At 45.6% G+C, this 128,134-nt stretch overlaps 2 protein-coding genes across 3 annotated transcripts; one reads left to right on the top strand and one right to left on the bottom strand.

Annotated features, from left to right (window-relative positions):
• Nucleotides 1-27,717: 27,717 nt before the first annotated feature.
• EIF4E3 (eukaryotic translation initiation factor 4E family member 3) lies at nucleotides 27,718-72,755 on the bottom strand. 2 transcript variants are annotated; one of them, XM_053299610.1, is made up of 7 exons: nucleotides 72,738-72,755; nucleotides 46,863-46,935; nucleotides 43,332-43,426; nucleotides 39,128-39,188; nucleotides 35,883-35,949; nucleotides 29,571-29,726; nucleotides 27,718-29,475 (listed from the first exon to the last, which is right to left on the bottom strand). In XM_053299610.1, exons 3-7 carry the CDS (start codon nucleotides 43,355-43,357, stop codon nucleotides 29,429-29,431), a joined length of 357 nt encoding a protein of 118 aa, XP_053155585.1. In that variant the 5' UTR covers nucleotides 43,358-43,426; nucleotides 46,863-46,935; nucleotides 72,738-72,755; the 3' UTR covers nucleotides 27,718-29,428. The 2 variants fall into 2 exon arrangements, with proteins under 2 accessions (XP_053155585.1, XP_053155584.1); XM_053299609.1 differs by lacking the exon at nucleotides 72,738-72,755 and adding an exon at nucleotides 67,434-67,798.
• A 19,485-nt stretch (nucleotides 72,756-92,240) lies between these two features.
• On the top strand, nucleotides 92,241-95,182 carry GPR27 (G protein-coupled receptor 27). The gene has a single exon (XM_053288086.1). The coding sequence runs from the start codon at nucleotides 93,144-93,146 to the stop codon at nucleotides 94,296-94,298; it is 1,155 nt and encodes a 384-aa protein (XP_053144061.1). The 5' UTR covers nucleotides 92,241-93,143; the 3' UTR covers nucleotides 94,299-95,182.
• The last annotated feature ends 32,952 nt before the right edge of the window (nucleotides 95,183-128,134 follow it).

Consider the following 128,134-nt stretch of genomic DNA (forward strand, 5'->3'; position numbering starts at 1 on the left):
AAAAATAGTAAGACACTGCATAGAAGTGTCTTACTGTTCTCCTGCTCTTCATTGTTTGCAAATCTCATTGTAGTGGCATTGATTACAATGGGAGAGTCTCCCTTTGGAATGAATCTCAGCGGCTGCTTCACATATGACAACATGCCCACATTTCCATGCAAGTATTAGCATTTAATCAACATGAGCAATCCTCACACAATAAGATCTACATAAATAGTGGATACATGTGCAAGTAAGGTATAATTAGTGATCAATACGTTTCATACTATATGCACATTAGCGGTCAGCACGCATGACAATGATACACAAGTTCCGTGCTATCATGTGGAAGTTCTTTCCAAACAGGGTTTTTTGTAATCATTGAAGTGGCCCTGAATCCAGAAGAAATGTGTTCTTGAATAATATTCTTAATAAGAAATGTACGTTTTGGGTGGTATAGAAATGTGATAGATAGATAGATAGATAGATAGATAGATAGATAGATAGATAGATGGAATGAATTAATTGCTACTGTGTACCAGATTCCCAATGTAGGGAGTTCGGTGATTCTGCATGGGCTTTTTAAAAAAAAAATGTCTGTGGTCCATCAACGTGTTTAATTTATTTCAAAGGAAGAGCACATGCTCGAGAGGATCTCCTAATCATTATGGTATAACTAATCTATATTAAGTGACCCTGAGCAGGAATTCTTGCTTAAGAACTGAAGTGCCTTGCTGGATTAGTCCAAGGCCGACATAAACATTCAAGCACTCTTCAAAGAATCCAAGCAACAGGGAGGCACCAAACGTTTACCAGAGGTCACTGGTCACCCTTCTGTCCACCCCTGCCCTAAAAATATAAGTCACAATTTTGTATATAGGTATATCAAATACGTTTAGTTATCAAATAGTTTTTCATGGATATACAAAAGAGATATATGGATATACAAAAGAATATATTAATGGCCCTGATATTTAATGAGTGTTCAAGGGAATAAATGCAAATGAAAATTATGTGGGTAGACCAGAATGAGCAACTGCACGAAGCAACTAGAAAAAGTATTCTCTCGTGCGGAGGCATTTCAGCTACTTTGTTTTCCTCCCGAAAGCCCATAACTGGCATTCTCTTATCTGGGGACTGGAAATGCAGGGGTTGCCCCTTTCATTAGCAAGGATGTGGCAGTTGCCTCAGTTTGCAGAATACCGAGGCACCAGCAGGACAGCAAAATGTGCCTCCCCCCCATCATCATCACCCTGCATGCACTTTCAAAGCTTGCAGCAGTTGGTTTTGAAAGGGGGCTGGCATGGGGCAAGGCAGCATTTGGCACCTCACCTTAAGTGTCACAATACCTTGGGCTGCCCCTGTGCATATGAGGTGCACAGATGTTAATTGTAGCCCCCATCTTTGATATTTGGTACAGGGAGGTGCACAGAGTAGAGGAGAGAGAGACATAGAAGCTTCTGTACATATACATTATCTCGCCAGCATGGACATTTCTTTTAGAAGGAACCACCTAAGTTTGATCTCCACAGACTATAATAATATTTTTAGTCCTCTAGCCAGTTGAAAGTACTAGGACAACCCCCTCCTGGTAGCAAAATATATGGGCCGGTACATAATATATGAGACTGCAGCTTATATGGAGCATAAGTACAATTTCTACACTTTTTAGAGAATGAGTAAAAATTGAAAGCATCTTAACTCTCACCTGAAGATTTTTGGATGACTGAATTTAATACAGACTCCAAATTTAAATAGCTTTCATATTCATCCTGCAAAAGATCGAGCTGGCTTGTAACAGAATCAATTGTTAGATTGGCTTCAAGTCTAGCAACTTCTGGAATAGTCTAGCTTTCTGGGAAAGTCGGTAATAATCCAAGTACAGTAGAAACTCTGTTCTTCAAAGAATGGGACCATGATCCAAAACAGCTACAAATGATTGTGGCTGGGAATTATGGGAGCTGTAGTTCAGTAACATCTGGAGTTACCACAGGTTGGGGACCCTGCTATAGGCCACTGATTTTAATGGACTAAAGTGTGCCCAATTAATATGAATTAAACTCTGCTCCATTTTGTCTGAACTTGTTTTAGATGTTTACTGGCCCAATCAAGACTGCACTCTCTATGATGTGGGTTTTTATCTTCTCTATACACCTTTTCCAAGAAATGCTTCTATATTGTTAAACATTAAAGTTAAAAATCACATTAACACTGTGATTGTGTCTGAATGTGGGAAGGATAAATACATATAAACAGGCTATTCTCTAACCTGGATAATGCAGCACCAGTCTTCAAAGGATCTCTGTACGTCTGCTAATACATGCAAATGTATTCCTGCCATATATATGTGTATATATATATATATATATATATAGAGAGAGAGAGAGAGAGAGAGAGAGAGAGAGACAGGTATCTTGCTGGCACAATTCTAGTCCATTTAGTTGTGGCATGGAATCCCCCACCCCCACCCCTGCACACACAGAGACCAAATTTAGAACAAAGGGGAATTAAACAGCAGCATTTACTGAAACCTCTGTATCAAATACCAACTTCCTTGGCAAGCAAACACAGACTCTCCACCAAGAACCCTGCTGAGACAGTGTGGCATCTCTCCACCCCCAATAAATGGACAGCAATTAATTAAAGAAAAGAAACCAATGCCAAGAACCTAGGTTTTGCTAGCATCGCGTAAATTAAAACTGAATCCAGTTTTATACAGCAGCTATGCGAGAACTATTAATAAATAAGTGATTGTGTTTTTAGACTTTTCAGGAACAAAATGGCTGCCATGAAAAGGTCATTTGAGTTTCGACTGTCACCCTACGTCATTTTGCAGTTGACTTGATTGCACAAAAAGCATAGTTTCATGACAAAAAGCATAGTTCTGTCAGTGAACATCCTCCCTATAAACATCCTCCCTACTTGTCAGGATATTAGATTCCCTAAATCTCTAGATAGCTCTCTGACCATTTGAATCAAGAGTTTGTTTGGTACTTGTCTATAAGGATCACAAATATGTGCCTGAAGGGTAATCACACACTAGGTTGAAATTGGAAAGTTGAACTTTCCATTTAAAAGGTTGATTCAAAAGTAACTGTTTTCCAAGTAAAGGTAAAGTGTGCCATCGAGTTGATGTTGACTCCTGGTGATCACAGAGCCCTCTGGTTGTCTTTGGTAGAATACAGGAGGGGTTTACCAAGTACTGTATTACAGTTTCCATTATCAATGACAATACTGCCAGAGGCATATCTAGGGAAAATAGCACCTAGGGCAAGCACTGAAATTGTGCCCCCTGTCCAAACATCTGACACCCATCTTTCAGATAACTTTACCATAATATCAGCTCAAAAATACAAGTCAAGCTTGTTAATCTTTTAATATTTCAAAAATTATTTAGCAATGGACGTAGCCAGACCAAAAAACGCTGCAAAACTACAAATTTCAATATGCTGGGGCTCATGAAATACTCAAATACTATGTGGAGGCGTACTTGGAAAACTAAACAGAAGTGCCTGTAATTCTCTACTATGCATTGTAGCATCACTGTTATATAAATTTTAAAAATAAATGGAGAATTTGACTTTTCCCAGATACTCTGAAAATAATTAAAGGATATGCAGAGTAAACTGTGTCACTGCTTGGAATATATTCTAGTATTTCAGAAAGACCGTTAAAATGAGAGAAAGATAGAAAGTAACTCTCAGTAGGCCTTAATACTAAGGATTTCACACTGATTCAAACTCACCATTAACAGCCATATTATTAAAACATCACATTTAACTCACTTATCACAAGAAGCAAAGTAAGAGCAAATGAATACAATCCTATAATAATAATAATAAAATACCCGTAGCCCCTGCGGGGGGGGGACTTCCTAAAGGCCATGGGGGGGGAGTCTGCAAAGGTTCCCCTTCCCCCGCCAGCCTCTTAATTCAGTGCCGCAGCCCTTCCCATGCTGATTTTCGGGCCTGTTCGGGTCTGCAAAGATTGGCATGGTGGCCATTTTGGAGGCTGCCACACATGCTCAAATACCCTCTGCGAGGTCTGGCAAGGCCTGGGGCCTCACAGGGACCATTTGAGCATGTGTGGTGGCCATTTCAATTTTTTTTTTAATGGCCACTGAAAACAAAATGGTCACTGTGCATGCTCAAATGGCCTCTGCAAGGCCTGGCATGGCCTAGGGCCTCACAGAGGCCATCTGAGCATGCATGGTGGCCATTTTGTTTTTGGCAGCCATTTAAAAACATTTTTCATTTTAAAAATGGCGCCCCCTTCAAGTGGCGCCCGGGGCACATGCCCTGCCTGCCCCACCCTAGATATGCCCCCGAATACTGCTATTACAGAAAGAAGTTTAATAAACTTCCCCAATAATTTGGTGAAAGATTTGTGAAATTAGAACTGTCTCCAAACACTGTATACATTGCGAGTGCATCCCATGTTGTAGGTAAGACTACATTCATAGATTGAGAAATCAAATGATGAGCTCAAAAATCAAGGCTAGCCACTTTCATAGAGAATGGATTTTATTTGTTTTTCTACTTTTTGATCTCCTATTTCATTGAAAGAGCCACTATGGTACAGTAGCTAGAGAGTCATAGATCTCAATGTGTGAACCTTTGACTCTCCCTTGACATTCTCAAGGGATTTCAGGGCAGGCATTTGCTAAGGACAGGGCTGATGTCAGGGGTGAGCATTGTTAGCATCTCTGGCCATGGCAGAGCCCTCCGAAGGACTCAGTGTTGATCCCCAAGGCCACCTCTGTGTCCACATCTTTCATGTGGCTATGGCAGAGTCACCCTTTTGGGGATCAAACCTAGAGTGAGCCCTGGCTAAGAGATACAGGAATTTCTCAGTCCTGTATTTCTTAGGGCTGCTGACTTGATGACTGAAGCATCAGCTGATTATTTGCATAGGTGAATGAGCCATGACAGCTCAAACACCACACACAGAATTTATCCATCCTCAGTCACAATGCTTTTGAATGAAGCACTCACCTCATACATTCAGTTACTAGCACAGAGTGATCATCAAGCACAGAGTGATCAATTATTTTTTTTAAAAAAATTGGATGTACATGCACACCTTTAATATACAGTACTTTTAAAGTTATGAACAGAAACAAGCTAATGGGGTGGGGGTGGGGGAGGTTGTGCAAAAGAATTGTGCATCGTCTCCGTGAAATTGTTTAACCAAGTTCAGAGGTGCACCTAGGTAATTTTGGAAGCTGGACCTAAAGGTCTTTGGAAACCTGCCCCCCACCCAAGTGAAGCATCACTTTTTAAACGTATAGGTACTTGAAGGCACAAACCATACCACCCAGGTCAGACTAAAGGGGATTTGGGGGCACCCAGGGGTTGTGGAGGCTCTAGACTTCAGCCCCAAAGTCCAGTGGTAAGAGCACCTCTGACCAAGTTTATTGGAAAAAAGAAGCCTAGTTATCACTGAAGTGACAAAACTGCATCTGAGATTTGGCACTATAGATTCCCATGACTAAATGATCCTCTATAGAAAAATAAATCCTTTCACACATAAAACTAGATTCGGGGGAAAGGTTCTAGCCTAGCCTTTCCCCTGCTGTTATTGCTTTCTCGCTATAGGGCTTTTAAAAAAAATTTATTTAAATGAATGAGCAGCATTCACATTTGCCCTCACCTGCAGTTTGAAATGGTTCAGCCCAGCCCAGCCACATTTACCACCTCAGTGAAAAAAGTGGGTTATACAGTATTCTCTGTTAACTTCTCTGAGAAATCACAAAACTCCCTAGCGCTGTTGCAGTACATGAGATTGCCGAGACTGCTGCTTAGGCAAATCATAAGTCCACATCTGCATTCCAGCTTAACGAGAACTGAGTACTCACAAACATGCCACATACATTATAGATGCCTCTGCCTTGTAACTTTCTTTTCATTCTGCTTTGTTGAAACACATCTTTATTTTAAGCCTGTGCTTGTTCAGCCGGAAGCCATTCAAACCCTGCTATTTTCAAAATGTGCAGGCTAGAATAATTTCAACCATCCTCAAATGACTTATTGGCATTGGCTTAAACTGTATTACTTGCAAGTAGTTTTGGTCAGAGGTGGTTGCAAAGTAAACAGACTTCAGCTGTGGGTTGTATTCATCAGGGCCAGCAAGTGAGATGAGTCCCTTTTTGAAACTGGGAGGGGGCAGCAAAAGACAGAGAACGTGTCTGCCTTTGAATTTCTGTCATTTCTGGATACATGTTCTTCCAAATAGTTGGAGCAATTCAAACCAACATCACACCTTGGGTTGTATGGGCACTGCAGCTTTTGCTGGGATTTCTATAGGTCTTCTTTAGGACAGATGTATCTTTTGGGGGTTGGATGGATGGAATTAATGCATTCATTCCCAGTGCTTCAACTCCATATGGCTCTATCCTGAACAACCTCTCTCACATCATGATCTGAAAAGAGAGCTCAGAGTACATCCCAGACAAGCTAAAACACAGGTTTATGATGATGTTTATAAATGTTCCTTCTCTTGACTCAGAAGGAACAAAATTGACTTAGCTCCAAGTACAGCATTGTCTGTTGAGAATAAACTCCCAATACTATGTATTTTCCGTGTATATTCATATCCAGCACAGCCTGGATTTTGCTGTAGAGCAAAAGAGGTTTACTACAAAATACAAGAATTGAAGTCTAGGCCTTCTGTAGCCTGATGAAATATCTTCTAGTGCCAGGGGCTCTCTGGGGCTGGCTACGATGCATTTCACTTAGAAAGATCAGTCCTCACAGACTGTTCATAACCAGGGCCATGCCCAAATTCCTAACAGGCCGACTCTCTCTGGGGTTGCCTGTAGAGCTGTGCCGGAAGGATACTATTTGATTTGGCTCATTCACCCTTTCCCCCTCAGGAGAGCAGCACAGGGGCATCACGTCAGAGAATGTGTGGGAACAAATTTAGTTTAGTTGATGTCTGCTGATATGGGCTTTGAAAATGATGCTATTTCTATGGCTGTTTGTTTTATTTTGAGTTTTCATTTGTTGTGATATGTATTTTTACTGTAAGCTGCGTCAAGTATGAGTTATCATAGAATGCTGGGGCATAAATAGTGAAAAACAAATGTTTCACTGCTCAAGGGAACCAATGAGTGCTCATGAATACTTTTAGGATGTCACAGTATCAAGATAAAATTAGCTCTTCCACCACTGAACACAGCATTACTTCAGGCCAAATCTGGAATTCCACCTTGTGACACCCACAATATTCCAGAGTGTCCTTTCTTCTCTCTTCCCCAACTCCAAGCCCGGGCTACCCTATAGTATGATAGCCAGAGGGAAGGTTTGCCATTCATTACACTACAGCTCTCTTAAGGGTCTGCCCGATGGCTGCTTGGCTCAGGATGAAGACATACCATACATAAAGAGAGCACACTGCACTGGGAACCCAATGTGAGCTTTATCCAGCCTACTAACATGAAAATTATATAACTTGCTCTGTCATGCTCACTTGCTTTTGCTGCCACCACCATTTCCTCTTCCTCATCCTTCTGTTGGGGAACAAAGGACCTCCCTGCTGGATGTCTTAGATGGGAGAACCCTGTGCTGCTTTTAAGTAAGTAAGTAAAACTTTATTTCGATCATAGACCAGCAATACAACAATATAAAACAGATAAGAAAATAATAATAATATAAAATCAGACTATGTTTATACACATTTGGCATATTATATAACAATATTTGGCCACAATATGAATAACATCCAAATTAGGATTAGTGAGCAAATAATTTAAATAAAAATCATCTCAACGAAGGAAAATTAATCAAAAGTGGGGCAATTAGTTGGCGTCTTATGTCTCTGTAATAATCACAATACAGAAGAACATGAGCAGTTGTTTCAACGTTACCAGAACCACATGTGCTGCTTTCATTGCTGGCATTTTATTTCCCAGCCAAAGGAGAAGGAGGACGCATCATCCATGGACAGGTAAGGAAGCAGGGAGGAGCAAGACTGGCATTTCATTGTTTGATTCACAGGTATGTCAGTTGCAGATGTTACCATAAAAACAAAGCTCACATTGCATTCATAACATTGTGAACTCTCTCTTTAATGATGTGTGTTTTCAGCCTTAAAGAGCCGGGACCCAATCAGAGGCCACTTTTCTGGTAGTTACTTAGGCTGGGTTCCTATGTAATGCCAAACTGGAGTTAAATGGGGCAGAGGTTGGAACTGCAGTACGTCCAAACGTGGGAAACACGTTTTCAGGCCAAAAATGCCCTCCGGTTTGCCTAGCCAAACTCCAATTTGAACCTTCAAGAACCTTCGAGATCTGAAGTTTGGCTGCCAAGGCGTTACATCTGACTCCGGATGCTGCCATAACTGTAGTTTTGTGCCTATGTCCAAACTGCAACCACAGAGGTGGTGGTGCAGACCCGTGCAAGGACATGGTTGCTCCATGCCTTTGGCGCTTCTTGCTGGCCGCCTCTCAGCCCTGCCACTCCTGCCAGCTATGCAGTTATGGAATTGCCAGGCAGCAGGAATGCCGGATGCCCCATTGCCGCCTTGACATCCTCTGTACCAACTCTATCCCTTGCTCCTGGCAGCTGGCAGGCAGGAGGGAAAGGGGACAGGATGACAGGATGGACACTAAGTTCTTTGCTCCCTGAAAAGGAAGTGACAGCGATGTACACATGCAAGCACAAGCATTCCAGGTGGCAACATAAGCAGGGCACCCCATCACAATGCTGGGAGGAGAGCATAGGGTGGGGGGGATGCCTGGGACGGCTCCAAAAGGTGGCAGCAGACAGAGATTCTTGAGCAGCTAAGTTCTACTCTTTTTACAGAAGGTTGGTGAAGAGGGGCCCAGCCCCTTCCCCAGGGGGATGTTTGATCCTTAGGCTTACTCATGAGCAAGACCTGGCAGCAGGATCAGCATTGCTCCAGTGAAAGGAGAGATTTCTCCTATGTGATGAGGACATAGGATGCCGACACAGGGTGGACCGTACTCACTCAAGAGAGTGCCGGGCTATGGGGACACACCCATACAACTTATTAGAAGAACCATCACAGGGGAGGGGAAAGAATTTCCGAGAAAAACCTCTAATCATGTGTGATGACAAAACATCCCCTTCTCCCCTGGACAACTCCCACACAAAGGTGTCAGGCTATTGGGGCTCTATGTAAAGCCAGGTTGCTGTGGGGAGGGGTACCCTGGAGACTGCTTTTCTTGTCTTGGAAACTGCCACCAAGCATCTGTGAAAGCCTGCCCCCTGCCAGCCCGTCCACCCACGTGGACATGTGCACCCCTGCCTGGGTCCTGAAGGGTGACCCAGCTGTCCGGGGGCAGCTAGAAACTAGGGCTCCCCTCTCCCATGAATCCACGCACCTGCAGATCTGCATACAGCACTATGCTGGACTGAACCTGGGGATGTTGAAGGGGCTTAAAGGTCCATCCCTGAACCTGGTGTCTCCCCCATCAGTGCAACTACTTGGGCGGGGTGTGTGCTCATGGTCGGGTGCAAAAGATGACCCCCGGCATACCTGATCATCAAAGTTCTATTTTTCACACTGAAAGGTTGGGGAAGGGGGCCCCAGCTCCTTCCTCTTTGGGGGTTTGTGCTCCCCAGGCTTGTGCTCCCCAGCTCCTTCCCCTTTGGGGGTTTGTGCTCCCCAGGCTTACTCATGAGCAGAGCCAGTTGCCAGGGTTAGTAGTGCTCCAATATGTGGAAAGTGCGCTCCTGCTGAGACGATATGGCCACCTAACCAGGGGAGCACTGCTTAAATATGAGAATGAAAGGACACCCCCTTTCAGCTCATAAGAAGAAGCATCAGAGGGAAGGAGAGAGAATTGCTGAGCAGCTTCAGTCATGATGCCTGACGGCAAAACATCTCCTTCTCCCACCAATCACTCCTTCATGGAAGTGACGGGGCTCTGTGTCAAGCAAGGTTGCAGTGTGGAGGAAAGCCCTGGTGAAGGGTACCCCAGAGACTGCTTTTCATGTCTTGGGGGCTGCTGCTGAGTATACCCCCTGCCAGCCCTTCCACCTATGTAGATATGTGAACCCTTGCCCGTGCCCCGAAATGGCTTTAAAATGGGGGTCCTCCTCTCCTGCAATTCTCTGCACTGATAGATCAGCATATGACACGATGCCAGACCAGGAACTCAAATTCCAATGGGTGTAAAGGCCTGTCCCAGTGTCTCTCCCTCCGCCCCATGCATACACGTGACCGGGGCATGACACATGGAGCATCTAGATGTCCTTTGAGTGCATGAAAGTCTTCACAGGGGATGAGTGTGGGGACATTTAGGGGCATCTGTTCTTACTTATACCAATAAGAGTTGGGGATCCCACACAAATGGGGCACCATTGGGTGTGTGGGTGGGTGAGTGAGTGAGCTGGCTCAACTCATGAGCTCACAGTCTGTGGCTGGGGCAGCACCTTTACAAGGGCATAGCCTCCCTCAGAAGACTGGAATTCTCATGAGAGGACAAGCCTGCACAAGCTGCCAGACAACAGGATTGCGGTTGTGTATACATGGACTGCTTTGCTGGGATTACTTCTCACGACATCTTCCCAGGTTATGGTAAGACAGACTCCCCAGCATCCTCTCCCCTCCCTCATCTACATAGGACATTCCCATGTCCCCCTCCCCTCCTTTAGTAATAGCAGACTTTGGAGACCTCCCACTGCTGAAGGCCCCCCTCCCACTGCAAGTTAAGCGTCATCCCCCAACATACAGACACACAGACACACACACACACATCCTATGACAAACACAGTATTTTTAACACATGGAGTATATTTATGCAACCCCTGAAAACTTGGCAAAGAGGCACCTTTTAACGGGGTGATTCTCTTTATTTAGCAGGGGGAGAGTAACTGGTCCTATCTACTCCCAGCACAGTACCTTCAGTGACTGTTGTTGGTGTCTATCTTATGTTTCTTTTTAGATTGTGAGCCCTTTGTGGACAGAGATCTATCTTATTTATTTGTTATTTCTCTGTGTAAACTGCCCAGAGCCATTTTAGAAAGGGCGGCATAGAAATTGAATGAATGAATGAATGAATGAGTGAGTGAGTGAAATATTCAGTAGCAGAAACATTTCAACACACAATATAGCATATTCCCATCCCTCAATTTTCTTTTTCCACTCCCCCCTCTGTCTCTAAAGCACCCAGCTCAAGTCACAATCACACTTGGCCACATGGCACAGTGGAGGCCAGCATTGACCACACCACCCGGGACAGTCTAAAGAGGATCCCCCCCCCCCCGCCAGGGTGTGTGGAGGCCCTGGACTTTGGCCCTGAAGTTCAGAGGTAAGAGTACCACTGTCCTCCCACCATGTTTCCCATGAAATGCTGCCTCTGTGTCACCACCTCAGCCTGTATTTTTTAATCAGTCATATATAGAGAGACCCATCAATGCTTTACAGAGCAACATAAACAATGAAAAAGCAGACACTCTCAAACTGATGAGCCACACTCACCAAATACACTTCAACAGTGCAGGAGATGACAAACAGAAGGAAGGGAAGAAAGAAAAAGGTAGCAAGGAATAAAACTAAGAAAATGGCGGCTATGTGTGCTGGTACTTAGGCTTTGTTTCAGCTGGAGGCACTAAGGCTACTAGGGCCATGATGGTCATAGTTATGCACCTCTGTTGTAAACCCCTCTGTTGGGTTTATCACACAAAATCAGAGCACTACACGTCCATTAGTCTCATTCTAAATTACCATCAAGCTTGAGTTTTCCTCTGTTAAAACAGGTTCTGTACTCCTTGAGATGTGATGGATGATTCATGGACTGGTCTTTGCCTTCAGCCTGCCTTGGCGTGCTGATTTATGGAGCTTTATTGACAGCAGCTCTAGCGGAAACCATTTCTCCTAGCCCTCTCCATCAAAAATAATGTGTCATAGACACTTATATTAAAAGCAGACAGTTTGGAGGGGTTGATAGAGGAAATTAGGCATCAGTAAACCATGAAATACCACTGACTGGCTTGTCTGTGGCATAACAGCTTAGGAGGGGCTCTGGTGTCATTCTACGAGAAGAATACAGATCACTGCTCACTTGAAAGACGTACACACATTTTCTGCTCTTTGTGGTGTTCTAACCCATTCCTACATCCAGGCCAGCTTTTGAATGGTGCTTCAGTTACTTGTATTCCAGTCCTGTAATAGAGGTGGGGTTAACAAACAGCCACCAGCAAGAGCATTGAAAAGCAGACTGCTCTTGCCTCTTTGTAAATAATATTTGTCTCATTAAACTGTTAATATTCCTCAACTCCACTGTTTTGTCCTTGCATACCACATCTGGATTCTACACTTATAGCTACCATTCTTGGAGGATTGTCAGCCATGAGTGGCACGTGCAAGTGACTGGGCCCTATGCTCAAGATGCACAATCCACATGGAGAAAAGAGCCATGAGGGCATGCCAAACTGAGACAATACCATAAAGTATGTTTTCCATAGAGGTCATCAAAGTGGGGCAGAAGATGAAACTCCTGTGTGCACACAACTTCCAGAGAACTGGTCCTGTCATTTGTTTCAGCAAGAGTGTGTTCAGTGAACACTGAAGAGTGTTGTGGCACCTTAAAAACAGTGTTCACTTTAAGAGGGATTCCCATATGTTGGTGACTGCAACTCCCATCATTCCCAGCCAAAGGCCACTGCAGGGGGGATGCTGGGAAGTATAGTTAACAACATCTGAGAATCCCTGTTACAGGGAACATTGCTTAAAAACATACAGTTTTGTGGACTAGAGCCCACTTCATCAGAGAAAACATTAGCTTCATTTGGCAGGTGTTGGCAAAATTGATGCTTCAGGCGCAAATTGCTGCTTGGTGGGGTAATTACATAGTGTGGCTTACATCCTCCACTGGGCTATGGAAATGGAAGTAGCCTTGCCAAGATGCAAAAAGACTGGAGTTGTACTGTACTCCAGTCTTCCTCCCCAACCCCAATGGAGGTGTGAAGGGGCATGATTTTTAGCTCCCCGCCCCGATTGAGTTTTCATTTGCAGGGGGTCTGTCCCAGAGGGCCACACACCCTAGTTGAGACCAATGATGATCTAGCTCCTCCCCAACAAGAGCTGTGCCTATCTGCAGCCAGTCAGCCACCTTCTATCAGAGATGATGATGGAGATTTTAATGTTTGCATTATTAGATGCTTTGAGAACTCAGGTTGAAAAGGAGAATGAAAATATTTTTACAAGTGGTTTCTAATGCAATTGTCCACTTTCTAATTTATGTTTCTTCCAACATGGCATCTACATACAAGTCTTCTTCAATGCAGTCTCTATATTCACCCACTGTATCTCATTAGCGTCCATGTTTTCTCTCTTACACGTGTTGCTTGAACTTGTCAAAGTTGCCTTATAACCTTTGCCCATCAAGCTCAGTATTGTCCTCTCTGACTGGCAGTGGCCTGCCAGGGCTTCCAGTGAAGTCTTGCCCATTACCTTCTACCAGATCCATTTAACTGGAGATAAGCAGGATTGAACCTGGGATATTCTGCATGCAAAGCATGTGCTCTGTTGGGGGCACCCGTACCCCAACATTAGACCCAGAGGTACCAATCCAGAAGTATATGGAATTCAGGCCTGTGTCTGATTCCATTTTTATTAAGGAATCGATTAATGCCTGAATTCAGATGACCTAACCAGTACATGACACCCAGATCTCATGACTGCCTGGTAAATGATTTGTGAAGGCAGGGGCAATCTAGCATTGTTTATCAGTGTTTGTCAAACTCACAAGAGACACAATGGGTCTTGCTTGATTACCAGTCTCACACTGTTGAAATTAACTTGCTCTCCAGTAATCCCCTTACCTCACTGACAGGATGCTTCTGCCTCAGTCAAATATATTGATTAACTCACCTCACACATGTACCCCTTTTGATGTTACTTTAAATATTCTTTTGTTATAATTACACACTAGATAGATGTACACAAGAAGTAATTTAATTGCTGTCTCACACAAATAGAGCTAATTCTTTCACTAACTCCTGACTTTTAATACCTTCTGGGAGCAGGCACCAGGAATCTGGGGACAAGAGAAGATGCTCTTATGTAGCCAGAGGTGCAGATTTGCTTTGGGCAAAATAGAACATCTCCTCCCTTAAATAGCAGCTAACAGAAGATGGGATTCAGATCACCCTGGACTGAGCTAATATCCTGAATAATTAAAAGACAATATCCAGAAGTTAACAGCAAATTGCCACCTTTTTGGGGACCCAGGAAGGATGAGGACATTTTGTACGGCCTCTATGGAGATCAAAGGGAGAAGCAACTACAAAAAGGGAGCAAGCCAAACAGAGAGCTAGCAATCTTGCCTAACAAGCATACGTGCTCAAGAGCCATCCCAGAGTTTGCTCCTAAGCCATGGGGCAACAAGCAGGAGCTCTGTCCATGGACAGGAACTGTCTGTGACTTCTGCTGCACAGTGAGAAGTCAAGACTTCCCCAGCCATGGTGCTCTCACTCTCAGCCTCGCTCTGAGCAAACTGCCTGCTTGACCATCATTCCCAAGCTCCTGTCTCCAGCTACAGCCTCTCTCCTTCAGCTGAAAGCCCCACCGCTCTCAAGCTTCTGACCCTGGTAATATGCTGCTCTACAAGCCTTGGATCCCTCCATCCTTGCCCCTTCTTCTCCTTTCCCCTCTTCCCTCTACTAATTCCTGATCTCCCCAAACCATGCCAGTCCTTAATCTTCCTTACCCCGCTCTTTTCCATTTATATCTGAATTATATTAGGCTCTAGGAAGATTTAACACACACATATATGTAATTAGGAACACTGGGTGAATGTTGTTGATGGCTATGGTTGAAATATTGTTAGTAACACTGATAGATTGTTCTGTTTTCTGCTCAGTTAAGATTGATGTTGTTATTCTTTTATACTCAATAAAGCCCACTGAATCATTTAGGATTGCTTTGATCTCCTTTCTCTCTTGCGCCCAGACTATACATGGTCACCGTATAAAAGAACTTGTGACACTGGTGAAGCCAGCCTAATTTAATATGCTAGCTCCTGAGCATATCTAGTATACAAATCAGGCCTGGTTCACAACAGCTCTAGCACTGAGCTATCGTCCCTCCCCTAAGTCTTCTGATTGCAGATTCTAGAAAGAGGATGGCGCTTTTTGCACAAACAGTATTTGTTCAGTGCAAGAAATTGGGGGGCTTTGTGAACACAGCCACCCCTTGTGCATCCAGTGGTGGCACCAGATAAAATTGCAGTGGGGGGCACAGAAGGGACAAAGTTCATTCCTGGGTGGGTGAGCTGTACCCAACATGTTAGATTTCTGAAACAGAAATGGCGGGGGCAGGTGGGGGCAACTACTTTTCTGAAGGGGTACTTGGTGTCCCTTTGGAGTCACCCCATCTTGTTCCACTTCCTAGATAATTTTGTAATTGTCTGTCTGTAGACGTCCTTGGTTTCTTAGCTTGCTGGCCTTTCTGCATTCTGCTCATTGTTTGAAGTAACAACTTGTGAGCCTCACTATATTTTTTTGTCACCTTCTGGCAGTGCCAAGCAGCTGAGATAAATTGCACCAGTTGGAAGATATAGTGAGGCTTTAAAAGCAAAACCTAGGTCTTTATCTAAAATCAAAATCTAGGTTCTGACAGCTTTAACTACAATCAAAATCTAGATCATCTAAACATCCTTAAAAAAACAAAAATCTCTTGATCTTTGGTGCCAATCATAATTTGATCTTTTAGGATGGAGCGCCTGAACTGCCCATAATTGCAGCCCTGGCTCATCAGCTCCTAGTCTCATAAACATACTTTAAATATCTTGCCTTCTCTCTGAGTCATCTTGTAGCACATCTGTCACAATTCCCCCCCTTCAATTTTTGGAATACAAAATTCTTGAAACTTCTGCATCCTGGTCTAGTTGTATGCTATTAAAGACATCATAGTCCCAAATTCAGGATAATAGCTTCTTCGTGCTAATGTTCTTTCTCAGAATGACCTATCCTCAAGTATACATCATCAGTTTGAATCTTTTTTCAATACCCTGGAGCTCTTTACCTGAGGCCTTCTGTTCTGTTGGTGTTTTTGGGTGCTCCATCTCTGCAGCTCCCTCTGTTTATATGTAGTCGATGTTTCTTTGAGCCAATTCCCCGCCACTTATTGGCACCTCATTTCTGCTACCATGTTCTATTGTTCTACAAAACTCTGTTTCAAATGATTTTATTATAAGAACTATCTGTTGTAAACCAGACTAAACTTCTCCTTGCTCTGCTGGCTATGACCAGATGAAACAGTTCTGTGGTGTAAACCAGGGCTTCTCAGACTTGAGTCCCCAGATGTTATTGGAGGACAACTCCCATAGTCTCAGCCATTGTGGCAGGGTATGATGGGAGTTGTAGTATAACAACATGGGGGGGGGGTTGAGAAGCCCTGTAATAAATTGTTATTATAGCAATAGCTAATTTCCCCAACAAATGGCTCTCTTACATTAACCCTAGCCAGACAGGCTTTTTAGCATATACTTTACTACAACATGAAAGAGGAGAGGAATAAACTGGTTGCTGCTGAGTGGCACCAAGAAAGAGGGCAGGTGGAAGGCAACAGACCTTTTGTGGACTTTAAAGGGAAGTGATGTGTTTTGTCTGCGAAAGAATGCCATTGGCATCCAGGGCTCCCATTCAGTTATCATGTTACACTACAGTGAAAAACAAAGGCTGACATCCTGACTATCAAAGTGATTGCATAATGAGCAAGGTTGTGCTAGTGTAGGAAAATTACATCGTTGTATTAAAAACAAATGGGGTTTGCGCACAAGTGCTATTGCACTGCTGTGCAAAAGTTCCTTTTAAAACAAATGAGGCATGCCGCGACAGGTGCACAAGTACAGGTATGCTTGTGGTAGTGCAACATGAGTCTGGAATGCCAGCATGGTTCCCCAAACATGGTGGCAAAGAGTCCTATAAAGCTTTGAGGCTGAGCCTACCCAAACATAAAATAATCAATCATCTACTAGAAACCAACAACCAGGAATCACAAAAATATATTCTGTCATTGTATTTCCCGATTCCAGTTGCATCTGCAACGTGGTCTGAACAACTAGAACACCACCATGCGCTCATGAGGCTGACGAAACCCAGCCTCTGTTGGGAGATTCCATACAGTCTGGCACGCACAGGGAAAAGGTGGAGGGAGGGCTACTTTAGCTTTACATGATCTGTGTGAGTGAGGCTAGCCTCTGTCAGGTGAAACCCCAATGGTGAGAGACGAGAGTCTCTCCATCACTTCCATTCCTGCTTGCAGCTGTGGGGTTGTTGGTTCAAGAGTACTACATTTTCTTCTTGCCTTACGTTTTCATGTATTCACGCTTAATACCTTGAGTCTGTGCAAGTTGAGTGACTGATACCTTCTCAAACAAAAAGAATCGCTGAATCGATCTCATTTTCAAGTAAGTTTAAGGTAAGTTAACTCCCCCCCCATTTGTTTTCCTTAAATAATTTTAATTTTCAGCCTCCCCAGTTCTGCCTGATTAGCTTCGTCACTGCACAACACAGTCGCCTTGCTGAAGCTAAATAGGTGTGGTCAGTGCCTGGATGGGAGACCCATGTATGCCACCCCTGAGGATGGGGCTTTGATAACTGCAGTGGAAGAGCATCTGCTTTGCATGCAGAAGGTCCCAGGTTCAAACCCTGGCATCTCCAGGTAGGGTTGGGGAATATTTCTGCCTGGAACCTTGGAGAGTCTCTGCCAGTCAGAGTAAACGATACTGAACTAGATGGACCAATGGATCTGACTTGGTGTGAGACAGTTTCCTATATCCCTAAGCTCCAGACTTAGCACAAGTAGCTGGCACAACATCCTTCTGCAAGCAGTTTGCTGGAGGTCATTCACCATATTTTAGGGTTGTAATTTTTTAACCCTGGTAAGGATAAATAAGAGGCAGACAGTGTGTTAGGTATCATTGTTCACACACATTTATTCCAATCCCTGCCACGTACTCCTATTGGCATGCTGCATATTTTTAATCAGTTTGAAGTAATATGGGATTTCTGACAGAATTTCATTCTTCATCCACTTGTCAAATGAAGAAAACCTGTCAGATTTAAGTGTAGTTAAGATTGATTAATTTTTAAAAATCAAAATTTGGGAAATCCCTCATCTAATTCTTTTATCTAATTTCCCTTATCTCCCACCTAGCCTGCACATCCTAAGAGAAATAATTAAAAGGAGACTCACCCACTCAAATCTGTTCGTTATAGTTTTTATTCAAGGGGGGAAACAGAATAAATTTGACATTTAGGTACATGTGAAAATGTTTATACAAGTAATTCACTATGTCAGTTATTGTGTTTCTTTCTTGCATTCAGAGTCAATTGCATTATAAGAAGACTGCTCTCCCTCCCACCTCCCATACCCCCACACTCTTCAAGTTGATCCCATGGCAGAAGGAACTCACACAAGAAGTTCTCCTCTGTACGTCTTCCAGTTGGCAGAAATGGTACGTTGACACGGCCCTTAGGGAGCTGTCATTCCTTTGTACCCACCATGTCTGAGGACAACATTTAATTAATTGGCACTGATAGAAATGTGTGATCTCTTTGGAGCTTTCCTTTGAAGAATATGTAAGACATGGAATTCAGGAGATGAGTGAAGGCGAATTCAGGCATTGTAACTGATACAAGCCCTTGATGTACTGTTTCTCAAATAGCTGGTTCCTCTCTTCTGATTTGCCTTCCATGTTTGCTTCCATCCCTTTTAACAGCTAAATCCTCTTATGCAAGGCAGTGATGCTTCAGAACCAAAGGGCTAGCCCCAGCCCTACTGCAATGGGATGGCTCATTACTCTGGAACACTCAGGAACTCTTCGGCAAAATGTTTAATAGGGTAATGTGAAAATGTACAACATAATCTATTGTTTACTTTGCCTCATTTGAACAGTACAGTGGGCTTTAGAAATAAAGGATTCTTCAAAATGTAGAATAATTTTTTTAAAAAACCTAGGTTCTCAAAATTTACATTTTGGGAAAAATGGGAAAGTTACTGGTACGTCAATCAGCCTTTTTGTTACATTAAAAAATGAACTAAAAAAGAAGACATTATCTAGACATGTCATTATGCAGACAGAAAATAAACTCCTTGTTGAGAACTATGTGGCACATTGTATAATCACTTCCTTGCATTTTTTCTAAAAGTACATGTAAGCTTTTTAAAAAGCAAAAATGTCTTTTTAAAAATTTCCTTTTAGAGAGTTTCACAGATAGGATAATCATATAGTATATACAACCAAAAATTTAAATATGGCAATTTAATTCAAGCAGAACCACTCAAGCAGTAGTGAGGATTGTTCTGCCCTCTGCACATGGAAACAGCATGTAGCACTCATGAACGGGGAGAAGAAGAGAACCTGGTGTTGGAGGGAAATGAAGAGACTCCAATAAGCCATCTCTGTGTGTGTTTAGCAGCCAATGTGGCAAGGCAACACTGAGGTTGGTGCTGCTTGAGGGGATACTGGCCTATCCATCACTTTCCTCCATCACTCATGCCCTCCCGGTCAGTGTATCAACATACATTTCAGATGCAAGCAGTATGTATACAAGGACCCCAGGACAGCATCCGTTTTGCTGCTGACATTCTAGCAGGGAGAATGTGGATTTCCTACAGGCACGCATCCGTAGCCCCTTGTAAAACCATTACAGCAGCAGAGTTGATATAAATACGAGTGTGCAGGATGGCTTGAAAAGAGGCTGGCGGAGTAAGTAGAGTAGCTGCAGCTCAATGACTGAGCACAAACTTTGCGTGGAAAAGGGCCCAGAGTCACAAAACATTCCTCCATTAGATGGAGTCTAGTTTAAGCCAGGGCCCCACAATATAGTGGAGGTCCCTTTTGCAAAGCCCTGTGCTGCCCCTCCCCCCAGGGTACAGTGGCCCCATCCCCATGGCATGTGTTGACCTCCTCCACCCCCACCCCAATCATGTCACGTTAACATTTCCACCATCAGGTCCTATTGAGGAAAAGGTGGGAACCAGTGGCCACACCCACAAGTTCCCCACTCCCCTGCATGCCCCCAGCATCAGAAAGCCTAACCAGGCAGCGGAAGTTCTCCCTCAGCATCATCACACTGGCAGCAGCACTGAAGGATGTCAGCCACCTGATAAGCTTTCCTGGCACTAGACATCATTGGGAGTGAGACCAGAGGATGAGTGTTCCTCCACTCCCTCTGATGGCCCCCAGAATGAGGAAACCTAACCAATTAGTGGATATAGTCCTCCTACCACCACCTCCAACAGCCCACAGGATTCATTTGCCAGAGCACAAAGCTCAAATGAGTGACATACATGGACATCCTTCAGTACCAACACTCTAGTGGAGGCACTGAAGAAGGATGTGTCCCACCCCATTAGCTTTCATTGCAATAGGTACCATCAGGTGAGAGTAAGGAATAAGCAGACATGCACAGTCCATGATCTGGTCCCCCACTCCCGATGCAGCCCAGTGCCAGGAAGATTAGTGCTGCTGTTATGAGCAGAATGTTTTATCCCCTGGTGGGACCTTTGAGCATGATTATATAAAACAGGCAGTTTCCAAAGAAAGTTACAACTATGGGTTTAAAAATCCAAACAGCAGTATATTTTGTTGAGTACAAAGAGGTTTGATTACTGTTAATAAGGGGATTCCCACATTATGCAGACACACAAGATGTACACTTGTCTGAGTTTTGTTACCAAGATAACCTGTTTGGGGGCTTCCAGGAGCACCCCTACACCTTGGAGCCACAGACTTGTAGTTTCCATTTTGTCTCTCTGAACTCACAGGATCGTGGGCTCACCATTTGCTTGCATGAAGCTAACTCATGTGGGTATGTCACTTGGCTGATAGCATGGGGAAAGGTAACTCCAGGTCAAGTGTGACTCATGACTGAAAGAGGACTATTCATCTGCTCGCCTCTCTGATTTCAGTACAGATTAGGTAGCTGAAGTAGACATGAGTTAATTAAATGCTATTCTTCTAAAGAAATAGCCAAATGCTCCTCTCTATGTTGGACATTGGATCAGCTCAAGCTTATCACCTTTGCAGGGAGGAATAAGGTTAAGAGGTAATAGGCTCATATCTCTAACAAGAAGTGTTAATGGTGGACTCAAGGACTGGGAGGACCACTTGTTAAAACATTCCAAGGCACTCCCAAGGTCTCTCCTGACTAAATGAGAAACTCTAATGTGCCTATTCTGCTCCATCCTGCACAGGTTTCTCAACCTATTCACCTCTTTGTGGTGGTAGAGAACACCCAACAAAGTCTGAACTGGACACATGTGTTGTTTTGTCTATCATGCATGTCACTCTTTTCAGCAGAAAGGTGTGGTCAGCACTTGCCCTCAGGGCAAGATATGGCCTATTCAACCCTCAAGACTGCCAAGCAGTATGTCTCTTCTCTGGATTCACCCACTGTGTATTTGTGTGTCTTGGCACTAGCTATACCACCTTGCTGTGCCTGGACTCATGTGCCCGTCCCACTTTCCACCTCCAGATCAGATCTTTTCCCAAGACTGATCTGTGCAGAACACTTGGATGCAGTGAGATATTCGTCTCCCAAGATCAGACCTCCTTTGGGCTTTTTCTGGTGTTCTGACCCTCAAGTGGAATTCGGGTCCCTGCTCCTGTCTTCTGCTTTCCTGCTTGTCTCAGAGGAAAGAGGTCTCTTGGCATCAGTTGAGCAACAAGAGTCCGCACACTCCACTGGAAGGAACATGGTAAACTAATCTCTGCTCTGAAACCTATTGCTCCTCTCTTTTCCTTCTCTCTCAAAAGTCCAAAGCTGTTATCTAAGACCGTTTCTCTGGTCAGCCTTGAGTGGATTTAATTTGGATCTCAAACCAAAATGCCACTTTGTGAGTTTCAACTTCGTATTCTTGATACGATTAGCCTGGCTAGTTTTACTAGAAATTATTTTGTTGCTTACTAATCAGGATTTCTTTCCTGTACCCTGAAACCCTAAAATAAACCTGATTCTATTTTTGAACTTCAACTCCCTGTCGATCATTTCCAAGACTGAAGCTTTTGCACAAGTATGTTATGTAACAGGCTGCTCCCTTTAAGCTTGATGGTTCCCCACACAAGTCCAAAAGTTAGTCAGGCGTGTTTGCCAGTTTCCCCCAGAAGCAGTATCATTAACAGATAGAAGCTTTACCTCTGCTATGACGGATAGATATGAGTTTCTTATGGAGGGGGAAGGGGAAGGGAAGCTGTGCTGGGTGGTCTGGTTAGCAGAAGAATCCAATAAATAGACCCAGGGAGAAGTGGGAAGAGTGAGAGACAGAGACCAGTTGAAGAACCAGAAGGGAGGCTGAAGACAAATGGGGAAAGAGTCCAAAAGAGCTCAGGTAGAAAAGAAAGAAAGAGCTGGTCAGGAGAACCAGCTGGAGATTGAGAATGACAAGGAGAAATACTTGAGTGAGTATGGGGTGGGGAGGAGGAGCCAGTCAGAACCTGGCAAAAAAGCTAAGAGGGGGAAAGAAAGAAACCCAACAGATATGGGTGAGGAAAGGCAAAGTCAGTCAGAGAACTGGAGACCAAAGGAAAAGGGGATAAGAATCTGAAAGGGCTCAGGTAGAAAAGGAAGAAAGGGATGGTCCGGAGAAGTGGAAAAGGACCAAGGGAAACAAGGAAAAGAACCCGCAGAAGTTCAGACAAAGAACAAAGGAGGAGCTGGGGCTTGGCAGGAACAGGGAGAAATGGCTTCTTTACTATGGAAGTAGAGCCAGCAGCAAGCCCTCCAGTGAGGGGGCAGATCTAAGGGTGGAACTATGTACATGTCAGAAAGCATGGGCCCTCTGATCCATATGCAACATGGCTAACCCCAATGCTGGCTTTGTAAGGCCTGTTCAAGAAATGCTTCAGTAGCATGATTCAGTAGCATAATTCTATGACAGAATTAGATGAAGTGATATAGAAGAATTAAGTACATAAGAACAACCCTGCTGGATCAGGCCAAAGGCCTATCTAGTCCAGCATCCTGTTACACACAGTGGCCCATCAGATGTTCTGAGAAGCCCACAGGCAAGAGCTGCTGTTGCTCATCTGCAACTGGTATTAGAGGCATCGTGCCTCTGAGAGTGGTGGCCTCCAATTCTGGTATTTGATTTCTTCAAGAAGCATCAGGCTCCAAGTTACCCAGATTGGTTTTTAAAGAAAGTTTTGTTTGTCCTCACCTGTTGAAAACAGAGAGGCTACTTTGGAAGTGTCCTCTCCTCACAAATAAATTGAAACACTCTTTTTATTATCCCACATTTTTCTTTCCCCACTCCCTCACCCCATCTCTAAAATACCCGGCACAAGTAATAATCACACTCTGCTGCCCAGTGCAGTGTGGGCCAGCAGTGACACCACCCAGGACTGAGGATTTGGGAGCCCCCAGGGGGTGTAGAGGCCCTGGACTTGGCCCCAAAGTCCAGGGGTAAGAGTGCCACTGTCCCCATCTCCACCAGCCTATTCTGCAGCTGTGGCTAAGCACACAGCTTTTCCAGCTCTTTACCACTTGCAGTGCTTTTCCATGATCCATCCCCATCATCACCCCCACAACTTCTTCCCATGCAATCCCAAAGAGCTACAGCCCCTTGAATGCCGTCTGTTTGCCTCATGCAATTTGATTAGCAATTTCAGCTTTCACACACCAATTGTAAGTTGCTTAACTTTTGGATGTACTTGCGTTTCCTCCTTTCAAACCAATTTGTTTTGGAAACGGATTGTGATAAAAACAGCCCTGATGGATCAGGCCCAGGATGCATCTAGTCCAACATCCTGTTTCATACACTGGCCCACCAGATGTACCTGATAAGCCCACAGGTGAAGACATGCCCTGCTGTTGCTCCCCTACACCTGGTATTTAGAGGCATCTTGCCTCTGAGGCTGGAGGTGGCCTATAGCCATCAGATTAGTAGCCATTGATAGACCTGTCCTCCATGAAATTGTCTAAGCCCTTTTTAAAACCATCCAAGCTAGTGGTCACCACCACATCCCATGGCAGAGAATTCCATAGATGAATGATGCACTGTGTGAAAAAGGACTTCCTTTTGTTGATCCTAAATATCCCAGCTTTCAGTTTCATGGGATGACCCCTGGTTTTAGTGTTGTGGGAAAGGGACAATTCATGCATAATTCTATACACTTTTATCATGTCCTCACATAATAACCTCACATAATAACCTCTTTTCCAAACTAAAAAGTCCCATATGCTGTAGCCTTGCCTCTTAGAGAAGGTGCTCTAGGCCTGATCATCTTGGTTGCTTTCTTCTGCACCTTTTCCAGTTCTACAATGTCCTCCTTAAGATACAGTGACCAGAACTGCACACAGTATTCCAAATGTTGCCACATCATAGATTTGTATAAGGGCATTACAATATTAGCATTTTTATTTTCATTCCCCTTCCTAATGATCTCTAGCATGGAACTTGCCCTTTTCACAGCTGCTGTGCACTGAGTCGACACTTTCAACGAATTGTCCACCATGACTCCAAGATCTCTCAGCTGGTCAGTCATTGACAGCTCAGAGTCCATATGAAGTTGGGGTTTTACCACATTTGCCATTTTGTCACCCACTCCCCCAGTTTGGAGAGATCCTTTTGCAGAGCCTCACAATCTGCTTTGGATTTCACTACCCTAAATAGTTTAGTGCCATCTGAAGATTTGGCCATTTCACTGGTTATCCCAACTTCTAGATCATTTATGAACAAGTTAAAGAGCACTGGTCCAAATATAGATTCTTGCCGTCTCCTGTAATTGGAATGCATGTGCACATGCATGTGCATATTGGGAGAAAATATGAAACCATTAAACCAAGAGGATTTGTGTTTGCTAAAGATCAAGGGCAGTCCATGTCTTTCTCATCTGGATGGGGTCCTGACAATATCTTTGTAAGCAGTTTGCTATTGGTAATGTACTCTACATCGTAAATATAGAAGCTGCTGGGTCAGGACCAACCCCAGTCCACTCACTCTTTGCCTTATTCTGATGGGCAAGAGGGGAAACATTTGCAACCATTTTCTTTGCAATGGTGTATGGCCATTTGTGTAGGTGGCCATTATTTATTTTATTCATTCATTCAATTTCTATACCGCCCTTCCAAAAATGGCACAGGGCCATTTGGGTTTACACAGAGAAATAATAAATAAGTAAGATGGATCCCTATTCCCAAAGGGCTCACAATCTAAAAAGAAACATGGATTCCAGCAACAGTCACTGGAGGTACAGTGCTAGGAGTGGATAGGGCCAGTTACTCTCCCCCTGCTAAATAAAGAGAATCACCACATTAAAAAGGTGCCTCTTTGCCCAATGAGCATTACTCAAGTGAAAAAATTATTTAGCTGTACCCTAAAAAAGGGTATCTATCCTGGGCTCTCAGCAATCATAAGGCTTAACTTAATGTAAATAGAAGGGCTGTTTTCCTATGTACACTTACTTTTAAGAAAGTTGCACTCAACTCAGGGAAAATATACATAGAATCAGGCAGCAACTTGATTTTTGTTTTCCTCCCTCCCACCCCAACCCATTAGAGTAGCCACCCAGTGAGATCATTTTCCAGACTGTACTCTGCATACATGAGGTCTGGAAACAGTGTGTGTGTTTATGCCTACCCCATCTTTTCTTATCACTTTTACCATAGATATCTGTGAAGTGGGTCAGCATTTTTCTCCTTTTGTGAGTGCAGAACTTTAACTGTGGCCTTATGTTTAATACTTGCAATTTAAAAAACGACTGGTCAGTTTCCTTCCATAAGAGCAGATCAATTTAGTTATAGCTCCACCTGACACACAGCAATATAACATTATTGGCATAGCATGGTTGATAATCAAAGCTCTGATCTGGCAAAAATCAGTTGCCAAACTTTAACCAGTCAAATAGTACCATTAGCTAGCTGCCCTGCCCACTCCCCCACAAGCTCCAGGGACCATCCGTTGCTACTGCTGCAGGTGACGAATATTTATATACCACTTTTCAACAGAAGTTCCCAAAGTGGTTTACATAGATATAAATAAATATAATAACATGGGCTCTGTAGCATGCCACTCAATACTTCCGTCCAGGCTGACACCGAGTCATTAATGAGCACCCCTTGGGCACAATCGTTCAACCTGTTATGAATAACTGAGCTCACATTTTGCCATCTTTTCAACAAGGGTATCACAGGAGACTGCCAAATGCTTTGTTGAAATCAAGATGCATTATATCCACAGCATTCCCAGGATCTATTGGTCTGATAACTCTATCAAGCCTGTCATTTGCATTGATGCTACTACTTGAGAACCTTTTCTTCGGAGGTAAAATGGCAAGAAGTCAGGAGGATCAATTCACAGTCAAGATGTATACCAGACTCACATGCTGGAAAACATGAGACAAGGTCAATACTCTGAGAAAAGACAGCTATTAAAAATGACAGTCCAATATTCAATTTCAGGAATGGACAAAGTAAGAGAATTAATTTCAGGTCAGGAAGAAAAAGATGTTCTCAAAACCTATGTAAATAAAATGGAACAGTAGTGTACTGGAGGGACAAGGTGTATTTTAATTAAAACAAATAAGGTAAATAAAATGGAACATACTAGTCACCTTTGGAAGAAACTACAGCTATGAGAAATGAGGCCTTTCCCTACCTTAAAATCCTGACATCTTCAAATATTTCTTCAGATGAACTGTGTGGAACAAAACTCTATGCAGTTATACTGTAGTCTCTTAATTAAGATACCCCAGTGAACAGCCTCTCATCCTTATTAAGAGGAACCTACAATTAAAAGACATTGCATTAACTAATGAACGCTCTGGGGAGCTGTAGAATCCTCTTTGTTACCAAACAGGCCCATCTCATTGGGAAGAAGCACTAACAGGGGCAAAGCTCTCTTTATACCTGTGTCAAGGGCAGCAGCTATGGGTATAATATACAGTAAACGTGAAAGCTGAAGGATTAAAAAAAGAATTGAGCACACCAAAGTCACAAAGCTAGGCATATTATTATTTTTTAAAATTACAAATCGCTTTTACTTAGAAGGAAATTGTATTATTAGAAGCGAAGTCCTAATTTCAATAGGACTGACTTTGAATCTGCATCCGGCAGCAAGTAGTACCACTACTTCTTCTCAAGATGGCAGAGAGAGAAACATGGGGGAGGGGGGAACACGCCCCTGCAGTATTACTGAGCAAGTACAAAAGAGGAACTTGCACTTTCCCAGGCAACTGTTCACAATTAATTTTGTCATTTAACTCCCCAGCCCTATCATACTTGCAAAAACACATTTTAAGATATACCAATGGCGGTCAAAACTTTCACTTTTCCTCCCACACCAAGGGCACCTCGTGCAGTGTGAGAGGGTCAAAGGGTTGAGTTGTGCCTGGTAAGAGTTCAAGTAGATCCATTGCACCCTATGCTATATCCACAGTGCCAAATGATGCAGCTCAATGCTACTTGTGTGGATGTGCACAGGGGCATTACACAGCAGTAGAGGACTTTATTCTATACAGCTTCCTAATAAAGGTAGACTAGAGAAGGATAGCAATATGTTCCTCTGAGCTTCATGGCTGAGCTGCCTCTTGCACATCCAAGCCTACCGCATTATCCACTGCTTTCCCAGTGGGACAAGGACACTTATAGTCCTTGCTACAGTGTTACTGAGGACTCTGTCAACCATGGTACCATAAACATGCTGCATTAAAATACTGACGGGGGGGAGCATGGATTTGTGGTAAGATGTTTACTGTTCTAAAAACGATCTCACATTTCGAAGTGGACCTAATAAAAGGAATTACTGAATACATGCATATGAGTTTATAAAACTTTTTATTTAATAATGCTTGTTAAATGCACAAATTCATAAATACAGATGAACTAGTACAAAAATTAAAAAGGGGAAATTGATTTTAATAAATGCATTAATTCCAATGGCCACCTCATGTCAAATTAAATGGGTCAATATCAGTGCAGTCATAACAAATTTCCAAACACTAATTCTAATCCAGTAATGCTGCCTTAGAGGGATGAGTGTTCCCTGCTACTCGAACAAAATAAATCTTTGGTACTGTAATAAAAATATAATGAAGCCTCCAATAATTAGAATGGGGAGAAATCCAGACACAAACTAATGTCGAAAATGTTCACATTCATGCTTCAAAAGTTTAGCTGACTTCTCTACATAAAAAAAAAAGTGCCACTTACTTAAGGCGTTGTCATAGCTTGCAACTAGATACAGTCGAATTGGTTATGTTTACAATAAAATTATGATGCATGTGATGCTAACCTTAATGGATGCAGGACACTTCTGATATGATCACAGTGAAGTGGTAGGGTTGGAAGGGAAGATCTGTTTTTATAAAGTGTGCTTAAATGGACATGTGAAGCTTCCTATTTTGAGTGAGAACACAAGTGTTTTGGGGGTTTTGTTTTTTGGGTTTTGTTTTTTTAAAGAGAGCTTACACAAAACAAAATTGATCAAAATTAGCCACCTCTAGCATAAAAGGCTTATGGTTTCCTATTGAAATACTACTCATTTTTCTAAGTCGGTGTTCCTGTCAAACAGCTAACATTGAAAACAATGATTAACAATGGGCCACTCCACACTTGAAGGTGGCCTTCACACTACAATTAACACGAATGCAGCTGCTTGAAAAAAGTGCTGCTATGATCACAGAAATTAGAGCAGATACATAACCACAGAAACCATGCTTCCACCTAAGTCTGCTCGGCTTTGATCCTGTCAATGACCCAACCACCCACCTACCCCAACAGGGACCACCATCAAGTGTGAACCAGCTCAGTGTTTAAGAGGCTAGAATCCCCAGGATTTGAAGTTAGCCACAACAGAAGAGTATTCTCCATTTACAGGCGCTCGGCTCAGTGATTATTAGAACTTGTTTTACAGCAAGGATATTATCAGTGCATAGGCAGATGACACTGGAAGCAATCCATTCAGCACAGCTGCTGTGCAGACGCCATTCATTTCAATGGAGCCTGAACAGGATTCCCATTATTGGATTTCTCCCATTGTACATTAGAACACAGTGCAAATTTCAATCTCTCTCGGGACAAATCTGTGAGTAGATCTTAACATGATAGGAATGTCTCAAAGCAAATATTACAAACAATATGGTTTGCAAAGCTATTATTTCCTCTAAGTACAGCAAATCTAGAAAAAGCAGCATGTCATGCCTGTGCATATTTGCATTTAAACTAGGTACAGTAACTACTTAAACACAATTGTAAAGTCTTCTACTTTTTCAAAAAAACAAAAAACCCACCAAACCAAAAACAAAAACCCCTAAAATAGTTTAAAGAAAAACAGTGACATGTGTCAAAGTCAAAAGGGGGGGGGGGGGATCAGCAACTGAGGCAACAATTCTCCTCGCTTTTGAGTACCAGCAGATCAACAGGAATAGAAAGATCTAAAATACCAGGGCTTGTGATGCTTTTGCAAGTGTTTTGTCCATCTTCCCATTTTAATGTCAAAAATACAAACACAAAACATGAGTTCTTTATCGTTAATGTCTTCCACGTCCGCCTTCAAAAGCATGATGTTCTTTGTGAGCTGAAAAAAAAAAATCACCATATGAGCGTTACTACACATTTCAGTGATACTATGGAGAGCACATGCCATTCATACTTCATGCAATTACTACTTACGTTTATAAAAAACTGCTTTAAAAGATGTTTCTGGCAGAAGTTCATAGATCTTTTCTAAAACTGTAGCTTCACTTGCTAATGATGCATTTACATTCCAAACTTGTACGACATCTTCTCGGTCACGAACACTGACACTAACCCCTATTACTTCATCACCTGTCAAGAGGAACAAAATGCCATTTTTTTAAAAAAGCTGTATATTTAATTTCATTGGCCAACATCCTGATTAACCAAGGGCGCATTTCTAGGCGCTGCAGGGGTGCATCTCACTCTGCAAGCACAGTTGCACAAGAGCCTTTAGACTCTGGCATGCAGGGAGTGCTCTGGAGTTGAAAGGCACAACTGTGCTCACATGCAGGAACAGGGGGAATCGCAGCCCTGCAGCTCCTTGATGTCCAAGTGATTTGCTAATCAGGATCTCAGAAGAATACTAAACTCTTACACTCCCCAAAAATACAAATTCCAAAATATAACAGCGGCAACTCAGATCTGAAAGAGTGTGCTGAAGAGTCAACTTGTGTGTACCATATTCAACTTCTGCTATAAACAATTCTACTGTGAAGTTCCATCTTATCAATATGTTGTTTTTTTACAGCAACATTAATGCAGAAATCTTAGAAATATACGTCCCCACCCCCGTTTGTGCTTTTGACTATACGTTGCTCAGTTCAGATGTCACTCAGAACTATGGTTTAACCTTAGTTTTGTACAACATTCATCTACCTCGTGCTCATGTGTTCCCTTTTTTGTGTGTGTGGGGGGGAAGCTTCCTACATCCGTTCTTTGTTTAGAGAACGCCAGAATTTGCAATGACATCAAAGCTCAGCAAATCCTGTACTGTTCTAACCAGAGTTTCTGGGATGACATTGCAAGTCCCTGTTTGTTCTAAACAGAGTACAAAAGCAGAAAGATTTCTCCCTGCTGCATGCAAGCCTCGGGCTTATGAATATTGTGAAGAACTAGGACTAAATCAATGGTTCTGCATATCTGAATGGGACCACTGACTTGTATGTAGAGTTCATCTGAAGCATGGAGATGAGATTCTCCAGAATCACTGAGCTTTCCTGACCAGCAGAATGCTAAGTTACTTTAGCATTCAAGTGAGAGTTTTATGGCCACCAGAACTTTATTCACCACTGCCAAAACTCTGCAATAAATTTTTTTTTTACACAAAGGTGTTAAGGTCAAATATTTACAATTGATTCAAGGTGGGTTGATTCAAAAATAAAAGAGCAGACAAACTTAGATTGCACAGGAATAATTTACAAGAATATCTATCCTGTGCTTTCTGATGCTAGCCAATAGCCTCATCTTTTCTTCCAGGAAGGTCAGTCCCAGGAGATACTGCTTGGGGAATGCTGCTAGCCACTTAGACCTATGGTGTCCTACAGGATTCACTCTTGCATTCCATGTTATGCCATATCTATATGAAACTGCTGGGGAAAGGTCTAGAGATCTGGAATGAAATGTCATCAGTATCCCAATGACACCCAGCTCTCCCTCTCTTTCCCCCTGTAATCCAGGAAAGTGGTGGTATTTCTGGCACTAACTGACGATGAGGGTGAACAGATTAACACTTAATCCAGAATCCAGACAAGATAAAGGGGCTATTCCCTAGCCCGATTTTGCCTGAACATGGGAGCCACTGGGCTTGCAGGTGAGCCCAGTGGCTTCCTGGCGGTTAACTTGCCAAACAACCCCTCCCCTTAAACTGGGTTTGCGGAGTGAGTGCTCTGCAAACCCGGTTTTTAAAATCGTGAGCAGACCCCCAGCCGGGAGGCTTAAAAGCAGCCTCCCGGCTCGGGAGTCTCTCCGGTATGCCCTGCGCGCTCGTGCAGGGCATAGTGGAGCTTTTGGGGGCCACGCAGCCCCCAAACTCCCCAGTCCTGGCCGGATCCATGATGGAGCCAGCAGTTGTGTGGGCGGCTGCTGCGGCCGCCCAGAACAGACTGGCTGTTCGTCTGCGGGGAGAGCGCGCTAAGCCCGCTCTCCCTGCAAACTCCCTAGAGGCTCTTCACACAAATCGTGTGAAGAGCCTTATATTCTGGGTCAGTAGAATTGCCAACCACGAAATTACAGTTCAGCCTGTGTTGGATGGGGTAGCCCTCTTGAAGGTGAAGGTGTGAGGATGCTCCTGGATCCAGCTTGGACCTTGGAGGTACGCTATCCTGGCCAGGACCACCTTTTCCCAACTGAGGTGGATGTGCGAACTGCATGATTAACATGCATAACTGGATGATTCAGATCTGGCCAGGATATGCTTCAATTGGATTTCTGTGATTTACTCTATTGTGGGACTGCCTTTGTAGACTGTTCAGAAACTTCAGCTGGTTCAGAATGCTGCAGCATGGTTATTAACCAAAACCCAATATTGAAGGCGTGTGACTCCCTTATTGAAATAGCTTCAGTGGCTTCTGGTCTGTTTCCAGGCACAGTTCAAAATGCTAGTGATGACCTTTAAAAGCCTGAAATGGCTTGGCATTGGGAAATCTTGAGGGCTCAGTGCGAGAAGCCCCTTCCCATGTCTCACTAGCATTCAGTTTTTGTCCGGCTGGGATGTAGAAGGCAGCTTTTTCTGTGGCTGCAACCAGACTCTGGAACTCCCTTTGTAGAGAGGCCCATTTATCCCATCCCTGGTTGCTATTTGCTGCTGCACAAAGAGTTCTTTTTCATTAAGTTTTTAATTCATAATGTTGGTTTGTGGTCTAACACTGGTTCATAGTTCTCGTTTTGCCAGTTTTCCTTTCTTGTGATTTACAGGCTGTTTGAGCTCCTATGTTTAGAGTGGCTTTATTTATTGCATGACTGTTGTGTTGACCTGATGTTTTTATATATTTTATTTTATATGGTTAGCTGCCCTAGGCATTGTTTAATGGAAAGGCATATGTGCCAAAAATAAATCCTACGATTAGCTGCACTAAGAAACAATGTGACATGACTGAAAGATCAAGTGTTGACCAGCAGGAGGTCACAAAGCATGCTATGGGCAGATACACATGTGACAGCCGCAAGTCAGTACAGAACTGCCGTCAGTTCCCACCAAGCGTGGGCTCCCTCTCCTGCTGCTGTTCCCATGTCATGCAAATATCAGGTGGAGAGTGTCAGCAACCACTTCAGCCCAAATTTCACCCAACATTTGAAACCAATGCTTGAAGTTGCTTTGACAGTGCTGGGATGAAGCTGGTTGCTGAAGTTCTCCCACTGACCTTTCCAGGTTGGTACAACATGGAGTGGCAGCAGAAGTGGGAGAGCGTGCTTGGAAGGAACTGGCAGCTCTTCTGTACCTACGTGCCATTGTTATGTGTGAACCTGCCCTGTGATATTTTAGACAGATGTCCATGAACAAGGCTTAAAACTGGCTTCCGAGTCAACAATACAGATACACAGCAGAGCATTTTCTTAGAAACCGAGTATAAAGAATTCAGACACTCATCTATTTGAAGAAATACAGCCTGAGCCTATGCATTTTTTCAGAAGCAAGTCCTGTTGAGCTGAACCAACTTAGCTCCCAAGTGTGCAAAAGATTGTATTTTTTTAAAAGTATAAGCAATCTAAGTGTATATGCTCTAGCAGACTCATCAAAAGTGTTTTGCATGAAAATATGTAGAAGTCCCTAGCCTTATCTACAACTGAACTTCATGCACAATGAACTGAACTTCATGCACAATGCAGTACCTGAGGCTGCTGTGAGCAGCTGGAACCACACTGATCTTGGCACAGCCTGCCTTACTTGTGGCACAGAACCAGACATTCGTAATTTAAACATTTGAATGTTTGATGCCTGATTGTGTGCTGTAAATGCTATGCCCACCAATTCCAAGATTGGTGAATTTGTACAATATGCCCAGTCTTGGGATATCATCAAGACCAGAAGGTGGGCTCCTGCATGCTCCCAAGGCTATGGCTGCTTGCATGAACTTCAGGTGCTGCATTTTGAGGTCATTCACACGACCTCATGCTATCACTGGGTAGATCTGCTGGGAAGACAGGAGCTCCCTGCCTTATTTATTTATTTAGTTTATCATATTTTTATACCGCCTGATATATACATCTCTAGGCAGTGTACAAAATTTAAAAACAATATAAAAGCCACAGATTAAAATCCACAAAACACAATAAAGAGAGCATAAAACAGTTATTAAAACCAATTATTAAAATTAATTCTAATTAAAAGCCTGCGAGAACAGGGGAGCCTTGAAGGTCTACCTGAAAACAAACGAAGAAGAAAATTTTCTTATTTCAGTGGGAATCATATTCCAAAGCCCTGGGGCAGCCACAGAGAAAGCCCAGTCCTGGGTCACCACCAGACAAGCTGGCAGCAACCGTAACCAGAGCCCTCTAGAAGATCATAACAGGCAGCAGAGTTCATGACAAAGAAGGTGCTCTCTTAAAAACTGTAGGCCCAAGTCATTAAGGGCTTTATAGGTAATAACCAACACTTTGTATTTCGCCCGGAAACATATCGGCAGCCAGTGCAGTTCTTTTAAAATTGGTTTTATGTAGTCCCTTCATGTTGTCCTGGAGACCAATCTGGCTGCCGCATTCCGCAGCAATTGTAGTTCCCAGACTAAGTACAAAGGCAGCCCTATGTAGAGTGCATTACAGTAGTCAAGCCTGGAGGTTACCAGCATATGTACCACTTCTGTTATCCGTTTCTTGGCAGACAAGCATCATCGTCTTTGCCTTTGCCATACACCCACATGAGTGGCAGTATGAAAAGGCAAAAGCTGGGAGTGGGAGGACTTCCTCCTCCTGCATCCCGGAGTGCCCCACGCCATGAGTTAGCATGGCCACTTAGCACGGCCACTCCTTCCCCACCAGCTTGCTGCTGGAAGTGGCGGTGAGCTGTGTATGTGTGTGGGAGCCTGTTTAACCAGGGGCAATTGTGCACATGATCGCCTACTGAGGTAAAAGGAACCACTAGTAAACTAAGGATTGTTTTACCTTGGTAAAACCCTGGGTAAAATAACAGGGCTACCACGTTCTGGAGCAGCCGGGAGCAGAGGGCTCCCGGTACTCCAGGTAAAAGGAGTCGCCTGGGTTAGCCCAGGCGGCTCTTGTCGTGTGAATGGCCTTTCTATGTGCTTTATAAAATGCATTATCTGCACCAAATAATTGATAGTTCAACATCTAAATATAGTCACAATAGAGATGTCAATAATGAAAGATTAAAATTAATCTCTGTTGAAAGTATTCATTAACTTTATGAGAAAATATTATAATTAATAAGAAAAGCCCTCTGCTTTTGTTATTTTATGGATAAGAAGGCTGCCCTCAAAAGAAGTTACCAATCTCAGAAGCACAGAACATTGGCATCATTAGTCAATTATATATATATATATATATATATATATATATATATATATATATATATATATATATACACATATATATACACATATATATACACACACACACACACACACACACACACAGTGGGTATTGAAAAGAGAAGTGGCTTGAGAAGTGGCTTTCTCCTTGCGACCCTCCCGAACAAGCCACATTTTTTCCACAACACACCATACCTACAGTGAAGCATGGAGGTGGCAGCATCCTGTTGTGGGGGTGTTTCTCTGCCTCAGGGACTGGGGCTCTCGTTAGGGTAGAAGGAAAAATGGATGGGGCAAAATACCGTCAGATTCTGGAAGAAAACCTGCTACCCTCTGCCAGACAGTTGAGGATGGGCAGAAGATTCACCTTTCAACATGACAACGATCCGAAGCACACAGCAAAATTGACCACACAGTGGCTGAAGGAGAAAAAAGTGAACGTCCTCATGTGGCCCAGTCAGAGCCCAGACCTAAATCCCACAGAAAATCTGTGGGGAGATTTGAAGATAGCAGTCCACCAACACCTACCATCCAATGTGACCGAACTTGAACATGGAACTTGAATTTGAACATGAACTCTGTATGGAGGAGTGGGCAAATATTGCTCCGTCTAGGTGTGCAAGGTTGATAGAGAAGTATCCCAACAGACTCAAGGCTGTTATTAAAGCAAAAGGTGGTTCAACAAAATATTGACATGGGGGGGGTTGATCCTTTTTCAATCTCCGTAATTCTTGTTTTTTATTTCTGACACTTTTTCTGGACTGTAATTGTGATGTTTTCCAGTTGGATGTTATAGGTTGCATTGGATAAGTACAGCTGGTGAAGGGAATTTTCTTTGTGTTTTCATTTCAGGATGTAAGGGAACCAGAATTTAAGGTCTATCAAAGGGGGTGATTCTTTTCAATACCCACTGTATAGTGGCTAAGAGAGAGAGAGAGAGAGAGAGAGGATGAATGTCTGTGAGGTGTGAGCATTTCCTTACCTCCTGCACAGCGGTCTGCAAATTGTTCCCCAATAGTAGCTAGCAGTAACTCTTTCCAAACTGCAGACTAGCAAAAGGGAAAAAAGTTAAATTCATTTTAACCATCAAGATTATGTCTACATAACATAGCACTCTTTGCATTAAACAACACTGTGCTATAACTATGCATTTTATTATAGCTTCCCTTTCTTATGTAACTGCAGTAAAAATATCTACCTGTTGGTCATGTGCTACATTTATTTATTTATTTATTTAATTTATTTAATGTATTTGTATTATACCACCCACTACCAATGTCTCTAAGTGGTTTGCAGAAATAAAAACATACCAAGAATTTTTAAACAATTAAAACATATTAAAAGATCAAATTAAAATACCCATAAAAACTTCCAGATAGCTAAATAGCTTGGCTGAAGAGATGTGTCTTTAGTTGTGTCCTAAAAACCAACAGGGATGGAGCAGCTCCAATCTCAGCAGGAAGTGCATTTCACAGCTCTGGGGCAACTACAGAGGAGGCCCGCCCCTTGAGCTCCACATAACAGAAGCATGCCTTTCAAAACCCTTGCTAGCTGGGCAAAGAGGCACATTTCAAAGTGGTGGTTCTCATGCTTAGCAAGGGTAGAGCAACTGCCCCTTTTCAATCCAGCATAGTGTCCTTCCAGTGCTTGTTGCTGGTATTTCCCTTGTGTTTCTCTTTAGATTGTGAGCCTCTTTAGGAACTAGTTTAATCATTCTTTCCCTCTCTCATTCATTTTGTTTCATAATCTGCTTTCTAAACATTTGTTGAAAAGTGGTATACATCAGGGTTTCTTAACTTTGGGCCCCCAGATGCTGTGGGACTACAACTCCCATCATCCCCAAACATTGTGGTTGTGGATGATGGGAGTTGTAGTCCAAAAACACCTGGGGGCCCAAGGTTAAGAAACTCTGGCATACATTATTTCAATCTTGTGATATTGGGTGGGGCTATCTTGGGCAGTTCTTATCTACAGGATAAGAACTGTTTATCCCTATATGTGAAGTTGTAACATACATCTGGGGGAATACTTCTTGTTATATATGTTTATGCACTTTGTCATATCCAGCGTGTAAGCCACTTTGGCTCTGATATGTTTATCAGATAAATTTATTGTGGAAGTTAAGCTGACGGTCTGAGTACTCCTCTTTAGATTGTTCTAGTCATGGTGGGTTGTTTGGTTATTACTGTCCAGATTATGTGACAGTCCATAAGACAGGTGCTCTCATGGGCCTGGCTCAGCTCCATTGTAATCCGGCTCTCAGGACCTGTGCTGCTGCCTGATTTACAGGGAGGGCAGGTTGTGCAGGGGAGGCAGGTTGTGCAGGGGAGGGCAGGTTGTGCAGGATGCTTCTTGGGGGGACAGCCTCGCAGCTGTGGCCATAGCATGCCAATTGCCCAATTCTCTGAGGGAGTTCTGGTCTTGGAGTTATAGCCTTGCAACAGAGGTGCTGAACATGGTCGGGAGGAGCAGGGTAGGACTCCTGCCTTGAGTGGAAAGCTAGGAAGTGCTGGAGCCAGGTACTGGCAAGGAAAGGGAGTGGCCATGAAGACAAGGACATTTGAAGGGGTGTGGGGAATGTTCAGCCTAAGACCTTGATCCTATGGCCAATACCACTGCCGAAGCTGTAAAATCTGAAGACTATAAGGTCAGGATTAGTAGAACTGGGGTTTTACTGTATGAATATTCCTAACGTTGAATGTGCTCAAGTTCAAAATATGGGATTTCTACATTTGTCAAAAGTGTTCCATCAAAGTTCTCCTTCCCAAAAAACATGAAATAAAGGACTATTGTGATTTATATGTATATTAATAATGACTGTTCAGTTTCAGAAGCACACTGTTCTGGAAACCTATCTGATTTATATTAAAATGTCCTGTGCAAATTTCTTTAATACAAAAAATTCATCCTAAAAGTGAAAAGGAATACTTCTGCTGTGCAGGACCAATTCCTGCTTCTGTTTGAGGCACACTGCAATCTGTGTAACAAAGGTTAATCTGGATCAGATGGAATAAGTAATGTGAGCTAAGTAATCTGTGTACTATATGCAAGACATTATTCCTATACCCCCCCATTAGATAGGAAGCATTTCTGCCTGTGTCTTAATGTGCATTATGGCCCAAGCACAAATGCTTTCAAAATTTTAAAATGACCATTTAAATAAAGTGCTTGGACAGGTGAAGAAATGGATGGATTGTTCCAAAAGTTATTACTATGCCTGCCTGTCTGACTTCTATTTGCCTAACTATGTCTGTAGCATATTACATCAGAGCTTCAGTACCTGCAAAGACCCAGTACTCTTTCAGACTGATGTAAGGTGTTGGTGATAACCCATAAACACACTATATGGGTTGAGCTCAGCACATCTAAGAGACTGCTTCCCCTATATGTTGTAGCACAACCACTAAGATCAAACTGGAGCACCTTGTTAAGTTACCAGTATACACACCCAACTTGGACTGAGCATGCACACAGACCCAACAACTCCTTTCTTCAGAGACTCCAAGCCCAAGCCTCTTCTAGAAGCCATATAAGCTAACTTTATTTAAGATGGCTTTTGGTGGCCAAGAATAGGAAGGGTCAGAGTAAATGAGGGTTTAACAACTGAAAGTTGGAGCTTTCCAACTGAACATATTGTTAGCCAGCCAAACTCATAGAACAGAGTGACTATAATGCAATTCAGTAAATCGGGACTACAGTGTTTCTTTCATAATCTTGGGGTTCATTCTCAACTGTCGGAAGGCTCAAGTAGCAAAATCGAGGAAGACTAAAAATGTAGCTAAAAGCAGAGACAGGCTCTTCATAAGCAACCATTGGTAATTAAAAATATATCAGCAGCTGCTGAGCAGTAAATGCCATTTTCAAAACACCACATTGCTGAATACTGTAATTAAAAGCAAAAGACTAAATATCCCAAGACATGGTCTGAAGGCATATCATACAGACACCTGGGAGACTGCCTGAGTTCCACAATGGAAGAGATGCAAGATATGAATGTAATAAACATCTCCAGCTGTCTGTAACAAATTGTCTTGCTTTCTCAGAACAAAAAAGAACACAAGAAATTATGAGTATGAGAAAGCATGAACAATCCTAAAACATTAAATACATTTATTAAAATACAAAACAAAAGCTGACAATTTTACTGAAGGGCAGCTTAGAAGTGTCACTCCCACACTTCGCAGAAGCAGTAGCTGCCTAGGTCTGACCATATAATGTGAAGCATACCGTACTGTCTTTGGGGACCTTCATTTTCCACACGCCTCCTTTGGCATTGCTTTCCTCTTCCCTGATTGGAGAGGAAAAACCATAAACACTCAGCTCAACACGTATGTAAATATCATCATCAATATGTACAGCTACGTTTATTTCACAATTTGTCACAAATGCAGAATTCACACCTGGGCACATAAATCAGCACTCTAGAAACTTCTACGTCATTATCATTAAATAAAATAGCAATTTCCCAACCCTTAGGAGACTTGGGGTGGGGGGTGGGGTTCAAGTGGTTAGGTTTTGGTGAACTTTGCCTTCCAAATCACCAACAGAATCAGAACAAACTAAGCAAAATAAGAAACATGTATGTGCAGTTGCTTATTTTGCACACTTTAGATAAGCAGAAGAACTCGTGGACTCTGGTACAGATTTCCCTCCAGTGTTGAATATGCATAGCTCTGTACCAAATGACCCTCAGCACAATAAGAAGGCAGACTTTTTGTTTTTTTTGGAGAGCTAGTATTTTAAAGGAAACAAAAATTCACCATAGGAAGTTTTAGCAAGAGGGCAATGGGGCGTGGACACGTGTTCATGAGAGAGGGCCAAGCTTTGGGCTTGTGTCGCATCCTTCCGTACAGGAAATAATCTCTCTATAGGGACAGACAAGGTTCAGAGAGATCCCAGGTACAGAAAAATGTTCTACTTCACTGGGGCACTTGCCCTTTTTTCCCCCTAAGACTCACTCTTGGTGTCCCCGCTGCCCAGTGTGAGAAATTTGTCTAGATAGGACTAGAAAGAGAGCTGGGGTGGGGACACTTACAAATCCTTAAAACGATTTCCTTAAAGAGTGGCCTGAAAATCTCTTTTGCAGCCTGAACAAGCAATGCATTACTGAAATGGCTGCCAATTGCTATGACATATTCCACAAGAGACTAAACAGATGTCATTTCAAAGTCCCACACTGCAAAATTCTATGTAAAGAGATTTTCTACAATCACTATCACTTTTTCCAAAAGTAAAAAAAGAAAGAATATCCATGAATTTTTTGGCTTGGATTTCCCCCCTCCGTATAGAAATGATGAAACATGGGGGAAACAATTAGAAAATCTGTATGGTTGGATTTTTGCCACAAATTAAGAAGTACGGCTTCTAATGAAGAAAACAGTAGCTGGAATAGACATCTAGAAGAAAAATACAAAGCAAAAGTGTTAAGTACTTGTGGCTATGGAAGAAAGCTGAAAATGCAATTTCTGCTAAGTTTACCTAAACAGAGTGGGGTCTAGGTGAGTTTAAGTTTTCTTGGTCCATGTCTATCTCTGACAAAAAATAAATATGGAAGCCTAATTTTGAATTTTGTTCTCTGAAAACAAAAACAAATCCCCCTACCAACTGGTAAAGTATGCAAATATGGCAATTTGCATAATGTACAATAAAGAGAAGAATTCAGAAAGGAGAGTGACTGATTTCCATTCATATGTCTTGGTCAAAACCTAAACTCTTTTTTAAACTACTTAAATGCTTCCTCCCGCCCCCTTTTAAAAAAATGATAGCTATGCCCAATATAAAAAGGCCACCTAATGGCGCAGTGGGGAAATGACTTGATTAGTAAGCCAGAGGTTGCCGGTTTGAATCTCCGCTGGTATGTTTCCCAGACTATGGGAACACCTATATTGGACAGCAGCAATATAGGAAGATGCAGAAAGGCATCATCTCACACTGTGCAGGAGATGGCAATGGTAAACCCCTCCTATATTCTACCAAAGACAACCACAGGGCTCTGTGGTCGCCAGGAGTCAACACTGACTTGTTGGCATACTTTACTTTACTGGAAATCTAATTTCCAGAAGAGTATAATTAGCAGATTCCTCAAACACTAGGAGTATAGCCTATAATCTGATTATTAACTATATTTGATGAGTTAGAGGATAAAGGAGAGATTAAGCCTACCAAAATAATTAAAGAGTAAAGATTTAGTAGTGATTTAGCCAATATCAATACTACCAATTTACACTCTAGAAAGGTGACAATGGAACTGCTTCAATTAAGGAAACTTCAAAAAGAACATATCATTTTCAGGTGTGGCCTCCAGAATATGACTTTCTTGGGAGAGACAGATTTCTAATGTAAGCAAAAGAATAAAAAACAACCCTAAACAGCTTTGGTTTGTTTCTGCTGACACCCTGAATGGACAGTGATCATAACTGCTCTTTAAAGAAGAGATTAAGAAGCAAAACCTTGAAAACAACTACAAGTCAATCCAGAAGCGGCATAAGCCATTTGCACTTCTTCAACTCCTCATTTCCCCAGAAATACGGCCCAAGATATATCTGGGCTGAGAAAAAGATCTTTATTTTGGCCCCGTTCAGCTTTTGCATCAGGTCTTGCCCACACAGAATTGTCCACTTCTATAGCAAGGCTTGGCTCAACACATAGCAGAAAGAATAGAAACCTAAATAATTTCTGGACCTGTATGCTTGGCAGATTGGGCTGCAATTTCCCCTCAATGGATTGGCAGTTATTTTTTGGGAACGGCAAGGAAAGGGTGCTTTTTTGAGAGTCAGTACAAGAACCCTGTGATTTATTATTATTCATTTATACGCCACATTTAAATGTACAACACACTTAACAATGTAGATCTTGTTTGTCCCACTGACTTTATAAACACTCATCATCAGGTTGTGTCAAGGGAATATGATGTATTTGTTATAAGCACTTATTTTCAGATATTGAACAAATGTGTGCATCCAATGTACCTAGAAGCACTACCTTTGACAGATGCTGCTCCTCAAAGACTACACAGTACTTGACATCTCCTGCAGGTTTACAGCATCCAGAAAGGCACAGTAAGATCACATGCTGAATACTGATATAAGAGAACTTGGTAGTGTCTCACCTGTGGCAAGTAATACCACATTATTTGCTTAGAGGGGAAAGAAAAAGAATCTGTTAACTCTGTCTAAATGTTTACTGTTGTCTTTTAAAAAACTCTTTACAGTGCCTGAAGTTATTCAGGAGATCTCTTAATGTAGGCATTCAGTCCCAGAATAAATTAGGCTTGGCAGAATTCACTAGGACCGAGAACAGATAGTTTTAATAAACTACTATACACGAGGGGCAGAGCCACCATTGAGTGAACGGGTTCAAAGAATCCATTTGCCACCCCTCAGGGGCTGCACCTTGCAGCCCAGACACACACCCCACATCTGATGTCAGACGCGGGGTGGGTGGGGGTGATTTAGCTCCCAAACGGGGCTTGAGAGGCAGTCCAGGAGGATACCATGGTTGATGTCATCAAACGCTGCTGAGAGATCCAGCAGAACCAACAAGGATGCACTTCCTCTGCCAAGCTCCCAGCATAGGTCATCCACTAGAGTGACCAATGCAGTTTCAGTCCCATATCTAGGATGGAGACCAGACTGAAAAGGGTCTAGATAATCAGTATCATCCAAAACCCTCTGCAGCTGAGATTGCACCACACACTTTATCACCTTGCCCAAAACGGAAAGATTAGAAACAATTCTATAGTTATCCAGGTTAGAGAGATAGAGGGAGGGCTTTTTCAATAATGGTCTTACCACCACTTCCTTGAGGCATGGTGGTATCTTGCCCTCCCTTAATGAAGCATTGATTATTTATTTATTGTTAAATTTATATACCGCCTTTCATTAAAGCATTCACAAGGCGGTTATAGCCTCCAACCATCTGCCTGTACCCTCCCTGGCAGATTGTATTAGCCATGAGGAGCAAGCTATGTGGCTTGCTCCTCAAGAAACACAAATTCAGTGTTTCCCATTGAGAAACAGAACCAGTTGCACAGTTAATTGGAACTTGGCCTTATTTGTTTAGCACTCATTACAATATACAGCAATAAATTCTGCTAATCAAGACTTTTTAACTCAGTTCAGTTTAATTCTGTAAAGTCTATTTTGTCAAATTTATGCAATGGACTCAATGGACACTGCAATGGACATTGCATAACATGGATTTTTAATCAATGCAGTTACTACCCTTTAAGCTTGATAAGGAATTTAGTAGCATACACCAGACACTAAAGCATAATATACTGTGATATTTACGGAGCATAATAAAGGAAAAGTCTTTATTTTAACCCTTTACTTTTTCACTTTATTTCTACTGCTTATTATTTTTACCTTACAAATTCACAACAGAGAATTTCTGTGCCCAGAGCACAGTAACCATGTGAATATATACATACCAAAGTGGCCGTCTTTCTCCACGCATTAAATGATAACTACATCTCAGAGGCAGGTTTGTCACAGGAGGAATATTATTATAAACGCTCCAGAAGATCTTTTTTTTAAAAAAAAGGAGAATGATGATTACAGTTTTATTCATTCACAAAGAATGACATTTATCTTGCTTTGCTTGGGACATAGTATCAAGAATATTCTTGGGACATAGTATCAAGTAGTATCAAGTTCCTTTCAAGTGAATTGTGGTTGCATAAGAAACTGTTGCAAGGCTTTAAGAGTATGCCTAGATGCGGTTCCCAACGAAATCAAAGTTATTTTCCACCTTTGTAGAACCTTGTCTTTGGTAATGATAAGCAACTAGCCTGTTATAGATCTCTAATACTGCAGCAATTCTGTGTTTAGTGTTCTAACATGCACGTTGGGAAGTCAACACTTGAGCTTGTCAACACACATAATGAGTCAACGAATACATTTCTATAGTAACTTGGTTATGATGTTATTTTCATAAAGAAAAGTTAAACCCCAGACATCCTAAAGAGTACAAGAATTAAGTAAATGATAGCTCTTAACAGTTTACTAAGTTTTAACAAGACCTCTTCAGCACAGCTTAAAAAACAATAGTTTGTCCAATCTGCCTACCTATAAATTATCAGTTTAGCATTAAGCAGCAGAGATCCCCGAGAATATGCCCCTGCGGGTTCCTAATGTACCTCCCAAATATTCCAAATAGGATCTGAAAGCCAGGCTTCACATTAAATCTCAGCTGGGTTTCAAAGCTTGATAGTTGGAAAGGGTGGGAAAGGGTGTGTATATATGTTGGTGACAATTACTTTCCCTACTTTCAGTCACCATATGATTGAAAGCAAAAGTTCCTAACCAAGGGACTTTTGTGAATAGGGAAAGAAGGAAGTGAACGTGAGCATTGTTATTTATTTAAATCCTACAACTCAAGTATATTCAGATTAAGAGGTAACATATGCAAGGTCCCAGTTTGATTTGACCATTCCCTATGGAACCTTAAAACAGATACAGGAAGTAGTGTTATGTGAGAGGGAGAAAAATTTCTCTCTCTCCACTTTCTCCACACCATGCATGATTTTATAGACCTCTATCATGTCTTCCCGCAGTCGTCTTTTTTCTAAATGAAATAGCCCCAGGTGTTGTAGCCTTGTCTCATAAGGAAGGTGCTCCAGGACTGAGGTTGAGAGGACGTGGCTTGCTTAGAGCAGCCTTGGAATTAAGCCCAAAGAACCTGTGAGAATCTGTAGCCTACTTATGGACAGAACAGAACTGCAAACAGCAGCTTTACACATCCAGAAGACTAGTCCATGTTCCCAACACCCACCACTGTCAGGTGCTCATAACTATGGTTTTATGTATACACTAATAAAACAAATAAAAACCAGGAGAGGAGAGGAGTATCTGCACCTGAAGCTGCTTATCATATTTAGAATGCTTAACATATTAAGAATGGTTAAAAACTTTGATTTTCAATCATACAGAATGCTTACCATATTTGTGGTCGCCAGGAGTTGACACTGACTCAACAGCACAACTTTACTTTATATATAGTGTAGACCCACATGGCTGACTGAGTGTTGCATGCACAAGACATCTAAGTTCTCACTGGATCCAATTTCTTCTCCCCCACCAACCAAAACCGCTCCTAGGAACATAGGAAACTGCCATATACTGAGTCAGACCATTGGTCTATTTAGCTCAGTATTGTCTTCACAGACTGGCAGAGGCTTCTCCAAGGTTGCAGGCAGGAATCTCTCTCAGCCCTATCTTGGAGAAGCCAGGGAGGGAACGTGGAACCTTCTGCTCTTCCCAGAGCGGCTTCATCCCCTGAGGGGAAGATCTTGCAGTGCTCACACATCAAGTCTCCCATTCAGATGCAACCAGGGCAAACCCTGCTTAGCTATGGGGACAAGTCATGCAGTGATTCGTGTGTGCCTGTCCTGTGCTTGGTGGAGGCTGGTGACCCGGGATGTGCACGGAATGGTTCGGCACCTCCTTAGAGAAGCGCCAAACTGGCTCGGGCTCCCACAGCAGAACTGGTTCTCTGGGCTGGGGAGTGGTTCCCTTAAAAAGCAGCGGTGGGGAGGTCCTTACCTGCTCCTGTGCTGCCCCCCCCGCTTTTCCAGGCACAGCACTTGCTCTACAAAAGGCAGCGCGTGGCTGTGGTGCTGCTCCTTGCAACACCATGCTGTGTGCTGCTGCCACACCCAGGCTGCAGGCAACAGCACAGCAGAGCTGTAGAGCAAGCACCGCACCCGGAAAAGCGGTGGGGCAGCACAGGAGCAGGTAAGGACCTGCTTACCTGTGCTTTTTTTAAAAAGGGAACTGCTCCCCGCCCTGCCCAAGCCCATTTGGACTCATCCCTACTGGCAATAACCAGTCATGGCACACCCAAGCGAGTTCCCTCTTTACTTGCTCCTTTACTTTATGTAAGGGCTGGTCATTAAGGAAGGTGACAAAGGAACCAAGCTGCTGTTGTGTTGGCGGTGAGGAGGAACAAGCAACATCCAAATGTGATGGGCGCCTGGAAAATCAGACAGGTCTGCACCACATAACCAGGCACTGTCCCTCATTCACAAACTGTTTTCTTGCCTAGCCTTAGTTCCAGGTTGCCTACAGTGACCAAGCCACTAGTAAAGGACAAGAGTGGCCTATGACTATTGAGTGAATTCATGGCAAAGGTGAGATTCAGAAGCAGGGACTTTCTAGTGAGCAGCTCAATAGCAATAGCAATAGCACTTACATTTATATACCGCTCTATAGCCGGAGCTCTCTAAGCGGTTTACAATGATTTAGCATATTGCCCCCAACATTCTGGGTACTCATTTTACCGACCTCGGAAGGATGGAAGGCTGAGTCAACCTTGAGCCCCTGGTCAGGATCGAACTTGTAACCTTCTGGTTACAGGGCGGCAGTTTTACCACTGCGCCACCAGGGGCTCAATGTCCTTGCCTGTACATTACACCAGCCCCTTCTGAAACAAACACTCATAAGTATTCCTCACCAGTATCTGCACATGTCTAACATAGACTTAAGTTAAAATGCATGTCTGCCAAAGCTAATGTTTGGACATTCTGGAAACATGCCAGCACACCATATTAGATTAAGACTGGGGAGGCCTGGATTCAGATCCCCATTCAGCCATGAAGCGCTCTGGGTGACTGTATGTAGTTACACCCTTATAGCCTAACCTATCACACAAGGTTCTTATGAGGATAAAATGAGGCGCAGGAAAAAAGTGAATCATATATATCATCCTGAACTCCTTGGAGGAAGGAACTGTATCATTTTAAAGTGTAATGGCCCTGAAACAAACAAACGAGGCTTTTAAAAAAGGAAACAAAACTGAACAGATCACATTCACAGATAGTTTTCCACTAGGTAAGCAGTGTAAACTCTGTGAAAGCTGAAATCAGTTTGATCTCCACTTCGTTTAGTACTAGATAAGATCAGGGATCTTCATGATTTCACACTGCAACATTAAGTTCGCATATGCAACCCTTTGTTTTTACCTGTACAGTTTGCACTGTGTAGATTTTCTTTAAATTTGATGCACATTCAGCTGCTGTGGTACCAGGAAGTGACCTTAAAAATAAGAGAAAACAGATATTAAAGATGAGCTACAGTAAGTATATCTAATTGCAGAACTGTTTCTGAGCTGCAAAGGCATGCCTATGAGAACTTGCCAAGCCTATAGTTGAATCTAAGCACCATATATTTGAAATTAGAATTCCCATGGTTTTTAAATTGCTCTTAAAATCAGACCGAGAGCACAGCTATGGTATTATATTAAGAAAATAGATCAGTTTTAAAATGTTTGTGATAATTCTGATATGGAAGAAAGTTACTTATTTGATAATGATTTATTTAGTGCTATTTGATTAACAGACTTTGTTGATTATGAATAGAAGTACAAACAAGTTGTTCTAGTAAGAACTAATCAGCCTACTTTCCTTTTACTGTCCCTATATCTGGATTAAATTTGGTGCAAATCGAGGTCCACAAGTTAGATTTCTTGCACTTCATCTATCCGCCATCTTGAATTGGGGTGGATGTCATCATTACAAACTGCACCATTGAGATGTCACTGTGTGTCACTCACTACAGCTGTTCCAAATTTGGTTCTAATAAGCTAGACAGTCCTCAAGTTAGTTTACTTGCACCTCAAAAGTTTATGCACCCACCATATTGGATCGGGATGGGTGACATCATCACAAACTATACCATTGGGGCATCCCTATGTGTCCATTCAGCTGTAGCAAATTTGGTTCAAATCAGTTAGACTGTCCACAAGTTAGTGCACTTGCACCTCAAAAGTTTACGTGTCCACCATCTTGGATTGGGGGTGGATGACATCATCACAATCATTGCTGTTGAGCTGTCCCTACAGCTGTAGAAAATTTGGTTCAAATCAGTTAAGCGGTTCACATGTTAGCTCACTTGCACCTCAAAAGCTTATGCATCTGCCACCTTGGATTGGGGGTAGATGACATCATCACAAACTACACCACTGAGGTGTCCCTGTGTGTCACTCACTGCAACTGTACCTAATTTGGTTCAAATCAGTTACAGTCCACAAGTTAGCCCACTTGTGCCTCAAATGTTCACGCGTCCACCATCTTAGATTAGGGGTAGATGCCATCATCCCAAACTATACCCATTTGGGAGGCCCTGTGTGTCAATCACTGCAACTGTGCCTAATTTGGTTTAAATTGGTTACACAGCCCACAAATTAGCCTGCTTGTGCCCCAGATGTTCACACAGCCACCACCTTGAATTGGAGTGGATGACATCACCACACACCACACCATTAGGGCATCCTGTAGAAAATTTGGTTTTCAAATTTCAAATTTTTTCAAATCGGGTAAGCGGTTCACAAGTTAGTCCACTTGTGCCTCAAAAGTTTACATTTCCGCCATCTTGGATCAGGGTGGATGACATCATCACAAACTACGCCATTGAGGTGTCCCTACAACTGTTCCCAATTTGGTTCATATTGGTCCAGGTGTTGTGAAGTTGATGGCGGGACACACACACAGACACACAGAATGCTGGGTGATCTCATAAGCCTACTGGAAAGTAGGCTAATAAAAATGAAACAATCCATGCATTTTTGTTTTGATAAATAAAAATGATGCAAGTCACAATTGTACGCACAGGCAAGCTACTTGAATCCTCAGTGAATTAAAAGGGATGCACTTCCAGCTTTTTCTCTGCCTTTGTGTGCATACACACATAGATACTATATATCACACCCACACCTGCTGAGGCCACTACTACAAGCATCTGAAGTGGACTGTAGTTCACAAAAGCTTATGCAGCAATAAATTGGTTGGTCTTTAGTTTGCCACAAGACTTTGCTGTTTAAACTGCATGCAGAGTTGTATGCTGCAGAATGCTGAACAAGGACAAGTTGAGAGAAATATCATTTTTCTGCAAATGTTCATTACCAGCCTTAATATCATCCTGTGCTCAAGGATCAGCACATATTATTGTCACACCAAAATTTTTATCACATCTTAATTCATTTTACATACCACTAGATGGCAACATACTACAAAGCTAGCATGACTCCATAAGGTGACTGAAAAAAATCAAGCAAGAAAGGCTCAGACTGGTTAAACAGTTACTAATTTAGTCAGCAGTAATGTGATCTTATTTCATGGGAAATTATTTCCATCCATCTATGCAAATACTGAAAACTGAATTGCTCGTATTGAAAATTATTACTTGATTTCAAATCAGTGATGCAGAGACCTCAAAACAATTGCTTATATTCATATTGATAGTACAATATACAGTATGGAAGTGCAATCACAAGTCTAGCTTTGACTGCCTTTTAAATTATTATTTAATATCACCTACGCCAAGAAACAGCCATTGTTGCCTCCAATGGAAACTATGTTTCTGCTCTACAGTATGTTTCACCTGCAGAGCATCCTATGGTCACTTTGGCCACTGGAGAGCCATCAACTCTGGGGCAAAATTTATGCACCTGCTAACTTATTATGACATTGCATTTGACAAGCAGCAGGCTAAGATGAACTAAAAAACCAAAACGCAACAGCAAAAAAGTAAGTAAAAAGTAGTAAAAGGGATCGAGAACTGAACTTAGATTCGATCCTTGAACAGCTACAGGATTATTGAGTACCCAAAATGGAAACATTGTTAGTTTACTCCAGGTTGTTGCAATAAAATAGTTATTTTGGATTGAATAATCATTTTAAAACCATACTGTACCCTACAATATAGTACAATATTACAGTACAATAGAAATCAACTCTGATAATGCTGTTGCAAGCTACCTAGTCTCTTCAAAAATACACGTATTATTATCAGACAGGGTGGTAACCCTGATTATATTGTCTCCCAGCAAAATAGCCAAATTTGTGTGTGTTTTTCAGTGATCCACCTCCTGATAACAGTTGCATAAGCATTGCAACACAGAGGGAGAGGGAGAGAGAGCACAAATATACCAGCAGGCATTTTCCACAGCCCTATGACTATGAGGGCAGAGCAGCTTGCAAGGAGCCTGTAAAGTTTAAACTAGTTGCGCTCAAGGTGTGCCTCACAGCTCAGTGTGCAGAAAGGGTGATGAGGAGGCTGTTTTTGCTTCTCTTTCCTCCCCACAAAAGTGCTTTTCATTGCTAGGAATATGTTCCTGAGGGCTGCACAATTCCAGGGACATATTCCTGGGAATAAAAAGGGCATTTGCAGGGAGATGGAGAGAAATGAAAATCGCTTCTCCATTCCCTCTGCCCACACTGTGCTGCAAGACACCTTGAGTGCAGCTAATTTACAAGGGTTTGTTTTTTGTTGTTTTTTGCAAACGCTCTGCCCCCATAGGGCTATCAGTCACTGAAGTGCTACAAAGTTTCTGTGCCTCATTCTTGAAACATTTGCTGTGTGAAGAGTTCATCATGATATTGCTATAAAAACAAGATTATCTATCATAGCAATTGGAAGGAGTAAACTTATACTCCTTCAAAATAGATGATGTGCAATATCAAAACCAACAGGCACTGGCCAGCCATTAAATAGCTAGGCACACACAGCTCATTGCTGCATACATGTACCCCGGAACTGGGACCTTTATTCTTATTTCTGAACTCTACTCCTATTTACTTCAATAAATTTGCAAAGGACATAGCATTCATTAGCTATGAAATTAATTTTAAAGTCTGGGCAGAAGCCTCATTTTCAGTAATTTGCCTTACACAGTACATGCCCTTTTAGAGCTGCTTGAGAAAGCGAGGTTTTTTTGGTACTGTGAAAAGAAGTGCTGAATGCACTTCAGACAAATTAAAACAGAACCCTGCATACATCGTTTGCATAAAAAAGAAAATATGATCCTCCTCCTCACTGCAGTCAAACGCAGTGGGACTTGCTTTTGAGCAAATGTGCATATGATTGAGCCGTAAAGCATTTTAAGTGCTTAATAATCCAGTAGGTATTTCCTAAATAAGCATTAACTGAAAGAGTAATTAGAGGGTACTTGCAGATTACTTCAGACAATATCTTTATACCTAGCAAAGCCATTCTTGCATTAGTGGGAACTAAACAATACAGTTGAGAAGACTGCAATATCAGATGTAATGGAATAGGCCTTTGGTCAGCCCCTAAAACTGATTTTCATATCAGAACTTCCCTCAATTATAAAAGCTGTTTTAGCCTGACCTTGCTGTTCTGTGTATTTCATGTCTCACACCAGCCAGTTATGAATCAGTTAACTTCCATAGGCAAGGAAAAGACTCAAAATGTTCTTAAGTACCCAAAACACAAATGGGGGCTCCTAGGGGAAACATTAGGCTTTTGAAATATATGTCTGTGCAACTGGATCCTAGGAAACCTCTCCCAGTTCTATCAGAGCTTTCAGTTCTACACCAATTGTCTCATCAAGAGTTAGACAGGAAATCAAGCTTGACTTCCATTTTAAAAGGACTAGACCACAGAAGCTAAAGTTTACATATTAGAAATAAGGTGAAAGACAGCAAGACAAATTAAGCTACTCAATAGTGCCTCTCTATTTTCTCATTAAGGTGTCATGGCTTAGACTTCGGACTCAGAAGAGTCAGAGGAGGAACGGGAGGATTCGCCTGCTAGTGAGGGCTTAGAGTCACAGCAACAGGAGTTGGCAGGGAGACCAGACTCTGGAGCTGAGGATTTGCAACAGCTGCCAGACATGATTTCTGATGGGACATGATTTCACCTGTCTTGAGAAGATGGCTCAAGAGGGAGGCTCAGTGGAAGTCATGCAGGCACAAGAGATCACCAGAGAGGAAGCCAAAGTGCTGACTCAGGTAAGCCTGATTGGCTGCTGGTTCTCTTGAGCCATATATATTTGGCAGTCTCTCAACTGCTCAGGTGCTGTTTGCAACTTTCGCTGGTCCGCAGACAGTGTGCTATTGAATTCCAAAAACTTTCTCCGAATTCCAGTTTGCCTTGTTTATGCTTTCCTGCTTTGTTCTGTTAATTCCTTGCTTCTGCTGTACTTCGCTATTTTCATTCCTTGCTCTGTGTTTTCTGTTCACTTATTACTCAGTTATTGTTAGAGGGGGGTACCTAGTTCAGTTCAGGGGACTTAATTCATTTACTGTTTTTTCTTTGTGAGCCTTTTATTTTTCACTCGTTCAGTTCCACTGCTGCTTTCTGTTAACTCACCGGGGAGTGCTGAAGGGGGTTGTAAATCCTGTTGGGTTAGCCGAGCTAACAGATTTATGACATAAGGCTATTCACACAAGCACCCTAGCCCAGGCTAGGGCAGCCCAGCCTGAGCTAGTCTGCTTGTGTGCCACAGTGGGATCTGCATAGATCGTGGTGCTGCCTGCCCGCCTAACCCTGCTTTTAACCCCAGCCTTTTGCCAAGGTTAAGGGCGCCGGGATTGTGTGAATGCTTGGGCTGCTTGCACAAAGTTGGGCACCTAGAGCACCCGACTCATGGGGGATTCCCCCAATGCACCGCACTTGTCATGTGGTGCACTGTGGGATATCTAGAGGCCAGGTCACATTGTCCTAACCTCTAAAGATCTGTTCTGCCTTATTTACATGTTTTTGTACACTAACTGGAATCTTTGGAGTGGGTGGTATATTAAATGTTTCTAAATAAATAAATAAATTTGGGTGCACAGCAGCATGCCCACAAAGACACACAGGGATTGTCGGGGGGGGGGGCGGGAGCGGAAGATAGGTGAAACCCTGCCTTCCCCCAACCCCATTTAGGGATATGCACGGAACTGGCTGGCCCAGTTCGGTTTGACTCCGGACCGGACTCGAACTCAAGTGGGCCAGTTCAGTTCGGCACCCCCTTGAACCCCCCCCCCCCCCGGTTTGGTCTGGGAGGGGTGTTCGCCGTTTTTCTGTTAATTTTAAAAAAAAATCTTACTCCCTTCTGAGGAGTTGCTGGAGGTGGCGGGGGTGTGTGTGTCCGTGGAGGTTCCCGCTCTCCCTGCTGGCTTTCTATATGCCCCCTTCCAACCAGTTCAGCTGGCTCTTTGGCTGGTTTTCAGCCTTCTCCCCTCAGTGCGGTGGCCATTTTGGAGGCCAATCGCGCAGGAGTGCAGCCTCCAAAATGGCCATCGCGCCAAGCAGGGAAGGCCGAAAAATGGCTGAAGAGCCAGCTGAACCGGTCCGTGGGGGGCATATAGAAGGGCGGGAGAGGGAACCTCCACGGAACACCCCCCCAGCCGCCACCTCCAGCAACTCCCCAGAAGGGAGTAAGGGGTTTCCCCCCCTTAAAAATATTTATTTATTTATTACAGAAAACCATCTGCGAACCCCCCAAACAATCAGAGGGTGTTCAGTCCTGGGTGGGACCATACAGGGGGTGGTTCGGTTTGACCCCGAACCATCAGACCAAACCGGTTCAACGTCGAACTGGCTTGACATCGAGCTGGCTTGCACACCCCTACCCCCGTTGCGATCTCTGCCCTGGCAGGGATTGTGTGCATAGCTTTATTCTGTAGCACAGACCAAAAGGTATCAAATGTTAGATTCTTCCTAAAATGACACATTGTTTCAGTTTAGACATGGCAAAGTGGCATGTTTTTAAAACTATTCCTAAATTTTTATTTTTAAAAAATTGTTCTAATTGCTTTTATTGAGCTTCATCTATCATTTTAAATTGTATACACCCTCTAAGAAATTTAGGTATTAGGCGGTTTATAAATATAATAAAAATTCAAATCGAAAAACAGCCTTAATGAGTTTGACTAATAGTCCATCTATCCCAGCATTCTGACTCTGGAAGACTTCAGTCTGAAATGCTTTAGAGCAAGGATTTCCAGATTTAGCCCCACTGATGTTCTCTGAAGTATTTAAATAACCCTCTGGGTTTTCCAAATCTAAACGCACAAATAAAGCAGCTCGTCTAACAACAATCACTTTTGTTCTAGAGCTGGAAACTGATTGGGTTATCCCTGTGAGGAATAAAATGGCTCTCTCAGAATACTTCAGAAGTGCTAGACACACCCGGCTATTTCCCCATGCCATGATATCCTTATAAATAATAAAACAAGAGGCGGCATGTACTTGAAGGTTGAAGAGAGTAAGCACAGTTAATTTTAATATCTGGCAAAAAGCAGCTTGAATTTGGCAGAGCAGCACAAGTAGGCATAAGAGGGACTTGTGCCGAGAAGGCTCGTAGGGATGTCACAGATACCGCCCAAGATGTGCCCTTGACAGTCAGACGCACACCCCTCCCCCCCCCACAGCCATCCACAAGGGAAGGACTTGCTGGGGTGTGACATCACCTGTGGGCTCAATGACTGACAGCTGTGCAGTCCCTCTAGGTAAAGCAGCATCTGGAAAGGCCCTTCAGGGGGAAAGAGAGGCACAGGCGCACAAGAGCAGCTCATGGCACAGTTTGCAGATCACAAGGATGGGGCTTAGGAAGCAAGAGAAAGAGGCTGAAACTGCTGGGGGAGAATAAAGCCAGTTTGAGATGTGGAAAGAGACACAGAAGCCCACATAGCTGCTGATTTTCAGTTGGGTGCATACGATGTGGTCCGAAGGACACCTCCTGTCAAACCAGAGCGGAGATTTGGGAAGGAGTTGTACTACATCTACTTAGGGAGTAGGACTGTGTCACTTCTGATTGCAGGTGGGAGCTGCTGTTTGTTCCTCCAAAATAGTTCCCTATCTATAGAAAACTATTATGACAGAAGAAAAGTTCTATCCTTTCTCGAAACCGCAACATGCTAGTCATATGGAGTGAACTTTTTTGGAGGAACATTCATTCAGGTGAGCCCCCACCTGCAATCTAATGTGGTACAGTCTAGGCACAGAATTGCATTCTCATCTGCTGTTGGAGAGCTAGGCCTTAAAATTTCATTTTCAAACCAAGTAAGATAAGCCGCTTCTCTCTTTGTTGAGAATAGATGTGCAAGGCTGAAAATATGCACACACGTTTCCCAAACACAGCCACTGCAGCGGATTTTTAGTCACCAGATATCAAGTTTATAGTTACATACTCTGAGGTCATTCACTCAATCAAAAACTGGGGCGATTCTCACGATCAACAAGAATCGGGCTAGCGGAGGCTAGCCTGATTTTTGTTGACCGTAAGAACCACCGGGCTCGTAGCTGAGCCCGGTGGTTCTTGAGCGGGTAACCCGCTCGAGAACCCCTGGTAAAAAGCAGGTTTGCGGAGCGAGCGCTCCAGCAAACCTGCTTTTTACAATCATGAGTAGCCGCGCCACGCCTTTGCGCTGCACCTACTCATGAGTAGACCCCCGACTCCGGGGGTCTCCCCAGTATGCCCTGCACGTGTGGCCCCCGCTCCCCCCACCCCCCGCCGGCTCTGTCACGGAGACGGCCATCGTGTGGGAGGCTGATCCAGCCGCCCAGGGCTCCCTGCCCACTCGTGAGTGGGGAGTGCGGGCTTAGCCTGCTCTTCCCGCTCACCCAAGGAAACCAGGTCTCACTGATCATGAGATCTGGTCCACTGTGTTCTACCCAGTGATTGTGTGGAAGCAAGGTTAGAGAAAAACCTGGGTAGCTTTTTCTCCTACCTTGCTTCCACACAATCACTTCTACCCAAGTTTTCCTCTAACCTTGCTTCCACACAATCAAAAATTGGGAGTACACATAGTTCCCAAACCCAGGTCGAACACAGTTTTCGATTGTGTGAATGACCTCTCTGTGTACTTGTGTCCCCAAACTCCAGTGCAGAATCACCAAAAAAGCAGCCATTATCAAAGACCCCCACACTACTAAGTGAGAGTTGGTCTCAGATCTTGCGAAATCAGACCTGAGTGATGGCAGCAAAGGTACCCTGAAATAGGGTGACCCTTCACAGGGACAATTTAAAACTACACCAGTGTAAGCCATCATTGAATGTACCCAAAGAAATTTCCCCTCTCAGAGAGAGAGACACTTCACATGAGCAAAGTGAAGCGCCTCAAGGTGGTTTGCACACGAACAGGGAGCTGTCCCTGGGCAGCTGGATCAGTCATCCCTGGGGAGCTGAATTGGCCACAATTCACACAATTAATGGCTCTGTCACAGAGTCGGCAGGGGTGACAGGGATCGGGGGCTGCCTGGTCCCCAGAGGTCCCAGACCCCTGAGGCCCAGAGGCTTGTTGGAGCCTCCTGGCTGGGGGGTCTACTCATGTGTCACCACAGCACAGAGCCGTGCCGGCACACAATCAACTAAACGGGGTTAGTGGAGTGCTTGCGCCACTATCTTCATTTAAGGGGAGGGGTATTTTGTGAGGTTTGCTGCTGGGAGCTGCCCAGTTCCTCCTGGACGTGGGAATATCCTCAGAGAATGTAGCTACATTAGCTACTAAATACACATATCTCCATGAAGTTGTTTCTGACCAACAATTGTTTTTGTGAGGTTTTTATCTCTTTCAAAATACTGGGTTAGGAATATTGTAACTACACAAACAGCTACACAAACTACACAAAACATTTACCATGGGGGGTAAACTGCAGTTTTATACAGTAAATATGAATGAAACAATGAAAAAAATGTTGTCACAGGATAAGCCTCCACACATCGATGGATGGAGATCTTTCTCCATCCATCACTCTTTCTCCCTGGGAGACCACAATAAGCATCCACAGACTGGAGGTAGACACTCTGGGAAGAGCATTACAAGGGGAAAGGGGAAAGAGACTTGGTCACAATATTTACTCCATGATCGTATTCTGGAGGAAATCACAAAGATTCTGTGAAAGAGCGATACCCATATGAGGGGGTAAACCCTGCAGACTGTGACCTTGTGCACATAGGTAGAAAGCTGGTCTTGTGGTAGCAAGCATGACTTGTCCCCTTAGCTAAGCAGGGTCTACCTTGGTTGCATATGAATGGGAGACTACCTGTGTGAGCCTGTAAGATATTCCCCTTAGGGGATGGAGCCATTCTGGGAAAGAGCATCTAGGTTGCCCTCTCTGGCAACTCCAAGATAGGGCTGAGAGAGATTCCTGCCTGCAACCTTGGAGAAGCCACTGCCAGTCTGTGTAGACAATACTGAGCTAGATAGACCAATGGTCTGACTCAGTAGAAGGCAGCTTCCTAAGAAACAGGAGTTGATGTGGGGTAAAGCAAACAAATTTCAAAGGTGGGAACAGTCATCAGGTTGAAGAGCAGGACTTAACATAGTCAGGCTATTCACACGATGGGGCGAAACTGGGCTAGCAGAGGCTAGCCCGATTTCGCCCCATCGTGTGAACCACTGGGCTCGGCTGCGAACCTGGTGGTTCCTAGGTGGGTAACCCGCCTAAGTACCCCTCCCCTAAAACCAGGTTTGTGGAGCGAGCACAAACCTGGTTTTAAAGATCGTGAGTAGCTGCAGCGCGGCTCCATGCCACGGTCACTCACGAGTAGACCCCCGGGAGGCAAAAAGCCACCTCTCGGCTCCGGGGGTCTCCCCAGTATGCTCTGCGTGCTCACACAGGGCATACTGGAGCTTCCAGGGGCCGCGCAGCCCCTGAGCTCCCCAGCCCCCACCAGCTCCGCCACAGAGCCAGCAATCGTGTGGGCAGCTGATTCAGCCGCCCAGGGCTCCTTCCCTGCTCGTGTGTGGGGAGAGTGGGCTTAGCTCTCTCCGCACTGATTGTGAGACCCGGCTCACTGTATCTTTTTTAGATCTGGGAGCCATCCCCAAAATTTAGAAGCCAGCCAATGGACACCTGACAAAATTCCCAGACTTAGTGATGGACATTGTAGAGGGAAAGGATAATTGGGTTTTTCTTATACTTTTTACAAGCAACATACCTAGAAGAGAAACAGGGCTGCCTGGAACAAATAAATGTATTTATTATTTTTATTTAGCCTCTGAATATATTGTAGTCTAGTTGCCATAGTCTCCAGTTACCATCGGTTTGTCTGGTGGCGACTCAGAGGCAGGCCTTCTCTGTAGCTGCTCCTGGGCTGTGGAATACACTCCTGGCAGAAATCTGCAATCTGCATTCTTTACTGGCCTTCAGGAAAGCCCTTAAAACCTATCTGTTTGGCCAGGCCTTCCAGGGTTTTTAAATAGTTGTTTAAATAGGTTTTAATGTTGTAACCTGTTTTTCAGGGTTTTTTAAAAAAATTGCTGTGATTGTTTAATTGCTGTTTTATGATGTTTTAATTGTTAATTGTTTTATACTGTTTTATAATTTTTGTTTTAATTGAAAACTGATTTTAAAGATGGTATTAAAATCAAATGAATAAATAAATAGTTACGTTTCTAGGTGCCATGGCTTCCTGGAGCCTGGGATTTGACACATCTTATTGTAGAGTACTTTTTTAAACTGTTCATAAAACACAAGCTACAAACAGGACCCTAACATCCACTGACAGTAAAACTCACACACAATGAGCCTGGTCTCACTATCAGTGAGACCCAGTTTCAGGAGCTGAGCAGGGAGAGCGGGCTAAGTCCATTCTCCACACTCACGATCGGGGAGGGAGCCCTGGGCAGCCGGCTCCGTGATGGAGCCGGTGGGGGCTGGGGAGCTTGGGGGCTGCACAGCCCCCAGAAGCTCCAGTATGCCCTGCGCGAGCGCACAGGGCATACTTGGGAGACCCCTGGAGCTGGGAGGCAGCTTTTCGCCTCCCCTCCGGGGGTCTACTCGTGAGTAGCCATGCCGCAGAGCCGCAGCTACTAATGATCGGGAAGCTCGAGTTTGCGGAGCTTGTCCTCGCTTGTCTCTGTAACCCAGCCATCAAGGGCAATGCCATGAGTGCCGGCGACTTGCCCGGGTGGAGGGACATCCTGGTACAGAAGGTCAGGGAGGAGGAGGCCGCTAGGGCCCGCAGAGACCAGGATGTTGGTAGTGGTGTGGGGGCAGCCCCCGCCGCCCAACCCGCACCCAGCAGCAGCATGGGCGGCCAGCCGGCGTCAGCTTCCCCTTCCCCTTCCTCTTCCCAGTCCAGCAGCGCGGCATCCCAGGTGGCGCCATCGCAGCAGCCATTTGCTCCCGACTCAAAATCCGCCCAGTGGTTTCAGCGGTTCTGCTATGGCGCCATGCCTGGTATGCGGGAGGCTCGACCTGCCAGGCCCCCCTCCAGTGCTGAGCAATGCGTTGCGCAGTACTTGGAGGAGCCTGTGGAGGGAGACGGTGTGGACTGCGCACAGTTCTGGGCGAGCCGCTGCCACGTCTGGCTGGACCTGGCGGTGGTGGCTGTGCGTCTCCTCTCCTGCCCCCCAACCAGTGTCCAGAGCAAGTGGGTGTTTTCACGTGCCGGGGACGTGGTGACACCCGCTTGCTCACGCTTGGACCCTGGTCTGGTGGAGCAGCTGGTCTTCCTTAAGGTGAACCTCTCCCTGTTGGGCTACCCCAAGCTGGAGTTTGAGCCGGGTGAGTGATTACCGTGGGTTGCCCTATGGTTGGTCACCTGCCTGGCTCGACCTCTGCGCTTATCCCTACCCTCACCCCCTTCCACCTCTAGCTGAGCTGACGTGCCAGATGCTGAGCCGTGCCAGATGCTGAGCCGTGCCAGCCAGTCGCAGCGTGTAGTGTGCCCACACACAGATGCAGTGGTTGGTAGTAGTAGTTGTAGTGCTGAGACTGGCCAAACTTTTACAATGCCCACGCCCACCTAAACAGAAACCCAATGCTGACCAGCAGCACAGGCCCTTATCTCTCCACCTGTCAGCATTTGGGGACCTGGCGTGGGTACGGCACAACACAAAGTAGCACAGCCCAAATAGTACTAGTACTGGTCTCTCCCACCGAAGCACACACGTGATCACGTGTGTGCATAATATGTGGCTGACCAACTCTGAGCCGGACCCTCCTCCCCCTTCAATCCCCTCTGCTACATCCCTCTCCCCCTCCCCTTTCCTCCCCCCTTTCCTCTCTCCCTCCCTCCCCACTCCTAGCTAGCTGTGCACACATACACACACAAAACACCTGTGGTGGCAAACACCACCAGCACACATGCACTCGCACTGGTGCCACCACCTGCCTTGGGCCTCTCTGTGTCCTTGAGCAAATATGTGGTGGTGGACCTGACCAGAGAAGCATTTCTTTCAAGTAAGGAAAAAGGCATGCACTCACTACATACACACACACGAAGAAGAGGTGAAAAGACGAGAAGAGGCAACTTCTAGAACCAGCAGCAGCAGGTGAGTGTTGTGTTGCTTCCCAATGCCATTGCCCATGCTCAATGCTCAGTCTGCTGAAACTAAACTAACTACTATCATCCTCACACGCAGCTCAGCTCAGCTCAACAGCACAGCACTCACTAACTAGACACTACAGCTGGTGGTAGACAGAAGAAGATGTCCTGGTGGATTTTAAACTTTCAAATCTGTGCTAGGATTGCCTCGCCTACTCCTCCTGCCTGTAATTGTGCCCTCTCCCCTTGCAGTTGTGTCGTGATGGGTTGGTGTGCGTGCGCCGTCTACTTAGCTCTCTCCTCATGTTGGCTTGGCTTGCTAGGCACTGACTGGCAGCAGCTGTTGGCTGTGTGCTAGGCTCAGGCTGTGGCACGCGTGACTGGACTGGGAATGTTAGTGTAGCAGCAACACTGGTGGTGGTGGTAGCAGTAGTAGTTGTTGTTGTTGCTGGGCTGGTGGCTGCTGTCCTGTGCTGACTCTGCGCACTTGGTCTGGTTTGGATGCAGATGTGTGTGCATCATCCATGGGGAGCAGCAGAGCAGAGCAGGTTGGCTGGCTTCTGTCTGTCGGGCCTAGTCAGTGGCAGGCACTGAGTGAGGCGGTGGTTTCTTTGGGCATCACATCACCCATCATGCAGAGCAGCAGGTCTGCTGCTCTGCTGCTCCACCTCCTGCTTCTTCTCTCTGTGTGTGCTGTTGTGCTTAGTGTGCTGCTCCACTGCTGCTGCTGGCAGACAGCAGCAGCAGTGGCCTTTTTGTTAGATCAGAGACAGAGTTGGTGTTGTCTCTCTGAGTGTCATCTTAGTTGCTTGGATAGGTGGTAGTAGGTAGGCATTAAGGTGGACTGACTGGGTGTTACATGTTAGGGCGCCCAGAGAGAGGGGGAAAAAGCTGGGGTGGGAATTGTTGGGTAGCCCCTAGCATTGTTGGTGGATTTCTTGAAGAGAAAAAATCCCATTGGCTAGACTGGGGTTTTTGGGGGGGCAGCCCCAGACCCACCTCCGTGGGGTGGCAACACCCCCAAAGTGGGACTGGGGGGCCATGGCAAAAATGGCCTCAGTCCCTCCCGGCAATCCCCGGAGAGATAGGAGTGATGGTTTTTTTATTAGGATTTCCTAGGCATTAAATAACTCTGTCTCTCTATGTGGCTTTACTTTTCACTCACTGACACACATTCTATTGTTTCCAATTAGATATTATTTAATGCCTTAGAAAATCTTAATAAAAAAACCATCACTCCTATCTCTCCGGGGATTGATTGGAGGGACTGAGGCCATTTTTGCCATGGCCCCGGACCCACTTTGGGGGTGCTGCCGCCCCACAGAGGCGGGTCTGGGGCAGCCCCAAACCCCCATTCTAGCCAATGGGATTTTTTCCCCCAAAAATTCACCAATAATACTAGGAGCAACCAATTGCTTTGGGATTGTTGGGGTGGAGGACACCCATGGGTGGCTACCACCCACCCCAACTTTTTGCCCCTAAGTGCTCCACATAGGGAGTTATGGGCAAAAATTGAATTTTTTTTTTTTAATTAAAATATCAGAGGAAGGTCCAATCGACTTGAAATTTGGGTGGCAGGTAGAACACAAGGTCCCCTTTAAAACCAGCTATTTTTTGAGATCCGAACCGATTCGGATCCGAACCGGACCGGGGGGTGGTTTGGACAAAACCAAAACTGAACCACCCCGGTCCGGTTCGGATCCGAACCGAACTGGGCGAACCGGTTTTGTGCACATCCCTAATTTTAGGAGCCAATTGTGTTGTAAGTCTGAGGACCTTTTGCAAACACATTTCTAAAATTAAGACAGGTTAATTTAAGCCAGTGCCTAGAGCAGCTTTGCACTGTCTGACCTGCATGGGCATAGGCAGGATAGAGGGTGGATCCTACCCAATGCCAGCAGGAGCTTCAAAGTTAAATTCCTATTGCAACCTTGGGAGTAAGGTGGGGGGAAACTACTCCTTTGTCATAGAAAGGGACAGGAAATGGTTAAGTGGCAAGGAGATAAATGCAGAAGGTGAAATGCAGAAAAGATAAAGAGCTGCCAATCCTTTGGCCAACTGATCCCTGCCCTGGACCCAGTGATTACAAGGGAAACTGAAGCAGAGTATCCATAAGGGGAGCCAAGAAACTCTTATGTGCTGTCGCATAGTGTTGAAATAGCAGAACAGTAAAGCAAATTGCTCTCCCCTCTCATATATACCCTGAAAGAGATAATTTGGAGTAGTCCTGCATGAACACAGTGACACCTAATGGCACAGCCAACTCTTGCAGCTCAGCCATTTCTTCATTTTGGGAGCCATTAATTCGGCTCCTTCACTCATTAGTGGGGGAGGGTGAACATGAAGTTATTTTCTCTCTCAGGCACCAGACATGATGATATTAATGCCCCCAGTGACCTCATTATTGCAACTTTGCACTCTCGGGGATGGCTGTAGTAACAGGTTCTAAGGGAAATGCACTCTGTGTATCCGCACAGGATACACATTGCTACTTTGCATGTTTGATAGCTGAGCTGTGACATTCAGAACAGCTCCCTAGTATCAGCCCTAACAAGCATGAGCTGGGCTCAAATTAAGCTTGATTCTCTTTTCCAGCATTGAACTTGCTGACTTCACACCAGGCTTTGTGCAGATATCATGGCTCAGCTTCCTTGAGCTCATGGGATGATTTTGAGGATAAAGGCTGTATTTACCTCCCTTCTTGGTTAAAGATAATAGATAGAATATTATCTTAATAAGACAGAACTCAAAGTATAAGTGGAATAAATAATGCAGATTTAAACTACCCTCTAAGTTGCCATGGAGGAAGGAAGTTAACTTCACAAGTGATCAGTTTTCTGCCACAGGAGATCTGCCAGTTACTGCTGATACAAATAGTCTGGGTTCAGATCAAGAGGGCAAGTGAAGTTAGCACAAATAGTTCACATTTTTTTAAAGGGGCAAGTCATGTTGTCTGCATGACACCATATTCCACATGCAAGAGACATGTGTTCCTACAGAAAAAAAATCTATACCTTTCATGGCCCAGGGCAACTGTTAGTATTAAAGCGGCCAAATGTTAACTGGTTATACAGTAATCCGAAACCCTTCAGTTTAAGGCAAGAGCTAAGAGGTTTTAAAACTTTTCACTTGTGTTCTCACAAGTCTGGAAATTGCAGTTAGGGTGCCCATCTTAACCTCTGCACCATATAAGGTATAAAAAAATTGTATCGTGCTTTGTAGACAGGCATCAGGAGAGAACAGATCGTCTTGTGGACACAAGCATGAATTGTCCCCTTTGCTAAGCAGGGTCTGCCCTGGTTTGCATTTGAATGGGAGACTACGTGTGTGGACACGGTAAGATATTCCCCTTAGGGAAGAGTACCTGGATGCCTGCATACTGAAGGTTACAAGTTCCCTCCCTGGTATCTCCAAGATAAGGCTGAGAGAGACTTCTGCCTGTAACCCTGGAGAAGCTGCTGCCAGTCTTTATAGACAATAATGAGCTAGATGGACCAATGGTTTGACTCGGTATAAGGCAGCTTCCTATGTTCCTATCAGGCAGTAGCTCGTTGGGGCTTCTCTAGCAAGTGACTGGGGAGGCTGCACCTGTTGAATTTCTGCCTAAAGGCATCCTTTCCCAGCCCAGCTGAAAGACCAAGACAAAGTGTAGGTGCATGGAGCCATTTTTGTAGAGCCAACATAGTAGACTATACAAAGTCTATACAGCTTATATGGCAGGGGAGTTAAAAAGGGCATCTTAACTTGCAGTGTCTGCACTTTTTAGAGCACAAGTGAAAATCTAGAGCATTTTAACCTTCATCTTAAACAAAAAAAATTGGATTACTGACATTCCAGGCTTAAAAAAAAGGTAACAATTTAAATGTGCATCCTGTAACTCACCAGTACTACCATGCCAGTATAATCACAGGTAGGTAACAAGTTCAACAGTAGCCCTCCCAACATATATTTTGGGAACAGATTATTTACCCACAATTGTATGAAGTTGTTCAGTATGTTCACAAAAGGTTGTAGAATGCATGAAGAATGCCCAGATTGTAATATTGTTTATCATTTATCTTAAAAAAATAAAGAGTTATTTGCCCTAATTAATGTATGCTATGGCTCAGCCACAGCATAGAACTTTCAATTAAAAAAAAATAAATCCCTATTCCAGGAAATGTGTACTCCCCAAGGCAAGTGGTGCAACTAAATGTTAGATCTTGATGACATTTCAGATGAACTGGACCGGTCTTGTTTACATAACCAGGACTTCACATCTATGATAGATTGCATTTGCAGTAGTTTTATCTTGAGCATGTGGCTACAAGCCCATTGACCAGGCTTACAAATAGCTCCTTATCTATTTGGCAAGTAAACAGATGTTGCAAGTGAAGTGCACCTCTGGGCAATCAAGTAGGGAAGCTTTTGTAAACTGGTACTCCTGCTAACTGAGCAAAGAGGCTCCTTTTAAAAGTAGCAAGTCTCTTTACTGAGCAGGGGGTTAGCAACTGGCCCTATCCAGCCCCAGGACAACATCCTTTCATCCCAGTGGCTGTTGCTGGTGTCTGTCTTATGTTTCTTTTTAGATTGTGAGCCCTTTGGGCTCTTTATTTATTTATTTATATTTCTCTATGTAAGTCGCTTGGGAACTTTTTTTGAAAAGCAGTATATAAATATCCGTTGTTGTTGTTGTTGTACAGAGTTAATTCTCTTTCAGGTTGTCAAGTGGTGGGCTAACATGGTGGCAAGTAAAAGTGTGGTTGGCTAGTATTTTTTGTAGAATGATTTGCAGCTGTGATAGACTGAAGTTCCACAACAGCCCTCTTTAATTTACAGTGTCAACTGCTATATAGATTATGCAGCTGTAATCGGGTGCATGGGTAGTCAACCATGTTCTGAAGAGTGCAGCCCACAGACATCCTCCCGCTTCGCTGGCTAGAATGTGCTGTGGCCTAACTATATGCAATAGGATTGATCACCTAGGATGGGCTTAGACTTACAGTAAAAGATTTCCAAAGACTGCAAGTCTGAATTGAGAAACAGAATGAGAGAGGAATAAGAGACAATTTTTAGAGCATTCCATGCCAGTTAACGACACACTGGAGTGATCCCTGCAAACAGCTGCATAGGAACTGTGCACAATTTTGACATATTGATTCTGCACCAGCAATTTTGTGACTACTTGTATCAATCTAAAGGCAGCAATAGGGAAAGGGCAACCTGCATTTAGCCGATATGAATCAAAACAGAAATGATTCACTGATTCAATGAATGTATCGTGTAAAACAAAGATGTAACGGATATTAAAACATTGAAACAGTGGTGTTAGAAAATAATAATCTTAATCACAGTTGAAAACTTCATTGCTTCATTGGAAAAGAATTCCACAGATTACCGTAATTATGCGCTGTGTAAAAAAGTACTTCTTGTCAGCCCTAAATTTCCCGACCTTCAGTTTCATACGATGACCCCTACGCATAGTCAGCTTGTGGAATTCTCTGCCACAAGATGTGGTGACAGCCAACAACTTGGATGGCTTTAAGAGGGGTTTGGATAACTTCATGCAGGAAAGGTCTATCAAGGGCTACTAGTCGGAGTGCTATAGGCCACCTCCAGCCTCAGAGGCAGAATGCCTCTGAGTAGCAGTTGCACGGGAGTAACAGCAGGAGAGAGGGCATGCCCTCAACTGCTGCCCGTGGCTTCCAGTGGCATCTGGTGGGCCACTGTGTGAAACAGGATGCTGGACTAAGTGGACCATGGGCCTTATGGTTCTAGTGTTGTGATAAAGGGAGATAAAGCTTTTTCAGTCCACCCTCTCCACAATATGCATAATTTTATACACCTTGATCATGTCTCCCCTTAGTAACCTCTTTTCCAAGGTAAAGAGCACCAGATGATGTACCCTAGCCGAGACATGGTTTTATTATTTAAACAATTTAGTAATAAAAATGATATTGATGATAAAGAGTACTGTACAATACACTCAGATCAGAGACATAGTTGGACACAAGTATAGTAAGTGGCACCAATTGCCTTCATATGATTTCATTTGGTTTATTATTCCAAAATTGACCCACCATGCTGTTAAAAACCGAACTCTCCCTACCCCACCTTTCTGTACGATTGCAGCAGTTGCAAGCTTAAACACATAGAACGGTTGCCATGATATCTAGTTTGGTCCTTAAGCCCTTTAGGAGGAAACTTGCCAATAAAATGCAACTGGTCATAAGAACATTTCAGGCAACTGCTAGTTAATCAGAGAAAGCTGTTTATGCCTCAAGGACTCATTTCTTTCTCAGGTTACAAAATCAGATCTGTGAGGGAAAACAAGCCAACCACAGACTCTGACTGGACAGGGTTTGTATCAAATGACAAGCACAGGAATATTTTGGGGTTATAAAAGTGAAGGTATTTATATGTATTTACTTAAAATATTTATACCCCGCCCCTCCAGTACACTATTGCTTGGGGCGGCTCACAACAATAAAATACATACAGTATAAGGTATTCTCTACAAGGTAGAGAAGTAACCAAGAGGGAAGCATTTTTTTAAAAGCCAAAAAGCAGTATGCACATATAAACAAAGTTTATATGTAAAAAACCAATAAAAACAACAAATACTGATTGCAGGGATAAAGTGGTTTAGTGCAGGGATGGAGATGATGTGAGTTGTGCCCCAGCAACAGCAGCAGAGCCAGCCTCAGATTGGTCTTGCCTGGTCTAGTGGCAAGAGTAGTGGGGCAAAAGGCTAAGAGGCCCAGATTCTTCTTTTGGCAGCAGAGGCAAGTCTTTCTTTTGCACTCATAGCTACTCACAACCCCCCAGGTTTCCTCTGAATCTCACTCAGGACTGTAGCAGTTGAATTTCTGCCTGGCTCACCACTGTTAAAGGCACAGAAGCACGGACGTGAGGGGAGGAAAAAAGGAGTAATAATACCTATGGAGTGGTGAGGGATAGGTTCTCTGTGCATGCACAGAAACACATTTCTTCCAAGGGCTAAAGCCTAGCACTGAAATTTAAAAACATGTCTCGAGGCTAAAGGCTTGCCTTGGATTAAAGCCTAGAAAATAGGAAGGAGCAAACCGTATGCAGAAGGAAATTGAAAGGGGTCGGTGGAACAGATGAGACTAGATTACGACTGATGGGGTGGTGGGACACTAAAGAGTGACTCCAGCTCCGTCGGCGGGGGAGGGGGCGTTCAATGAAGGCGAGCGGCTCCTGGGGCCAGGGAAGTCCCCTCTCCTTGCCCTTGACAGAGCAAGGAGTTCACAGTGGGGGTAGGGCTCAGGAGTCGAGCCCCGCCGGCCGAACAAAGGCCAACCCGCCACCCTCCCCGCAGCCCGCTTCCTTCCCCCTGCAGGCCGAGAGGAAGGCAACCTCCGACCCTGGCTGGCGCGGGGGCCCTTCTTCTCCCCCCGCCGTGTATGTGAGCCCCAACGCCGGGCCGCCGAGCGGGAGCTGCCGGCGCTCCTCCTGCTGCCGCGCCTCGGCTTCCCCATCCGGTCTCCCCGCCTGCCGCCGCCGCCGCCTCTCGCCCCGCACTCACTTGTCGAGCCAGAAGGTCCAGGGCGAGTGCAGCGGGATCCCGCCGGACTCTGGCTCCTCCAGGCCGCGCAGTTGCTGAGGGTCGAGGTCTGCCTCGGCGTCCGCTTCGCCCTCCTGCTGTGGAGGCGGCGGGTGCGGGGGCTCGGGCGGGCCCGGCTGCCTCTCGGGGGGGCTGAGCGCCATTGCCCTGCGCTTCCTTCGGCCCAGGCTGAGTCAGCACCGCCTCGCTCAACTAAAGCCCGCCCGCTCGTCCTCCTTCTTGCATGCACAGCCGGCGGGCAGCAGGGGGCCCTGCCTGGCCGCCGAAAATCTGGCGCGTAGCCGTAGAGGAGACCTGGAGCAGCCCCAGACCCATCAGGCGTCTTGCTCGATTTAGCGCCTTCGATGCGCATCATGGCATTTTCTAGAAATGCAAGCCCCTGCCCCGAGCAGCTTACCCTCTAAAATGCGGTACAGAGTTGACTGTGAAGCCAACTTCATGGGAAGGAGATGGTGGCGAGGTTAAGCATGGGAAGAATATCCCTTCACTCATTTTATTCAGAGAGAGGCCGTGTGCTGTAGTATTTATAATGTTAGGAGGACTGGAGAGACCCAAGAAGCAATCTGGATGACACTGGGCCAGTCGTCATCTCAGCACAACAGCACTGCCCTGAAGTCCTTGGAGCAAGGATGGGACAAACGTAACTCTAACCATGCAGGGAGGAGACAAACTGCATCCTGGCTGGCCCACAAGGCTGAGAGACCCTGGAATGCTCTTACTATTATCTAGCCACCTAATAGCTCAGTGGGGAAGTAACCTGCCTAGAGAGCAGGAAGTGTTGTTTTGAATCCCCCCCCCCACCAGAATATGGGAAACTCCTATATCGGGCAGCAGCGTTATAGGAAGGTGCTGAAAGGCATAATCTCATACTGCATGGGAGATGGCAATGGTAAACCCCTCCTGTATTCTACCAAAGGCAACCACAGGGCTCTGTGGTCGCCAGGAGTCGACACTGACTCGATGGCACAATCTTTCCTTTCCTATTGTTATCTATTGACAGCATTTGAGGGGTTGGGGAGGAGGACGCCAAGACTATGTTTTTGCCCCCACCCTGGGTTACCTCTCTCTGGTCCTGTTGTGCAACATGTATAATAAGATGTACTTATTATAGGGAGAGTCGGTGATGTAGTTGCAAATTCAGAAGTGCAGGCGCTCTCCATGACAGCCCCCATGCCTATGCCCACCCCAACAGCCAGAGAGGCTAAGAAGTACCGACGCTCCTTTCCCTGCATGTCCCCACTCCACAACACTCCTGCTTACAGTGTAAGCCTGTGCATATTTACTCAGAAATAGGTCCCGCTTGGTTCAATGGGCCTTACTCCCAAGTAAGTGTACACAGGGTTGCAGCCTTAGCTTCAGAAGTGAAATTATGGTCATTTGAATAGTACTTTTGTATACAGTAATGCGTGTTCTTTCTTGTGTTGCCATTTATAGCAAACCCTGTTAGGTGAGCAGTGATGAAGAAACACATTTCCTATACTACGCTTTGATAACTGATGTGGAATCTGAACCCAAGCCTTTCAGACAAATCCAATATTCTATCAACACTCAGAATTAAACTTTTTAATACATGGTTAGTTCCCCTGCCACCATGGTGAATAGAAAAAGGGCAACAAAAGAGGTGCATACGGATGCAAATTTCAAACAAGTGTCTCACAGTCCAGTCCTGTGCATGTTTTCCGGGGAGTAAATTGCTCTGTACTTAGTGGGACTTGCTTCCCAATAAATGTGCTAATTCTTAACATTTATTTGGTGCCAGCATTATACTGTGCACTGATTTTAGAGTTCTTCAATAAATATTGGATAAGAATCTGCTAGAGATGTTTTAGGTATAAGATATCATTTTGGATAGAAGAATTGCAATTCTGTGTCTCATTGTGAATATCAGTTCTGAGGTAACAATGGTGGGAGAAGGGGCATCACTTCATCTCTTGCTTGGTTGCTTAGAAGTATATTGTGCATTTTGTGCACCACTGTGGGGAACAGGATGCTGGACTAGATGGGCCTAGGGCCTGATCCAGGAAGACTCTTATTGTGCTCTATTGTTGGAGATCACTACCACTTGGTGCAGCTGGCAGAGGAAACCTCACAAAAACGTCTACAGATTGAAAAAGAAACCCACAGAAAGCAATTATATTTATTGGCAGGGCTGTCCTTGCGGGGGAAAGCATGGCAACTGCCTGGGACCCACTCTTATTCCTGCCATTAAAAATAACTGGAAAGGGGCCCCATACTGGCTGATTTGTCTGATCCAGTCCCCTCACTCCACCAGGGCTCTCTAAGGACACCTCTGCTTTCAGTGACCCTATCTGTACGATGCAATGTGGGTTACTGGATAGCTGAGGGGATTGGATGTGTAATGAAGTGGACCTCTGGATGTTTCAAGACACATCCCTGGCCATATGTCTGGACACCTGCTGAAGTAATCAGATTGAGAGCCAATATGTAGTCATGGCCAGAGCTCAGCTGGTATGGGCAAGTTACTATCTCTCAGCCTAAACTACAACACAGACTGTTGTGTGGCTAAAATGCCACTCTGAGCTCTATAAAGAAACGGTAAAGGTAAAGTGTGCTGTTGAGTTGGTGTCGACTCCTGGTGACCGCCCTGTGGATGTCTTTGCATTATAGATGCCTTATACAGCCCTGTGGTTGTCTTTGGTAGAATACAGGAGGGGTTTACCATTGCCTCCTCCCGTGCAGTATGAGATGATGCCTTTCAGCATCTTCCTATATTGCTGCTGCCCGATATAGGTGTTTCCCATAGCCTGGGAAACATACCAGCAAGGATTCGAACTGGCAACCTCTGGCTTGTTGGTCAAGCCATTTCCCCGTTGGGTACTAATAAATAGAGGGCTGCTTTTTATATGAATTCAAAGTTCGCTACTTAGAATCGTATGACAGGCTTACAAGACCTAGCTCATAGTTTGTGCATGTGTTGAGTTTTTATAACTATTACTCTATTACTCTAAAGAAGTTACTTCAAGACTTTTGCAGGGATGATCTTAGTAATCTCTGGTGCAAATATGAAGTGTGTACAGTCACTCACTACCCTCCCTCCCATTTAATTTAGAGCAGTGATTCTCAAACTTGGGTCCTCAGGTGTTATTGGACTTCAACTCCCATAATCCCCAGCCTCAGTGGCCTTTGGTTGGGGATTATGTGAGTTGGTCCAATAACACCTGAGGACCCAAGTTTGAGAATCACTGATTTAGAGCATTTGTATGTTCCTGAAAACCTCTCTCAATAAACAGTGCATTATAGATGCCTTATACTGAGTCAGACATTATAAGTTCATCTAGCTCAGAAATTTCTATACTGACTGATGGTGGCTCTCCAAGATTTCAAGCAGGGGTCTTTCCTAGCTCTACTTGAAGATGCTAGGGATTGAACCTGGGACTGTCTGCACACAAAAAAGAGACTCTACCAGGCAGAGGCGTATCTAGGGAAAATAGCGCCTAGGGCAAACACTGAAATTGTGCCCCCTGTCCAAGCATCTGACACCCCTCTTTGAGATAACTTTACCATTATATCAGCTGAAAAATACAAGTCAAGCTCATTAATCTTTTAATATTTCAAAAACTATTTAGCAGTGGACTTAGCCAGACCAAAAAATGCTAGAAAACTACAATTTCAGTATGCGGGGGCTCATGAAATACCCAAATACTATGTGGAAGTGTACTTGGAAAACTAAACAGAAGTGCCTGTCTAATTCTCTACTATGCATTGTAGCATCACCATTACATAAGTTTTAAAAATCAATGGAGAATTTGACTTTTCCCAGATACTCTGTAAATAATTAAAGGATATGCAGAGTAAACTGTCACTGCTTGGAATATATTCTAGTCTTTCAGAAAGACAGTTAAAATGAGAGAAAGAGAGCAAGAAACTCCCACTGGGCCTTAATATTAAGGATTTCACACTGATTCAAAGACAAACTCACCATTAATAGCCATATTAGCAAGACATCACATTTAACTCACTTATCACAAGAAGCAAAGTAAGAGCAAATGAATACAGTCCTAGCTCATAAGCGTCAGCTCAGTATTCACAAGCCCTGATTCTCTGTACATAGTGCCAATCTGAATATGTGTACAGTGTCATATTATGTTTTTATTATTATTATTTTTACCCGTAGCCTCTTTGGAGGGCTTCCTAAAGGCTGGGTTTTTGTTTTTGTTTTGCAAAGGTTCCCCCTCACCCCGCTGGCCTCTAGGGCCTCTCAGGGACCATTTGAGCATGTGCAGTGGCCGTTTTTAAAAATAATATATTTTTTAATGCCACTGAAAACAAAATGGCCACCGCGCATGCTCAAATGGCCTCTGCAAAGCCTAGCATGACCTAGGGCCTCACAGAGGCCATTTGAGCATGCACAGTGGCCATTTTGTTTTTGGCAGCCATTTTTTTTAAAAAAATTAATTTTACAAAATGGCACCCCCTTTCAAGTGGCGCCCGGGGCACGTGCCCTGTCTGCCCTACCCTAGATATGCCCCTGCTACCAGGAGCGTAGGGAGGCTGGCAGCAGCTTGTGTGTGGCCATTTTCAACCCCATTGAAAAGAAGAGTGGAAACTCAGGCTTGTTACGTTTACTGAAACAGTAAACAAATGTCATGAACTGAACAGTTCAAATGTCATGCTTCTTCTCTAAATGAATATTGTGAAAATCTTTACAGTTTCTACCACATAATGTTCACTGTATTTTTCTTCTGTCAGTGGTGCCTCTTCTGTGTTGCCAGCTTCATTTGTGGCTGTTTGAGTGCCTTCAGAGAGGATCTTACTGGCAGCTACCTACAGGGCATCTGTTCATTGAAATGGATGTTGTGTTGGTTGGAGGGGAAAGAAGGCAGGTTCGAGAGAGGTGTTGAAGCTCACAGCAAAGCCAGCTGGTCTCCTTCCTTCTTTCTTCCAGCCACTGGGCGCTATTCTAACAGTTAACATGGAAGCTCTGCTGGCTGGTTGGGATGCTAGGCAGATTAAGGGCAGCTTTTGCAGCTTCGTCATGTGGGCCAAGGCAAGCTTTGTCATGTGATCTGCCTTCCTCCAGCTATAATGCTTTAGTCCTACAGTTTCTGGAAGAACAGCTCCTTTATTTGTGAAACTAGCCCATTGCACAGAGTTTGATCATTATGGCTTCATATTGTGCTGCCAGCAGTTTCGCTCTTATTATAAACCTCTTAAATTCAGTTGGGTACTAGTGTCTTGGATAATGGGACCAAATAATATAAGATTCTGAAAGCATACTGAGGATCTCAACAATTTCCTACATACCTCTTCTCCAAATAGTCATCATCAAGACTTGTTTCCTCCTTCAATACATTAAATCAATGAAAAAAGTAACAAACTACCTGTAAAAAAAGAAGATAAATGTTAGGAGATAGGATACTCAATTGTATCGTGCAGGTGCAAATTTTAATTGCTTTCCAGTTGAATAAAATCTTAAACACTAGTGGCATTATATAGTACTTCCTATTTAATTTACTAGTGTTCAGACAGAAGGCAAAATATAAAGGCCATGTGCAATGATTTTGATTTCTGCATCCAGTTGTGCTATGTTGTCTGTGAGACCTTTGTTCTTAATGATAGTTGCCTGGCATGCACAGCCTGCATTTTTGTGTGTGTGTTCAGTTGAATAACTTTGGTTTCATATTTCCAGAAAGGGGGGAAAGAGCAAATGAGGACTTGAATGGCAATAAAAGAAATTATCCAGTTTTTGTTAGTTTTGGCTTTCCAATCCAATACATAGCTCTACTGGTACCTTTCTATAGTGCATCTTGGAACATACTTTGTTTTGCAGTATAATAACCATATTGGGGGTAGTGATCATGGTTGTGGGATCTTGTTTTCACTATAGGATCGAACTGATGAACAATGGCCTGTTCCAACTCTGAAACTCTTATGATTTCTAATTCTATATGTAAAACCTTATATCTCCAATATTCTGTGATCAGTCATCATAAGTATCCTGTGAGACAGGATAACATGAATGGTTTCCTGGGTCATGTAAGAGCTAGATAATTAGCCAAGATGTTTGGCCATCAGTAGAAATGGTTGAAGTGGGGTGCCTGACATTCACCAACAGAGAGCTGATCGACATGGAGGGATTCATAGTCACTGTGCGCCCCTCCCCCCCATTTTTGTATCTTGCATACTTACCTTGCATCACCTGTGTGGAGGATTCTGCTACTGGCTGCTGAGAAAGGAGGGATTGTTTAGCCAATATACTTTACTGAATACAGTTTTCAATAGTGTATGGGAAGGAACATGGGAGCACTTGAGGTGGGAACTATGCCTCATAATTCAAGGCACGATTCCCCACCCCTGCTTCGTTGGGATGTGGTGTTCTGTGTGGGATGTATTATTCTTCCATTTGGAAGAATGGAATTGAGATTCCTGTTCAGTATTTGTGCCTGAAGTCCTATGATAAGAGTACTTTTAAGGATTAGGAAAATAGATAGTGATAGATTAGTGACAGCAATATGCTCTTCTGGCTTTGCTCTGAGACAAAGTTCTCTCCTTGTGCAAAGTGCCCTTTCACCATTATTCCCACAAAGTCCCCCCTTGTGTACTTTAAATGTGCACAATATTACAGGAGACCACTGTGATATAGGCTAATTCTGTGCACCCTGTCATCTGAGTTAGGGGTTCCCTGGCAGAGGTTTATATGCTGTGGATGTTGTGCTGTAATTGGCTGTGGAGTTAGAATCATATGCTCCGTCATGGCTATGTGGAGCACAGAAATGGCCCAAGATCTTTGGCTGACTGAGGTGAGACACCGAAAGCTGCCCCTGCCTCTGGACCAGCCTCACCTGCCTGCTGCTGGTGACCAGTACAAATACCATAAACATAATGATGTGTGCCTTGTACCCAGTTTTGCCCAGTTACCCCTGCTAACTGGGCAAAAGAGGCACCTTTTACCGTAGTGATTCTCTTTATTTAGCAGGGGGAGAGTAACTGGCCCTATCCACCCCCAGCACAGTACTTCCAGTGACTGTTGCTGGTGTGTGTCCTATGTTTCTTTTTAGAATATGAGCCCTTTGGGGACAGGGTCCCAACTCATGTGTTTGTTATTTCTCTGTGTAAACCACCCTGAGCCATTTTTGGAAGGGCGGTATAGAAATCTATTTATTTATTTTATTTTATTTTATTTTATTTATTTTATTTGTACAGTTATGATGTCAATGCTGAGGCAGGTTTTGCTGTATTATTTATTTTATATTTATTCAATATGAGTGAGTTTTATTAGCCTACTTTCCTTAAAGAAAGGAAGCTTATGAGAAGCTTATCACCCGGCATTCTGTGTGTGTATGTCTGTGTAGTCCCACTATCCTCACTATCAACTTCGCAATGCCTGATATGAACCAAATTTGGGACACTTGTAGGGACACATAGTGACACTTCAGTGCTGTAGTTTGTGATGATATTATCCACCCCATTCAAGATGGTGGATGTATGAATGTTTTAGGTGTAACTGGGCTAACTTATGAACCACCTAACCAATCTGAACCAGATTTGCTACAGCTGTAGGAACACATAGGGAAGGCTCAAGGGCATAGTTTGTAGTGATGTCATCCACCCCAAATCAAGATGGTGGGTGTGTGAACATTTGAGGTGCAAGTGGGGTAACTTGTGGATGGCCTAACTGATGTGGACCAAATTTGGTGCAGTTGTAGATGACACAAAGTGACAACTCAATTATATAGCTTGTGATGATGTCATCCACCCCAGTTCAAGATGGTGGATATGTGACTATTTAAGGCTGAAGTGAGCTACTTATGAAGATGGTAATTATCAATTAAGATTATAGTGAAAGGAAAATAGTCATATGAGTTCTTAACAGAACAATTTGTTATTCTTGATTTCAATCCCAAGCTCAGTGGCTCTAATGGTTACTTATTATACAGCCCATTGTTTGATTTTATCATACAGGGGACTTGCTGAATGGACCAGCAATCACTGAAACTAATTACTGTTGGCAAAAATTAATGATTCACTGACTGCACAAGCATTGTGGCTGGGAAGACATCAGTACCAAATAGACTTGTGGCTATTCGTGGTAGTAAAATCAAAACAAAACAGAAGCATGAAAATAAAGAGGTCCATCTTGACCCATGTTGTTATAATTATGAATATGATGACAGATAATGGACTTTAAAAAATAAACACCTTCAAAGCACACACATGCATACCTTCTCTCTCACTGCATTCCAGAATTATTGGGTGGTGGGTTTTTTTGGCAAGGGCTTTCCCATCTAGGAGAGAGCATATCAGCCGATCTGTTCAGTACAGGTTGTCATGGAAACAGAATAGGTTTTACAGATAATGGGCATATATGGGGTGCTATATGTAGTATGTAATAGGTTCTTTGTGTATTCTTATTGCAGAAGTTTATTAATAATACAGTTGCTTACATAATTTTAACATTTGGTTAATGATCTCTCCACTATTATTACGAAAGGTGAGCCCAGTTCTGCAAGGTGCTGGTTGTATTGAACTGAGTCTCAGACATGACTCAGTATGAAGTCAGCCAGCAAGTACAACCACACAATGGAACTGTTTCACAAAAGAATTGTTTAGCTTTATTCTGCTGTACGGTGTGGCTTCTGAACCTATGTAAAAGTTGCTGTTGATCAACACCATCTGAAGGGCCACAGCAAGCTAGTCTCCATTCTTTCCCTACATGAAGCGTAGCCCTTCACAACCCTAACCCTAATAAGGTATGTAAATTAAGAAGCATGCACACAATGCAGAACAGGTGAACAGGTGCTGCAGGTCTGCCAACAGCTGGCTTGGCAGTGGCTCTCTGCCTCAGCTATCTGGAAATGAGGCTGACATTGATCCCAAGTTCCTTATTTAATATTTCTTATTCAGCCCTGTTGCCTAGCTTTTTATATGAAAAAAGATTCTGGTTCATTGCTCAATAGTTCCTAGTTTCTCATTCAATACATGCAATGAAATCAGTGACTTCAGCATGCCAAACTCTGCATAGGATCAGGGCGCAAGAAGTTCAGATGCAGCCTGACTAAAGAACTGAGCTTTAGATAGCTCTACACCCAAAGTAAGCTTTCGGTGCCTGGCTGCACATTATGTATCCATTCCAGCTTGAGGCTGTGCTCTGTGTAGTGCCCTGGCATTGTGGATGACCCAAAGTTCCATCATGGTGCAAAGTGCAAATAGCAATTTGTGAGCCAGCAAAGAATGAAAGAAAAAGGAAGAATCCTGTGCACTTTATAAAAACTATTATTTAAGGTGGCCATTAGAGGGAGCTTTGGTAGTTTTATGAATGGAAATAATGCAGTTTTCTTTCTTTCTTTGGTTTCTACCAAGACTTTACAGCTATTGAAGCAATAGTTTGCTATTTTGTTTGTAAATAACCCATTCAAAACATTCGCAACAAATATATAAAAATACTTTTACTTTACAAAAGCTCATCCCCCAATGGAAACCAGTAGTTATAAGAACATAAAAACAGCCCTCCTGGATCAGGCCCAAGGCCCATCTAGTCTAGCATCTCATTTCACACAGTGGCCCACCAGATGCTGCTAGAAGCCTACAGGAAGGAGCTAAGGGCATGCCCTCTCTCCTGCTGTTTCCCCCCCGGAAACTGGTATTCAGAGGAATCCTGCCTCTGAGGCTGGAGGTGGCCTGTAGCCCTCAGACCAGTAGCTGTTGATAGACCTCTCCTCCATGAAGCTACCCAAATCCCACTTAAAGCCAAACAAACTACTAGCCAATACCACATTTTCTGGCAGAGAATTCAACAAGTTGATTATGTGTTGTGTGAAAACGTACTTCCGTTTGTTGGACCAAAATTTCTTGGCAATCAAGTTCATGGGATGACCCCTGGTTCTAATGTTATGTGATAGAAAGAAAAAAATCTCTCTATCCACTTTCTCTACAACATGCATGATTTCATATTTTCATTTTTCATTTCATGATTTCTATCATGTCTCCCTGCAGTCATCCTTTTTTTAAACTAAAAAGCCCCAGGTGTTGTAGCCTTGCATCTTAAGGAAGGTGCTCTAGGCCCTTGACAATCCTGGTTGCCCTCTTCTGCACCTTTTCCAGTTCTACAATGTCCTTTTTTAGATGTGGTGTACGCAGTACTCCAGGTGTGACTGCACCCTAGTTTTGTATAAGGGTATTATAATATTAGCAGTTTTATTTTCAGTCCCCTTCCTAATGATCCCTAGCATGGAATTGGCCTTTTTCACAGCTACTGCACATTGAGTCGACATTTTCAGCGAGCTGTCCACCACGACCCCAAGATCCTTCTCCTGGTCAGTCACCGACAGCTCAGATCCCATCAGCGTATACCTGAAGTTGTAGGTTTTCACCCCAATGTGCATCACTTTACACTTGCCAACACTGAACCACATTTGCCATTTTGTCGCCCACTCCCCCAGTTTGGAGAGATCCTTTTGGAGCTGCTCACAATCTATTTTGGATTTCACTACCCGAAAGAGTTTAGTATCATCTGTAAATTTGGCCACCTTGCTGCTTACCCCTACTTCTAGATCATTTATGAATAAATTAAAGAGCACTGGTCCCAGTACAGATCCTTGCGGGACTGGTTCCAAAAGTGCCACCGTGCTTTGTTATCATGTATGTCTACCTTAGCTGTGTTAACCATACCCTTATCATCTCAGTGAATTCTACAGCTCCTGTGTCAGTGAGATGCTGCAATTAAGCAATACAACAATTCAAAGGAAATATTTATACTTACTGTTCTATGTTTGTGGGTCAGTCTTTTGGGCCACCTGATTGGTCGAGGCAGGGAAGTTCAAAGGAAGGGAGATTAATAGCCTGAGTTTGTTTTGCCTGTAAAACTCTTCCTGTGAAATATCTTCTTAATATCTGTGTATGCTGGCCTCAGTACTTTTGTGACATCAGCAACAATTACAGCAATTCCATCTCTCTTTTCATATCTATTTGCATAATTAAACCCCCACTCTGAGAGCCAGATACTTGTTATTCCAAGCTGCTTAATCACAAGATTACCTAGCAACTGACTGTCCCTCAATTCAGATGAATCTTGTCACATGGTTGAGGCCTTTGGTCAGTTGTGAGGGAACTATATTCCTACACCACCTGATATTCAGAGGGGAGGTACAACAGAATAAAAAAGTAAAATGGTAAAATAGGGTCTAAACATATCTACACACACTTGCATGTGCAACACACTCTCTTAATTTATCATGGAGTTGAGGATCCCTGCCATATTGCAAAATCAATGCTTTCATGGCTCTCACTTATATCAATAAGATGTTCCCAGTCCAAAATTGTGTATACATGAGTAACTAATGATGCACCTAATTTATTACAGGACATAAAAGGCTCACCTCCCAAGCAGGGGTGTAACTATAATAGGGCAAGGGGAGACAGTTGTCTGGGGGCCCACTGCCTTGGGCCCCCCCCAGAGGCAAGTCACATGACTGACTCCCCTAGCCGCACACGCGCCAGTGCAGTTATATTCATCCTCCCAAATTGATGTGAGTGACCTGGAGCTACCAGAACAGCATGTCTTTCTCTAGTACCATTCAATGACTTGCATAGTCCACAATTTACAAAATTGGATGATGTTCTATTGTGGCACATATGTGTAAATGTTTTAATAAAATAATAATAATAATAATTATATATATATATATATATAAACTATGCTGTTTGTTACCACTATTCAGCCTCATTTAAGATTTCTTTACTTCATGAGCTGAGCTGCAGTGGGGGGGGGGCATTTTAAAATCTTGTCTCTGGGCCCACTCCAACCTTGCTATGCCCCTGCTCCCAAGGAAGGGGATTCTTAACTAGAGAGGAGTAATAGTGTTAGAGCAAAGTAATACTAGAGCTTCTGAGTGCAGCAAGCTACTTATAACTGGACTAAGAAGCTTACTGTGTCTTTGTATCTGCACAAGCTCTTTAGCTGCAGTCTGTAGTTGTTGGGTACACACACAGGCATTGTGGCTGTGATAAATGATGGTAGGTAAGATTTATATATTTAAGCTATGATTAAAACATGGATCCTATAGAACCTTGATCATTAGACTTTAAGAATTCCATCTAAGGGCATTTTAAACATTTATTTATGTAATGAAGAAATGTTTAAAAACTGCTGCTTATATCTACTACTATGAATATTTATATACTGCTTTTCAACAAAGGTTCCCAAAGCAGTTTACATAGAGAAATAAAAATAAATAAAGATGGCTCCCTGCCCTCAAAGGGCTCACAATCTAAAAAGAAACATAAGATAGACACCAGCAACAGCCACTGAAAGGATGCTGGGGTTGGATAAGGCCAGTTGCTCTCTCACTGCTCAATAAAGAGAATCACAACTTTAAAAAGGTGCCTCTTTGCTAAGCATGGGAGATTCTTTAGTTAGCAGGGGGGGTTAAGGTATGTTCTTTAGTTTTTATAGTTCTGTTTTTAGCTTTTTATTAATAACTTTTAATGTGAAACTTTTTAAAAAGGTAGTCACACATCCAAATTCAATCAAAAACAAACCTTGCTTAGCAAAGGGGGCAATTCAAGCTTGCTATTGCAATACTGGACCGGGCCTCACGATCAGTGAGACCCGGTTTGGGGTGGGGAGTGGGGAGAGCGGGCTAAGCCTGCTCTTCCCACACATGAGCGGGGAGGGAGCCTTGGGCGGCCGGATCGACTGCCCACACGATTGCCGGCTCCGTGATGGAACTGGCAGGGGCTGGGGGGAGCGGGGGCCAATCTTTGTGCGCAGGGCATGCTGGCAAGACCCCCAGAGCCAGGAGGCGGCTTTTCGCCTCCCCTCTGGGGGTCTCCTCGTGAGTAGGCATGGTGCGAAGCCGCACTGTGGCTACTCATGATCTAGAAAACCAGGTTTGCGGAGTGCTCGCTCCGCAAACTTGGTTTAAGGGCAGGGGTTCTTGAGCACGTTACCCGCTCTAGAACCACCAGGCTCGCAGCTGAGCCCGGTGATTCTTACGCTCTGCAAAAATCGGGCTTGGCTCTCCTAGCCCAATTTTTGCAGATCGTGAGAATAGCCCCACTGTCTCTCCACCAATTCTTAGCCCATTGGTCAGGCGACGTCCTCACTACTAATATTGTGTAGTTACTTCTGATGGGTACCAAATATGTGTAAAATTATTACTTTGCGGTGCTCTGGGAATGATTAGCAGCTAAAAGGACTATGCCAACCATCTGGAAAGCAAAACCTCCATCCACCATCCTGTCAGTCTTCAGAGCAGCAGCAGCAGCAGCAGTCTATGGCTCACACTGAACATTGTAAAATGCTTGCAAGATGATACATCCTGCCTTGCTGCTGCTTCTGCAGTATCCTGTTGTCACAGGGGAGCTGTTCCACAAAAGATGAGTCTCTAAAGAGCGGCATGTTGCCTGTGGTGCAAAGGCATCCAGCTTACAAAAGACAGTGATGAAACTGAGTATCAGCTTATTCTCCTCATTTTCCTTTTCTTCTGTCACTCTATTGAACAAGCCTTTTAGGAGTGCTCTTTGTGTTGCACAGGACTATAACAACTTTCAGCTAGTGGAATGCATGGAAGTATTCGCAGGCATGATACACTCACATCTGGTTGTTTTGAGTCAAAATAATCTCCCACTTAATTATGGAGAAGAATAGAGAACCCAATCCCGATGGAATCAGTCAGCTCAGATGGAGAAAATGAGATGTTCTTGCTGTGGAGAAGGTTGACAGGCAATTGTGAGCACTTTGTCAGCACATAATTTAGAATTAATCCACTCATTAGAAGAAGAAAAGGGTAATTCCTCCAGAACAGACTATAGTCTTCCAGCATCAGGTTTTAGCAGCTTTGAGACGAAGGCAGTCAAGCATATGGGAGTAAGAGTCCTGGTACGCACTAGTTCTGGAGGAATGAAGACCAGAGTCAAGTGGCATGGATGGCAACAAAGGGGAACATGGGGGCATCTCCACCCCCTACAAACCAACCAACCAACAAACAAAGCCATGACAAAGAAGAGTGCCATCACTCAGCTGGTGCACCCATTTCTGTCTCACGTGACTGGGCTACAGTTACCCAGGCTCTCACTTCATCTCAGTTGGGTTACCATAGCACACCTTATGTGGGGCTTCCCTTGAAGGTCATTTGGAGACTTCGGCTGGTCCAGAATGCAGCCGCAAATGATCTTGATGTGGGCGAGGCCCTCCCTCAGACCACCTTATATTACGTTGCAGCTGTACTGGTTGCTGTTCTGTATCTGGGTGTGATCCAAGGTACTGGCATTGACTACTACAGCCCTAAGTGGTTTGGAGCCACAATAGCACATGGAGCACCTTCTCCTACCAGAATCTCCTACCCCCACCCTACCAGAACTTTAAGGGAGACCTTCTTACCAGGGTTGTAGTAGCTATAATTGAGCAAGTGGGTTCAATGAACCTGGGCCCCCTCCAGCTCCCAAGGGCCCCCCAGCTCCATCCCTCCCTATTTTTTTCATTATCTCCCTCACTCCAAGGGGCCACCGGGAAGAGGGGCGAACACATAAGAACAAAAGGACAGTCCTGCTGGATCAGGCCCAAGGCCCATCTAGTCCAGCATTCTGTTTCATACAGTGGCCCACCAGATGCCTCTGAGAAGCGCACAAGCAAGAGGTGAGGGTATCCCCTCCCTCCTGCTGTTACTCCCCTGCAAGTGGTACTCAGAGGCATCCTTCCTCTGAGGCTGGAGGTGGCCTATAACCCTCCAACTAGTAGCCATTGATCGACCTCTCCTCCATGAAGTTACCCAAACCCCTCTTAAAGCCATCCAGGATGTTGGCTGTCACCATATCTTGTGGCAGAAAATTCCACAAGTTGATTATGTGTTGTGTGTGGGGGGAAAATACTTCCGTTTGCTGGTCCTAACCTTCTCTGTGGTTACCCCCTTCCTGTCGGAGATTTAGTTAGCACCCTCACTTTTTAACTTTTTGTTGACTTGTGAAAACCTGGCTGTTCCAACAAGCTTTCTCCCACCTTTAATTATTGATGCTGATGTTTTAGGTTTCAGTCTCAGTCTTTTAAAAATCATTTGTATATATTGTGATTCTCTGTTTTATTCCTTGAAACGATGTAAACCACTTTGGATTCAACAGAAGAAAGGCTATGCACACGATTGCCGGGGCAGGGAGAGAGGTGGGGGATGGGGGTGGGGAGGCAGGGAAAAACCTAGCTTCCCCCCAGATGATTGATGTCTGATGGTGGGGTGTGCAGATCGTGCACCCACACAAACTGTGCTGCTCCAATGCATCCTGGCCTCCAGATGTCTCACAGTACACCACACGACAAGTGTGGTGCATTAGGGGAATCTCCCACGAGTTGGGCTCTATGTGCCTGACTTTGTGTATGCTCAGGCTGTGTGCATACACAAATCTTGAACCTTTAACCCTGGCTAAAGGCTGGGATTAAAAGTTGGGTTAGGCAGGATGGAAGTGCCAGGATTGGCATCTATCCCAGCACTCCACACGAGCAGCCTAACCCCGGCTGGGCTGCCCTAGCCTGGGTTAGGCTGCTCATGAGAATAGCCTTATAGTATAATAATAGCTGAGAATATAGTATAATAATATAGTATAGTATAATAATAGCCTTATATAGTATAAGGCTCTACACATGATCCATGTGCAGAGTCAAAATGTCGTCTACAAGGAGAGCGGGTTTGATCCGCTATCCCTGCAGATGACCAGGCAGCCCTCCCTGGGCGGCCCGAACAGCTTCCCAGATTATTACAGGCTCCGTCACAGAGCTGGTTGGAGTGGTGGGGTTTGGGGGGCACCTGGCCCCCAGAAATCCCATAAGGCACCGCGCAAGTGCACAGTACCTTTTGGAGAACTCCTTGATGCCAGGAGCCTTGTTGTAGCTGTCTGGTTGTGGGGCTACTCATGAGTCGGTGTGTGGAAGAGCCACGCTGCAATAACACACGATCCTCTAACCTGCTTTTCAGGTGCGCACATGCTAAGGGTTAAGCAGCGGTGCTACCCAAGAGGGTTTGCCGCTACGCCACTGCTGGGAGCAGTGTGGCTCCTGGTGCACATTGAGAATATATATATATTCTCCCTATATTCTCTGGGCTCCCTTAGCCCAGTTTCCACTGAGTGTGAGAATAGCCTCTATGTCTGTGTGTGGAGTGGATGGTTAGAGAAATGAATATAAAGAATAGTTGTTGCCCCAACAGTCTTCCCTCCATTTTGGAATTAAGCCTTCCTTAGCCACCTAATGGCGCAGTGGGGAAATGGCTTGACTAGCAAGCCAGAGGTTGCCAGTTCGAATCCCTGCTGGTATGTTTCCCAGACTATGAGAAACACCTACATAGGGCAGCAGCGATATAGGAAGATGCTGAAAGGCATCATCTCATACTGCATGGGAGATGGCAATGGTAACCCTCCTCCAGTACTCTACCAAAGACAACCACAGGGCTCTGTGGTCGCCAGGAGTTGAAATCAACTTGACGGCACACTTTACTTTGTCTTTAGAATAAGACTATTCTATAGATAAAAGGCCTGGTGGAGGAGGGCCAGCCTAAACCACTTGCCAGAAAAGTAGGCTATGCAACCTGGCACAAAACTCTCTGGAGAAAAGCAGTGGGCCCCACTAGTGCTCCTGCATTCCAAATGAGGCTAAATCTCCATTTGGAGTAAAAAAAAGTTCCTAGTACAAATAGGCATCCTGGCAGACCAGCGGACCACATCTTAACGCAATCAGAGTAACTTCTAGCCACTTAATTACATTTGGCCCAATAGAGCCATTTTGTCCTTGCACCTTCATCTTAGTCATAGAGCCAATGTGAGTCCCAGGCCACTCAGTGAAGAACTCCTGTTCCTCTTGGATACTCATGTGAGGCCATACTGTGTCTCACCCCTGAACTAAATCACTGACTCCTTAGGCTGAAATCATCACACTGCACTAGAGTTCCTTCAGAGTTCCTTCAGAGATTCATGGCAGAGAAATGCTGCTCAAGACCTCAGTGGTTGTGGATATACATTTGAAAGCACGAGCAGTGTTTGCAGAAGGGAATAGTATTCAGTGAGCATTTTTCATGGCCTTCATGTTTAATTCTTCCTTCCTTGCAAACTTCCCCTAAAACCCTACATTCATCTATAACTAAACTCTTCATTTGCCAGCACACATCTACCTGCACAAACATTCCAAATGATAGAAAAATACTAAGGTCAGAATGAAGCATTCAAAATGACTTTAATAATACTGTTGTACTCTCTCTACTTTCCCAAATGGTAGGAAATCTATGGGGCTGGGCTATGTGGATTTAGCTTGGCTTCCTGCAGAGGAAAGAACTTGGTGGATTCAGTTCTAAGCACAGTGTTTGACTTCCCTTGGCAAAGAATATAGATTTCCTATTTGGAAATAAATAGCATCCAGAAGAGATTTATTTATTTTAAATAAATAAAATCAAATAAATAAACAAATAAATAAATAAATAAAATATTTGTATCAAGACTAGGGTACAATGCTTTACTTGAAGCTACCCAGAGACACTCTGGTTGCACACACTGTTGGATCTGTGCCTCTTAGGAACAGGTTCCACACACTATTCAAGGATCACACTGATTGCCCCTGCACTTTTGATGGCACTGTCTTTAGCTACTCTTTGAAATACATTGTTGCTAACTTGGGCAGCTGTGGGTGAAGAATCATTCAGCCTACAGTAATGACATCCATGTACTTGAGCAACTGTATAAAATGTGTGAAATGCCTCAAAAGCCACATAAACCGTTAACTGGCCCATAGGCAATGTGCTGTCAGAATGAAGTATGCTTGTAGATGAGAAAGCTAACAAGTAAAACCAGCTTGGATGTGCTTGTAGTAAGTTGGGAGGTGGCGGGGGGGGGGGAGTAAATTCAATTATCTCTTATTTTGCTACCAGGGTTTCCCAGGTTTCCTAATGCTAGCAGTGTCTAAAACTGCAAACAGAACAAAGCCACAGGTCATTGAAATCTATTTAGGATACATGACAAATTAACCTAAATTGCCCTGGATGAGTCTTCAGGCTAGAGTCTGACTCAGTAATGCAACACACAACTGTTTCTTTGTTTCAGATTTAGTGGAGTTTTATCACATTTGCAGTTGTGCAAAGTGGATGAGACTTTGGCCTCTTGGCATCAAAATTCAGAATTGGAACTGGGTCAATAGGCAGAATGATCTACCCCTGGGGATTGTGCATAGTCCAAATATCTGTATTATTTGCAGATAATCTCAGCAAAGATGAACAAGCAGGGATGTACTTATAATTGAGCGGATGGGTTCAAAGAACCCGGAGCCCCCAGCTCCTGAGGGCCCTCCAGCTCCACCACTCCCTAACTTCTTCATTATCTCTCTTACTCTGAGGGGCTGCCGAGGAGAGGGGCAAACATGGACCCCCTCTCCTCTATCTACACCCCTGTGAACAAGCTGTTAACTGTGTATTGAAGAAGACATTTTCCAAAGTTGCTTTTGAGAAGCTAATTTGGAGAAATCATCTACTCTGATAATAGTTCCCGAAACGTATTATATATTTATATGCAAGATTTGTAAGCTACCTTTCTGCCAAGAGGACTCAAAATGGCTCAATAAAATTTAACTAAAAACATAAGCCTTCATAAAAGAGAACCTTATGAACCATCCTGGCAGCTAAGATTGTGATCAGAAGGTTCCCAACTATGGTTTCAGCTGCCAGGCAGGTTTGTATGGAAGTAGGAGCATAGGAACATAGGAAGCTGCCATATACTGAGTCAGACCATTGGTCTATCTAGCTCAGTATTGTCTTCACAGACTGGCAGTGGCTTCTCCAAGACTGCAGGCAGGAATCTCTCTCAGCCCTATCTTGGGGAAGCCAGGGAGGGTAAGTAAGTAAGTAGGCAATCCTTACATAAGAACAGCCCTGCTGGCCCATCTAGTCCAGCATCCTGTTTCATACATTGGCCCACCAGATGCCGCTGGAAGCCTACAAGCAGGAGCAGAGGGCATTCCCTCTCTCCTGCTGTTATTCCCCTGCAACTTGTATTCGGAGGCATCCTGCCTGAGGCTGGAAGTGGCCTGTAGCCCTCAGTCTAATAACTGTTGATAGACCTCTCCTCAATGGAGTTATCCAAACCCCACTTAAAGTCATCCAAACCAGTAGCCAACACCACATCTTATGGCAGAGAACTCGACAAGTTGATTTATGTTTGTTGGACCTAAATTTCTTTGCAATCAAGTTCATGGGATGGCCCCTGGTGCTAGTGTTATGTGATAAAGAGAAATTTTTTTCTCTATCTACTTTCTCTACACCATGCATGATTTTATAGACCTCTATCATGTCTCCCTGCAGTCATCTGTTTTCTAAACTAAAAAGCCCCAGGTGTTGTAGGCTTGCCTCATAAGAAAGGTGCACTAGGCCCCTGATCATCTTGGTTGCCTTCTTCCTCTTTTCCAGTTCTACAATGTCCTTTTTTAGATGTGGTGACCAGAATTGTACACAGTATTCCAGGTGTGGCCACACTATAGTTTTGTATAAGGGCATTATAATATTAGCAGTTTTATTTTCAATCCCCTTCCTAATGATCCCTAGCATTGAATTGGCCTTTTTCACAGCTGCCACACATTGAGTTGACACTTTCAACAAGCTGTGCACCATGACCCCAAGATCCCTCTCCTGGTCAGTCCCTGACAGCTCAGATCCCATCAGCATGTACTTGAAGTTGGGGGGGGGGGGTTGCCCCAATGTGCATCACTTTACACTTGCGAACATTGAACCTCGTTTGCCATTTGCTACCCACTCCCCCAGTTTGGAGAGATCCTTTTGGAGCTGCTCACAATGAGGTGGGTGTCACGAGCGGTGAGACCCGCATAGCAGGGTTAGCTGGGAGAGCGGGCTTAGCCTGCTCTCCCTGCAGACGATTGTCCAGTCTGGCCTGGGTGGCCGGATTGGCCACCCATATGACTGCCGGCTTTGTGCGAGTGCACAAAGCATGCTGTAGAGACCTCCAAGCCAGGATGCTGCTTTTTAGCCTCCCGGTCAGGGGTCTTCTCGTGAGTTTCTACGGCGCAGAGCCACGCCGTGGCAATACATAATCCGGAAACCCTGGTTAGCGGAGCGCTCACTCCACTAACCTGGGCTAAGAGGAGAGCTTCGCAAGTGGGTTACCTGTGTGTAAACCACCGGGCTCGCCTGTGAGCCTGGTGGTTTACACGACCAGCAAAAATCGGGCTTGGCTCTTGTAGCCCGATTTTTGCTGGTCGTGAGAATAGCCTCAATCTCTTTTGGATTTCACTACCCTAAATAGTTTGGTGTCATCTGAAAATTTGGCCACCTTACTTCTTACCTCTACTTCTAGATCATTTATGAATAAATTAAAAAGCACCAGTCTCAGTACAGATCCCTGGGGGACCCCACTTCTTACTTTCCTCCATTATGAAAACTCTCCATTTATATCTACCTTCTGTTTCTGGTCCTTCAATCGGTTAGCAATCCTCACATTTACTTGTCCCCTTATCCCATGACTGCTAAGTTTTTCCAAGAGTCTTTGATGAAGAACTTTGTTGGAAGCTTTTTGGAAGTCCAGGTATACTATGTCAACTGGATCACCTTGATCCACACACTTGTTGACACTCCTTCAAGTGTGCTGTCTGGTCCCAGACCGTTTAGATCTTAAGGGTCCCTATACCACTATGTGTCCCAAACAAACAACAAACAGAGCCAGTGAAGCTCCTTGGGTGTATATGTAATATACCCATAATGGTGAGCCTGTTTACCGCAAAAGTAAATGAGCCTTCTTTTGGTACAATGAGGCAGACTTTCAGAAGTGGTGTGCCAAAGTCTTCATTTATTCATGGTTTCTCATAACATTAAGGACCTCAGAGTTGCAGTGGAGGAAGTGGTTTTACTCCATTTTTCGTGCTGCCCAATGTCTCTTTAGCAGGCCTGGTCTCTTTCTGAGGAAGCAAGGCCTCCTGTTCTGCCTGAATTTTCATCCATGGCTCCCCACCAGGTTAAATAAAGTGGAGCAATCCCCACACCCCTTCAAAGACCTCTCATTTTGGTTCCCTTCCCGCTTCTCAAGCCTCCATCACCTTGGTCCTGCCTGCTCCACCCTTTCATGTCCTGCTTGGTGTTGGCTCCCCCCACCCTGCTTCTGCTTGGGACAACAGCAGCCCTACCCCTCCACTTTGGGCTGCAATCTAGTCCAGTATCCTGTGTTGCACAGTGGCCCACTAGATGCTTCTGGGAAGCCCAGAGGCAAGAACTGAGGGCACACTCACTCTCCTGCTTACTCCCCTGCACCTGGTATTTAGAGGCATCTTGCCTCTGAGGCTGGAGATGGCCTATAGCCACCAGATTAGCAGCCATTGATAGACCATGAATTTGTCTAAGCCCCCTTTAAAGCCATCCAGGTTGTTGGCTGTCACCAAATAGTTGATGACAGCCTGGATGGCTTTAAAAGAGGCTTTGACAAATTCATGGTCTATCAATGGCTGCTAGTCTGGTGGCTGTGGGCCACCTCCAGCCTCAGAGGCAAGATGCCTCTCAATACTAGTTGCAGGGGAGCAACAGCAGGAGAGTGAATCCTGCTGTTACAGCTACATCTTGTTGATGACAGTCAACAAATGTTTACTGGTTGACTTCCTGCTATACATATTTTGCATATGCCCACCATTATGCTGGCCTATAATCTCCCATCAGCTGAGTGCCTCTGGTTTCGATTGGAACCGGTCAAAATGCCATGGCACTAATCTGGGGATCAGTGGGGGGTTGGGTGAGAGGTAATTTTTCCTCATTTGCAAAAGAGACATATTATCCTCTTTCCCTTCAAACACAGACCATAAATCCTGCCTCTTAACAGGGGCCAGGACATAACAAACCCCAAGCACAGATGTTTGGTTTCCAGAGTCACACACTTAAAACACTCTCAGAGTGGGGAAGCAGGGATTTGCAGTGACAGCTCGGAAATGAACATCCTGACTATATGTTATTTTATTTATATCAAAATTAGCCATGCATAAGCCAAGCTCTAATTGAGAAGCTCCCCCACTCCTCAGAGGCATGGAAGGCTGGAGAGGAATCCCAGATGATGTCTGCTGATCTCACTAGTTGCTAATTGTCCCTAGGGCTTGAGAAGGGGGGTGGGGACAATGGACAATTAGAACCTAAAGGACCTGGATAAGATAAGCAGAGACAAACAACGGGAGGCAGCCAGCAGCTCCTGCTTCCCTAAGTCCCCTCACCTCATCTACCTCCCTCTAGGACAGCTTCTGAATTGTTAACAGGCAGAGCGAGGCATATGTGGCTACTTTTAATGAGACAAGTGTAACGCATGGCCAAGTTCCAACAATGGGACAAGCCACGTAACCCTAACCCAACCCTAGCTCCCTGCAGATAAGGACTACAGCAGATCAGCTTTAACTGTCTCTCACCACAGTTCCAGCATTATCTGGATCTGCCAGGGATTGAGGCTGGGGCCTTCTGTATGCAAAACACAAGCGCTACCACTATGCCTCTTCTTTAATGGAAACCAGCAGGTTAGTGGATAACTTAATTTTACATTGCCGCCAACAACTCCTCTTTGTCCTGCTGTTCAGACAAGTCTCATAGCTGATGGCCACTATCCTCATCTGATGTGTGAACAGAAATGTTCAGAACATTACACCTGAGGGATATGTGAGAGGCCGAAAAAGACTCTTCCTAGAGAATAGTAACTCCAGAAAGAGGTATGCCACATTTGCATGTAATGGACCCATGGTTCCGCATCTGCGGAATGGACCCATGGTTCCAATGGACCCGTGGTTCTGTGCCCCCTCTCCCCGCCTCTCCTGTCTAAATTCTGACATACTGGAGAGGTCCCTCTCTGCAGTCGGCGAGACTGCAGAGAAGAGGGGGGACTGGCTTCCGAGGCTTCCTGCTTGAAAGAATCATAAAAAAGGGAAAATATATCATCAAACAACAAGTGCTTTAAAATGTTTGGGAAAGAAATATGTTTTTAACCATTGGAAGAAAAGTGGGCTGTTTTTATCTTCCAGGGCAGGGAGGCCCACATACTGGGTAAAGTAAAGGTAAAGTGTGGCTTCAAGTTGATTTCGACTCCTGGCGCCCACAGAGCCCTGTGGTTTTCTTTGGTAGAACTCAGGAGGGGTTTACCATTGCCTCCTCCCGTGCAGTATGAGATGATGCCTTTCAGCATCTTCCTGTATCACTGCTGCCCGATATAGTACCAGCATGGATTCGAACCAGCAACCTTCTGCTTGTTAGTTGAACATTTCCCCACTGCACCACTTAAGGTGCCATGTCACATGTCACCATCAAATGGACTTCTGATGGCAATAGAACAACACAGCACCTCACCAGCTGACCTGAGGGGTCAGCAGTCCATATCCTAGTCCTTAGTCATTTAGGGTTAGAGTAAATTTCAGCATTACAAAGCTCTTCCTATCATCATCATCATCATCATCATCATCATCAATAATAATAATAATAATAATAATATATTATTATTAATTATTATTTTTTATTATTATTATTATTATTATTATTATTATTATTATTATTATTTCTTTATTTACATTTATATCCTGCTCTTCCTCCAAGGAACCCAGAGCAGTCTACATGGTTGTATTTGTCCCCACAACAATTCAGTGAGGTAGGATAGGCTGAGAGATAAATGACTGGCCTAGAGTCACCCAGTGAGTTTCATAGCTGAATGGGGATTTGAACCTGAATCTCTCCAGTCCCAGTCCAACACTCTAACCACTTCATCACTTTGAGGTGCTTCACACGACACTTGTAAAGTGCCTGGAGGGTTTGTGCAGGGAGAGCGGGCTTAGCCCATTCTCCCTGCACATGAGCAGCCTCCAAGCCCTGGGCAGCCGTTATCAGCCACCCACACGACTGCCAGCTCTGCGGTGATTGGGGGCCGCCCAGCCCCCAGAAGTTCCAGGATGCCCCTGCACTCTCTGGCAGCCCCTCAGAGCAGGGGTATAGCTCTAATTGAGCGGATGGGTTCAAATAACCCAGGCCCCCGAGCTCCTGAAGGCCTCCCAGCCAGAGGTGCACTTAAGTAATGTTGGAGCCTGGACCTAAAGGCATTTAGAGCCCCCCCCCCGCAAATTAAGCATCATCATGCTCCACCAGGCGACCACACCACCCAGGAGAGGATTTGGGGACTCTCAGGGGCTGTGGAGGCCCTGGACTTCGACCCCGAAGTCGAAGGGTAAGAGCGCCTGTGCCCCCAGCTCCACCCCTCCCTATTCTCTTCATCATCTCCTTCACTTCGAGGGATCAATGGAAAGAGAGGTGGACACGGACCCCTCCTCCCTTGCTACGCCCCTGCCTCAGAGTGAGGGAGATAATGAAGAACATAGGGAGAGGTGGAGCTGGGGGTCCCTCAGGAGCTTGGGGCCCTGGGTTCTTTGAACCCATTCACTCAATTATAGCTACACCCCGGTTCCAAGGTTGAACATTAAATGGCTTTTATTTATTTCTGACATGCTGTGGCTTGGCTGTGTCACCTCACTTGGGCCACGTGGACCATCTTTCTGCAGAGCACCTATTTGCTTGCACTCTATAGTCTGCTTGTGAAGCTTGTTCGGTGCAGGGGCCTTTTGAGTCCAGTCTAGCTGGGCTAGACTGATTAATGGTTTTCGCTCCTGCTGCTATGATTTTTGCAAAGAGCTCGGGCTCAAACGCCAAGGACGGTGCGCATTCGTCCTCCTCATCAGAGGGAACTCCACAGAGGGAAGGAGAGAAGCAGCATCTGCCGTTGCGTGCAGATCATCTGCCTCCCCTCCCCACCCCACCCCCGCCCGTTTCCTCTTCTTGCGCAGGCTCAGCCTGTGCCCCTTAAACTTCTCTCCGGAGAAGCATCCCTGCCGGAAATGCAGCCCTAGCCAATAATAAAAAGTATTCGCACTTAATTCTAAGCCGCTGCTCCCTGCACGAGCCATCTTCCTTCTTCCTCTGGTGCCATCGGGCAGTCGACGACGATGGGCAGAGAGGGAGGGGGAGGAGAGGGAGGGAAGCCCGGCATTCCCTGCGAAAATCCTGCTCTAGGAGACGGTAGAGAGCGAGCAGAAGGTAACAGACAATAGGCGGGGGGCGGCGGCGGCGGGCCACGAGAGGCGCGATGCTGGAGGAGCGAGCGCAGCGCGTCCCTGAGCGGGGAAGGGGCGTCCAGGGGAGCCTCTGGTCTACCTGCGTCCTCCGCGGGCCGCTCGCACCGCACCTGGGAGCCCTCTGAAGTTTGGTGGCCCGGGCGCCCCTTGAGCGGGATCTACTGCCGTGACGACGAGGAGGCGGCGGCGGCGGCTGGCGAAGGCGGCTCGGCGAAGCGGAGCGCGGCATGCCTGGATGGGCACCCGCGCCTGAGCTCGCCGCTGCTTTGCGGGAGGAGGGAGAGGGAGCCGCGCTTCTGGATCCCCGGCCAGGAACGAGAGCGAGCAGGGCAGGAGAGCCAGCCAGCTCGGAGAGTCTTGCTGGGCGCCAGCGCGTGGAGATGAGGTCGGGCAGGCACCGCCGCCGGATGGCATGGATGGCGGCGAAGTGAGCTCCAGCGGCGGCGACAGCCTCCCTCCTAGGCGAAAGCACCATGCGGAGGAGCCAGCCGGCGAGGCGAGGCGGCGGCGGTGGTAGCTGCTGAAGGGGAAGCACCAGTTTTTCGGCTGCCCGCCCCGGGCTGTGTGAGTGTGTGTGAGCGAGCGTCGGGAAGGAGGTGGCCGGCCAGCCTCGCTAGATGGCGAACGCCAGCGAGCTGGCAGGAAGCAGCAGCAGCAGCCCCCACCTGCCCAGCCCTGGCGGCCTCCTCAGCGCCTCCGGCCTCAAGCTAACGACGCTAGGCTTGATCCTCTGCGTCAGCCTGGCCGGCAACGTGCTCTTTGCTTGGCTCATCCTCAAGGATCGCCACCTGCACCGCGCCCCTTACTACCTGCTGCTGGACCTGTGCCTGGCCGACGGGCTGCGCTCCTTGGCCTGCTTCCCCTTCGTCATGCTCTCGGTGCACAGTGGGGCAGGCTCCTGGCCTCACAGCCCGCTCAGCTGCAAGGTGCTGGCTTTCTTGGCCGTGCTCTTCTGCTTCCACGCTGCCTTCCTGCTCTTCTGTGTGGGTGTGACGCGCTACATGGCCATTGCCCATCACCGCTTCTATGCCAAGCGCATGACGGGCTGGACCTGCCTGGCTGTGGTGTGCATGGTGTGGACCCTCTCCATGGCCATGGCCTTCCCGCCCGTCTTTGACGTGGGCACCTACAAATTCATCCGGGAGGAGGAGCAGTGCATCTTTGAGCATCGCTATGTCAAGGCCAATGACACCCTGGGTTTCATGCTCATGCTTGCCACTGTCATTGCAGCCACCCATCTCGTGTATGTCAAGCTCCTCTTCTTCATACACGGCCACCGCAAGATGAAACCGGCCCAGCTGGTGCCCGCCATCAGCCAGAACTGGACTTTCCATGGGCCTGGAGCCACTGGCCAGGCAGCTGCCAACTGGACGGCTGGCTTTGGCCGGGGCCCCACCCCTCCTACCTTGGTGGGCATCAGACAAAGTGCCACCCATAGCCAGATCAAGAGGCTGCTGGTCTTGGAGGAGTTCAAGATGGAGAAACGGATCTGCAAAATGTTCTATATGATCACCCTGCTCTTCCTGCTCCTCTGGTCCCCCTATATTGTGGCCTGCTACCTGCGTGTCTTCATCAAGGCCAGCACAATCCCCCAAGTCTACCTGACCGCCTCTGTCTGGATGACCTTTGCTCAGGCAGGGGTCAACCCTATCCTGTGCTTCATTTTCAACAAGGAGCTTAGAGTCTGTTTCAGAGCTCACTTCCTCTGCTGCCAAAGCCTACAGAATACTCAAGGCACCATTCTGTGTGATCTGAAGAATTTTGCGATGTAGTTTATCTTTCTATTTTTTAAAAAATGAATAATTTCTATGAGTTTGTTTTTGCATATGCACTTGAGAGATTGTTATCTAAGGAGACACTTTGACTGCCATGTGGCACTTCTCACCATCCTTAGGCTCTAAGAGGATATTTATTTATGGATGTGTGGATTTATTTGGCGATGGGGGGTGGGCTGGGGTAATAACACAGGGCTCCACATTTCTTGGCTGCTTCTAATGTTTGTAGAAATGATTCTGATTTGGATAAAAAGGCCATAATTTTGTTTTTGTTTTTTTTAATCCTGCTGGGTTTTGATAAAGGCTAAACAATTTTATTCATGTAAGATTTGATAAAAGGCCAAGCTGAAATTTTATACTAAAGCATTATTTTTGATGACCTCAAAGTATCATGTTACAATGAGTGTTTTTAAATGGTAACCAAGAAGGAGAAATTGTACTGTGTTTAGGAGTCAGTTCTGGGTGTGGGAGCTTTTGGGTTAGCTTGGGTTTCAGTACTTAAAGCCGTGACTTTCTGACTTTGCCTGAAATAGAACCATGAGATGCAGTCCTTACCCACAGCCTAAGTGTACTCAAGTTGTTAGATTGTTCTTTTGATCTCAAAGGCAGGAAGGGTCACTTGCTCTGATGTAGAACTTATTTTACATTTGCTTGTTGCACTGTTCCCTTGATAATATCTTAGAACTCTTGGAAAAAAACTCGTTAATTTTAAAAGTGGAATCATCATATATATCTATATCAACTTTAGGAAAAGGTCAACATCAGGTTTTTAAATTACACTGAATTTCATACTTTACTGACTTTATAAGATGTTATCTATAAATGGGACAATACTTGTACATTTTGACTGTTTTAATAAAACACCGTCCAATTTTCGTACATGGAATGACTACAGAATGGCTGCATTATGCTTTATTGTTGTTTACTCCTAAGTGTAGCCTTTCTGTTGTATTATGGACAGAACAACTGAATTCTTGTTTGAATTCAGTTGTTCTTTGAACTGAATTCTTAAACTCTAGCCTCAGTCTAGAGAAAATTAGTCTCTTTAAGGCTACAGTCCTTTGCACACTTTTTGGGAGTAAGCCACATTGAAAACAGGAGGACTTTCTTCTGAGTGAACTTGCATAGGATTGGGCTGCTAGGATATATAATAATATATCCTAGAAAGGAGTGCGTGTTTTAAAAATGGTAGTTTGTTGGCCTAAAGAGAACTTGCTAGTTTGTTCATGCTAGTTTGTTGGCCTAAAGAGAACAATTATCTCCCCATCTGCTAAAACTAATTTCTGTTGTTGTTGTTTTTTAAAAAATGTTGTTCATCTGTTAATGGCAGATGAGTCTCTTGATAATTGTGGATCACTAATTTTAGTAGACAAAGCAGTTCCTGCACATAATTGCTTAGTTGCTTATCTGGTTGGCACTCTTATACCAGAGATTATTTCTAAATTATTAATGTCCTGTGGTTTTTTCCAAACTGCAGATTATGCAGTTAAGTTTCTAAAAATATAACTGAGCTAACAATTCCTACTTGCCATAACTGCTTTTGCTGTAGTCGGTTTTGGAAATAAATACTAAGTGCACATCTTTCAGACTTACCTTTTAAAAAGCGCACAGAGGATAGTGCTACAGTATGTGTTAACATTTCCATTGTAATTCTGAAGAAGGTGACAGAAATATTGTACAGTCGCTCCAAAGTAGATTCAAAATGTCCTGAAATTATGAAGCCGTGTGGGAGAAAGTCATTTTATAGCCCCCCCCCCAAATAAAATAAAGGGAAAATTGAAATATACAAAGTATTTGTTTACTGAGCCAAAACTTTCTTTCAAGAACATGGAATATATCGACTGACTATTGCTGTGTTTGCTTCTAACAACAGTGAACATACAGTGCTATTCCCTGGTTGCTTCCAAAGTGCCACTATGGTATAAGAGCGCAGCTATCTTCGAAACTTGTCCTGCACTCCAGAAGTGCTCTGTTCCAGCAGAAACGTGTCCCTGAGGGTCAGGGATGTGTTTTCGCTGCAACAGAGTGCTTCTGGATCACAGGGAGAGCCCAGAAAATAGTTGTGCGTGTGCACAAGAGTGCTTGCGGTTCAGAAGCACGGGGATTCTAGTGTGGGAGCTAGCACTGCATGTGCACTGTTGTTAGAAGTGGACATGCAGAGTTAGTCAGGATGTCAGCTATTATGTATAGATCCACACATGAAATTGTACTGTTTGGAGTTTTAATGCAATTTATAAGCATACATGCTATTATGTATATGTATAATTGTTTTATTAGAACAATAATTTCAGATTTACCTGGTGTTAAAGATAGAGCTGAAAGCTACTGCATCCAGATTAGGTGTCATGCAGCCTCATCCTATGCATGTTTACTCAGAAGTAAATTCTATGTGTTCGGTGAGATTTACTCTCCAACTAGCCGACCCACACAGAGCATCTGTGCGCTATTTGGGGCCGGCTCTTCTCCCTTCCCTCCTGCTGCACTCTCTCTTTCCCACTCACTCACCCCCTTTCCAGTCTCTCCGCTGCTTCCTGGACTTTGCTGCCACCGCCACCTCTCCCTTACCCGGGAGGGCCTGGCCATGCCGTCCCGCCACTTCCTCCCGCCCCCGAAGGACAGGCCAGGCTTTGCCGCCTCCTCCCCTTACCCGGGATGACCAGGCCTACCGTCCTGCCGCCACCTCCCACCCCTGGCAGACAGGGCAGACTTTGCCGCTGCCTACCCCTTACTCGGGGTGGCCAGCCTGCCATCCCCCGCCCCCCGTGGACAGGACAGGCTTTGACGCCATCTCCTCCTCCTCCCCCTTGCCCAGGACGGCCTGCTGCCGCCGGCCAGCCGAGGCTACCTCCTCAGGCCGTTTTGCGGCCCGCCACCACCATCCGCTGCCACTCCCTCCCCCCCCTCCGCCGAACTCTCACCCAATGCGAGCAACTCTCACAAGAGTTCCACCGCCAAATGCAGGAGGACACGCATGCCGGCTAAGAGAATTAAATATATAGATAAGTCTGAATAGGATTGCAGCCTATATTTCCATCTTGCCAATTGGGCAAATGAACACGAAAACAATCAAAAGGAAGGTTTCACAAAATGAAGGTTTTATTACCTGGGTTTAGAACAATGACTGACATACTGTGCAAAATGTTTGCGCAGTTGCACAAGAACACCCTTGTGTAAGTGTGAAGACAGAGGAAGATAGGAAACTGCCTTATAAAAGTCAGACTATTGGTCCACATAGCTCAATAGTTTCTCCACTGACTTGCAGTGGCTCTCCCAAGTTTCAGGCAGGAGTCTTTCCTAGCCCTACCAGGGTATAACAGGGACTGAACCGGGGCCATCTGCAGATGGTCTACCACTAAGCTACAGCTGCATCCCCTTCCGTTCCCTTAAGGAGAATATCTTACATTTCATCAACAGGCACATGGAACGTTTCACAGTACATCATCAGTATGTAGGCCTCGGCTGTTTTCTCAGGCCATTTCTCTCAGTAATCACTGAATTCCAGGAGAGGGAGCAGAACTGACATTGCCTTCTAGCTTCAAGTTTGACTTTGTTGAGAAAGGAACTGTACCGTGGGCTGGAGAGGGTAGAAGATGATTGCATAGCTGTAGGTAAAGGCAAAGTGTGTTGCCGAGTCGGTGTTGACTCCTGGCAACCACAGAGCCCTGTGGTTGACTTTGGTAGGAGGGGTTTGCCATTGCCTCCTCCTGCACAGTATGAGATGATGCCTTTTTCAGCACCTTCCTATATCGCTGCTGCCCGATATAGGCATTTCCCATAGTCTGGGAAATATACTAGCGGGGATTCAAAACCTCTGGCTTGCTAGTCAAGCCATTTCCCTGCTGTGCCATTAGAGGTGGGTGCAGTTAGTGTCCGCTTTGGCATTGGCATGGCGCCAGTGGGTGCAGTGCCATTCTCTCTTCCTGTGTTCAGTGAATCAGTAGGGAGTCTGAGAGGAGGGCTTAAGCACTATCATGCCGAAAAAAAGAAATTCCGTATTCTTAGAGGAAAAGGCTTAGGAAATAAACATAATTAAGGAGTAGCAATTTGGTTACTGAGATTTATACTTTATAAGAGATAATACAAGACTTTATACTTGTATAGAGGAGTTCCATGTTATATCAATCATCATCTCTTTATTTAAAGGGTTTATACCCAGCCTTTTGATCTCAAAGCATCTTAAAATGCATGACACTAATATATTTTCTAAAATGAACAAAGAATGAACAGTTTGATACATATATGCACAGCTTTGCATGCTTCCCTCTGGCTGATGGTTAGAGACCTGAGGGTGCTTCCCTTTGCTTCTGCTATCCTTGGACAAAGCAGAAGGTTCTTTTCTGGCAGGAAGTGGGGAAGCAGCCATTCTGCAGCTGCTCTTCCCCTGGCCAATAAACGGGACCAGCCTGGTCATCCCCTAGCTGTGATACTCCTCCAAATCTCTGAGTGGTCCTCTGGCTAATGGAAGAGGCCAGAGGGAACCTCCCTCTGTTTTTGCTCTCCCTGGGCAACATACACCACAAATATCATAGTAATGAGAGAAATCAGAGTTAGCAATCCATATGTACTAGATAGCTATCACATTATCCATACTGAGATGGAGTGTGATATGTACCCTGTTTCTATGGTGAGCTCTCCAAAAGACCACAGCTTCTTATTCTGAACTTTCACTTTTTAGTTTCACAGGCTTCAGAAAATGGAAGGTTTGCATGAACTGAATCAAACTTATCAGCTCCTTCATGTGCTAGTTCTTCTTGCGTATTCAGAGTGAACCTCTGCTGAAGTCACACTTCCTGAGTGAGAGGGGATCACTACTGCTAAATGCCCTTCTGTCAGTGTGCTGTAGGAGGAAAAATGTACCCCAGCATAGCTACATCCTTGAGCTGTTGGGAGGCTTCCCCAAATCTCCTTTTGTACCCCCACAACAGTAGTGGCATACTATCAGCAGCCAATCATGGAACACTATTAGCATATAAGCAAGCGCCTGGCAGGAAACTGATCAATACCTTTCAGCACATGGCATAGGGCTCGTGTCATTCATACCTAGAGAACACAAGTGGTGACTTTGAGATGGAAACTCTGGTGAAAAGGCACTTGGCACAAACAATGAATAGCCAGGATTCACAACAAAGTGGTCGGGCATATTGTTAACCTTGTCTTCACAGAACCTATTTGGCTCCTCTGATCTGTATATACAAATGTCCACCAGGAACCCCCAACTCTTAAACTGGGGCTGCAAACATAAGGCACCACCCACAGGTAAGCCAAAGGAATGGAACACATACTTGTAAACTGGGATTTCTGACCACTCTACATCCCCAGTCCTAATCACCCCAAGATATGCAGAGCACCCAGATGTCCATGACTATAGAGCATCTTCCACTCCTCTACAATACAGGAGCATGTGCTGACTAAAAACCCTTCCTCATCTGAAAGTAGTCAGGGGTGGCTGAAGGTATTGCTGCTCCTGAGGCAACCTGCCAAATTCTGGCTTGCCCCACAGCCCTGGAGGGACCAGCCCCCTTTAAAGCCAACCCCCACAAGCTTTGCAAGTGGGGCTCAGGGAGGAGGGAAGGTTGCCAATGGCCACCTCTTCTCTCTTACTGGCAGGCTTGACTAGAAGAATGAGGAAAGCACACGCAGGGGAACATCGATCCTGAAGAGCTGTTTTGATGGTGGCAGTGAGAACATCGAGCCACTCTACTGGCACCTCAATAATCTGTCTGCTGAGGTGACCACCTCATCTCATTTCAGGAAGGGGCTGCCCCTGCAGGTGGTATAGCAATGTCTCCTACAAAGGACACATGGTAAGGAGGTTGTAGAAAAATAGTCCAGTCGGACACAAATACCCCAAGGCACAAAAGCTGCTTATGGAAAGGGGCTCCTGCTTAATTGGGTAACATCAGGCATCCACAGTTTAAGTTTCTGTGGGCCTCAGATCATCCAGCAAAACTGGCTGTTTGCAGGAAGATGCCTCCGAGTTGTGTTTCAGTAATGCCATCCTTAGTATCTTCACTAAATATGGCCAGATCATATAAACTGGATCTACATACTTCACAGAGCATTTCACATTATGTCTGGGAGTACCAGATTTCATTTATAGGGCCAGCTTGACCGACAAACCATGTGAGTTAGTTTTATACCATTTACTTCTGTGAATTAAATTGGTTTAGATGCACTAGGTTAGGTTATGAATGGATCTCAGACTAATTGACCAACTCAAACTTATCAGCCAACATTCTGAATTAATGACGCACTGGTGCTGCAGTCTTCATTCCAGTCTAAGGTTGTGCCAGCACCCTCAAAGGGAAAAACAATCTTGCCTTCCTCCCACACCTACCTACACCATCCAAAAAAATGTCCCTGAAGGTATTGGACACTGTCTGCATATGCTGTTGGCCATTGTCATCCACTACTGCTGCTGCTGCTACCACCACTACTATTACTACTACCACTACTACATATTGTGTGCATATTTTCTACATAGTCTAATTGTTTTTTAAAAAAATTCTCTACATTTATTGAATAAACCTAACACATCGAATAAACATAACAGATAACAAACAATCATTTGTAATAGAACAACAGCATCATGCATAACTAATACAACCCTTTCTACAAATCACATAAACTTTAATTTCTACTAGATTGCAGAACAGCCTCATTAAACAATCTTTCCAGACACTAATGTAATCGGAAGGCAGAGAATGAGCAAAAATTTCCTAATTTGTAAAAAAAAAAAAAGAGATCAGACCATGAGGTAAAAAAAACATTGTGACTAACCTGACCCAGTCAAAGATGAATAATATGGGTCAGTACTAGCCAGTATAACCACCTAATGATGCAGCAGGGAAATGACTTCACTAGCAAGCCAGAGGTTGCTGGTTAGAATCCCTCCTGGTGTGTTTCCCAAACTATGGGAAAAACCTATATCAGGCAGCAGCAATATAGGAAGATGCTGAAAGACGATTAGTGAGAAAAGCCATGAGGGGGTTAGAGGGGAGAGTGGGCTTAGCCCGCTCTCCCCGCAGACGAGCAGGGCAGCAGCCCTGGGCGGCTGGATCGGCCACCCACACGACTGCCGGCTCAGTTACGGAGCCGGCAGGGGCTGGGAGGATCGGGGGCCACACAGCCCCCGGAAGCTCCAGCATGCCCTATGCGAGCACGCAGGGCATGCTGGAGAGACCACCAAGCCGGGAGGCTGCTTTTCAGCCTCCTGGTCGGGGGTCTCCTCGTGAGTTGCTAAAACAGGTTTGTGGAGTGCTCACTCCGCAAACCCGGTTTAAGGGGAGGGGTAGTTTGGCGGGTTAACTGCCTGGAGGCCACCGGGCTCGCCTGCAAGCCCGGTGGTTCTCATGGTCAGGCAAAACCGGGCTAGGCTCCCCAAGCCCGATTTCGCCTGATTGTGGGAATAGCCTCATCATCTCGTACTGCACGGGAGGTGGCATGGCAATGGTAATCCCCTCCTGTATTCTACCAAAGACAACCACAGGGCTCTCTATTCGCCAGGAATTGACACTGACTCAACGGCACACTTTACTTTACTGGTCAGTAATTAGTCTACATATGACCATTAGAATACTATGAAATGAATGTTTGGACTAGGTAATGGTAGGAGCGGTAAGAGTTCAAAAACTATGGCTTCAGACAGACAATAATAAGAGATCTGAACATGAATTGATAAGTTAGTAGCCTTACATAGACAGACAGTCAGTCATTTAAAATGTAGATCAATAAACAAGGAACTCGAAAAGAAGAGACGTTTGAGTGTGGTTTGAGAGCTAATAGTTTCTATGCGGTTTTGCTTGTCCCCATTTTGCCTCCAGTCAAACAGGTTTTGGAGTGTTTGGAAATGATACAAACACTTGCAAAATGTGTATATTAGTAGTGAAGGTGAGAGTACGCACATTATGGGCAGTTCTAAAAATGCTGACTGTTCAAAAATAATAATTAAATCCCAAACATCAACAACTTTCCAAATCTCTCTTTTGTATAGCATTTACTGTACAAAATCACCTGAAAACAAATTAGATAATATAGCTCTTAATAGCTTTTATAGCTTTTAAATAGTGTCACCTTTTATGGTATGCAATATGTGGATAGCCTTGTGAGTCTTTTGTTGAGTCGGTTGGATAAATAGGTGGCACTTTGAGATTCAATGTAGGTTTTTGTGTGTGTTACAAACAAGAATTAGCTTTTGTGGGAAACAACCTGCTTCATCAAATGTTCAGTCATTGCCCATGAATGTGAATACTTGTTTGTGAGAGAGAGAGAGAGAGAGAGAGAGAGAGAGAGAGAGAGAGAGAGAGAGAGAGAGAGAAACTGTGCTTAGTCTTACAGTGCCATCAATTTGTTCTACGTTGTTTATTATTATTATTATTATTATTATTATTATTATTATTATTACTACATTTTATATCTTTAAGGTAAAGGTAAAGTGTGCTGTCAAGTCGGTTTCGACTCCCGGCGACCACAGAGCCGAGTTTTTTCTTTGGTAGAATACAGGAGCAGTGGGAAGGACTAAACTTCAAGCACATGCAGTGCTTTTGGGGCGTGGGGCTACTTGGGAGGGTGTGTGTGTGCCATGTTTGTCAGAAGAACCACTGCAATGCCGGGCATTTAAAGCCTTTTCGATGCTCTTTCCCTGCCAAAGGCAGGTGGAGCGGTCCAAAAATGCATGATCACGCTCAGCACTCCTTTTCAAATTGGTGGCCAACCACTGCTGAGCCACTGCATCACTGAGGTGATGCTTTGCGCACAGTCAGGCCATAGAACTGGCTGGGATCGGTGGAGGCTGAGTAGAAGGGAGGGGCTGCCCTTTCCCACAACTGGAATGTGGCTGGCAGCAGTTTGGCAAATGTCTATGGCACAAATTGGAATTAAGAATTGGAACTCTGATCACGATTAACCGTGGTTAGTCATTATGACTGAATGCGGCCACTGTGTTCAATGAGATTTACTGCCATGTAAGTGGGCATAGGACAGCAGCCTTGGTATCCCAACTGCCAAGGGAAAATGTTCAAGTATGTATGTGTGTATCTGCCCTGGAGTATAGATCTGCATATGTCTGTCTTCATCTTGTGCATCTCTGTAGTCCTTTTCTGCTTTCCCCACTCTTGAATCTGAATATGCACAGGGGATTTTCTTTATTTTTTGGATGAGTGCCATACTTCTCTGTATATGTATAAACAGGAAAAGGTTGAGGACATTTGTATTTCTGGGCCTTTGGGCCAGGCAGGTTTAAGCTGGCACTGATCTGATTATAATGGCTTGCATGAAATAATTCCACATTTTGTGAGAATTCCTCTCCTGTTCTTTACATTTTATTATAACCAGTTAGACTGTTGGCGCAATGGTTTTGTGATGAGATCCATAGAAGTCCACTCTGTTGCTAATACGACTTTGTTCTTCACAGTAATTTATAGAGCCGGGTCTCACGATCAGTGAGACCTGGTTTGTAAAGCTAAGCAGGGAGAACGGGCTAAGCCCGCTCTACCCGCACACGAGCAGGGCAGGAGCCCCGGGCGGCTGGATTGGCCGCCCACACGACTGCCGGATCCATGACAGAGCTGGCAGGGGCTGGGGAGTTCGAGGGCCACATGGCCCCCGGAAGCTCCAGTATGCCCTGCGCAAGCACGCAGAGCATACTGGGGAGATCCCCGAAAGCCGAGAAGCGGCTTTCCGCCTCCCCTCTGGGTAGCCTCAGCGCGGTGCCACAGCACGGCTATTCACAATTTTAAAAACTGGGTTTGTGGAGTGCTCGCTCCGCAAACTCGGTTTAAGGGGAGGGGTTGCTTGGTGGGTTAACCGCCGGGAGGCAACCAGGCTTGCCTGCAAGCCCAGTGGCTCCCACGATCCACCGAAATCGGGCTATGTTCCTCTAGCCTGATTTCGGCTGATCGTGGGAATAGCCTTATAGATTACTCTTGATGATGACCTAATACATTTAAGCACAGTTTGCTTTTCCCCCATCCTGTTGGTAACTGCATAACCTAAGGAAAGTTACAGAGAAACTTTTGCTGCCCCCTTAACTCTTGATGCCTCCCAATGCAAAGTGTTAGAGCTTTAGATTTTGACAATAACCACAACACAAACATCTCTGCTGTGTATGAGCAATGGGGGCAGGCTTATTTCTGTTTTGTAGCCTCTGTGGCTTGCATGCCTGCATACAATTGAATGCACACATCTGGTTTCTGAGGTTTGCTGAAATTAAGTTGCTGTGTGGACCAAACATACAGGACCTGTATCCCTATGGATTTTTATCACAGACAAGATTTTTGGTAAGGGGGAAACAGTCGTTCACTGTAAGGGATTCCTTCACCTGCTGAGTGGGGACGAGGTCGTAGGACTCGTGCCTCAGTGGCAGAGCATCTGCTTTGCAAGCAGAATGTCCTAGGCTCAGTCCCCAGCATCTCCAAGTATGTATGTATGTCTGTCTGTATGTATGTATGTATGTTTGACATTTATATACAGCTTTTGAGGCAAACCTCCCAAAGCAGTTTACATAAAAGCTTCAATATGGAACCATAGATCAAGTGACCAGTTTAGATATTCACATGCTGACCCCTTTAGGCTTTGTCACTTCTCTCCTTCCCTCAGAGCAAGATGGTCCTTATTTGCTCTGTGGTGGCAGTGGGGGAGGGGGCCTCACCTCAGTTGAAGCAGAGGAGCTGGAAGGTGACAGCTCCTCAGCCTCTCTCTCTCTCTCTCTCTCTCTCTCTCATAGTCATAGTCTTTATTTCAGTCTTTGACCAGAACAACAGCAAAAGAGAAAAAAATGGTTCAAACAATCTACTCTTACAAAATAATGAAAAGTCTCTATGAAATTACTTAGTATAATAAGTAGAAGAAGCTAGAAGTTAAAACTATGAACATAAAACTATATATAAGAGTTAGTCAACACTAACAACAAAATGACATTGAGTATAAAGGTAGCAAGACAGCAAAATTATGTAATTAATACAGAGCGGTGTTAAATCTCATAGACTATTTAGTTCTTAATGAGCGCTAAATGAATTTTGCTAGCTATAAGGCAGAACTTAGCCACATTATAGGATCTAGAGTCATTCTGATCTGCCAAGAGGAAATTGAGGTAAAAGGAATCAGTACAGCCTGGCTATGAGCTAATATCTGAAGAGATGAGCTTATGCCGGATATCACGGTAATAGTGACAGTGCAAGAGTACATGAGCTGCCGTTTCAGTCTCACCAGAGCCACAGGGGCAAATACAGTCTCCGTATGGAATTCTTTGAGATCTCCCTTCCAACACAGCTGTGCACAAGGCATTGCATCAGGCCAATGTCAGGGCTCTGGTCTCTCTCTCCTCCCCTCAGAGCAAGATGGTCCCTTGTCGGTTGGCTGAGAGAGACCCCCGCCTGAAACCTTGGAGAGCAGTTGCCAGTCAGAGTCGACAGTACAGATCTAGAGGGACCAGTGGTCGACTCTGTAAAAAGAGCTTCCTGTGTACGTCTGTGGAGTTGGGTCATAGCTCAGTGGTAGAACATCTGCTTTGCCTGCAGAAGGTGCCAGTTTCAATCCCTGGCAGCTTCTCTAGGTAGCGCTGGGGAAAGACTCCTGCCTGAAACCTTGGAGAGCCGCTGGCAGTCAGTGTGGACAATAATGAGTGGGAAGGACCAATGGTCTGACTTGGGATAAGGCAGCTTCCTCCAACATGGCCTGGAGAAGGGTTGGGGCAGAGGTGCTGTTTTCACTCTCAGTAAAGGACCAAGTGGAAGAGGCATGGAATGGGGTTGGTTGTACCCAGTCACCTGTCAGCCCAGTCTTGCCCCACATTCATGGGACTGAAATACTTTTAAAATTGTTACCTGTGAAAAGTTTGGAGATCCTTGACCAGTATGGTTTGCACTAAATGACCATTGGGACCTCTTCCAACTGTGAAAATCATGAGCCTGGCTAACAAGCCAATCATAGGTTCTCACAATTTAGGTGCACATTCACAGACAAAAAGGCATCAGTGAGAGAAAGTGCATTTGGATATATCTTTTTAAAATCCTGATCTTCATTATGTAGTAGTCAAACAGTTACATGTTGAGGCCATTCACACAATCAAAAACTGTGTTCTACCCAGGTTTGGGAGCTATGTGCACCCCCAATTTTTGGTTGTGTGGAAGCAAGGTCAGAGGACAGCCTCGGTAGTGTCTCCTCCTACCTTGCTTCCACACAATCACTTCTGCCCAGGTTTTCCTCCTACCTTGGTTCCACTCAACTGAAAATTGGGAGCATACACAGCTCCCAGACCTGGGTAGAACACTGTTTTTGATTGTGTGAATGACCTCGTTATCTCATTTTTTGCAGTTTGCATTAAAGGTGGTGAAGGTTGGATACTTAGAAAAACAAAACACATCTGCATATTGAATTAAGCTTCTAAAAATCAAAGTCAACCTGGCTTTGGAAAAGGTACCAGTTCTTTTTAAAGCTACCAGTGGGGGTGCCGGGGGAAAAAAACATTGAGGGGGGCACAGAAGGGGCAACAAGCATTTATGAATGAGCAAGCTATGTCCCATTTAACAGATTTCTGAAACAGAAATGGGAGGGTGGGGGGCACAGAGGCGGAGCCACCATTGGGCCAACGGGTTCAAAGAACCCGGGCTGCCGACCAATTAGGGGCCGCGTCTCGTGGCCCCGACATGCTCCCCGCGTCTGACATCAGATGCAGGGAGGCTAGTTTAGCTCCCGAGTGGGGGCTGCGCGGCCCCTTCAGCAGTTAAATGAAGTCTGGCACTGCTTTTGCAGTGCAGCCCAGGGAAGACCCGTCCAGCCCAGGGAAGAGCCAGGGAAGAGCCGTGCAGGGAAGAGCTGCTCCTGGGCTGCGCTGCAAAAGCAGTAGCAGGCTTCATTTAACTGCCGAAGGGGCCGCGCAGCCCCTTCGGCAGTTAAAGGGCAACTTTCCTGTCCTGGGTTGAACGGCGCCTCAAGGCTCCGTTCAGCCAGACCACGCCCCTGCGCCTGACATCAGACGCAGGGGCGTGGCTAGCCCCAGTGTCTCATGTCAGGTGCGCGGGTGGGGTCAGTGGGGCTGCGGCGGCAGCCGCACACAGGCCGCTCGCGGTCCCGCTCCACCGTTGAGGGGACAGTCACTTTTCTGAGGGGTGTGTGCTTCCTTGCCCCCACCCCCTGGTAGCTGTCTTTGAAAGCTATATTTCTGAGACTTGTAAAAGTTAATACAGTTACACGCCAAGTAATTAAACCAAGTCATTTAAAGAGCTCAGGAGGTCCCTTTATTTCACCTGATGCATCAGGGGTTATTCTATGCTTTCCTGGGATCTACCCTCAGTAGAGAGATTGCTCTGATTCCAATTTAGTAGCACACTGCTCCTTCAAGATAGACTGCCCCCAGTTGAAGACTGATCTAAAGCAGCTGACCAGACTCAGACACAACTTCAACAACTTAGAACTAGGCTTGGGACTTACAGGCACTGTACAGCCAGAATCCACATAACCCAGCTCTAGACAACAATATATGATTCTAAAAAAAAAAAAAAAAAAAAATCAACAGTAGCACATGATCTTATGAGGAAGCACATGGGGAGTTTTGCCAGTAATCCTCCAGTACCTTTTAAACCAGAGTGAAGCCACTTCTAAGTATATGAAATTTATTAAGAAATAAGAATAATATAAACATTAATGATAATTGCAAATAGAATAAGGAATTGAGGAAGACAGGGGAAACTGAGAGTAAAGAAAGACACACGGGAATTCAAAAGAAAATATAGAAAACTTTAACTAACTAACTAGCACTGAGTTTCACCTTAGTCTAACAGTAGGCAGGTCCTTGGCTGAGAGAGTGTTAATCTCTATAGCTTTTCCCATTCTGAACACTAATAGCAGCTGGTTACTGGCAACTCATGACTGTACTGGTAACAAAATGGTAGGGACCTTGGCCCCTATTTATAGTGATTAAAGATTGGAAAGACTTTCCCACTCTTCCAGAGATAGACAGCTCTGAGATCCAATGGAAAGTGCCAGCACATCTCTAATGTATCACTGGTCTAAGGCCAATTCAGGGTTGAGACTTTCCCTCCCTCTTAATGGGTCTGAATTTACTGTATATGTCTAAAGGTAGGTCTGGTTTGAGCTGGTTAACTATTATGAAAAGGGATTTAAGACTAAACCCTGATGGCTCTGTCCCTTCAATAACAAAAGACAAGGATTGTCCTCATTCAATGACAAAAGGGAGGAATGTCCCCCATTTGGAACACTTGTATGCCACTTTTTGCAGACACCCTGTTTAAATACATGCATAATTTACATTCCTCCCCTCCCCCTATACGTCTTGTGTGAGGTTGGCCTGTAAAAATGGCAGCAATTGCTATGGAAGAGCAGAATGCAAACAATAATGTTCTGAGCAGAAGGGCATTTTAATATAGAAACTGATTTAAAATATGGCTATTATGGATGCTATTGCACTTGCTTTCAATGGTGGTCACTGGTCAGCAATTGCTGCTAAAGGATGCATCTGCAAAGTGTACACTCTAGCACCAGATTGAAATCCTGCAAGAAAAGTGGAATGACAAGTCACAGTCAAGTTAATGTGAAAAATGTTATCAATGTGTCTCCACAGTCTCCCTCCCTCCGTGTGTGTGTGTGTGTGTGTGTGACAAAGCTGCCAAGCAAATATTCAGCTGATGAAACCTTTACAACCATTCTTCCTTCCTCCACAATAGGGGAAACATAACATTACTGTGTGCGTCGAAAGAATACTGCCAGAGAGAAAAAGATAATGGGGTGCTTCTCACGATCAGCAAAAATCGGGCTAGCAGAGGCTAGCCCGATTTTTGGTGACCATAAGAACCACCGGGCTCGCAGCCGAGCCCGGTGGTTCTTGAGCGGCAAACCCGCTCAAGAACCCCTGGTAAAAAGCAGGTTTGCGGAGCAAGTGCTCCAGCAAACCTGCTTTTTACCATTGTGAGTAGCTGTGGCGCGGCTTCACGCCGCACCTACTCATGAGTAGACCCCCGGCTGGGAGGCGAAAAGCCGCCTTCCGGCTCGGGGGTCTCCCCAGTATGCCCTGCAAACTCACGCAGGGCATACTGGGGCTTGTGGGGGCTGTGCGGTAATCAAGAGCCTGAGTATCATTGACGTATATGTAATTGAATTATATGCGATTAAATAAATGAGAGACAAATGCTATCCCTATAGGGACCAACATTTCATCCCTGAAACTAGGGAAATCCTGCATAATGAGGGACAGTTGGCAACCCTACAGTGAGGGAGGAAGGGTGGCCTGCTGGCTGGCTCCCTCTTCACCTCTTGACATTCCCACCCCAAGAAGAAGGTGGGAGGGTAGGGGCCCATCTTCACGTATTGTCCCAGGGCCATTCCAGCTTTGCTATGCTCCTGTAAATAGGGATGTGCCCAAACTGGTTCAGCGGTCGTTTTCTGGACTGCTGAACTGGTCTGGAGGTCCAGCAGTTCGGATGGTTTGGCGGTGGGGTGGGGTTTAGCTTTAACGGACTGGGAGGATGCTCTTCCCCCCCCCCCACCGCATTTCCCTTGCTGCTGCTGTGCCCAAAATTGCTGTGTGGGGCAGCAGCATACCTTCTTGCCGCCCAGGTCAGCATCAGACCGGAAGTGGCTAATGTGCATGCATCTGGTCTGACGCTGCTGCTCTGTGGGACCGATTTTGCACACAGTGCTGGCAGGGTAAACGTGGTGGAGGTTGGTTAAGAGCACCCTCCCCAGTCCTTAAAGCCATCCCCCTCTTCAAACTGGTGGAACTGCCGGACTTTTGAACCAGTTCCGTGCACATCCCTAATCACCAGTACTTTATATTTTGCCTGGAAATAAATGGGCAGCTAGTGCAATGCTTTTAATGTAGCAGTATGATCTCTTTGGGTTGCCCCAGAGACCACCCTGGATGCTGCATTTTGCACCAATTGCAGTTTCCAGATTATGTACAAAGGCAGCCCCACATAGAGTGCATTCAGTAGTCAAGTCTGGCGGTTACCAGCATATGCACCACTGTTTTTAGTCTGTTCTCCTCCAAAAATTGCCGTAGCTGGCATATCAACCTAAGCTGATAAAAAGCACCCCTAGCTACTGCCTCAGCCTGAGAAACTGGAGAGAGGCCTGGGTCAAGAAGCACTCCCAGACTATGTACCTGTTATTTTTGAGGGAGTGTGACCCCTTGCAGAACAGGCAGCTCTAACCCATTTCCTGAGTTATGACACACACACCCAACACAAAATGAGGCAGGTCTCACGATTCGTGAGACCCGCTTTCGCTGAAACTGTGGGGAGAGTGGGCTAAGCCCGCTCTCCTCGCAGATGACCAGGCAGGTAGCCCTGGTTGGCCGGATTGGCTGCCCACATGTTTGCCGGCTCCATGACAGAGCTGGCGGGGGCTGGGGGGAGCGGGGGCCGCGTGGCCCCCGGAAGCCCCAGTATGCCCTGTGCTAGCACTCAGGGCATACTGGGGAGATCCCCGGAGCCAGCTTTTCACCTCCCGGTCGGGGGATCTACTCATGAGTAGCTGTGGCGTGGAGCCACGCTGCGGCTACTCACGAGCAGATAGCCCGGGTTTGCGGAGTGCTCGCTACGCAAACCCGGGCTAAGGGGTGGGCTACTTGAGCGGGTTAGCTGCTCAAGAACCACCGGGCTCGCTTGCGAGCCCGGTGGTTCTTACAATTAACTTGGGCTAGGCTCTCCTAGCCTGATTTTTGTTAATGGTGTGAATAGCCCCAATAAGTGCCTCCATCTTGCTTGGATTCATCTTCAATTTGTTCTCCCTCTTACAGCCCATTACCATATGCAGGCAGGCACTTAGGAAAGTTATGCCATTCCCTGATGAAGATGACATGGAGAAAGCATACTCGTAACAACCAGCACCAAATCTCCTGATGATCTCCCCAAGTGGTGTAGATGTTAAAAAGCATAGAAGACCATATGGAGCCCTGCGGGACACCATGCAAAACCTCCCTTTTGGAGGAGGCATAGTCTCCAAGTGACACCATCTGGAATCTCCCTGAGAGATAGGAGTGGAACCACCACACAAACAGTGCCTCCCACTCCCTACCTCTGCAGATGATCCAGAAGGGTATCATGGCTCTCTAAAGCTGCCAAGAGATCCAAAAGGACCAGCAGAGTTACACTCTCTCTGTAAGTTCCCAGTTGGAGATCATCCATCAGGCCACCCAAGCCTGTCTGAAAGCTTGTTTGAAATGGGTCCAAATAATCAGTTTCCTCAAAGATTGCCTGGAACTGGGAGGCCAACACCCTCTCAATCACCATGGAAGGTTAGAAACTGGTTTATAATTGCTTGGCTCTGAGGGATCTATTGTACGCTTCTTCAAAAGTGGTTTTATAATTCCCTCCATTGAGACAAGGAGGCATGCTGCCCTCCTTCAGAGATGCCATCTCTAATAGTCTCCCCACCAGATGTTATCAGCCATGTTGGGCAAGTATTGGGAGAACAGGTTAGTAAGCCACAACACTCCAAGCAACTTGTCCACATCCTCAGGAGTCTCAAATAGAAACTGATCCAGTCTAACCATGCAGGAGGAGTTTCTGGACACCTCACTAATGGACTCTGCTATCATTCAGGTATCCAGATCGGCCTGAATGCAAGAGATTTTATCTGCAAAAAACCCCCCATTAAAAGCATTACAGTGGGCCACTGAAGGATCCAAATTAGAATTTATGGAAGAAGGAACTTTGATTTGTTCCTTCACAACTTTAGAGAACTTGGCTGGATGCGAACTTGCAGATGCAATACGAGCAGTAAAGAACTGTTTCTTTGCTGTCCTTTTTGCCAGAGTATAAATCTCTAGATGGTGCTCTTTGTTGTAACCTGTCGGGTTCAAGTAGAGTATTTCTCCATTTGCACTCTAGTCTTCTACCTTGCCACTTCAGCTCCTGCAGTTCTTCTGTATACCATGGAATTCTGAAGTGGGTTGGAGAAGATGCTTAGGTGCAATTGTGTATCCTGCTCTAGTGAGTTCCCTATCCCAGGTCTCAACTAGGGCATCAATAGGATTGCTGGATGAGCAAACTATAAACCTTTCCAAGGCTACTTGGAATCCTATTGGATCTTAATAGGTCCTTCACCTCTCCAGAGGTTGGTTGTGGTGGCAAGCCTAAACCTAACTAGATGGTGGTCAATCCATGATATTTTACTGTGAAATTAGTCAAATATCTGTGTGTGAAAGCTAATGTGTATTAAACTTTAAGACTACAATATCCATGGTGCATTGCAAATGCAAGTAAGAATCCTGTTTTATTAAAAATCCAGTTACTTCAATTAGAGTGATTAGCTGAATGAATTGCTCCCTGCCCTGCTGCCTAAATAGCTGCAAGAATAGCTGGAAGAACTCTACACAGAACAAATGTATATCCCAGTTATGTAAATACTTTGTGTAGAAATCTGGAAAGAGATTATGGGCTGGAAAACAGGTTTTTGAATAGAATTCCTCCTGGAAAAATTTCAGACCCCTTTGCACACAGAAATAACATTGTAGTCTCCCAAATTGTAAAGCAATTTGCACAGTTAGGTGCTCTCTAAATTTAAAATAATAATGCTTAAAAACAGTCTTTAACAGGAATCACTCCAAAGCTGTACTGTGTGTGAGGAAATCTTATGTCCATGATTTCGCAATTGCCTCCATTAGCACAACACAGTTTGGCCCTTGGACTTATATTTCTATTACAGAATTTGTCCTGTATTTGTGCATAATACTGAATGGGCTGGTCCATACCAGAAGATGGGCTAAGAATTAGGAACGTGCTTCTGCTGTTTGTTGCTGCCTCTTATATTTTTGTTAAAAGGCTGTGAGTGTGTGTGTGAGTGTGTGTGTATTTAGAAAATCCAAAGATGATACAGGATAAATATTACTCCTTGCTTCTCTGTGTCACTTTAACAAAAATTGGCATTTGAACAGATTGTCATTGTAGAAAAATGCAGCCTGGTCTCCTATCCTGCTGGAAAAAATGGATCTGAGGTTTGAAGTCATGGTGCTTTATGACAGCTAGAGAAAGTGGTGTGATTTAGTGTAGTATTACTTCACTCCATCAAAGTGCTCAGTCTGTTCTCATCTGTCACCCAAGCCCTAGAAGAATGATGATGGAAAGGAAGCAATTGAGCAGCTCCACCGACATAAGTAAATCAAAGGAAGGTTTTGTTGATCTTAACGTTTTGCACTCTATCGCAGTGGTTCTTCAAGCTGGGTTGGCTGGTCTTATTTTGGGGACACTTATTGGTTGATAACATAGCTGTCTAGTTTTTTCGGAGGTTCTCTTTTAGATGGGATGAGGGATGGTGGGTCAGTACTTCTTCTTTATTATTTCTTTATTATTTATTTAAAGTATTTATACCCGGCCCCTCCAGTACACTACGGCTTGGGGCGGCTCACAACACAATAAAAAGATACAATGTAAAATAAGATGAAAAAAGTTAACCAGATTTAAGTTAAATGATTTAAAAGACCAAGCTAAAACCACATTTAAAATTACATTTTTAAAAAGAAGTTTCAAATTAAACATTATTTTAAAAGCTAAAAAAAGAACTATGAAAACTAAAGAACTTACCAGATATAAACAGAGATGAAACATTTAAAAGCCTCTTTTAAAAGATATGTTTTCAATTGTTTTTTAAAAACCCTGAGGTAGGGAGTATGGTGAAGCTCTTCAAGGAGGGTGTGCCAAAGCCAAGGGGCCACAACCAAGAAGGCCCCATCTCTAGTCCTCATCAACTGGATCTCTGTTAGTGGCGGGGACATGAGCAGGGCCTGAAATGCTGAGCAGAGGGCCCTGGCAGGTTCATATGAGTGAATGCAGTCTGACAGGTACCTCAGCCCCAATCCGTGTAGAGCTTTAAAGGTCAAAACCTGCACTTTGAATCTAGCCCGGAAGCAGACTGGTAACCAATGAAGCTGTCGAGGATGGGTATGACACTCATGAAGTGATTTGTGCCCATGGACATACTTGCAGCAGCATTATGGACCCGCTGAATCTTCTGAACCATCTTCAAGGGCAGCCCTACTCAGAGCGTTGTCCACGTAGTACTTCTTCCATGCAAAAGTGGCCTAGTTGACTTTGGCAACTTTCTTCTCCCCTCATCACTTTTCCAAACCTCCTTTGCTTTTAGGCTGTAGCTAGAAGGCCAGACAGCACCTCTAAGAGGGCTAAATCTGCCCCAGGAGTCACCAATTGCTGCCCCTTAATGTAGCCATTTTTTGTTTTCATTTCTCTTTACTTCCTTTGAGATGATGAAGAGTGGTTTATTCAGATAATATTTTTGCGAAGATATATAGGGGCTGGAGATTGCTTCAGGAAAGTTGTCCTGGAAAGGACATAATTAATATCCATATGTCATCTGCATAAATGATGAGGACAGTTCCTGACCACCACACATACTAACATAGGCTGATGTGATACTTCTAAGTTTTGCTTAAAGGTGAATTGTGCCGTTGAGTAGGTGTTGACTCCTGGTGACCACAGAGCCCTGTGGTTGTGTTTGGTAGAATACAGGAGGGGTTTACCATTGCCATCTCCTGCACAGTATGATGCCTTTCAGCATCTTCCTATATCGCTGCTTAGTGTATCAATAAAATTGTTTCCAGAAGAAAGTCTTACAGCCACCTCTTTTGGCTTCACGGCAATTCATATTGTGATGCATGAGAAATCTGCCTCTGTTGTTTCTTCTACATCCTGCCAATTCTTGTGGTACTAAAAACTCCTGCTGGAAAACATGTTCCATATTGTCAATATCAAATTCTTGAGACATCTTGTTTAGATCAAAGGATTCTTTGCATCTTCTGTTTCTTCTGAGCACCCATCTGTGCAGCACACACAGATTTTTGAAAGAACAGAGGTACACGGTACCGGCTTTAGAATGTGGTCCCAGTTGGAACAATATGTATATCATGATGTTTCATTATGCTGACAAGGCTAATTAGTCAAGCGCCCTTTCATGAGGCACACTGGGGACATATCTTATAATACTGTATTTCTGGCCAAGCTGAGAGGATGATTGAATAGCTATGCTTGATCATCACATACCTGCTGGTTCAGTAAGGACACTCTCAAATAAAAGCATTGCTAAGCTAGAAAGAGATGTCAGTCGGAGTCAGGTATTTGTCACTGCAGGTACAAGATTTAAAGGATTTAACTGGGCAGCTTCCTATGTGCTTCTTCACCCTTCTGAAGTCCCATTTAAAAAATAAAATACATGATAGCAAATAAACAAGCAAGGGTGGCAAAGTAAATATCTGCTTCACTTTGGATTCCGTTTCCACAACAGCAAGGTGGAATTTTACAGTACATAGGAAGTTGCCTTACTCTAAGTCAGACCATTGGTCCATCATGATCTAGCTCAGTATTGCCTACCCAGACTTGCAGTAGGGATGTGCATGAACTGAGGTCTGTGCTAGGGATGTGCATAAAACCGGTTCTCCCGGTTCGGTTCGGGTCCGAACCGGGTCCGGACCGGACCGGGGAGGTTCAGTTTTGGTTTTGCCGGACCACCCCCCCGGTCCGGTCCGGTTTCGAACCGGTTCGGATCTGAACCGAACTGGTTCGGATCACAAAAAGTGGCTGGTTTTGAAGGGGACATTGTGTTCTACCTGCCACCCAAATTTCAAGTCGATTGGACCTTCCTCTGATTTTTTACAAATTTTTTTTAAAAAAATTAATTCTTGCCCATAACTCACAATGTGGAGCCCTTAGGGGCAAAAAAGCTGGGGTGGGTGGTAGCCACCCATGGGTGTCCTCCACCCCAAAAATCCCAAGGCAATTGGTTGCTCCTAGTATTATTGGTGAATTTTTGAAGAAAAATTTTTTTCCATTGGCTAGAATGGGGGTTTAGGGCTGCCCCAGACCCGCCTCTGTGGGGTGGCAGCACCCCCAAAGTGGGTCCGGGGCCATGGCAAAAATGCCCTCAGTCCCTCCCTGCAATCCCCGTAGAGATAGGAGTGATGGTTCTGTTGTTTTTATGAGGTGTTCTGAGTGTAGATTCTATGATAGCTAATGAGATTTCCAATGAGACACCATGAATCCACTCTCATTTGCTATCACAGAATCCACACTCACTCAGAACACCTCAGAAAAACAACAGAACCATCACTCCTATCTCTACGGGGATTGCTGGGAGGGACTGAGGGCATTTTTGCCATGGCCCCGGACCCACTTTGGCGGTGCTGCCACCCCACAGAGGCGGGTCTGGGGCAGCCCCGAACCCCCATTCTAGCCAATGGAAAAAAAATTTTCTTCAAAAATTCACCAATAATACTAGGAGCAACCCAACAATTGCCACCCCATCTTTTTGGCCCCTCTCTCTGGGCGCCCTAACACGTAACACCTAGTCAGTCCATCTTAATGCCTACCTACTACCACCACTCCTATCCAAGCAAGTAAGAGGAGGACACTCAGAGAGACAACACCCACTCTCTGATCTAACAAAAAGGCCACTGCTGTGCTGCCTGCCAGCACAGCAGCAGCAGCGGAGCAGCACACTAAGCACAAGAGCAGCACACACAGAGAAGAAGCAGGAGGCGGAGCAGCAGAGCAGCAGACCTGCCGCTCTGCATGATGGGTGATGTGACGCCCAAAGAAACCACTGCCTCACTCAGTGCATGCCACTGACTAGGCCCGACAGACAGAAGCCAGCCAACCTGCTCTGCTCTGCTCTGCTGCTCCCCATGGATGATGCACACACACCCTACATCTGCATCCAAATTACCAGACCAGACCAAGTGCGCAGAGTCAGCACAGGCCAGCAGCCACCAGCCCAGCAACAGCAACAGCTACTACTGCTACCACCACAACCAGTGTTGCCGCTACAATAACATTCCCAGTCCAGTCACGCGTGCCACAGCCTGAGCCTAGCACACAGCCAACAGCTGCTGCCAGCCAGTGCCTGGCAAGCCCAGCCAACATGAGGAGGAGAGAGCTAACAAGTAGAGGGCGCACGCACATCACCAACCCATCACGACGGCGCAACTGCAAGGGGAGAGGGCACAATTACAGGCAGGAGGAGGAGGAGGAGGAGGAGGCGGGCAAGGCAATCCTAGCACAGATTTGAAAGTTTAAAATCCACCAGGACATTTTCTAGAATCTAGACTTCTGTTTTTTCTACCACCAGCTGTAGTGTCTAGTTAGTCAGTGTGCTGTGCAGCTGAGCTGAGCTGAGCTGAGCTGCGTGTGAGGAAGGGTGATTGTAGCTAGTTCTTTAGTTTCAGCAGACTGAGCATTGAGCATGGGCAGTGGCCTTGGGAAGCAACACAATTACACGACACTCACCTGGTGCTGCTGGTTCTAGAAGTTGCCTCTTCTCGTCTTTTCACCTCTTCGTGTGTGTGTGTGTGTGTGCAGTGAGTGCATGCCTTTTGCCTTGCTGGAAAGAAATGCTTCTCTGGTCCACCACCACATATCTGCTCAAGGACACAGAGGCCCAAGGCAGAGGTGGTGGCACCAGTGTGAGTGCATGTGTGCTGGTGGTGTTTGCCACCACAGGTGTTTTGTGTGTGTATGTGTGCGCTGCTAGCTAGGAGGGGGGAGGGAGGCAGGGAGGGAGGCAGGGAGGCAGGGGGAGGAAAGGGGAGGGGGAGAGGGATGTAGAGGGGATTGAAGGGGGGAGGGTCCAGCTCAGAGTTGGTCAGCCACATATTTGTGCACACACGTGCTCACGTGTGTGCTTCGGTGGGAGAGACCAGACTCTCATCATCTGCCAGACCGGGGTTGGGGGCAGGTGAGGCGGTGGTGGGCTGGAAGGGAGGGAGGATGGAAGGTGGTGAAGAGGAAGGGGAGAGGATGAGAGGGGAAGGATGGAGGGAGGCATGGGGGGGAGGAAAAAAAACATGTAGACAGACACACACCACACTACACACAGAAAGCATCCACACACAGAGACAGTGCTAGGCATCCATTCACACAGACAGACAGACAGACAGACACACAACAGGAAGAGACAGACTGAGCCTGCACCACACACACACACACACACAGACCCAATTCCCCCCCTGCACAGTTATCAATCAATATGTTGTGTTGGCAGCCAGTTCATTGCTATTCTGATGGTTTTGGGTTTTTTGCCATCAGCCAACATCAACAGTGACCACAATCAAGATGAACATAAGATGATAATAATTCATTCGTTTCATTTGAAAAAATCACCCAATCATTTTCTCCATGTAAACCAAGCCCCCCACACATGATTTCTGGTGACATTTTCAATAAAATCAATTCATTTGGCATTCATCATTTTGTTCTCCCTTTGTCACCTTTTTTTCTTTCTTTTGCATAATTTTGGGGCTTGATTTTGACATGGGGTTTTTTTTAAAAAAATTATTTACATGTTTATTTACATACAGTATTTACATATCTACACTGCATTTTAGAACGTATACCCGCCGCTGCCGCTAAGTCTAGTACTCCGTGGGCTGTGCTACTTTGGGGGGGTGTGCCGTGCCCACGCCAGGTCCCCAAATGCTGACAGGTGGATAGATAAAGGGCCTGTGCTGGTCAGCATTGGGTTTCTTTTTAGGTGGGCGTGGGCATTGTAAACATCTGGCCAGTCGCAGCACTACAACTACTACTACAACTGCATCTCTGTGTGGGCACACTACACGCTGCGACTGGCTGGCACGGCTCAGCATCTGTCACGTCAGCTCAGCTAGAGGTGGAAGGGGGGAGGGTAGGGATAAGCACAGAGGTCGAGCCAGGCAGGTGACCAACCATGGGGCAACCCACGGTAATCACTCGCCCGGCTCAAACTCCAGCTTGGGGTAGCCCAACAGGGGGAGGTTCACCTTAAGGAAGACCAGCTGCTCCACCAGACCAGGGTCCAAGCGGGAGCGAGAGGGTGTCACCACGTCCCCGGCACGTGAAAACACCCGCTCGCTCTGGACACTGGTTGGGGGGCAGGAGAGGAGGCGCACAGCCACCACCGCCAGGTCCGGCCAGACTTGGCGGCGGCTCGCCCAGAACTGTGCGCAGTCCACGCCGTCTCCCTCCACAGGCTCCTCCAAGTACTGCGCAACGCATTGCTCAGCACTGGAGGGGGGCCTGGCAGGTCGAGCCTCCCGCATACCAGGCATGGCGCCATAGCAGAACCGCTGAAACCACTGGGCGGATCTCGAGTCGGTAGCAAATGGCTGCTGCGATGGCGCCGCCTGGGATGCCGCGCTGCTGGACTGGGAAGAGGGAGGGGAAGGGGAAGCTGACGCCGGCTGGCCGCCCATGCTGCTGCTGGGTGCGGGTTGGGCCGCGAGGGCTGCCCCCGCACCACTACCAACACCCTGGTCTCTGCGGGCCCTAGCGGCCTCCTCCTCCCTAACCTTCTCGACCAGGATGCCCTTCCACCTGGGCAAGTCGTCGGCACTCACGGCATTGCCCTTGAGGGCTGGGTGACAGAGACAAGCGAGGACATACTCTTCCCTGTCTCCCAGCACATCAACGAGCCGCTTGTCAACCCCAGACCTCAGCCTCCCAGCCAGAGCACGACCCTCTGGCGTGGTCAGAGAGATATGGAGTCCACCCATCAGCTTCTCGAGACCAACAGCTGTGGGCAGCGCCTGACTCAAGGGAGTGGTGTCGCCACACAAGCCCTTCGTGGCAAGCTGGAAGGGCTCGAGTGCCGACACCGCCTCGGACATCTGCTTCCACTCTGCGTTCGAGAAGTCGCAGACATCCAAGGACTCGTCCCTCGCCAGGGCGACAAGGGCTCTCTCCTGCTCCAACAGGCGCTGGAACAGGAGGAAGGTGGAGTTCCACCGCGTCTCCACATCCGTAGGGATGAGATGGCGAGGAAGGCCAAGGTCATCCTGCTTCTGGCGAAGCAGTCTCCTGGACTTCTCGCTGCGGTGGAAGTGGGCGGCCAGCTTGCGGGACTTATCCACAAGCGTGGCCGTGGCAGCAACAGCAGCTGGGATGGGGCGGGCCCCCTTCTCCTGGGACGCCTTCAGCTCCTTAAGGCCAAGGGCGTCCCTGACGGTCAGATGGAGCGTGTGTGCCATACACCGTATGTTCACACAGTCCATGACTGTCTCGACAGCGGCGGTAACGTTGGCTCCATTGTCGGTGACAATGAAGCCGCGGGAGAGGTGTGGACACCCGCCAATCCACTCCTCTATCTGGCGGTCGAGTACGGCCGCCACCTCCTCCGCGGTGTGCCTCGTGTCCATCGTCTCCACGTGCAGGACGGCCCACCTGTGCCGTAGTGCAGCGGGAGCCGCGCCGGACCCGGAAGCATCGCCCGCGGAGGTCCCCTCACTCTCCGGTCCCCACCAGTGGGCAGTGAGGGCCAGGAAAGAAGCGTGCATCCCACTGACACTGGTCCAGAGGTCAGTCGTGAAATGCACTTGTCCCGGCCGGAGCTGCACGCAGCTCGGCCGACACGAGCTCCCTGCACCGGTGGTACAGGGAGGGGACCACGTTCTGGCTGAACGTGGTCCTTGAGGGGATGACGTATTCGGGAGCCAGGTATTGGAGAATCCGGCGGAAGCCGTTGTTCTCGACCACCTGAAACGGCTGGTCATCGGTGGAAATCATCTCCCCTATGAGGCGGGTGAGGTGATGATGGTCCACGCGAACAATACGCTGGCTGCCCGAGGACTGCGTCCACCGCTGGACGGGCAGTGTAGCCTGCCTGCTGGCTGGCACACTGCCGCTGCCCGCCCTAGTGGCAGATGCACAAGGCGCACTAGCGCTGCCAGCCTGTCCCCTGAGACCTGGGTGGTGACGCTCTAGGTGTCTCCACATAGGCGTCGTACCCAGGTGCGCAGGGTCCCTTCCACGGCTGACAAGCATCCTGCAGTGGACACAGCGGGCGTGGAATGGGTCATCTTGAGGGACCTCAAAATGCACCCATGCACCACTGCCCTTGGCCTCCTGCGCCCTGGGCGCCGTCCTAGGCCGTTTCTCGCAGGGTGGCTGCAGTCCTGGGGGGGGGGGCGGCCGCCGCTGCCTGCCCACTGCTGCCACCCAACCCGCCCCTTCCGCCCTCCACAGCGGAGGAAGGGCCCGGCTGAACTGGCATCGGAGAGGCAGGCCTCTCCTCCACCACCTCGCCAGACCGCTCCCCACCAGAGTGTCGGGCTTCACGAGGGGGGGCCCCACTGAGCGGCAAAAGGATAGGGGGAAGGGGCCCCAGAGGGAGGGAGAACCTGGCTGCATCGCTGCCAGCCGCACGGTCCTCACCGCCCTCTACCTGCTCTTCCAACTCCACAGTCTCCTCCACCTCAACAACTGGCGGTAGCTCAGCAGCACCTGGTGCCGCCGGCGAGGAGGGACCCGCCACAGCCCTAACGGTGCCTCTGCCTCTGCCGCGATTGGCAGCAGCAGGCGTGGGGAACTGAATCCTGCGCACCAAAGATGGGGCCGGAGCAAAGAATTCTCCAATGGGGAGAACTGGGGTGTCCTCAGGCTCCCCGCGTCCTCTCCCTCCCCGTGCCGCAGGTGCACCCCGCACCTGGCCTCTCCCACCTCTGCCTGCCAGCCTTGAGCGAGCCCTGCCCGCCACACGGCGCTCAGACATGCTGCTAGGTCAGAAGGAGGGAGACTTTAGGAGGAAGGCCAGACAGGGTCAAAAAAATAATTTGGAGGGGCTTAGGGGCCAAAAAAAAGGCAGCTGATTTGGAGGCGGCGGGGGGGAAGTTTGTTTTCAAAAAAGGAAGCCAATTGGGGGGAAAGGAAGACTTTTTGATATGGGGGGGGGAAGCCAATCGAAGTGAGGGGGAGGGTGTCCTTTTTGAATTTGGGAGTCAACCACCAAGCCAATTGGGGAGATGGGTCTGGGAGGGTTTTTTTTTAGAAAAATAGGGGGTTAAAGGGTGGAACCCCGGTGTGGGAGGGTGGCACGGGCAGTTGGGTGGAGTAGTTGTGGTGTGGGTGGCAAGTTTTTAACTTTTTTTGGGGGGGAGAGTGGATGGGGGGAGGGCACAGCACCTACCGGGGGTGGGGGAGGGATGCAGTCAACGCTTGGGAACCTGTAGATCAAAGGAGGAAACCCTTATTTAGTGAACTGGAACACAAAGTGTGGGTTCTGGGGGGTGGTTCTCAAGTAATGCTCCTGTGGGGGGAGCATCAAACTCAATGCAGCCTATTTAGTGACTCTAAATTGCACACAACCAAAACCAGAACCCAGTCACACCAACACAGAGGTTGAACCCACCCACTCTGTGACTCTGCCTGCCCAATGCCATGGCAAGCAAGCAGCAGCAAACACTTGATGGCAGCCTCATGGATTGAACATCATGATCATCATCATACGTGTGTATTGGCCCAGCATGTAGTGGCAGCATCAGAGCCCCGGACCCCACTCAGACTGCCCCAGAGGCAAGGAAGCACTCTGGCATGGCATGGGCCCAGCATGTAGTGGCAGCATCAGAACCCAGGACCCCACTCAGACTGCCCCAGAGGCAAGGAAGCACTCTGGCATGGCATGGGCCCAGCATGTAGTGGCAGCATCAGAACCCAGGACCCCACTCAGACTGCCCCAGAGGCAAGGAAGCACTCTGGCATGGCATGGGCCCAGCATGTAGTGGCAGCATCAGAACCCAGGACCCCACTCAGACTGCCCCAGAGGCAAGGAAGCACTCTGGCATGGCATGGGCCCAGCATGTAGTGGCAGCATCACATCAGAACCCTGGACCCCACTCAGACTGCCCCAGAGGCAAGGAAGCACTCTGGAAGGCACCTGTTCAAAAACCACCTGCAAGACGCATGCAATGCAACGCAACACACAGCAGCAATTTCTTTATTGGGCATGGGCATGAAGACACAAGTTACAACAGTACATCTCCTCTCCAAGGTTCCCTCCCTCCTCCCCACACCCAAATGCATTTCAGAATAGGGGTGTCCCTATTTAAAACCGCCAGCTAGGGAGAGAAAGGGGCAACAAAAGGTGCACAATCGCACACGCACTAACCCCTCTTCTTCCGGTCCTTCTCCTGCCGCTCACTGCTGGTCACGGATTCGCCGCCGCCAGCCAGCCACCCTGGGCTGGGACACAGCAGGGCGGCCGCACGAGGCACACAGGCAACCGGGGTAGTTCAACAACGATGGAGGGGCAGAAGTGAGGAGACAACACTATTTGTGTCGCTCAACTCACCCCCAAGCAGAGACAAAATCAACCAAAAACTATAAAAAGAAAAAAAAAACCGATGGCAGCCGCCAGGTGGGTAGGCTACTGTGTGCGGCTGCAGCTGTGGGAGAGGAGGTGGAAAGTGAAGGGGAGCAGAGAGAGAAAAGACTAAGAGAGAGAGAAAAGAGAGGGGGGGCAGGGACAAAGAGAAAGAGAGGAGAGAGAGAGAAAAGAAAGAGAGAGAGAGGAGAAAGAGAGATGAGAGAGAGAAAGAGGAGAGAGGAGGAGCGCAGCGCAGCAGGGAGGGGGGATTCAGGTGTGGGGGGAGGACACAGCAGTAGCAGCGGTCCAAAGAGGTGGGGGGAGCAGAGAGGGTGTGTGTGGTTGGGGGCTAGTGTGTGGCAGGGGGCCTGGGGTAAGTGGAGAGAGTCAGGGGCAAGGAGAAAAAGAGGTGGGGTGGGGGGAGCAGAGAGGGTGTGTGTGGTTGGGGGCTAGTGTGTGGCAGGGGGCCTGGGGTAAGTGGAGAGAGTCAGGGGCAAGGAGAAAAAAGGGTTGCGGTGGGGGGAGCAGAGAGGGTGTGTGTGGTTGGGGGCTAGTGTGTGGCAGAGGGGTGTTGGGGGGAAGGGGAGGGGGCAACAACAAACAGCAAAGGAGAAACTGGAACAACTCGGGCAGCAGCAGCGATTAGGCTGGATGGGGTGGTTGGGGGAGGAGCTGGGCCTGGGCTAGGGTCTGGGAGGAGGGAGGGTGGGGGGGCAGGCGGGGGGGGGAGGAGGAGGAGGAGGGGAGCAAAATATATAAAGCAATATATATAAAGAGAACACAAGCCAGAAGTTTAAAAAAAAATGAAAAGAAAGACTCTAACCAGCAGAAAAAACTTGGGGGTGTGGGTGTGGGGAGGGGGAACCAAACACAGACTCTGAGGGGGGCCACTAAGTGAACAGAGACAATGAAACCACAATTGCTGCAAATTAATAATAGCAAATGAATAAGTGGAACTGCAAGCAAAGAAAACTGGACTCTGTTTGGCAGCAGCAAACTTGGGAGAAGGCTGGATGGGGTGGGGTTGGGGTGGGGTGTGGTTGGACTTGGAGGGGCAAGTTGGGAGCAGGGAACCAAAACTGATTATATGGGACAACAAGAAACAACAACAGAATCCTCTGGGGGTGGGGGGGAGGGATTCAGGGAACCAACTCGCAGGGCAGCAGCAGTCAGCAGAAACAAACAAAATGGTACAATTTAAGCAAAACCAGCAAGCAATATATAAATGAAACCAATGCAATGCAATGTGAAAATCAAAAAGTTGGACAAAAACAAGGCAGGACAAAGAGCAATAATTAATGGAAGAAGTTTTAAAGCAATGAGGATGCAGTGGGTGGGAGTGGGGGAGGGGGAGGGTAGGCCCAAAGGATGAGAAGGGAAAGGGGGGGGAGGGGGGGAGAAAAGCAGACAGACAAGGAACAGGGAAATTTGGGGGAAATTAAGAAGAAAGTAAAGTGAAGTAACACACAGTATACAGACAAGAGACAGACAGAGAGAGGAGACACACAGAGAGTCACAAAGGGCAGGTGGACAAAGGATTAGAGCACACACAGAGAGACACAGGACACAGTCAGGACTCACAGAGACACCAGAGCAGCCAGCAAAGGGCAAGCAGGTCTCAGAGATGATCCCACAACTGCAGCCAAGAGAAGTTTCCAGAGAAGAGGCTTGGGTTTATATAGGTTTGAAATTCCCTCCTTTGGGAGCCTCCACCTTTGCACTCCCCCCACGGCCAATAGGGTGCCAGCTCTCAACAGTGCAACAGCCAAGCAGCCTACCAGACCAAAGGACTCATTCTGGCCAATCAAGGATCAATAGCGCAGCCAATACAATGCCTGGAAATAGCATCACAAAATGGATGCAAGGAGGAGCAAAAGTTTCGGGAAGGAGACACAAAATGGAGGACACACTTGGAACTTTAAAGAGACACTCAGAGACTCAATCTCACTCCCGAACCGGTTCGGGAAACCCGAGCCGGTTCGGTACCGAACCGGCTCGAATTCGGTCCGGCTCGGTCCCGGAAGGGCCCGATTCGGTCCGGGATCGAGCCGCCGGATCCGGACCGAACCGCACATCCCTAGTCTGTGCACTGCTTTGGTGCAACGTCTGAACCATTTTGGCATGGTGGGGAGGGGAGTATCAAGCAGGATCTTTTTTTTAAAAAGTGGAGAGCAGGTCCTCACCTGCTCTATGCTGCTGCATGCAGCTTCCTGCTGCAATGGCACTGTCCCAAGATCCTGCACATGGTGCTGGCACACACATGGCATCCACGCGTTCACGGACACCATTTGTGTGGTCAGCATGGTGCTGTTGACTATGCATATGGTGCTTGCACATGCGTGGGTGCTATGTGTGTGTGGGCACCATGCTTGCTGGGTTTCTGGGGGCAGCACAATCTCAGCAGAAGCTGCATGCAGCAGCGGAGAGCATGTAAGGACTTGCTCTTCTCTTTTAGCCTACTTTCCAGTAGACTTATGAGATCATCTGGCATTCTCTGTGTGTGTCTTTCCATGTGTGTGTCCCCCCTATCAACTTCGCAACGCGAATATGAACCAAATTGGGTACAGTTGTAGGGACACACAGGGACACCTCAACAGCATAGTTTGTGATGATGTCTTCCACCCTGATCCACGATGGTGGACACGTAAACTTTTGAAGCACAAGTGGGCTAACTTGTGAACCACTTAACCGATTTGAATCAAAATTGCTGCAGCTGTAGGGACACATAGGGACACCTCAATGGCATAGTTTATGATGATATCGTCCACCCTGATTCAAGATGGTGAATGCGTAAACTTTGGAGGCACAAGTGGGCTAACTTGTGAACTGCTTAACCGATTTGAACCAAATTTGCTGCAGCTGTATGGACACATAGGGATGCCCCAATGATGTAGTTTGTGATGATGTCATCCACCCCGATCCAAGATGGTGGATGTGTGAGCTTTTGAAGGGCAAGTACACTAACTTGAGGTCTGTCTAACTGATTTGAACCAAAAATGGTACAGTTGTAGTGAGTGACACACAGGGACACCTCAATGGTGTAGTTTGTAATGATGTCATCCACCACGATCCAAGATGGCAGATGCATGAACATTTGAGGTACAAGAGATCTAACTTGTGGACTCCCCTCCTCATGGTGCTGAACCAGTGCACAAACCTCGGCTTATGCAAATCCCTAACTGGCAGCAGCTTCTCCAGGGCTGCAGGCAGGAGTCTCTCTCAGTCCTGTCTGGAGATGCCAGGGAGGGAACTTGAAACCTTATGCATGCAAGGATGTCAGTGCTCCTCCTAGAGCAGCCCCATCCCCTAAGGGTAAGTAGAAACCTCAAACTATTTCATGTCAGAAAACTATTTATTGATAAGAAAAAGAGGGAGGTGTTTCACAATGGAATTGTTATTTGAACAGAGACATCATGGCTTTAAAACAAATATACTCCTCTCTTTCTTTCAGAGACTTACGTTTTGGGCGGTATAAAAATATGTAAAATAAAATAAAATAAATACATTTTTTTTCCAGACTTGCTATCTTATGAGTTTGTGTCTGCACAATGTATTATAGTTGGTAAGACCTCACTGCAGGTTGCTGTTTTCATGATACATGTTGTGCTAGAGGCAGTGTGAAAAAAATCTAGCTGTGGCTTATCTTTTGCTAACACTGGGTGTTGTGCATCAACATTTCTTGAAAAGGGCAAAGGCCTCTTATGATAGCTCTGGGACATATCGGGATATATAGGAAACACAGTTGTAATCGGTAGACATATCGGTGGTTGGGGAATCAAGCCACATTTAGATGGCTAGGTGAATAAATGAGAAACCTAGAGCTGATTCAAATGTTCCAGCACATATACTGGTCTGTAAAACTATTTGGCCGATATCCAGAATAATGCTGTACTAACACAACAAAGATGCACACATGTAAGAAAGTCAGATAGCTGAGTGAATGCTCAAAGTTATGCAATATCTTGTGGTCTCTGTCTGCTTGTGCATGCATCACAATTGTACAACAAGGATAGTACAGCATTGCATCATTTCCTGCAACATGTATAGAATGAGGAAGAGGTTTCACAGCAGGAGTCATGTCTTTGGTTAGACAAGCACACCCTGTTGTACCAGTGAAATGGAACACAAACTAGTCTGGAACGCAAACTCCCAACTTAGTGGAACTAGCTAGCACAAGATGCTTGAATGATCTATCTATCTATCTATCTATCTATCTATCTATCTATCTATCTATCTATCTATCTATCTATCCAGAGGCGTAACTAGGGAAAACGGCGCCCGGGGCAAGCACTGAAATGGCGCCCCCCCACCGTGCCCCCCGCCGCCGCCCCCCCCAACATACTACATTATACTTAGGTTTTTCCTCACAAGCGCCCGCTGCCGCCGCCAAGCCAGGCCAATGACTGGCTGCCAGGTGCCAGCAAAGCAATGGGGGGGGGGCGCAGGAGGCGTGGAAGGGACCGCTCGTGGGGGAGGGGGCACCGACGCGCTCCCTTGACTGCTGCAGCGCTGCTGCACTGAGCAGGAAACATTTGTATTAACAAAAAAAATTTAAAAAATGTAAAAAAATTTGGTCATGGTGGCGCCCCCCACGTGACCAGAAAAGATGGCGCCCGGGGCATGTGCCCCCCTGCCCCCCCTATAGTTACGCTTCTGTATCTATCTATCTATCTATCTATCTATCTATCTATCTATCTATCTATCATTTGTATACAGCCCTTCATCCAGAGATTCCTTTGCAACAAATTAAAACATTGATA

This window comes from Hemicordylus capensis, chromosome 2 (genome assembly GCF_027244095.1).
Source record: "Hemicordylus capensis ecotype Gifberg chromosome 2, rHemCap1.1.pri, whole genome shotgun sequence".
In the NCBI taxonomy this organism is placed as follows: Eukaryota; Metazoa; Chordata; class Lepidosauria; order Squamata; family Cordylidae; genus Hemicordylus; species Hemicordylus capensis.

What these genes read in the sequence shown, in the direction of transcription:
- GPR27 (XM_053288086.1), top strand. Translation starts at nt 93,144, where the DNA reads ATGGCGAACGCCAGCGAGCTGGCAGGAAGCAGCAGCAGCAGCCCCCAC.
- EIF4E3 (XM_053299609.1), bottom strand. Translation starts at nt 67,615, where the DNA reads ATGGCGCTCAGCCCCCCCGAGAGGCAGCCGGGCCCGCCCGAGCCCCCG. An exon ending in ACACAGTGCAAACTGTACAG is followed by an intron (nt 43,427 to 46,862) that starts GTAAAAACAAAG and finishes TTTAAAAAAAAG; the next exon opens with ATCTTCTGGAGCGTTTATAA. An exon ending in TGCAGACCGCTGTGCAGGAG is followed by an intron (nt 29,727 to 35,882) that starts GTAAGGAAATGC and finishes TCCTCTTGACAG; the next exon opens with GTGATGAAGTAATAGGGGTT.